The sequence below is a fragment of the Leptodactylus fuscus genome, chromosome 2 (assembly GCF_031893055.1).
Source record: "Leptodactylus fuscus isolate aLepFus1 chromosome 2, aLepFus1.hap2, whole genome shotgun sequence".
NCBI lineage: Eukaryota > Metazoa > Chordata > Amphibia > Anura > Leptodactylidae > Leptodactylus > Leptodactylus fuscus.
Window position 1 is genome coordinate 231,149,587 of NC_134266.1, and position 144,179 is coordinate 231,293,765.

The 144,179-nt window shown below is 43.7% G+C and overlaps 2 protein-coding genes across 4 annotated transcripts; both read right to left on the bottom strand.

Moving 5' to 3' along the window:
• Positions 1 to 2,857: 2,857 nt before the first annotated feature.
• LOC142195791 (cyclic AMP-dependent transcription factor ATF-7-like) lies at positions 2,858 to 75,542 on the bottom strand. Its single transcript, XM_075265823.1, has 12 exons — positions 75,431 to 75,542; positions 48,659 to 48,714; positions 22,973 to 23,069; positions 21,285 to 21,406; positions 18,078 to 18,197; positions 17,334 to 17,488; positions 16,033 to 16,132; positions 15,822 to 15,938; positions 15,487 to 15,618; positions 13,789 to 13,986; positions 13,587 to 13,695; positions 2,858 to 11,850 (listed from the first exon to the last, which is right to left on the bottom strand). The coding sequence occupies exons 2-12, from the start codon at positions 48,704 to 48,706 to the stop codon at positions 11,633 to 11,635; spliced, it is 1,416 nt and encodes a 471-aa protein (XP_075121924.1). The 5' UTR covers positions 48,707 to 48,714; positions 75,431 to 75,542; the 3' UTR covers positions 2,858 to 11,632.
• A 7,781-nt stretch (positions 75,543 to 83,323) lies between these two features.
• On the bottom strand, positions 83,324 to 89,980 carry ATP5MC2 (ATP synthase membrane subunit c locus 2). Of its 3 annotated transcripts, none has more exons than XM_075265861.1 (5): positions 89,909 to 89,980; positions 88,151 to 88,230; positions 86,719 to 86,796; positions 85,443 to 85,603; positions 83,324 to 83,559 (listed from the first exon to the last, which is right to left on the bottom strand). In XM_075265861.1, the coding sequence occupies exons 2-5, from the start codon at positions 88,187 to 88,189 to the stop codon at positions 83,445 to 83,447; spliced, it is 393 nt and encodes a 130-aa protein (XP_075121962.1). In that variant the 5' UTR covers positions 88,190 to 88,230; positions 89,909 to 89,980; the 3' UTR covers positions 83,324 to 83,444. The 3 variants fall into 3 exon arrangements, with proteins under 3 accessions (XP_075121962.1, XP_075121961.1, XP_075121963.1); XM_075265860.1 differs by having other exon boundaries at positions 85,443 to 85,606; XM_075265862.1 differs by lacking the exon at positions 89,909 to 89,980 and adding an exon at positions 89,829 to 89,850.
• Positions 89,981 to 144,179: the final 54,199 nt, after the last annotated feature.

Sequence of the window (144,179 nt, forward strand, 5' to 3'; positions counted from 1 at the left end):
TAGGCAAAACATGTCCCTTTTTTTTTCATTGGGGTACAGTCTGTTAGGGCTATGTGTCCAGAATTAGGCTTTTAGAGCATTATAGAAGAAATAGGGATTACTAGGGTGAATATATGCCCTCCCAATTTTTACTCAGAATCTGAATACCGGACCTTGGATTTTAAATTTTTCCTTGCACAGGACAAACACTGGAGCTCTTCTGTCAGAGATGTTTTGGACCACAAGACTTGACTCTATCGCCATGGGATGGGTAAGACCGCACTCCACTACCAGTTTCCAGCAGGATTGATGGTCCTTTTTTGGACATTTTGTGTTTATGTTTTATACTCACTAATAATTTTGATTATATTTGCACATGTATATTTTAAAAGTTAAGTTTTAGACATCTACATTTGGATCGCTAGTCGATATACAATAGATGTCCTTGTGTGAGCATAGGATGAGTTCTTGGAGTTTTTCTTGGATTTCGGTCCTTCCAAAGCCATGAAGTCAGATGTAAGAGTAGGAAAAAAGGGTGGAAACCTTTTCTACCTTGTGAACTTTCCACGTAGCTAGCCACGCCTAAACAGGAGCGCGTCTTGAGCCGCGAACGCCGCGGCTGACTCAGCCGCGCAATCCGCGGCAAGATAAGTCATGTCGCTTCTTTTTTCTGCTACTAGCTAGCGGGAAAAAAAAGCGAGCGATTGCCATATAAGTCAATCCACGTCAAAATCCACCTGCAAAAAACTCTGTGAACATACCCTAAGAATTCTCTTCCGCTTGTTACACTAACAGGACTTTTCTCTCTGCTTTTTTCAAGAAGATTCGGGGACGGAATCCCTGAAAGTTATGCAGGCACTGGTGTGAACACAGCCTTAGGCTGGGTTCAGACAGGGTATTTTGGACCTGAATTTGACGCGGAGGCCACTTCAGGTTCCTGTCCAAAATATGGGGTATTGCGACAGTCACGGCACTCTGATCCGGTTTAGGCCCAAATGAATCGGCCTAGTCGGGAGTGTCTTCAGGCAGATGTCGCGAGGCGAATCCTCCTGAAAGAATGAGTATGTCCCTTCTTTTTTTCCAGGAACCGGAACAAACGGCTCCTGGAAAAAAAGAACTGACCAGCTTCCATTGATTTCAATGGGAGCTGTTTTTTTTGGGTCAGGATTTTGAGGCTGATTCGGTCTCAAAACGCTGACCAAAATACCCCGTGTGAACTCCGCCTTAGGCCCACCTTCTGACAGTGGAAAGATATCAGTGCCGAAACAAACATGAAAGGTCCTCTTTAAAATAGGGAACCATTCCCATCCTGGGTAGCCTGGCAACACCTTATGTCAATGAGTTGCATTATGGGGGAAGAACTAACATCTCATGCATTGTAAGGCTCCATTCCCACGGAGTAACGTGCCGCTCATTCTGACACGTAAACACGTGTTAGAGTGAGGCGCTTCAAAACAGATCCCATTGACTTCAATGGGTGCCGGCTTACGCGCACTACCCATTGAACGCAATGGGAGGCTTTTTTACCTATTGCTTTCAATGTGATTACGTGTCAGAATGAGTGGCGCCGTGGGAATGCAGCCTAACTCACAGAATTATAAAATACAATAAGCCAAAATGTTCTAGGTGTGCATCCAACATCACCTTACAAAATCTTTCATATGACACCAGAACCACTGTTGTCTGTGTCATATTTCTGCTGGCAACAGAGAAATATGACAAAGAAGAATCGGAGTGAAAGTGGATTTCAAAGAAAGAAGAAAGTATATCTTAATTTATGCTCACTTATAATCTGGCAGGAGATGGGCGGCTGTCAGTGAGACCTGGTAGAAGCTTTGCTTATTCCTCTTTCCACAGAAAACACATGTACTCTTCGCCAAGTATGGATGCAGGAAGAACAGCTGCTGGCTGGATGAGAGTTTGACAACTATCCAAAGCCTAAAAATGATAATTTTCTTTGCATTAAATAATCCTGGAGCATTTTTTTTCATCACTTTAGAATGTGGTGCTCCTTTGTTATTCCAATAAATTTACAATCATTGGTGTTATTCTCCCTGTCCTATGGGTATTCTAACACTGGCAGTCCTCACTGAATGTAGTCTGATTGTGTACGGACACCCCCTTCCCCACTGGTAACACCCAGCTGTCAATTTAGTGTAAGGGTAAGTTCACACAGGGATTTTTGGTCCGGAACCTGAGGTGGAGGCCGCCTCAGGTTCCGGACCAAAATACGGGTTGCTGCGACTGAAAGCCGGTGCATTGCATCGTGTACTTCACTCCGGATTAGGCCCAAATGAATGGGTCTAATCGGGAGGGAGTGCCTTCATCGGATGTCGCGAGGCGAATCACCTGAAAGAATGGGCATCTCGCTTCTTTTTCCGGGAGCCGGACAAACTGGTACCTGGAAAAAAAGAACTGACCTTCTGCCATTGATTTCAATGGGAGCCATCTTTTTAGTCAGGATTTTGAGGCGGATACGGCCTCAAAATCCTGACCAAAAAACTCTGTGTGAACTTACCCTTTAAAGTTCCAGTAGAAATAAGGGCTTATTCACACATTATGATAATCACAGACTGAATAAGTACCCATTGAGTATAATGGGCCCATGCAAATATTTGTTTGGAGACATGCGATATAATTTCGGGGACCCCAGAGCTCCATTAAAGTCTCTGGGTCCAGACAGTATGCAAAGGATTGTTTTATTTTTTTTCACATTCCTGAAAACCAGATCAACCACATACAGCACACAACCCAAAAATAAGCAGGGCAGCACGCACGTGAACAATGACACTTTGGTGAACTTGGTCATCTGACATGAAGATCTACCTGTGCTTTGTCACCCCCACCCCTACACAATACCAACCAGCCAAGCTCCGGATACTTGGTAACAGAGTTTATTGTTACATGATTAACAAAATAAAAGGCACATAACATTAATTTGGTGTCAACAATGGTGAAAGGGACAAGGCCTTGACGTCACCACCTCCAGAGTGGTTTGCTCTGCAGTTCTCTGGTAGACAGGTGACATGGTGAAGCGACACCGGCAGCCCCTGGCTCCAGGGGACCTTGCGGCATTTTAAGTGTTCAGGTCTAGAGATTAATGCGAGAAATGTACCTGAGTAACTAAACAAGGACAGATCTTCGTCATCTGTTTGTCAATGGTTGCTCAATGCAGTTCTTGAAGTCATGGCAGTATAGCTGCAATATTCTGCGTCACTGAGTGACGGGGTGCAGACATGGAAGTCCAAATCTTCTTCTACTATTCAGTAGCTGTCCCGCCTTCCCATAGCACACAGTCCGAACAATGCACTGATTCGCTTTGCACTTTTTTTTTCAAATCCAAAGTCATCTGTTTAAGGTAAAGGTTGAACCACAATAATATTAAAAACCGTAATCGTGTCTGGACTGGAGGACAAGTGGTTCTACAGTCATTTACCATCCTCTTTGCATTGTGCATGGCTTATATCAGCAGACCACGGAAAGTTAAGTGTTTATTCTGCAGCAGACACTTTATTTAGGGCTCTCACATGCCGTTTCTATGCTAAATGCAATCCTATACACGCCAAAGGCTGTAAACCGCTATATATGGGCAATACATAGGACACCAAGACAACCTGCACATTAACTATAGAGCAAAACTTTATATAACTTCCATCATTATTAAAATTTATACATAAAGTGATGAACCGCCATCTTTCCTTGTAATGCAAGGCTTCAATTGCTACACTTAGCTGTCATATGGCTGTCTGTGCCTGTCATGCCCAATACAGATAAAATAATCTTAATCTATTCCGAGTACGTCTGGATCTGTACAACATGTATACAGACTATTTGAAGGGTGGATTTGTTATCTTGTGAGTAGACCCTACCAAAAGGTGTGCAAAGCAACAACACTTATCCTTCCATGATCAGAACTTGTTAATTTGCTGAAATGACATTCACGTAGTCGCTATTAGACATCTCTTCAGTATTGTAGTGTACATGCAGCTGCAGGTCTCTTTAGATCAATTCATTGTATGGTCTCGGAGGGACTGCAAGCTTCAGATACATGGGAAACATTCACATTGGTCAACTGTGATCATGGATGCCACTGATTTTATGAATGAAAGGCTTTTGTAGGCCATGCAGACACTCTGGGGGTAAGTTCACACGGGGAGGTGGAGGCCGCCTCAGGTTCCGGTCCAAAATACGGGTAGCTGTGACTGGATGCCGTTGCAGCACACCAGCATCCAGTCATGCACTCCGCTCTGGATTAGGCCCAAATGAATGGGCCTAGTCGGGAGGAGGGAGTGTCTTCAGGCGGGTGTCATGAGGCAAATCCCCATCTTCTTTTTTTCCAGGAGCCGGAACAAATGGCTCCCAGAAAATAGGAACTGACCGGCTCCCACTGATTTCAATAGGAGCTGTCTTTTTGGTCGGGATTTTGAGGCGGATACGGCCTCAAAATCCTGACCAAAAAACCCCATGTGAACGTACCCTCAGGGCCTTAACACTGGTGTAACCCCGATGTTAATAAATTCCCCACATTGTGTCAAAGTTTTAGTAACAAATTTCTGAACAATGTCAACAGGGTTTGAGCATCCAATTGAGCCCCTTTTTATTAGGTTCTGTTCACACTCTTTCTTTAAAGTAAATTTCTATAGGGACCTATATACAAGTGTACACCATGAGCAGCGTATCTTGTGTATATAGGTGATGTACTGCCAATACGCATGAAGAATTACCAGTTTATTGTCTGCTGTCAGGTATCTGCCCGTGTAAATAGACCCCTAGATCACAGACCACCAATGGGATTTTCACACATCGCTCTATGTATCTCAGAAGATCATTTACCCCAGGGGTAGGGAACCTTTGGCTCTCCAGCTGCTGTGAAACTACAACTCCCAGCATGCTCCATTCACTTCCATGGGAGTTCCCAGAACAGCAGAGCCAGTATGCATGCTGGGAGTTGTAGTTTTGCAACAGCTGGAGAGCCGTACGTTCCCTACCCCTGATTTACCCCATTACATATAACTCTGAAATGTAAAGAAGAAAATAAAGTCCAAGTCCGAAATTTGGATAAAACACAGGACAGAATTACACAAGACGGCCTGCATGCCGCTGAATGTACTGTAGGGCAGTGACATGGCAATTGCTAACATATGGACATAACATCAGCCATCGACTATCTGCATCAGGCAATGGCTACCGTCAGGACTATCTACGTTAAATCACATTTGGTTATTTTCTACACAGACCATTACTGATATGTAAACACGACATCCGCAGAGATGAGATGCTCTGCAGAAATATTACAAAGGCTGTACAGAGAAACATGAGCTAGTTTCACCCATTCAGGAAGCCAGTTTGGCTTCAAGGACATCTAGGTGCAAGCAGGGCTTGTGTTTGCAGAACATGGGCCATCTGGTATTACACTCCACTCTCATACAAGCGACTGGAGCCAAGCTGCAATACCAGACACAACCAATGGACAAGAGGGGCACTGTTTTTGGGTATGAACACGACTGTTAGGATTCTACAATACTTTGCACGAATTTAAAGGCACTAAATATTACAATAAAGGGGACAATTTGAACTTGATAATAGTGAAAAAAAATAAAATAAAATATTTAGTAATAGATTATGGGCCTCATGTACAAGACTGGAGCAAAGCAGGCCTAGAGGTGATGCTCATAGCAACCATCACTTTCCAAATGTGACCGGTTGCTCTGGGCACTAGTGCTCATACATGAGGTCTTATATATTGGAAGGCACTGAATGACGTGAACCTTTCAGGCGATTACTGCGGTATCTAAGGGCACGATGTGATCGAGGGAGAGAAGCCGAGCTCTGTGATATATATGGGTTATATGGCCTGAGTAGATCCCGACAGGACTCCTATCAGATACAGTAAGAGTCCTGACTACCCCGGCCATACACAGTGATTGATAGCTCTCCCTGTATTGTGTACACAGAAGATCAATCACTGTGTGGGTGGAGTAGTCACGACTCTTAGGCCGGGTTCACGCGTAGTTTTTTGGTCCGGATTTTGATGCGGAATCCGCTTCAAAATCTGGATTAAAAAAAAACGCCTCCCATTGAATTCAGAAGTGACCTGCCCTTTCTTCAGGCGGATTCCGTGGCCGATTCAGCCCCAGACGTCCGCCTTGTGACACTCCCTCCTGACTAAGCCCATTAATTTGGGCCCAATCCAGAGCGGAATGCTGCGACTTCCCAAATCCCCAACAGTCGCGGAAGGCTCTTTTTGGACCGAATTTTGACGCGGCTTTCCATGTCAAAATCCGGTCCAAAAAACTCTGTCAGAACCCAGCCTTACTGTCTCTAATAGGAGTCCTGTCAGGATTTACGCCAATTCATATACACCTATATCCCAGTTCAGCTTCTTGCCCTCCATCATATCCTGCCCTTAGATACAGTAGCAGTAATCATCTGACAGGTTCAAGTTAAGGAAAGAATAGGCAGTCCAATTCCCAAAAACCGCTTACAGTATTTAAAGGGAATGTGTCACCAGAAAATTACCGTTTTTTTTTTTTTGTTTTTTTTTTAAACAAAGTTTTTGGGTTTTTTTCCCATAATTTGACAGGTTTTTTTTACATTTTCCATGTCATTGTTTTTATTTATTTTAAACTACTACATTCTACAACTTTTAATTTGACCACTAAGCCTAATAATAGACAGACACTTGCCAATTCTGTAGGGTTTTTCTTTTTAGCAATCACCTCATTTACACCACAGACAGCATTACAATAGAAGAGAACACTACTGAGCCATCACTGTATCCTCTACAGACAACAGCTTATCTTCTCTCCATTAACCGAACAAGTCTAGAAAACTCACTTATAGAAAAGGAGAGTCATTGAGTCAGCTCCAGTCTATTGCGGTCTATGGCCAGGAGACTGCTGTAAAGCATATCACTAAATGCTGTGATCAGAGCAGAGGAGAAACTCAGGCAAAATGGCAGCCCCCATTTATTTCTATTGGGTTTTAATAAATGGAAAAAATGGTGATACATTCCCTTTAAGGTCATGTTAGGGTGTTTATTCTGAGGTTACATTGAAGATTCAGTCACAGGGACCATTAGGGTGTATTCACACACTGCTGTCATTCTGCCTTTGCCATGATTTTTGTAAATGACCACTGTGTGAATACCGCCTTATAATCCTGGCCATCGAATTAGTCTAAGTGCACTTTACTGGTGAATGAATGACGGGAATCTTCTATATAGGTTTGCCTGCTGAACCCACGGCCTCGTATACATATATGCAAGTGCAATAAACAAACCAACAGTGTCTTTGGTGAAATTATCATAAAAAATTCTATAAGGTTTAGTAAAAATTTAAGGGGAAGGGGGGACAGCCCTGAAAATACTTAATGCTGATGTATTCCCATACATCTGAGTACTGAAACATAGTAACCCGATACATGACATAAAAGAAGTTCCAAGATCTCGACACCGTATTCATATTTCCGTATACGCTCTTCTATAAAACGCATCTTGTTTTTATATTTATTCAGCAAGTTAGGCTGTGTTCACACAAAAACGGTGGCCAAACCGTGATACAACCGCAATATAACAGCAACGTCTGAACACGGCCTTATACATCATCATTTAAGTGCTGTGATTAAGATCTGCCACCCCTGGCAACCACAAATATGGCTGAAAAATCGCCATTGTCTTTAAAATTCCTAAGGCTTTGGATGTAAAGGTATTCCATAATTTTCCATCCAATTTTTAAGAAGCATCCACCTTTTAAAACCAAGAATTCAGGTCTAAAACTCGTTTCCATATAGACCTTATAAACCGATAAACGTCACTTATTTGATATAGAGATCCAAATTCCCTTGTATAGAAATTTAGGAAAGTTTTCAGAGTTTAAAATTTGTGTGCAAATTTTTTGTTACGTTTTTATGCGGCGCGCACTTTTCATACGAGATGTTGTGGCTTAGCAACAAAGGGGGCATGACGTCCCATAGCCCGTCACAAACTGTTGTAAGTCACAGTGCAAATCGATGCCAGTAGTTCTGAATTTCTATCTGGTGGAAAAGCAAATTTACATGAAAGTTTGCCGTGGCCTAAGACCTGATAGAATCTATAATAAACGCCTGTCTGCCTGTAGCTGCCACTAGAGGGAGCCTAGGAGCTCTTGTAAAAGGATTATACAATACGTAGGAAACTTAACTCCCTCTAGTGGCTGCTACGGGAATTGATTTTAGATCTGTGTCCATGCAGGGGATTTGGAATGCTATATCAGAAAAATGCAGCTTCAAGTGCTATAAAAACATGTAAAGTCATTAATGGGCATAAAATGTTGGACCCATGAATGGATAAAGTGGTAAAGGTCTGTTGGAAACCGCTTTTAAAAAGGAGACGTACATACAGACTAGGTTTCCCTCACAAATACTAGTAAGTCCCTGAATGCTACAGATATTCCTACAGCAGGCCCATTCCCAGGACCCACGGGGCCCAATGGTCTGCTTCGAAAATCATATTGTATACATATTTGTTACTGTTTCTGGTGCCAAATCGATTTTTCATAGTGATGACCTGGACCCGGCATAGATCAGATGTTAGTGGACGGGCAGCACCACTCCTATTCAAGTAATAGGATCAGCGCTACAATTCCCTACAATAGCTGATCTGTGCACAGCCCGGGTGTTAGACGCCTCACCGATCACATACTGATGGCCTATCCTGGATAGGTCATGGATTTGGGACCAGAAAACCCCGTTAAAATGCCAAATAATGCTTTTGTCAGAAAATCTCTTTTAGATTTGAAGACGTCGTCCCTACTAGACCCCCGTCTTTCAGACAAAAGGTCCTGCAGAGTTGGAGATCCCCTTTATATTTCTGTTCTATATAACAGAGGGGATGCTGATTGGGGATACCCCTTTAGGACAGCTTAAAGGGGTTATCCAGGGACAGAAAATTATATGCCTATGATTTTATTACATAAAATAAAGTGACTTAGTAATATACTTGTTACCCTAGTATAGCACCGATACCTCATATGAGCACAGCCTTGCGCCCCTGGAAGTCCTGTTTTTTTCTGATTTGGTGACATGCCTACATAGGCCAATATGGCCTACAGTGGTCTTCCATAACTGATATAGTGGCAAGTCATCAATGCACATGGATTGATAGGGGGCTAACGCGATCATGATGAGGATTTAATGGAATTTTCTGGGACTATAGGATGGCGCATCAATATGTGATCAGTGGGGTGCGACACCCAGAACCCCCACAGATCAGCAGGATGAAGGAGCGCAAAGGTCAGGTGAGTGCAGCAGTCTCTTCACGGAGGAACAAGCACAGTGCAATATATGGCGTCCTGTCTGTGCTTGGCTCAGCCCCATTTAGGCAAGGGGACCGAGCTGCAGTCGTTCTACATAATTGATGATCAGGATGTCACTGAGATAGGGAAGAGACTGTATAACACGTGAGCACCGCAGCCCCCTCAAACACCTGATAGACAGGGACCTCTACTGATCACATACTGATGTCCCATCCTAAGGATAAATCATCAATAAGCAAGTCCTGGAAACCACCTTTAAACTAGCCCTCTTCTTCTACAGCGCCATCTCTAGATCACATGAACATTGACATTAGCAGAGAGATGGACAGGGATACAGGTGGTGAGAGGAGGGGCAGGACTTGTAGTTTTAAGCTTTTTCCTCCTAATGCCTATAAGATTTTGAGCGACTCTCGTATTACATCAGGGTCCAACTTATTACCTAATACATGTAATGTGTATACGCGTCTACACAATGATGTGAGGGTTTGTGTGATCCCCAGATAACCCCTTTAACACGGACAGTACAAGGGTTACTCCATAAGGACAAATCGTTGGACTTATAATGCCAAATATAAAATGATTTAGTCCTGCAGATAAAATATTTAAGAGCTCAATGTCCAAAGTATCACAAGACAAAACAAGTCTCCATATTACTAGCGCCACGTTCCGCAACGAGGAGCTGGTCTATCTTCAATCCGACATCACTTACCTGGTTTCTGCTACCCATATGGCTAGTATTTCCCAATATGTGAAATCTTAACATAATAAACAACCAACACCGCCAAGAAATTTACTGTAAAAGGACATGTGAGATGTCACTTGAAGACTGTAAAAAGGTCTGACAAAGACAATGTAGTGTATCCCAGTAAGAAGAATCGACTGTGTGCCTGTCTCGGTAATGTCACTGGTGACATAAACCAGGATAATCCGACAGCTACAGGAATCTATCACAAAGCCTGACTGTACGAGACAGCAGGCGGCGCGGCGTACATGATTAATCTAAAGCTCTGCGTATTACCTTGTAAACTTCTCTAAATGCTTCGATCATCGATTAGTTAATGTTACCTTGTGAACCCTGCAAGTAAAACTTTAGCATTCGCGAGACAACTCACTGAAAGGTCCATCTGACTGCATAGAACAATACCTGAAAGAGCTATAAGTAAAAGCAATCAAAGTACTATATAGTCGGTGCAAAAACTTCACTTTTTCAATAAGGTTGATGTAAGAGGCACGTGAAGCCAGCCCTCCAATCGACACTGAGAAGCCTCTTGTTGCCGTTTCATGGGGCAATGAGAATAAGCTAGTGCCGTACCTACAGTACATGGAGAACAAAGTCACTCCTATAGCACTGGACTCGGATTCTCCTCGCTCATCATACGTCTAATGCATACATCTCTATCAACCAGATGCCTTCTCATTGCACGCTAAATCCCAGAGAGGTCACAAGTCACCCACATTTCAGATATGGACTACTGGAAGACAGTGAAAAGGCTGGTTAGATTTAGTGTTGAAGTACGTTGCAGAGACCAATCTTCAAGTTCAAGGAAGAAACACCGGAAGCATTTCAAGAGGAAGGGAAGACTTGCAGAATTTTCCATGAAGCATCATGAATGGACATCACTTTGATCTAATGGCCGTAAAGCGTCCCCACTTCTCAGCTATGCAGCAGCTAGGTCTCGTCCTCGTAGCTTTCCCTCCATACTGTGTCGTGTGTCCATCCAGCACCAGGCTGGTCTCCAGGTTTAGAGCAGGTTCCTCTAGGTTCTTCATGTGATGCGGGGGTATCAAGGGCGGGAAGGCAACTGCGCAATAAGGCCTCGTCTGTAATGAATTTCTAGCAACACTGAAATGCCATGGACAGGTAAAGTATGGATGGCACTGCCTTTTCCAAATGAGTAAAAATCATAGTAGTAAAATATGCAAAGGGTTTCTCAGTAATAATCGGTTACACAAACAGAGCAGGACAGGGCACCATGGAAAAACCCACCCTGCTGGCACTGAAATGGTAAACCTCAGAGCTATTCTATATACGCCACACAGAGAGCGGTAGGGTGTGGGGGCATGGACACGTCTGATAGTGCTTGAAGCCCTTATATGTACGGAGTTCTGAGGTTCTTGATCTGACCTGATGGGATCTGAAGATTAGTGCTTTAGCCACTGGATGTCTGTGTACTAAGAAAAAAGGAAAAATAATAGTCCCTAAACACCCTTTACCGAACTTTAAAAACAAATATATATACGTATATATATTTTTTATTATCCGTATCCGCCCGTTCTGTGCTGGGGCTTAGTTATTCAGCTCAGTCTTTGGGGGCTGAGGCATCCCGTTGGTTAGTTCTAGGTTTAATGGAGCAAGTACATCATCTGCTGGCTGCTTGTGACTGTGGTGACATGATGACGTGTGACTGTAGAATCTGACTATGGCCGTCTGTCCTTTGGCTAGCCATCTGCGTGAGCACTGAAGTGGCCATGTGTTCGGCTGGTGAGCGGAGCCCATTAGGAGAGGCAGAGGACAAGGAGCTGTGTTGGGAGACCGGGGCAGGAGAGCCTCTGCTATCACAGCTGTCTTTGAGGTTTTCTGCACAAAAGAAAAAGACAAAAGATAAAATAAGGTCCAAGCAGAAGGAAAATACCTGAGAAGTGATCAGTGACGCGATAGTACCGAAGATGAAAGACCAGCGCGTACGTCTAATATGCAACACCTGAGACATTTTTGCAAACCAAATCTAACGTGTTTTGCAGGCACAAAGATAAAAGGATTTGTGTCAGATTGGTCAGACAGGGGTTTAAAGGCAACAGTGGAAATGTTAAAGGCATCTGCCATAAGACAGGCACACTTTAACAATAGAAGCATGATGGGCAAGTGGACAGTGTGACTAAGGCGCCGCAAATCGTACTCTGTAATGGTACCATACTGTACGATTTACTGGGTAGCTGGGGAAAAAATCAGAATGGGGTGGAATTGGAGAAAAACTTCATTTGTGTGACTTTGATGGGCTTTGTTTTTATGGCATTTACTGTGCAGCCAAAATGATATGTCCCTGTATTCTATGGGTCAGTAAGATTCTGGTGATACCAAATTTATATAGTTTTTATTTTTTCAAAGTTTTGGATTTTTTCAAGTAAACACATTCTGACACCCATATATTTTCACATATAGCAATGTGTAGGACATATTTTTTTGCAGGACAAGATGTACTTTTTGATTATACACTTTTGGAGAATGTCTAACGTTGTGATTGCTTTTTGTTCAAATTTTTGTGGGAGACGAACAGCTACCGCAAAGGTGTTAGTATTTTTATGTTTGTAGAGCAGATGGTTTCAAGCGTTGTTTTGGGTAAGTTTGTTTTTGTTTATTTATTATTTTAAATTTGGAGGGGGTTCAAATGTTCAAAATTTTACATTTTTGTTTTTTTCTTTATATATTTTTTTTAAATTATTTATTTTTATTAGCCTTCCCCATTGGGCTTGAATCTCCAATCTTTTAATTGCATGCCCCATACAACTGTATTGCAGTTTATTAGACTTTTGCTACATAGCTAGTGAGGCTGATCACACGACCAGCCTCAATAGCTATATTACTATGACAGACCTGGGAGCTCCTGAGTTTTGGGTATTTTCATGCAGCTGAATTTGCTGCCAATTTTGGGGCAGATGCTAAGGGACAAAACTGTCTGGCAAGGTCTTAATCCCAAAAGCAAAAGGTAGAAGTATAAGATCTTCCTATACATTTCCCATTGCTTTTCTAGCTATTCTTGACGTTGGTTCTAAAAAACCGCAACAACATCTGCAACAAAAAAAACCTGCGTTTAAGCAATGTGGGGCCTCAGCCTTAAAGTTAGGGGATCTTTTCTAACTTTAATTTTAGAATAGAAGGATCAGCATACTTGACAACTACATTACAGAATGTAAGTAATAGTTGTAGCTGAGATGGGTTTTACCATATCAGACAGTGTCTGCACAGGATATGCCATAAATGTATTATAGAAGCAAGTCCTATCCCATAAATGTTTTCTAACTTCCACAGGAGTGAACATTCGCACCTCTCTATTCATAGAAGCCACAGGAGAGAGGGTCCTCATTTTGAATATAGGGGGAAGATCCCACAGGTAGGACCGGCATCTATAAGATATAGGGATATAGTAAAGCCCCTCCAACTCCCCCCAGTGGATTCCCTATAAATAGAATACTGTGCATAAAAGAATCAGTGACTGGGGTAGGGCACATGACAAATCGCACCCACTGAGAGACACTCGAATGACGCTGACAAAGAGAGTACAACACTGGTAAGTAACTAAACAGAGTCCTACTCACCTAGATAGACCTGGTTCTTCTTTTGCAGGGCGGTTACGGGGCAGTCTTTGTGTGCGAGCAACAACTGCTTTAACTGGGCTACTTCATTTCTCAGAAGAGTAACCTCATTCTAAAAGGTGGAAAGTCAGGGAGAAGTGTTATAAGCCAAGGCTACCAGGTACAGAGCATGATCGAATTCTAGCCCCCGCATTCAGTCACTTACACTAAGCTGCACATTCTGAGTGGTCAGTTCCTCTGCCTTTTTCTCCAGAGAGGATACCCAAACCTTCCGTTTCTGACGACAACGCGAGGCCGCAGCTCGGTTTCTCTCAAGGAAGCGCTGGCGACGTTCGTCTGGATCTTCGTCTGTTGCTCTCCGTCGCCTACCCCCAGTGCTTGGGGTGGGCTGAGCAGGAGATACCTGTAGGTAAATTGCAATAAGACAAGTGAATCATTCGTTCTACTTAAAGCGGAACTAAACCTTCAAACAACTTTTGATTTTTTAGCAGCCTTTGTGACATTTTAAATATGTGACATTTATAATATACTTTATTAACAAATTTAGCTCCTTTTAGTGAAATCCTGCATTACTTTATTCTGTCTCTCATTGTCTAAAATGAGGATGGGTCGAAGGTCACTTCAATCAGTTATACCTTGGGTATTATAAAACGTAGAACCGTGCTTCTGGTGTCACATGACAGCTCAACACACAGTCAGGATTAGGATATTTATTTGCGGCTGCTCCAAATCCAGACTGTGTTTTCAACCCCTGATATCTCTGGAAAGAATACAGAGAGAACTGCAACCATAGGGTTTTATGAAAAATGATAATCTACTATTTCTAGATTTTATGATCCCAGATATATAACGGTTTGAAGTGACCCCTGCCTCCACCCTCGTTTTCCCTGTAATGCACACAAGCCTAGTAGAGGACAGCCCTCAGTAGAGAAGAAAGGAACAGAGTAATGAAATGCAGGATTTCACAGAAAGGAGACAAAATATGTAATATTACAAAATGCCTGAAAATCTTTTTAAACTACAAAGGAGACTAGTCGCATAAAGAGGACAATTATGGTTAAAGGGGTATTCTAGTCAGAAGCTTTTATTCCCTATGTAGTGTAGTGGAGGTCAAAATACTGAGGGCCTAAAACAGGCAACCATGGTTTCCTCAAAAGCAAGGCCAAGGCCTAGCGGAACGTGACTGGAGCGATGGTCGAGCATCAGTCCCATACACTTTGAATGGAGTGTCAGGCTCATTACTGAACGCAGCTCCGTTTATACTCCTAGCCATGCTTTTGGAGTTGGGGTCCCCTGTTTTGGCAATTGTGGGGGTCCAAGTTGTTGCACTTCGCTGACCTAGCATTAATTACTATCAAGGTATGTTCACACACAGGAATTTGGAGCTGATTTTCTTGCAGATTCCACCTTAATTCTGCCAAACATTCATGTCAATGAGAGTCAGTGACAGATTTTTTTTCTACTAGCTTATTTTTTTCAGTTACCGGAAATATGAAGCGTACTGCGTGTTCTTCCTGTGGATTCGGCCTGAAACTCACATTAAAATGAATAGGAGGAAAATCCGGGGGCAATTTATTGATGGAGATTTTGGAGCAGATTTCCAGAATCAGCTTCGAAAATCTCCTTCAAATCCCTGAAGCATTTTTTTTTTTTAACATAACCTTTTGTCCAACTTGTCAATAGGAAGTTCATCACATATTTGAGTCTTATTTCTTCTGAAAATTCGGTAATTTTACCCAATTTGCAGATAGAAAATGACTAGTTTCACCCCACTGACATAAAAACAGTCACCATTTCACTCAGCAGCTGTCAGAACTCCAATTCGTCCCAATTAGATGGGATGTTATATTGTAAAAATCCAGCTATTTCCTAAAAAAGCCTTGTAGGTTTCGTAGTCCCTTACCTGAGGCTGTGCAGGTGAAGGTGCATCTGGGTGTTGAACCAATATTTGGCTCTGTTCTGGTCGAGATGCCACCATAGCCATCCCTCCATTCAGAGAAGATGGAACTTGGTGAGTAAGGGAGGCTTTAAGTCTCTGAGAAAGAAATGCAAAGGAATCAGGAGTAAAACTTTTCACACAATAGTCCAAAAATAGCACGAAAATAGAAAAAAACAATACAAGACAGCAAGTACAGCAGCATCAGAAAGGAGTACATTTATTATAGCACACTGCATAGAGGAGAGTAAAGAACCCAATAAAATAGGTAAAAACTTATAACATGCTGTGCGGGAACTCACCAATTTGGTTTCTGCGTGAGCTGAAAGACCAGAAGGAGAAATATGCCCTGCACCTCCAATAATTGGGGGCCCAGGGATCCCTGGAATATTGGGCACCATGTTCATAGGTCTTGCCAACTAAACAAAGTAATACAAAAGCAAAAAATAAATTAAATAGTGGTACCCGGGATCTTTCCAATTAACATTACGTCACCTAGACAAATCTCCTTACCGATATAACCGATGGCATCTGTACATGAGGGCCCGGAAGGAAGGGGACAGTCTGGCCATTGCCCAGATGCATCATAAGGGGAACAGAGCTACCCGGGGAACTGCAATGCAGAGAAGATATGATTGACAAATGGCTTACACTTATAACCGGGGTTCACTCACAAAAGAATAAAGCTGCAGTCTGCTTGTCACACAGACGCAAATGTGAATATAGCCTAAAGCACATACGGACGGGAGTCATGCTGACCACACTGGGTCTTTAGTGATACATATCCGTACAGCAATAAAATTGTGCAAATGGTGTTTAACCACAATCACACTACTGTTCAACAGTGCAAGCAATGGTGAGCAAAAGGGGGAAGGAAGCAACACTTTTAGGGCTCATTGACACGGGCACAGAGGGGGCGGATTATGGCGCGGAATCCATGTCATAATCCGCCCCCCTCACAATGGTGGTCTATGGAAACCGCTAGCGTTCTTTTTTCCACTAGCAGGTTGCCGCTAGTGGAAAAAAGAAGCGAGCTGCCCTTTCTTCAGGCGGATTCTGCGGCTGAATCAGCTGTGGCGTCCGCCTCGTAGCAGCACCCTCAGGACTAGGCCCATTCATTTGGGCCTAATCCGGAGCAGAAAGCCGCGACGGGATGCTGTGCACTGCACCGGCATCCCGTCGCAACGGAATATGCACACGCGGATTTGCATGTGAACTGAGTCTTACAGATGTAATGAGCAAGGTAATACACTTTTGCAGCCCCCCACTTACAGAATGACAGGAAAACAGCACTGTAGCCCTTTTGCTAGATTTTCTTAATACATCGACCCCCCCTGGCTACTCACTATGCAAGGAATGGCAATGTGACCACACTTAAAGAGGGTCTGTTGCCACAACCAAATATATCAGACCAGAACTGCAGATAGATTGACCAGGTGCTGTTATTGTCATTATGTAAGTGAGCACTTTGGAGCAATGAGGGTGTTGGGATTGCTCTATAAAGGTAAGCAGCAATGCCTTAATTGCTCAAAGGAGATAGTTTGCATATTGATAATATGAAGATATCTGGCAATATGCCAATGTAAAGAATTGCTATATCCCTTTAGAAAAACAATAATATGACACCCATTGCTGCATATGCAACAAATATGACATTTTAATAAAGCAGGAAAATGAACCAATATGAGGTTCGCATGCACCAGTGCAATACAACGCAAAAAGCATGTGAATTATGAAAGGATAGAACTGAAGGAGGAAAGAACCCAAGATTTATGGCAACACCAAAAAAAGACAAGAAAGTGCATGGTTCTTACCCTAGCTGTCTGTTGGACGGAGGGGCCTGAGTGATGACAGATGTAGGTGAAGGCAGTGTTGGGTGCAAAGGATCATATCCCATATGAAGGGGTAGTGAACCAGGCCGTACTATTGTTGGAGTGGGCGTTGAGCTGACCTGCGGCTTTGGTGGAACCTTAACCAGACACAGTAAAAATCATCAGTGCTATACAATGTAGAAAGTCATCCTGCATGACATGATACGGATCACCTGCAACCACACAAGGTTTAATACATTGACTTATTATAGTTCTTAAAGGTGCATACATGTATTAGGTAATAGTTGCATGTTATGGTCTCGATGACTACTATCTAATATACATCAGCTGAAAACAAGGTCAGAAAAGATGAATTTGTTCCATTCATTGGTTGCTCCATGTATTTATGGCTTAGCCAGTGATGATAAATGAACTTACTACCCTGATATGGGACAACATCTCCAGAGGTGTACGAGACCCTACTGCACCTTCAAACCCCTCCAATATGGAGGCATACAGGATATTATTCTGTTATATTCTGTAAGTAAATATCAGATTCTATATTAGGTTTCTAGGGAATATTTCTGTTAATAGAGTGCCACATAAAAGCACTGTACAGCAGCGCAAAGAGTGCCTATGGCGCTGTATGACAAGGCCACAAGGACTACATGGACCCATTTCTGTGCACAAGGTTCTGCTATATGGGAAAACTTTCCAGTGACATTCTTGCCATGTATAAATCCCTACCTTCTCCTCGGTGTATGATCTAGGACTGTCCGGAGGGGAGGAGTCCACGTCTACTGGCTCTTCCTCTTTGATTTTGATATCAGGAGTTGAAGGTAAAGACATGTCCAGTGGTCCCGCACTCTGCAAGACACAAAGACAGGGAATGAACATGCTACGAGGGCTTAGAGAGAATCCATCCGAAACCAATTTCCCATAAGGACACCTGGAAATCATTTCTATAATAAAACAATAAAAGTTGAAAGAATTAACTTGTAATGCTAAAAATGCACATTCATGACCCATATTTAAAGGAGTATTCCCATTATGGACATATATGCCATATCTACAAAACAGGTCATAAATTGTTTAATTTGTGCACCTCACATCGATCTGCGAAACATGGGTCTAAAAGGAAGAGATGGTCATGTTAATGCGTGACTCTCAGCTGGCTTTCGATCTAGGTTCCTGGACAAAGCACTTTCCCCTCTTTTATATATGAATAAAATAGGGATTTACCGTATTTTTCGGACTATAAGACGCAAATTTGGGGGGAAAAGAAGGGTGCGTCTTATAGGCCGAATGTGGCGCCTGGCACCCGCTCTAATAGAGAAGCGGAAGCCGGCAAGTGATAGACGCCATTACAGGTGCCGGGGCCTGAGACATCGCTGCCCTGCCCTGCATGAAGCCAGCAGCGGGAGGAGTGATGCTATTCCGCTCCTCCGTCCCCCCGCCGCTGGCTTCATGCAGGGCAGGGCAGCGATGTCTCAGGCCCCGGCGTCTATCCCTCCCCGGCATCCGCCTCTCTAGTACAGCGGATGCCGGTTCAGTATCAGCGGCCCCTTCTCCCCCGGGGCCGGTCCCCACCGGCCCCGTACCTGTAAAGTTGCAGGCCGGCTCCTGCGCGGCGATATCGCAGGAGCCGACCTGTTCGGGTGACAGCCGGGAGCCTAATGAGGCTCCCCGGCCTGTCACGGCTATATATTAGTATTGCGGCTGGGTCTATAACCAGCCGTAATACTAATACACAGAATGTCCCGTAGACGGCAATACAGTTGTATTGCCGTCTATGGGACTTGCGATCAAGTGACCGCAGGTTCAAGCCCCGGGGGGAATAAAATAGTAAAAAAAAAAAAAAAAAAAAAAGCTTTAAAAATATATAATAAAAATATGAAATAAATAAAAGTTCTAAATCACTTCCTGTCCCTAGAATATATATATAAAAGTAGAAAATCATATATCATAAACCACCGGTTTTTTTTTCAATAAAAGGTGATCTAAGCAATAGATATTCCCCAAAATGGTATAACTAAAAAGTACTTCTGGACCCGCAAAAAAAAACACTCTATGCATCCCCGTACAGCTGCAGGGTCACCTGTCAATGTGGCCTTGCAGCTGTTGCAAAACTACAACTCCCATATATTAAATATTTTACCAGTTTTTGCTTCAAAATTTTTTTTCCCTATTTTCCTCCTCTAAAACCTAGGTGTGTCTTATAGTCCGAAAAATACGGTACATGAAAATGTGGTTCCAACATTGAACGACAGAGGCATAGCTAGAAACTGTAGAATCATCTCTACAACATACTGGGTTTAGGTTTATAACCAATTTACTACTGACAGACTCCCTTTAAGCCTTAAGTACTATCATAGCGTCTATCATAATGATATGTGTATGATAGCGGTGTATGATAGACACCATGATAGGACTTAATGGTTAATCTCTATGGACAGAGATTTATAAAAAGAAAATAAATTAAAAAAGAAAATGTTAACCTTTAAAAGATCAAAAATTTAAAACATTTCCTCACTGCCCACAGAAACTGGGATTAATGGGTGAGATTTACTAGTCTTGTGGTACCAGTGTCTCTTCCTATGCAGTGTGTGGGGGGTGCACATGGGGGAATTTATATTGAGTCACTAATGCTAATTCTTTTTAACATAATCCGCGTCATTTGGAACTTTTTTCCAAGTAACTTGCCAGATTTATCATCTTTTTGTATATATATAAAAAAAAAAGGGTTTTACTTAACACTTGTGGTTTTGCATTTGGCGATATCGGGTATGGTTTAAATAGAATTGAGGTTGTAGATATATTTAGAACGTGCACCTTTTACAAACACACAATTGTATGTGTATACACATCCCGCTCCCTCAGCAACGTAAGACTGTGTTCACACAGAGGAATTTATTGCGGATTTGGAGGCGTATTTCACCCCTGAATCCTGAGCAGATTCCTCCTGGAATCCGCCTCCCATTGTTTTCAATGAGAGATAGAGATTGCAGCAGAATGCGGAAAAAAGGAGCGTCCTGTTTGATCTTACGAAAATTCCATAGATGATACAGCCGCGGGGTCCACGGCTCGAGACTACCTCCTGATGAGGCCCATACATCTGCGATGGGATGGAGATGCACTGCATCAGCAATGCGCCGCAGCTAGACTGCATCAAAAATGCTGGCGGTGGCAAACGAAGAGAAATTCCTCTTCATTTTCCGCTGTGTGAACATACCCTGAGAGTTATCAAAAAATACAGGAGCGCTGTGGAAGGATGAGGGAAGATCGATTTGCATAGAACTTATTACATAAAGTGCATCTTTTTCATAAATTTTTTTATTTCATTTCAGACACAAGATGCACGATATTAAAATGCTGTAAAACTTTGCAGATATTGTCTATGCATTATGTGATAACACGGCTGTAAATGCACTGATGGGAAACTGGTTGCCCATAGCAATCAATTATATCACAACTTTTCATTTACATTTCTGCAGTTTAAAAATAAAAGCAGGGTTCTGATTGGTTGCTATGGCCAACAAGTGAAACTTTAGCTTGAGGCCTATATATCCGTATGAGGCATGTTATCCGAACGTGACCGTGTGCGTGTTACAGGGCCATGATTAAACAGCACGGATGGTACATGGATGGCATCTGTGTGCCTCCATGACCCCATTCACCGAGGTCAGTGTACATGGGCCGCAATATGGACAGGAATAAGACTTGGCCTTTGTCTTGCCCATGCTTACAGCTCCATACACAGGACTGTGAAAATACATGATGTGTATGGAGCTATAGAAATGAAGAAGTCAGTGTGTTCGCTGTGAAACGTGGTCAAGTGCATCAGGCTCAAATATGAGTCACTTGTAGTCGCCACTTTTTCACAAGAAGTTTAACAATTGGGAATTGTTCATGTGTATTGCATCACACAGGCTTGAGATTCTTATCATAGTTCACCTTTTTGTCATCTTCATCTTCAGCGCCTTTCTTGAAATCATGTTCAAAAGAACTGGCTAGCTCATTGAACAGCCCGACTTCTTCACAATTCTTCAAAAACCGTGTGGGAGTGGGAGTCTGATCTAGAAAGACAGGAGAGACATGTAACAATACACGAGTTCTATATATTAAACCATCAAATAAAATATAATAAATATAAAGCCAGACAATGCTTCACACGCAGACCACATCCCAAAATCTATCAGGAAATGGATCTTCATTGAAGCTGAACTTAAGGTTGTGTTCACACTGACGACATATTACAGCTAAGGAATTCTTCGCAAAAAATTTAAAGGAACAAAACTGCAACAGATCCCACTAGGGTATATTCACATAACAGATTTGTTGTTACATGTTTGTGATCTCTTATATCTGACCGGGGCTGGTTTTCAAAGCACGTGGATGGATATGTGCCAGCTATATTTAGAAGTACGGAAATCTTCCATGTATGACTATCAGTGTATAAGAGGGTGCATTACATTATGCATTCTGCATTGTTTTTCTGGCATTTAAAGGATCTGCTAAAAAGGAACGCAAAGGGCACAATCAGACACAAAAGTATGGATACACTTTTGTGTCCACTGGCTTCCGTTTTTAGTTAATATGTTAAAAGGATCAAAAAAATTCATTCAAAAATGTGATTTAAATATATTTTAAGATTTTTCTATAGCATCTGGCATAGTGGTACTATAGCACATCCATCAACATCCTCTTATCGAGTAGCACTGCAGATGGCACTGTGCACACGTTAGACAATGCAAACCACTGAAGGATGTGCTGGGTCATAGGACCCTCTAACAGCAGCCATATCTAGGCATAGCATTGAAGCCTCAAAGCAAATCGACGGGGTACACAGAATAACAGCTGTGCAGAGAGGAGACCAGATGGGCAACACCTGGAACACCTAATGTAAGAATGCAGAAATAAGGCCGAAACTGGCCGACCCTTTAACATAGTTGGAAGATTTATGGAATGCCGTGAGAAGCCGGGCCTGCTGCTTATAGCACCCAAAGCTCAGCTTCCATTTCTTATAATGTTTTTGTGAAAGTTGCACAGTGATGGGTTGCCAGTTTCTGTAAGACACCCGTATAACTTAAAGCGTAACTAAAGTTTAGTAAAATTTGTCTCCTTACTGTGAAATCCTGCATTTTTTTTTCTTACATTCCCTTGCTTCTGTATGGAGATCTGTTCCTGCCTCTCAGTGAATATTACTGTGTATGATGTAGGGGAATAGCAGCCATTTCATATGACACCAAAACAATTCAGCGCACTGTCGGCTTTCCAGCAGTATATAGAACTGCCTGTGCCCCGGACCATGAAAGGTCCTCTTTAAGTATATTACAAATTTATTTTTGATGCAAATACTGCCAGAAAATCTGAAGTGTTGTCCGAAAGTTTAGTTATGCTTTAAGGCCCTTTCTTTTACCCCTGAATTATGCTAATTTCACATTAGGACTGCTAAAATACCAGGTACACAATGAGCCAGACAGATCCCATTGACCATAATGGGATCAGTCGTGTGTATGTTTTAAAACTGAATCTGCGGAGGAAAAAGTTCTCGGATTTACGGCAGACACTGTGAGTCACCAACGTAGACTATGGCGCAAATGTAAACGTAGCCTTATCTGTAAGTGGGTGCAAGGCATTACCTTGGATGATCACAGAGTCAGTCCTTGCAGGCCCAAACTTTAGAGTCATCTCATGCTTGTGTTTGTGTACGGCCAAATGGTCTTCATTTGTAAAACGCTATATTAAAAGAGAACAAATAGTTAATAGTTAAAAATAAAATATTATTATTATTATTAAGTAAATCTATACATAAAAGTTTAAACAACGTCCAACAACCAACCTAAGGCAGAAACCAAAGCAGGCCTTAATGTGAATGAGGCTGAGCTGCAATTCCAGTACTGCCCATTGAAAAATAGAGGTGCAGTTTCCAAGAAAAAAAAAATCCCTAAACCAGTGTCAGATTGGGGTTACTTGGGTCCAACAGATAAAATGATTCTGAATGGCCTATCATCCAACAATCCCTAGAATATAAACCATAGTAGCCTTTGAATTTGGATGGCTTGAGCTGGACCATTAGTGTGTTTGAGCCTGGGCCAGGCACAGGATCCTCTAATATTCTGGTTAGCCAGTCAGTTGGTGTATTTTTGACTAATACGTTTTTTTAAAAATTATTATTTGCAATGGGCGGCTACTAGGAGCAGATGTGGAAATAGTACATATGCGCTACTGCTAACACTATCTCACTGCGCCATTTTATGTACACATGTGCAAATACATGTGACGTATATGTACAACAAAATACATTAGGATTTGCAAAGCGCCCCAGGCAGAACCAACAAAATATACAGCTTACACTAGGTGAACACCTGCGTTCAGGCCCAAGCGGACCCCACGAACCGAAACCTAATCCGCTTAAAAGAAAAGTGGTTACCCTCAGAAACCCGCGGACCCCATAGACTATAATGGGGTCCGCCAGGTTTCAGCCAGATTTCTGCCCGAAAGAGGTGGACTTTTCTCTCTGCGTTTTTAAAGCAGAATAGGGAATGGAATCCCAGAGCGGAGATCAGGCGCAGGTATGAACCTAGCCTTACTGGTACTAAAAGGTAAAGTTTTCAGTGTACGCAAAAGATCAAGTATAACCAGAGCTGAAGTTGAGTTGAGGGCCAGAATTAAGTCAGAAAAAAACAAAAAAAACAAAAAACAACTTACTGACCCCGACTTCAAAATAAAATAATGAATTTTAATTATATTATACATTTATATTAATATTGAATAATTATAATAGACATATTTTGTTACATATTTACACTCATAGGAATTCAATCACTGGTTTTTTTTTTTTTTTCATGAATTAAATGATATTTACTGCTCTGAGCTGCAGTCAGGCTGTGGAGTCAGAGTTGGTGGTTTGGCCTTTTGACTCCACAGCCCTTGTACCATCAAGATAGAGGAAGAATCAATAACAAATTTGAGATCTATTACTGGCACATAGAGCGTCTGCACCAGTCCAGTGTTATAAATCTGTTCGGCAGAGGAGGAACAATTACTGAATTTTTTACCCTAAAAGCGCCATGACCAGCCAGCCGGATTTTCCAGCTATTTATTCATACGTTGCTCACACAAAAGATTCAGAATATGCAAAACTAAAAACATAGATACAAAAAAGCAGCTACACCACGGTGTTACATTGATAAATTAGGAGGGGGGATTGAAACGAATACGGGGAGTTCTTCTAACAGCTGAGAAATGCATTCCAGCAGCCAGGAAAAGTGAATAAAGGGCACCGCACCCCCTCAAGTCCCGTGCTTTTAGTGCCAAAACAACCTCAGGAAAAATAGGCCCCTGGAAGCCGTGTCCAGGCCTGGCACGCACAGCCTGCGGAAACATGAGAGCTATGGGATTACTGCACACATACAATCACACAACCATGTTCCTCCACTTCCTCTCGCCTGAAGGAGAGCATATGTGCATGTGGGGTGGGGTGGGGGGTCCGGGCAGCTGGAGAAAGGATGAAAAATGCTTGATAGCGTTTTATATGTGATCATCATCCATTATTCAATGTGTATTATGAGACGGGACCAAGTCAAGGGACAGGAATGGACTAAATTAGGAAAGAAGGTGGGAGTGCTTAACTCTTTAAAGCAAGAAGCCAACTTTGGACCAGAGGACCGCAGGAATGTTTCCCCCCCTTTCCTCTCGGCATTTTCGTGGTCATAACTTTTTTTATTATTATTATATTTATGTCGATTTAGCTGTGAGAGACGGGGTATTTCACAAGTTCCACTCACTCAGACTTTTGTTCGAGTAGTTTATAGCAGTTTTTACTACAGCGTTGTAATTCTTTAGTACAGGTAGTTGCTGCTACTGCTTTATTTGCTCTAAATACGTCTTGTTTATAGGTGTTAAAAATGTTTTAGATGGTAATACCATGGGTGCAACGAAAAAATTACCAGCAAAACTGCACAGCCTGTTAAAGGGGTTGTCTGGGAATGACAGATTTCTGCCAGGGAAGCTGAAAAATGGAGAGAAAAAACAAACAAAAACCCCCGCAACAAACTCCCCTATCCCCGACTCTCCGGTGTCCCCACTGCGGCCTTGGAAAAGACCTGGGATGTCACTCGTACACAACACCTGTGACGTCTTGTTTCCTTCATCTGCTGATTGTCCTCAATGGTGATGTGTGGCAAGGACTTCCGCTGGAACAAGCCACCGGGCAGAAACCGGTAATTCCTGGCCACAAAATATGGGTGAAGTTTAAACCACATGTGGATGCTGAAATGGGTAAACCCAGTCTTATGCACTCAGTGAAAACTTGTTGGATGTGCGATTATTTTTCTCAGAAACTGTGCCCATGTGATCACTATGGTTCCTGCCATGGACCTCTGGCAGCAGCTTTTCTATGCAGAGAACTAAAGGATCGGGCATGCTGAAAAAAAATATGCCCAGCCATTCTTTCCTCTGCCATCTACCATAAGGGAAAGTCAGGGCACCCACACATTAGACCACCAGCTGGTGTCTTTTAAAGGGCACCTAACTTTTCAAGTGTGTGTATACATGAAGAGTAACCCAAAGTCTCGCTATTATACCATCTGTATCTTGCATTTTTGCCTGACTTCATCTTCTCTAATTTTCAGTTCTCCCTGAGCTGGTGGGCAGAGACTAGCTACTATGCAGTTTCCCATAGACAGCATGCCAATATTAGAGGTGTATCTACTCATCTAAACAAACATTCTCTCAAGTAGATTATATAGGACTAGAGATGAGCGAATATACTCGATCGAATACCTCGGCCGCATAGCTCCCGGCGCCAGGGAAGATGGGATGGGCAGTAAAAATTCGAAGCCCTGGAAGTGTTTTTGCAACGGGAGCTATGCAGCGCAGGTATTCGATCAAGTATATTCGCTCATCTCTATATAGGACATTATAGACATATATTATTGTAAAAGCAGAAGACAGGGCCTGACCCCGAAGAGATCGCTGAAGAGGCAGAACCAAAAGAATGGAAGCACAGCAAAAATAATTGAACAATGATTGTGAAGAATAATCCAATTTTATTTAAAGGAGCTCCATAAGAATGTTTTTTTGGGGTAGGTTGACCCATTCTTCAAACCAGTGGAGTGATTCTTTTAGCTCTGCACCTTCAGTGATCTCATTGGGATCAGTCCTGCTCTTTTGCTGCGTTGTCCCACCTGGGACAACGTACCTGATGGTATCACGCTCAGCTGCAACCATCCATATTGGGCAAAAATTGATGCATTTTGCCTTTTGTTCTTTCCACACAAGTGAGTACCTATTGACACACTGGACAGGTGGCCATTTTATACAGCTGTGACATTATCACCCAATAAGATGTTTTTTCTAAATGTGCCCCGTTTGTCTGTACCGATGTAAAACAAAGCACTTGGGTTGAGACAGAAACTACCTATTTAGATACAGCAACCTCTATCTGTACCAGTGTCTCTCCACTCTTACTTGGCACCTGCTTACTCCATCCCCTCTCCATAGACCTCTATATGCTTTAACACATCTTTGAGCTGTAGTCAATCTTGCTCTAGGAAAATGGATTAAGCAGAGACTCCAGAGTGAATGTCTATTTAGGAAGGAAGGAAGGAGAGAACTAGGAAACGAACCAGAGAAAGAAGCACTTTCCTCTGATAAGATATATTACTGATTTATACCAAGTCTGTTGAAAAGTTAATAAAAATAATAATAATAATAATAATAGGAAAAAAAATATATCAAACACCTCAAACAAAGACCACCTTAGTGTTTTCTAGATTTTTTTTGTTAGGTGAGGTTGGGGGACAATAATCATGCAATACTCCACTAAGGAAAAGATATGCAAAGTAAGGCGAGGGGAGAGCAGTGCCTCTAGCGCCACCTGTTGGGAGAGACTGACAAAGGGCAATCAGTCTGAAACTGCGGTCTACAGATTAGCGTACATCTAAGTTGTGTCCCTGTGTTTGCTGCTCTCACACGAGCCATGAAACGCAGTCAATGTGGGTTTCGGTTTACCGCCCTAAACACTATGCGGGGAGACAGTTATCCATGATGTTAGGAGTCCCTGCCCCCTGTCTTATACAGTGATCACTATTGGTCCTGTATATTGGAGGGAGGCAAGAACTGCTAGCATCATAGATTGCAGGGGTCTGTCTCCCTGAGAAATCCAGCACACGCACAGACCGAGTATCAGACGTACATGATGGCTGCCTTCCAACAGGTGGTGCTACAGACACAGCTCATTTGCGTAGAGGAGCATTGCATGGCCTACAAGACAAGACCCTCCATTTCACACCGCCCCCTCTAAGGAGAAAAAGATGCCCCCATAATATTTTAGAATCAATCTTAAAAGTCAAAAGCCGACATGAAAAACAGGCAGTGGATAGGAAAAAAAAAAAAAAAAGGAAAACAAATATTGAATGTCCTTTGTTAGATATACCCCGGAGAAGGGATGATCTGTAAAGATCGCCCTGACAACGTCTGCAGGTTGTGCGGTATTTCAATTAGACAGGAGGACGTCTACAGGACCTGGTCCTGGTGACAATACACACTGGAGTTCCTGTTAGTCTGTGAGTCACTAGAGAGTAGTCTGGATACATTTATTTTGTGACAGCAGGGGGCACTTTGTATAAAGGAAAGGCCATGTGCATCATGGAGTATGAATCAGACAAATACCAGTGTAACCTAGACTCTGTATTACACCGCCACCGAAAGGATGACGGTGACTCATCTTGTCTGCAAGAAGTAACCCTACCGCTGCCAATACTCCACGCAGTAAATATCTATAGGCTGCCCAATTCTGGTTAAGTGCCCCACATTGTATATGTAGTGTCACACAAACATTAGCTCCATAGTCTTCATCGCCGCACGATAAATATAATTTCCATCTACAAATCCTATTCTATTAATATTTAGGTGATATTTCACACATACCTAGATATTCACTAGGAAGGAGCAATAGGCTACTTCTTAGGTCCCACACTCACCCGGTATCCCGACTGCGACCGGAGAACGTTCTCTCTGCCTCCGCTGTAGGACCTGAGATGACTTCATCGCAGGTCTTTCAGCTGGGCTGCAATTGCTTGCCTGCAGTCTGGGGGCAGGCCACAGCGGAATCCGAGCGGCCTGATGGGTTCGTGGTATTGCGTGGGCGGCAACAGTCACCAAGATCGCGCCGGAGAAAATGGCGGCTTCTCCCAGTACCAGAGCGCCGCCGCCAAGCCGGCCGGCAGCATGGAGCTGGCAGAAGTTCTCGCACACAATTGCCAGACATACCTCCGCAGCACCTCTTCACTGACTACATCATCCCTGCAAATGAAGCACAGCCTAGCCGAGACGCCCTGTAGCGGCCTCCAGGTAGGGCTTGCTGTCTGCGGGGATTAGGGCCTTTTACAGTGCAGGGGGGGAGGGAGGAGGGATGTTGGGGCTCCATGGATGAATAGGGTTGTTCGGGGGGGGGGGGGGGGGGGATGTTGGGGGTCCGGGGATGAAGAAGGTTGTTGTTGTTGTGGGGGATGGGAAAAGGGATGTTGGGGTCCAGGGATCCGGAGGATTGTTTGGGGAAGGGGGGGGGGGGGGAAGGGATGTTGGAGGTCCAGCAGGGAAAGGGGAGCCAGGTATTCAGGGGTGGCCACGCAGGGAACTGTGGTAGGGGTGCAGCAGGGGGTGCTTTGCATATCTTCAACCCACAGGGGCCATTGTCGCGAGCTGCGGAGAGGGATCGGTGAAGCATTCCGCCAGGACTGGCGGCAAAGGGTGCGCTACGGCGGGGGAGACACATGGGGGAGTGCGTTGAAGACGGTAGGCCCGGCCGTGCGCAGGGGATCAGGGGGTGGCACGCAAAGTCGCGGGTACTGCTAATACTACATATATTCTGCTTCATGTCGTGCACAAAGGTCCCATAAAAAGAGCACAAAAGCAGAGTACAATGTGCCAATGACAACACATAGAGCTTATATAACTCCAGAGTCTATAATATTCAGCACATCGTGCCACAACAAATCACATAATTATCTGAAACTATGTAGAATCGCATTGTGTTCGATAAACATCTTGGCAGACATATCTATAGATTAACTTGAACCAAATGTTGAAAAAAAAAAAAGTATTATAAAAGAACAGCATGTCTAGATTTGGACTGACATGACGGTTCTTGCCGGTTGTGATGAGTCATTACACATGTGGGGCTGTCGGAGTATGTGCAGAGTAGGTTTAAAGGAGATGTTATATTTTCAAGAGTTTTCTCAGTTTTGGAAAATCCCTACTTGTTAGAAGTGTAAGCTGTGGAAAACCTGGCAATAGGTGTATCAGTGGAACCACAGATTTGGGCCGACTGTCTTATAAGTATGGGGGGCTTCCAACATTCCCTATACGTTGAGTGGGAGGAATAAGGATCAGGCAGACAAACCACAAAGTCTTTCTAGCTTCTAAACCACTTTAGGTAGGTACAATCTGAACAATTACTATAGCATGGCACACATACAAGAGAAAAGCTCCGGGAGATGTAATAGACAATGCACATTCCACCCTTTATACACTAATGAGACACATATCCCCTCTCTGACCGACGTCTAGACCTCTCACACACCCAGCCCGTACCCTGCTCTGCAAGGATGAGACGCAACAACCTCAAAACAGCTGCAGATGGGAACCTCTTCCTTTTGGAGGAGTTATTCTGGCTTGGCTATTATTCCCAGATTATACCATTAGGTTTCTTTCAAAAACCACAGATTAATCTATACATAGCTACCGTACCTTCCAAAAGGTGGCATTATGACCACGTTCCTCTTTTGCACCAATGAAGTCTTATTTACATATCCCTTACCCAGAATTCTTAGCAGGGCATGCATGGTCTAAGAAGTCCCTGTAAGGAGACATAGCACCTCTTCTGACTCATTTTACCTGTCATTGACTTATGCAAACATCGATAATTGCGGCTAAAGCTCGATGCCAAGAGTACAGAATTGTCCAATTTCTTGCTTGTGCCCCAACCTTCAGTAAAACCTGTTTGTAACATGCTTGCTGGTGTCAGTGGAAAGGGATCAGTTTATACCTGGCTTATCATCAAATAAAAGGTGCCCGGGATCTGAAAAGACTTGTCATAGAAACATCTCATGCAGAAGCTATGAGATCAAGTAAAGGTTTTCTATTCACCAAAAACAATGGATCATACGTACAACATGAACCCATAATCCAAATACAAAAGAAAGCGTCATAGAGAAAACCTCAGTAAGACGCGTTCCCAGATGCTATAGGTAGGTGCCTAATCTGCAAAATAATATTTTAACTGATTCATGGCACCTCAAAGGGTACAAAAATATATGGCCACCCAAACAGTCATTATTCTTGGCACCACCTCTAAGCCCACTTGTCCCAGTCAGTCATACTGCTAGCACAGTGGGCCGATTCTTTCAGAAGTTAGCAAACTCTTATTCTCATTGGCATGTAAAAGCTGCTGCAAATCAGGGGCATAGACTGAATTTTCTGAAGGGAGAGGTGTGGAGCAAATTTTTTTTTGGGAGGGGGGGGGGCGGCAGTATGTACAGTACTGGGAGGGGCGCTAGAGGGGGGGGGGCTGCAGTATGTACAGTACTGGGAGGGGCGCTACAGGGAATAGGTAAAGGTCAACCTAAGCTGTGTCTCCATGTACGGTTATTTGTGGGTCTGCAGAAATCTCACAAGTAGAATTAAGTTTTCACTACATTATCCAAATTTAGATTTCTGAAAGCAGTTGACATGGTCTGAAAGAACCAAAATACATTTTAAAAAAATGATGGGAAACTGAAAAGATATGAAGAGCACCCTTTTCTATATGTCGATTACAAAATATAAGGGTCACAGTTGGTGGTCGAAAAAAGGGTGGATGTGGTCCATCCAGTTATTACATATTTGGCCATTTATTTACACTGCAGAGGAAATGTATGACCATCTGTGGATTCCACGGTCATAAAAACCCGATTGCCTTACCGTCTATATCAATAATCAATACATACACATTGCACCCAGTGAAGATAAGGTCATTAGACCTCACCTTACTGCCAATGCCCAGCTTGTGCCAAAGGGCTAACCAAGACTTTCAGACCCATCTGCCAATGAATTATAACTGCATTTTCTCCACATTCCAGGAACCTGGGGTTTAATGTCTGGGTAAGGCTACGTTCACACTAGAGTCACTGAAGCCCATTGTTCTGATCATTCATAGGATTAGAGCAACGGACTGAAATGACGACCCAAGTGATGCATTCATCTCCAGACACTATAATGTTAAAAATAAGATTTTTTTTTTCTGACTTGTTCATTTACTTTTCTAATGGTAGAGAAAGTCATACCTGAAGGGCGTTTCAGTCCATTGCTCTGATCCTAAAATGGATCAGAAAAGCGAACTTCAATAAAGGTAGCGTGAACGTAGCCTAACAGGATGCTGGTAGATTTAGTGGTTCCCTTCAAAGAGTAACATTTTCTTCTTACATCACCATTGTATATAGTAGCCCAATAGAAAGTTTTGGCAACGTGCAAGGGCCAAGTCATTTGTGCCCTGTAATAAGGCCAACCCACACAGAGTAACGCATGAAGATATCTTTTTTTATTTTTCCCCATTGGAATTTTGTCAAAGACAACACAATGTAATTCAGTTTGTGTAATCTTTGTGCAGAATCAACAGACAGCGTAACGTACCATGGAAAGAAAAGGTCAGGTGCTGATGCTGTTAAAACAGACACATGCTAAAAATATTCTCACCTCTGTCTGATAAAAGAAAGGGGCGAAGAGCAGATCCAAGAAGAATAGCACACCTGGATGCTTTCCTCCACACGCGCAAATGACTTGTTCGGGGAGTCGAGGAACATGCATGAAAAGACGCTTGTCAGAAGTTGTCAGCTATGATAATCTAAATCTTCATCGTATGAGTAACATAAATGTGCTTCCTTGTGCCTGTGGGCTGTCAGTGAAAGTCATATAACATATATGCGTGAAAATCGAAACATGACAGACGCCATGATAAAAAAAAAAAAAGTGCAAATGTAAGGTATTTCTAGGAGACGGAATCTGAGATATGTGAAACACGGTCATTATGCAGCTCGTGTGGTTACACATTCTTGACTTGTGAATGAAACAGCCATTCTAAAAAATTTGTATCTTTGTGCTTTCCTGGCTTATGTAAGTAAATATTTCCTTAAAGAGGCCTGGCGGCCATATTCCCTGGAGAAATCCTTGGGTGGAAATGACCGTGGCAACAGCAACATTTCTACACCCTTGCACCTGACTACATTGCCTTGAAGGAGCACGGAGATCAAATGGAGTCAGCCATTGAAAGAAGTGTTCGTTGCTAGGCAAGAACAAAAATACTCTTTCTTGTGTAGTCTGAAGGATTTTAGCCAACGGAAGTGGTGTAGGGTGTCACTTCAGATAGCTGTATCTTCGATTTTATACACATAGGACAGAGGTTCTGGTGACATATGAAAGCAAAGATGTATGCGGTATATATACACTGCTGCATAGAAACACTGAGGCAGATAAACTAAGGGTATGTTCACACGGCGGAAACCTTTTCCACCTTGTGAACTTTCCACACGGCTGATTGGGCCCGAATGAACTTGTGAACTTTCCCATTCCTGATTGGGCCCAAATGAATGGGCCTAAACAGGAGCGGGTCTCCAGCTACATCTGACTCAGCCGCGGAATCCGTGGCAAGATAGGTCATATCGCTTCTTTTTTCCGCTAGCAAAAAAAAAAAAAAAAAAAAAGTGAGTGGCTCCCATTGAAGTCAATGGGAGACATTTTTGCAGGCGGATTTTGCGTTAAAATCCTGCAAAAAACTCCATGTGAACATACCCTAAGGCTGAGGACCCACAGATTTTGTTGCATTTTTTTTGAGCCAAAGTCAGGAGTGGAATGAGCAGAAGGTAGAAGTATAAGAATTCCCTATATATTTCCCATTCCTTTTGTAGACATTCTTGGCTTTGACTCAAAAAACTGCAGCAAAATCTGCAACGAAAAAAAAAGCTACGTTTGCGCAAAGTGGAAAGTTGGTGCAAAGTTAGTGTCTAATGTGGTTTTATAATCAGGTGTACTTTTAGACTCTTTAGTCCAATATTACACAAACTATACTGCATTTTCCAAAGGTGACTTTTTTATACTGCATTGCAGCTCCATTTTCATGAAAATCAGGATTTTATTCTTATGCAAATTAGCTAAAAAGGGTTTTAGGGACATTTCTTCTCCTGCTGGGGCTTCACTGTCACTCTAGATAATCGCCGACAAACCCCTATTGATTGAGTGAGCTCCCCCACTTTGTCTGCAGTTAGGGATGTCATCTAGAGCAAGACAGCAAAGCTCCAGCAGAAGAAATGCCCCTAAACCCCTTTTAAGGTTATTTTTATAAGAATAAAATCCTGATTTTCATAAAAAGCTGTTTTATTTTCATAAAAAACAGCAATGCAGAAGAAGAAAGGCATCTTTAGAAAATGTAGAAGCCTCCCTACAAGGTACTGTCATTAGTCCAACACTGATTTTCCAGCTGACAGACTCCCTTTAAGCCTAGTGCATATTAGTTTATGTGCCACATAGTTCTTTGAAGTGACCCCTTCCCCCAACTGTACAAACTGGTAATGCATGGTATGTACAGGAGGGACTTTCCCTGCCAATGCTTAAGCACTGCTACGGAGAACTTCTCTACTAAAAGGAAGTAAAAAAAATTGTTTAATAAAAGTATATTCCAAAAATGATTACCAAGCACCCTCGTACACAACAGTAAAAAAGCAAAATAACAACTACACTTTGAGCAGTGTGTATAGACATACATTAAAGGCAGCAAAAAAAAAAAAAAAAAAGGAAAAGAAAAAAACCCCTAATTTTTGCAAAATTAAAGCAAATAGTTGTATAAATTTACATGCAAATACATCTTGAAAGGAAACCCCTTATCTCTACCACTTACCAACATTTAGCTCTGAAATTCATGTAGAAATTCTTCTACAGCAGTGGTACTCAAAGAATGATACGCAGACCCCTGGGGTATGTCCAACTGTCCCCGGGGGTGCGTGTCACGGTGAGAGTCTCCCCCACCTTAATTATACTCAGATCCTCAGAGTATAATTAGCAGAGGCCATAATAAGGTAATTAAACATAATAGCAGTAACACTGTGCTTATATTTGATTACTACCCTAATTATACTCTGGAGTGTCTGAAGAGACCCTCAGAGTATAACTGTAGTTCGTGAGTGACAAACCCTCCCAAAAAGTCGGGTTCAGCCGAACCCCAAAAAAGCGCGGGTTTGGCCAAACCAGATATTGTAAGAAGATTCCTATGTATATGGGATTTTATTAATGTAACCTTCAGCACTCCAGCTTTTGGAACTCTCATGGAAGTGAATGGAGCATGCTGGGAGTTGTAGTTTCACAGCAGCTGAAGTGTCGTAGGTTGCTGACTCCTGTAGGGGGTCATTCAAAGACATACTGCATAAAAGTGCCACTATGGGACATTATACTGCATGGAGGGGCCACCATTGGACTTTATATTATATGGGGGCTGCTATGGCACTGTGAGGGTCATTATATTACATGTGGGGGCTCTGACGAGGCCTTTACATAATTGTTAATGAAAGCTCCAAAAAAAAAAAAAGTTTTATATTATTAACATTTATAAGTTATCACTACTTTGGGGGTTCTTAGTTTGGACATTACTTGAAAAAGTGGAGAACCATTGTTTTGTGTGTGTTGGAGCTTTAGGGTAAGTTCACACAGGGTTTTTTGGACCAGAACCTAAGGCGAAGGCCGTGTGAACCTACCCTTACTGTAAAAGTCAGCAGAAACTGCAGAGATACCCAGGACTAGGGCATATTGGGGCCTCCTGATGTCAGAAACAAGGAGGAGGCTTGTTGAAATCCGTCATGCTCCCTTTGCCCCTCGAGCTGAAGGTGGCCTTACACATTAGATTAACGTCAGCAGAACCTACCAATATTGGTGGGACTGACAAACCACCTAATGTACATCCCAACTTGGCATTATACTGCAAGAAGAACTCTTGCTCTAGTGCCATGTTTTGGAAGGTAGCTACTTATAGATCAAGGCATGGTTTTCATAAAGCCTAAGGTACTGTATATACTGGAGTGGAGCTGGATGGCCTGTTACACAAGTCTGCAGCCTGAGGGCTGTGATACAATACTCTACAGGAAGTCTACAATGTCACACAGCAAAAACTAATGGAATGCAGATTTGGTTCTTTCTTGTCTGTAAGGCTTGTCAGTATCCAGAAGACAAACTTATACAAATGAAAAAAAATAAAAAAAAACATCTTCAAGTGCGTCACCACTGTTTGTAGCAGGGATTGACATCAGCAACTGAATGAATGCCTGTAGGCGCTGTTCTACTGAAGTCTATGGGACAGCGCTGCAGTACTTTGTATGGCAAGTCAACAGTGCGGCTCCCAGTACGTAAACATCACTGGACTGCGCGGTCCTGAGAAGGCTGATCTGCCAGATTTGTGGCAGTCAGACACATGCATGTCTAATAATGATGGTCCATGCTAAGGATATGCCATCAATAATACAAAATGTGGATAAATCCCTTTAACCTACAATGTGCCAAAACTGCATTTTTTTTTTCTAACAACTGCGGAATTAAAGGGGCTCTATCAGCAGATTTACAGGTTATGAGCTAAATATATACCTAAATAGCCTTTAAAAAAACTATTCAGGTGCTGCTATCAGTTTGTGAAAAGACGACCCCCCCCCCCCCGCTGTTTTTATTAATTACCTTGGTAATCGATACTCATGGCGTTTTCTATTGAAAGTACGTACATGTGTGTGCAATAGCGCTCCCTCCGGCACGCTACTGCGCACGCGTGTGCTTTCAATAGAAACCGCTGTGAATAAGGAGGAGGAGGGGGCTTGGAGGCAGCGGTGGGCGTGTAGAAGCTATGATGCTAAGGGATGCATGTCACGCCCACCGTGCATGATCAAGCTCATTTACATATCGATTACCAAGGTAATTAATGAAAAAAAAGGGGGGGGGGGTCTTTTTACGAACTAATAGCAGCACCTGAATAGCCTTTATATAGGCTATTCAGGCATATCTTTAGCTCATAACCCGTAAATCTGTTGATAGAGACCTTTCAAGCTATTGCTCTTAGTATACGGTAAAATGAATCTAAAAATCTAAGTATATTTTAGTGTTTTTATCACCTGGAAGCAAAAAAAAAAAAAACAACAACCCAAAAACCTTGTCCTGAAAGCCAAAAAAGACCACATCATTAAAGGGTTAATAGTCCCTCAATGTTTCCCCATAGCCACGCCTGCAATTTCCTATAAGAGTCTAATATTTAGTAAGGCATTTATGAACAAGTGCATAGTCCATTTATGGTCCCCAGGGGCTTCAACCCAAGTGATAAACCAGTCAATAGCTAAACCACTGGATAGTCTTGGTTATATGAAACTTTTATACAGAAACAGTATAGTAAAGGATAAAACCTAAAATAAAATGGTCTTGACACTGAACGACATCACATCACTGACCTGGTCGATCTAGACCTGGATTAATAGGTGGTTCCTAGTGGTCGGTGAGTATCCGGTAGAGGACCTTGCCATGAGTTATGGGCTCACTGATTAGATTCTATCAGAAGATGAGCCATCAGGACAAGGTCTTGCTTACACTGAGGTTGTTCATTGGGGCACAAGGTACAAATATTAGGAAGGTCTAGTAGCATTTTATAGTATTTCCTAGAAGCTGAACCTTCAGATGTCTCCGGTAATGCCTTGGAATTACGAGTCTCTGGAGGTTTTACAGAGTGGTGATTGGATTCCTTTAAGGTGGCTCTACGATGAAGTAGTAGCAGGTGACGGCTCTTGTTCTTCCCAGTTATTTCCACACATTTTGTACCTTCTTCAGTCAAGGTTTACCGTCAATAACAGGAAACTCAATTGTACTAAAATATAGCCCCAGGTAATATTTACTCTTTAGCATAAGATACTGTGACGGCTCTATGTGCACATCTATATACTAGAGATACAAAGGCAGATTCCGAGGCTCAGAGGTCTAATCCAAAGGATAACACAGATCTATTGTTCAATCCTATATATATTGGTTGACCAGGTCACAACAAACTGCATAACCCCATGGAAACCTTTGGAGTTCACATGTATGAAAATAAACACATTTGGACAGAAACCTTATAGGGGAAAAAAACTGGTCATTCTGACACTATATACATCTACGTGTCTGTGTGTAGCCTCTTAGGAGCTGTTCACACGGCCCAATCTGCCTCTCCGAGCAGAGAGAGAAAAAAAAAACATAAGCACACTGCATGATCTTGCGATTGACTCCCCAATAACTAGGCCCATTCATCTGAGCTTAAAGGGTTTCTTCTGTCTTGGGAATAATTTTGTTACGGCTGACCTATCCTCTTATCATATCAGTGAGGGGGATCTGGCGCCCAGAGCCTGCACCAATCAGATTTTTTTAAGCACCCTCTAGTGCTTTAACCTGCACAGGGGACAGAGAAGAAGCCTCCATCTACTGTACACTGCAACGCCGAATTACTGCAGGTCTGCTCCTATGTAACTGAACAATGGCTGTATACATTTATGTACTCATTTACTTTATAGAAACAGGCTTATGCTTTCCCAGTAGCAGGTGCCCAGTTGTTCTTTAAGATCCCAGTTCTCTTCTGGTATATTGGTAACACCTGTTCCATAGAGATTAGTAATGTCTATAAATACTCTACTGTATATATTGGTTTCTTCCTGTACTGCTGGATAGAGGTACATATTTTAGGACATCTGCTTATATTATGCAGAGAGACACGGGTCACCTTTATTGGGTAAAATTGATGTATACCTGGTGTTGCCAGTAAGCCTTGCCTCTCCATAAGATCAGAAATAGTGATTGGATTCCGTACAGTATTTCCACTTCCAAATTGACATGTGATAGGAGGTTGTGTACGATGATCCTACAATCGGCACTATGTGCATTCTTTAGAAAGCCGTATCTTTGTTGTTCCTCTTGCTTTGGGTTTCTCTTGGTTGTTCTGTCTTAGGATTCTATGAAATCTATAGCAACAAGCCAGCTCTTTGAAGATGGGTGAAAGTTTTGGAATTTAACAGCGCTATCTCCAGCCTGCTCCATCCCAGAACATTCTGATCATTTGTCCCTTGAGGAGGGCAGTGTTGGATAGAGATATAAACATCTTATGGTTGCTAGGTCTCTTCTTGCTGTTATTTTTGGACTTGGCTCTCCGATCACCAGCAAACTCGCAGCTGAGAACTTCAGAGCAATCCTACCTCAGTCAACCCTAGTGACTACAGGGGCCTTCTCTACAGCAATCCTACGGCTCCTTCTGTCCGTCCTATATTTACCATTACAAAAGCATTAAACATTTTATTTTATATATATATATATATATATATATATATATATATATATATATATATATATATATATATATTTTTGTGTGTCTGTCTCTCTCTTTATATTTATTTACTAGTTTCTGCTCGCGACTTCGTCTGCGGGTTGTTGTTGGCGATGAAGCGCTGATAATTAGCTAAATGTGGTTGGAGGTGACCCGCCTGTGTCCGCGATTCAGCTCTGCTACATCTGTGCATATGCGCAGCAGCCCCAGCTGTATGCACATCCGTATGGAGAGCAGAGCAAGCTGTGGTACCGCGCTGCCTCAGCTCGGCTACATCAGGCAATTTAGATGACAGGGATTGTCTTCTCTGAGTGTCCTAGCAGTGTCTGTGTTAGATAAATCACCTGATATCATTACTGTACATTTTTGTGCAAAGTATTTTGGTTTTTTTCCCCTCTTTCTTTTTATTTAATTTAGGATTTTTTTTCCCTCAGTGTAACCACATTTTAATGGGCTCTGTGGCACCAAAATGACTAGACAGCCTCAGGCAATTGCCAAGATTTTCACCTACATCATCGATTACATCAATGTTTTGTTTTGTTTTTTTTGGTTTGAAGAAAATGAGAGATACGGATAGTTTTCTCCTGCACATATCACATACATCAGGACTGAGATGTTCCACCCGCCCTAGCGGATCATTACAGTACTAACAGCAAGGCGCTTTATTTTATTTTTTGAATTACCTTTTTATGTCATGACCTCAGAACTCCTCCCTTAGAGGAAATCTGTCAGCAGAACCCAGCATATCAACCCAGCCCTGCAGATAGATAGGTTAGGGTCACCCGAGTCAAACACTATTTTACCCTTGTGAAGATATTGCTGTTTTTGTCAATATGCATATCATTTCTTTGCCAGGTAACTGGCAATGCTCACATTGCTTCAAAGAGCTCATTTGCATTTTGACAAAAGCAGCAGTGTCTTGACAGCAGAGGCAGAAGTGACCCTAACCTGTAATTCTGGCGGGCTGAGTTGATGGCACTGTTTGAGCGCTATTTCTACATGTCAAACTGAAATTAAAGTGTTTTAATGGTAGAATCCCTTTAAACGTTAAAGGGGTTGTCTATTTTTGCCTGGATAACCCCGTTAAGGCTACATCAAGGACACTTGCCTCCGATTCTTCTTCATTATCCACCCCTCGGCTCTGTGTGATGGAATACTGCAACAACTTCAGCATTCTGCCCTGGCTTTCCACTGATGATTAACCTTTTCCCTGCCGAGGACGTACCTCTACGTCCTCCCAGGGTGGCACTTCTGTAACAGAGGACGTAGCTAATACGTCCTTACTACTAATGTCGATATCTCAGGACTGGATGTGGCTATCTTAATGGTTTAAGATTCATTTTAAAGATAAGAATCTCATCTTTAAAATAATACCAAGAACTTCATGATAGCACGGAGCGATTCACTGTTGAAAAAACTATTCAACATTGAGATCTCATTGAAGATCTCAATTCCCTACATCGTTTTTAACAGCAATTCGCTCCATAACTGTAAGTGCTATCTTGAAGATCTTTGGATCATTTTAAAGAGATTCTCATCTTTAAAACAAATCTTAAATCATTATGATAGGCACATCCAGTCCTGAGATATAAGACTCGAAATTGACACACCCCCTCCTTTCTCGGGAAGCTTCGAGTGAACTGTAGTAGAAGGGGAGGGGGAAGCAGAAGCTATGCAGGCTGCACAGAGGTGAGGAATCGTCATCTCTGTGCCTAACCTGTATGTGACCCCAGAAGGGGGGTAGCAGGGACTTCTGTCCCTGTTACCCCACTCCTGTCAATCAGAGAGCATACTGTACTTTTGCCCTCTGATTTTCACATAGAGGGATCATGTAATTCCCCCGAACCTTACTAGAGGGGCATTCTTATGTAATACCCTTTGAACATAACCAGGAAGTATATTGGTGCTGTCGCCCAGACGTTTACCATTGTCCAAGTGCTAAAAAAAAAAGTCGCACTAAACACTTACACATCACATTCACAAAGTCATGGATAAAGTTTACATTTCACCCAACCCCTGTCCTGGCCATACCTGAGGTTTCTACAGTAAAATACGCGTCTAGCGATATCCGTTACACACTAATATAATAGTAATAACAATTATCACTAGAGATGAACATGTAGCTTGCTAAAAATTTTTTATAGGGGGATGGAAAATAACATTTTTATGTATACTCCTATTTAATTTGCATGCACAAAATTGGTTGACACATTTCTGTGATTTCGGCATTTCTTTAACATTCGCAATTGTAAATATATACATGTGTGGTATGTATGAACTCCTCACATATTGCAGTTTTTTGGAAAGTACATTTTGTTTGCAGAAAGGGATTGCTTGAGTCACACTTTAGTGACAAATTTGTACTTTTTTGCAGTTTTTGCTTGTAATCTCTGTTTGCTGCAAAGTTGCATGAAGGTGGTTGAGTATATGAAATATTAAGTTGTGTTTTTGGCATACGGCATGCTGTGCAATCTCAAAAAAGTTAGATTTTGGTGTTACAGTCTCAGTTTGCTAGGTGCAGTATAGCTTTTTAACATATTAGTGAATAACAGTAAAATCTTGCTTGTCTTCTGTATCAATGTTTTTGGGAGTCCAAGGTCTTGTTGTAGTTGATGCCTGCAGTACATGTACTGTATATATACACATTGTCTACACCTTAAACTATCATTTTAAATGCATTTTGTAAATGAATGTGAGATTGAACACGAGTTTTAGGTGCAAATATGTGTTTTAGTGCATTTTTTCAAAAAATGATTTGTGTTTACCACAAAGTTGCATGAAGGTGGATGTGGCTATTGATAACCCATTGAGACATATGTAATCTTCAGGTTGTTTACTTTCAAAAAATATATAGGGTTTAGGGGTTCACTTGCTTTTATCAGTGGGTAAGCACTACATTTTATAGGATAATACTTTTTTTTTTTTTTTTTTTTTTTTTTTTAACATTTCCAGCTTCAAAGTAGATTTTTGTTCCTTCCAGTTCTGGTGATTTTCTGAAGACACGTGAATGTAGGTGTAGGCCTTAGTGATACTTTTGAACTCTGCACATGTTGAAATCTTATTTTTATGAGGTTTGGTGAATATAATTGATTGTTTTTTTTCCCCACTTTTACCATCTGTATACATTTATTTGCATTTTTTTAACTAAACATTCACTTTAAATCAAAATTGCATGAAGGTGCCCATTCACATACAGTACCAAGTGGCATTCTGACAATGCTGCAGGTGTCTACTTTAAACAAATATATAGGTATGGGGGGACTGGTTGATTTTATAATGTAGGTTTTATTTGTCCATCTCAAAACTGTGAAAAAGGCTCCGGCTACTAAAGGTGCAAAATTTCCAGAGACCCTTGACAGTGAAAGGATTAAGGCCGAGGCCCCAAGTTACGGAAAAGCTGCTTTTTTGTTGCAGATTTTGCTGCAGTTTTTTGGGCCATCAGGCAGTACAGTCATGGCCAAAAGATTTGAGAATGATACAAATATTAATTTTTACAAAGTCTACTGCTTCAGTTGTTCTAATGGCAATTTGCATATACTCCAGAATGTTATAAAGAGTGATCAGCTTAACAGCAATTACTTGCAAAGTCAATTATTTGCCTAGAAAATGGCAACTTTATCCCCCAAAACACATTTCAACATCATTGCAGCCCTGCCTTAAAAGGACCAGCTAACATCGTTTCAGTGATTGCTCCATTAACACAGGTGTGGGTGTTGATGAAGACAGGGCTGGAGATCAATCTGTCATGATTAAGTAAGAATGACACCACTGGACACTTTAAAAGGAGGCTGGTGCTAGTCATCATTGCACTGCACAAAAATGGCCTAACAGGGAAGAGTAGCTAGAAAGATTGCACCTCAGTCAACAATCTATCGCATCATCAAGAACTTCAAGGAGAGAGGTTCCATTGTTGGCAAAAAGGCTCCAGGGCACCCAAGAAAGACCAGCAAGCGCCAGGACCGTCTCTTAAAAGTGTTTCAGCTGTGGGATCGGGCTACCAGCAGTGCAGAGCTTACTCAGGAATGGCAGCAGGCAGGTGTGAGTGCATCTGCACGCACTGTGAGGCGGAGACTCTTGGAGCAAGGCCTGGTCTCAAGGAGGGCAGCAAAGAAGCCACTTCTCTAAAGAAAAAACATCAGGGACAGACTGATATTCTGCAAAAGGTAGAGGGAGTGGACTGCTGAGGACTGGGGTAAAGTCATTTTCTGTGATGAATCCCCTTTTTCGATTGTTTGGAACATCTGGAAAACAGCTTATTCGGAGAAGAGGAGGTGAGCGCTACCACCAGTCTTGTCTCATGCCAACTGTAAAGCATCCTGAAACCATTCATGTGTGGGGTTGCTTCTCAGCCAAGGGAATCGGCTCTCTCACAGTCTTGCCTAAAAAAACAGCCATGAATAAAGAATGGTACCAGAATGTCCTCCAAGATCAACTTCTCCCAACTGTCCAAGAGCAGTTTGGCGATCAACAATGCCTTTTCCAGCATGATGGAGCACCTTGCCATAAAGCAAAGGTGATAACTAAATGGTTCAGGGAACAAAACATCCCCAGATCTTAATCCCATTGAGAACTTGTGGTCAATTATCAAGAGACGGGTGGACAAACAAAAACCTACAAATTCTGACAAAATGCAAGCATTGATTGTGCAAGAATGGACTGCTATCAGTCAGGATTTGGTCCAGAAGTTGATTGAGAGCATGCCAGGAAGAATTGCAGAGGTCCTGAAGAAGAAGGGTCAACACTGCAAATATTGACTTGCTGCATTAACTCATAACTGTCAATATAAGCTTTTGTTACTCATAATATGATTGCAATTATATTTCTGTATGTGATAAAAACATCTGACAAACACACAAAAACCAGAGGGCAGCAGATCATGTGAAAATAGAAGATTTGTGTCATTCTCAAAACTTTTGGCCATGACTGTAGTGACTGCAAAAAGAATAGGAAATGTGTAGGAAGCTCTTGTACGTCTCTAGTCAACATCTGATCAGTAGGGGTCACCTGGCACCTCAACAGATCATCTTTTTCAAGAGACTGCAGCGGGATTGGGAAGATGGCTGTGGCCCATGCTGAATTACCTTACACTATGTAGGAGCTTTGTAAAATTTAATCTAAATTTATGCCGCAAATTGCAAATAAGCACTGAATACATCAACATGAAAGATAAGATGTCTGCACAGGTCCTTAAAATCTTCTGGCCGGTGGAGAGAACACCTTTGGGATCCAAACATATCACAAAAACAAGGGGACAGAGAGGTCAATAATTCTCCTGTACACTGACACCAAGAAGAGCAATCCAGCTCTATTCAAGGTACAGTGTATAATTCCATTACTACTCCCCAGAGACATGGTGGTGAACACAGATCACTGATGCAATACACAGAAATTACCTGCTGGCATATTACTGCTTATCCCTACCCATCGCCAGCTGGAGATGCCATCACTGTGACTGGGTCATATTAGGAAGGGTAAGAGTTTGCCCACTTGGTTGGTGAAGGTTAGTTCTACGTTTGACATTATCATTAGGACAGATCTCTGTATAGAGCAGCATTTCTCTGTTTTTTTCCACTGGTGTCTCACTAGCCAGGACATAGAGATGTCTGGGCCTCACCAGTGATCAAGAGACCAAAAAAAACGTCCAAATTATTATTATTTTAATTCTAACCCCAATTACTTTGGTCGCCAAAGCTGGACTGCCACACTAGAGTACCAGGACACCTTCTGAAAAACTGATATATTAGACAATACACTCACCAGCCACTTTATTAGGTACACCATGCTAGTAACGGGTTGGACCCCCTTTTGCCTTCAGAACTGCCTCAATTCTTCGTGGCATAGATTCAACAAGGTGCTGGAAGCATTCCTCAGAGATTTTGGTCCATATTGACATGATGGCATCACACAGTTGCCGCAGATTTGTCGGCTGCACATCCATGATGCGAATCTCCCGTTCCACCACATCCCAAAGATGCTCTATTGGATTGAGATCTGGTGACTGTGGAGGCCATTGGAGTACAGTGAACTCATTGTCATGTTCAAGAAACCAGTCTGAGATGATTCCAGCTTTATGACATGGCGCATTATCCTGCTGAAAGTAGCCATCAGATGTTGGGTACATTGTGGTCATAAAGGGATGGACATGATCAGCAACAATACTCAGGTAGGCTTTGGCATTGCAACGATGCTCAATTGGTACCAAGGGGCCCAAAGAGTGCCAAGAAAATATTCCCCACACCATGACACCACCACCACCAGCCTGAACCGTTGATACAAGGCAGGATGGATCCATGCTTTCATGTTGTTGACGCCAAATTCTGACCCTACCATCCGAATGTCGCAGCAGAAATCGAGACTCATCAGACCAGGCAACGTTTTTCCAATCTTCAATTGTCCAATTTCGATGAGCTTGTGCAAATTGTAGCCTCAGTTTCCTGTTCTTAGCTGAAAGGAGTGGCACCCGGTGTGGTCTTCTGCTGCTGTAGCCCATCTGCCTCAAAGTTCGACGTACTGTGCGTTCAGAGATGCTCTTCTGGCTACCTTGGTTGTAACGGGTGGCTATTTGAGTCACTGTTGCCTTTCTATCAGCTCCAACCAGTCTGGCCATTCTCCTCTGACCTCTGGCATCAACAACACATTTCCGCCCACAGAACTGCCGCTCACTGGATGTTTTTTCTTTTTCGGACCATTCTCTGTAAACCCTAGAGATGGTTGTGCGTGAAAATCCCAGTAGATCAGCAGTTTCTGAAATACTCAGACCAGCCCTTCTGGCACCAACAACCATGCCACGTTCAAAGGCACTCAAATCACCTTTCTTCCCCATACTGATGCTCGGTTTGAACTGCAGGAGATTGTCTTGACCATGTCTACATGCCTAAATGCACTGAGTTGCCGCCATGTGATTGGCTGATTAGAAATTAAGTGTTAACGAGCAGTTGGACAGGTGTACCTAATAAAGTGGCCGGTGAGTGTATAACGGGCTCAAAAACCCCATTTGGCGCTCAATAGTTATATCAGGTGTTGCTACGGTCTATTGAGGAGTGTACTTACATTGACCTACTTGGACTTACTGATCTCATGTGCTGACTAAATCTTAAAGGGGGTTTCCAGGAGTTGAATATTGATAACCTACTGAATGGTCGGGGTACCGGCCAATTAGATAAGGCTCATGTGTCACATGATCTGTGTAGACCTCAGTCCCATTCATGGGACTGAGCCGCAATGCTAAGCACAGCATCTACCTAACGTACATCACTGTGCTTGGAATTCAATGAACAGCCTGCCGATCAGATACTGGTGACCTCCCCTAAGGATCAACTATACTCAACCCCCCAAAAACCATTTAACTGTATATAGGGACAGCCTGAGCACCCCCTGCATTTAAGAGTAAGCAGGGGGGTGAGATGGATTCTAACATATGCTTATAACTCGAATCAGAGGCATCGGACCACTACTTATGCCCCCATTAAAGTGTCTACGCATGTTTATTAGGAAGAAAGCTCCTAGCTGACACTTGTGCTGTTTTATGTATCTTTTCAAGTTCCATTATCACAGAATATCTGATAACAGGCACAACAGTCTCACTAACATTAGAATTAAAGAATTTAAGTGCATTTTACATGGGTAGACATGGCAGGGACCACCTGCTAAATGAGCAAAATTTGTCGTTCGGTGCTCAATACCAGGCATGTCCATGTAAAAGGATCTTTAACCCCTTAAGGACACAGCCCAAAAGTATGTTAAGGACCAGGCCTGTTTTTTCAAAATTGACATGTGTCACTTTAAATGGCAATAACTTTGAGACGCTTTAACTTACACAAGTGATTTTGAGAATGTTTTCTCGTAACACATTATACTTCATGTTAGTGGTAAACACTAATCAATATTTTTGTATTTACTTATTAAAAAAATAGGAAATTTGATGGAAATTTGGAAAAAATTGCAATTTTCAAAATGTGAAATTCTCTGCTTTTCAGGCAGATAGTCATACCACCCAAATACATTAATAAATATTATCTCCCATATCTCTGCTTTATATCGGCATCATCTTTTGATTGTATTTTAATTTATTTTGGACGTTACAAGGCTTACAAGTGTAACAGCGATTTTCCAGATTTACAAGAATTGTAACTATGTTTGTTTTGTTTGTTTTACACACTTTATTTATTTATTTTTTTAAACTTTTTTACATTTGTGCTGTAAGCACACTAGAACCTGCGATCAGAGAGGATCACTGGTTCTATACTAACTATAGACTTGCAATACACGTGTATTGCAGTCTATAGAGGAAGCTAGCTATGCAGATGCATAGACTAGCTTTCTCTCGTCCCAGCATCCAAGGGGATTAAGGAGCAGCGTATAGCTGTAAATTACAGCTCACACAGACTCCTGATGCTGCCGGCAGCATGCTTTATAGCCCGGCCAAACCCCTAGGGTGCTATGATCACTATGGATCATGGCACCTTAAGGGTTAAACAGCGGGGGTTGGTGCAATCACCGTCCCTGCTGCTACAGGGGAAGCCTGGCTGTCAGATACAGCCGGCCTCCCGTGGAGATCGCACGGGCTCTGCTTCTGAGCCCGTGCAATCTCAATCACGTACAGGTACGTGGGAATGCGGGAACTAACCACATTCCCTGACGTACAGGTACGTGATTTAGCGTTAAGGGGTTAAGGTGGTCATAGAAATTATATAGTTGTAGGTAGATAACTGCTGAAAAACAATGAACTGGTGAAAAAAATTTTTTTTTAAATCTGCAGGTATATACAGTTTAGTCCATACTGACTATTAGGCTATGTTCACATCTATGCTGTTGTTTCCCTTCTTTTGGTTCATAGCAGGACTAGAAGAATAGAAAAACAGTCTGTGTCTAATGATGGACAGCAATGGATCCTGAAGGACCCCACTGACTATTATGGAGCCTGTTGTGTGTCCATTAGTATTTCACAGATTTTGCGAGACAACAACAAAAAAATAAAATTGTTGGTCGTGCAGGGCTTGACTTTGGTTTGGGATTTCTGTCAGACTCTGTGCCAGAGGCTCCAAACCGAGACATTGACACAGATGTCAATGTAGCCTTACAGCTGTTCACACTGCGCATACATGTTCAATAATGCCAGCAAAGAATGATTGATCTGTCTGGAAATGTTAGAGAACATTCCTCCAAAAATATATCCTTCATAAGAGTGAAACATCTTTCATCCACCTGCTGGATGGAAGTTTAAAATATGGGGACGTCTCTCCTGACCTGTGCGTCACTGGTCTGGTAACTCTAGGTTCACAATAAAGTGGGCTCTCCATTATTTGGGTCTATTGCGAGCATCCGAATGATAGAGCTGAACTGATAAAACAGAAGTGACTGAGACCCGCAGACCCCATTGACTATAATGGGGTCTGTCGGATGTACAGTTTTGAAACTGAAAGCGGTGGAGAAAAAAAGTTCTACATGCAGGACGTAGATGTGACCTAGCCTAAAACGATTGTAGTTAAACAGCCCGCCATTCTTTTGTCTGCTGAAAGTCCCAGTGCTTGGAATCCCCCTGGTCATGTCATCTGATACTCATCATCATCTTTGGGACGTCTATAAACACAAAGCCACATACTGACGTAAAACTGCGACAACAGCACCCACTTTCCAAAAGTGGATTAAACCGGAAAAGTTGTTGGAATTTTTTGATAAATTTCTCCATGTTAGTCTCACAGCCAAGAAAAGTGCTGAATGGTTGAACTTGATGGACCAGTTTTTACCAGACTGATGGCGGTTTTATTCTTGTTTAGGCTTTCCCTTATGCATTTCATTATCTCTATCCTCCCACATACACAGTAACATAAACTTCTAATATTACTGCGTAAGCAATGACTTCTGAGTTGTAGAATAGCTACGGCAAGCAAAACGTGCAAAAAAGTGAACAGCTTTAGTGTTTCCTTACCTGTCCGCAGCCAGGGGCGCTGCACACAAAAGGACGATCGTCTCCCATTACTTCTTCTGCAAGACAAAAAAAAACAAAAAACAGAAATAGTTAGGTACAGTGTATAAGGTGAAGGTAGACTGTCAATAAACTATGCATTATGGTATCCTTAGTTCCAGTAACTTTATAGTTTCAGTGTTTCCAAGATCTCGGTTTGCGGTCAATGAATCCAGAAGTTATTTACATTTTGAGGCTGGAACCAAGACAGTCCTCGACCAACCAAGACAGTCCTCGACCAACCAAGACAGTCCTCGACCAACCAAGACAGTCCTCGACCAACCAAGACAGTCCTCGACCAACCAAGACAGTCCTCGACCAACCAAGACAGTCCTCGACCAACCAAGACAGTCCTCGACCAACCAAGACAGTCCTCGACCAACCAAGACAGTCCTCGACCAACCAAGACAGTCCTCGACCAACCAAGACAGTCCTCGACTTACCAAGAGGTAGATACAACTGTATGGCCCTGTTCAGATCACGTTTTTGATCTACACTTAGGATACAAATCACAGAAAGGAGTGACTAAAAAATAACTTTTAATATAAAACTTAGGCTACGTTTATATCAGTGGTGCAGATTCCATTAAAAAAAAAAAAAAATCATGGTCGAAAAAGTCCTGCATGGAGGAATTTTGGATACAGGAAAATGATGGTATCATGAACAGATGCCTGATGGACCCAGTTGTTGTTAATGGGATCCATTGAGCACTCTTGGTGCCCGTCACGGAATACATCAGCCCTTAGTGTCCATATTTTTTTTATTTTTTTTGGCTCCTATGACAGGACAAAAAAATAAAAAAAAATAATGCCATGAAAGGCACAGATAGGAATCCAGCCTAAGGCCTGATTCACATCCGAGCTGGGTTTCTGTTCAGGGATCCCGCTTGGGGACCCCCCGAACGGAAACCTAATCTGCATAAAAAAGCAGTTACCTTAGGAAACCCACGGACCCCATAGACTATAATTGGGTCTGTGTGGTTTCCGCTTGGATTCCCCATGAAAAACGCAGAAAGAAAAGTGCTAATTGCAGTGTTTTTCTCTCCTCATTTTTCATGCAGAGAGGGGAACGGAATGACCTGAACATAGGTGTGAACCGGACCTTAGTGTGTGTGTTCTGGATAAAGCTCCCAAAATGTTTAGATCACAAACCCTCAGCTGAGGTAAGTGCCAGGTCTGTATTGGGTTTCTACCCCTGGATCAAAACATAAATGATTTCATTCACAGACAGCAGATCGTCAAATTATTCAGGAACTGAAAGACGAAGCACATTAGAATTGCAGAAGGTGCAGCTATACAATGACTAATTCTCAGCCCCACTATAGAAATCAATCATAATTATGTCACATACATGCCGCAGGAAACAAAACCAATAAATAGACGGCTGCAGCAGTGTGTACTCGTCTCAAGCTTCAGGCTCTGCTATCTGGAGTCTGATTTCATATAGGGGCATGTGGGTTCAAACTCCCAGGCCAGGTTCCAAGTACTAACAGAGATAAGCACTGTACAGCGGCTCAGAATATCTGCCCAGTCAACCTTGTACTGGGTTAAACAGGTGCAAAAGTTGGAAGTCACTCGCTAGGAAATCACTGATCATTTCACCACCCTTACGGTTGCCACAAAACGCAATCCAATCAACACCAAATACACGGCATATCACCTGCCAGTCTGCCCAAAGACCACCCACTAGAAGTGATGTGCAGCATCGGACCATCCAGAAATCCTGATAGCCTGCCATTGGGCTCTGGCACAGAACTCCCAAGAACATTTTTAGGGTTCTTTGAGACAGCTGTATGATGGCCACGTTTCCTGGCCTGATCTCTGCTAGTCTGAACTAAACTCACAACATACTGATTTATGACGCTGTGAGTTCTCCAACTACTCTGGGTCTACAATAGTTCAGGAACAGACAAGGTCATAAATCTCTGCATTCTCATCAGAAGAACTGCAGTCCAGGGAACGTGGCTGTCACGTGGACCATGTTTTGTCAGACCAATTACAGACACCCGAATGGGACTTAAATCTCAAAGCCAAAAAGGTGGCTATAAATAACTATATACTACTAGCATCTGCCCGCGACTTCGTCTGCGAGTTGGAGTTGGCGCTGAACCGCTGATATTTAGGCATTTGCCAATGGTTATAATCCACCGTGTGTTGCCACGTCCACTCCTGCGCGCCCCTGTCCCCGCGGGCTCTTTACCAACCGACTACCCCTGGCAGCCACCCTCGTCCTCTGCGCTCATGCCTCTTCCCGCCCTAGTATCCCCCCTTTCTCCCATGGCCCCTGCCACACCACCGTGGCAACCCCATCCTCTCCGCAAACCCCAGGTCAACCTCCCCACCACCCCCTTTTCCTGCAGACTCCCCCATGGCCCCCACGTCGGGCACCCCCTGACCCCCACTTCCCCTCTTTAGCAGGGCTCCTTCCGCAAAATCCCCTAACTCCCCTGCCGACACATGCACTGTCCCGCTGCCAAATGACACGGCGTACTCGGCAGAGCTAAGCTAGAGGGTCGGGAAGGCGCAAGACCAGTAAGTTGAGTGCGGCGTCGGGGACTGTCGCGGGTTGCCAAGGACTTCCGGAGCAGCGGCCTAGGCTACAGCCGCAAATTGGTGGCGTCCTGGAAGACATTGTGTACGTCGGCAATGTGTGCATGTACCTGCAAATACAGTGTAGTTGCTGTGGCTGGCCGGACGGTGTCGCGGTCACTACCACGCAGAGGACTCTGCAGGGGCCCAAAAGGGACCTTCTCCCACACAAAATATACCACTACTCTATTCTGGAAATCAATAGGTAGGGGCCCCATTACAGATTCCGTATCAGGACCTTTAAGTTACTCCTCCTCTGAGGAGCAGCGGAAACAGAGCTGAATTATATTTTCATTAACCTATCACCATCCCCAGATTTTCTTTCACGGTCACACATTTGTAGATTATTCACACACCCGCTGTTCACATCCGACTGTAACACAGCATATACTGTAGATTGAAAATTGACATGAGCCAATTCACAAGTCCAATTTTCCACATAGGCCCTTGGATCATGCAAAGAAAATCAGAACATGCTCTACTTTTGCCTATTTCTCGGTTACTTCAGAGCCATGTGAATAAGTCCTTAGTCCAGATCTGTGTGTATCTCAGATGTTCCATTAGATGCTGTATGTCCTGAGTACTTCTCTTCTAGATGCATTGCTCATGCTGGAATAAACGGGTGCAAGTCTGGATCATAGCTGTATATGGCAGCACAAGAGTCCCTGCAGTACTGTCCACCATGGACAATATCTACTTGACAGTTTTTGAAGAAACAACAGAGAGCAAAAAAAATATAGAAGATGGGCAATGATTCTCTACCATAATACATCACTATAATGCACGCGTGCATGGGGCCTTAGAAGGGTCTTCTGACAATCCGTGATAATATCCATCAGCGAGTGTTCAATTAGTACATAACACTGCATCCATCCAAATCAATGGGTTGTCTTCCTGAAGCTCCCCTCCCCCCCCAAATAGTATTAAAAGGAGTCGCAAAGTAGTAATGAAAGTAGTGATCACTGATAATAAGTTATGGCTATAACAAAATAATATTTGGTTTCTAGAACAATATGATATATACAATGACATGTTATCTGAGGGATGGGGTGGAGGACTTCCTCTCGATAAACCCCGGGGCAGCATGGGAAATGCTATGACAAATTCGTAGAGCGCCTTTTCAAAACAGAAGCAGTGTAAGATGTAGGGAAAGATTCCTCCTATGTACAGTTTGCTGCTACTTCATAGTAGAGAGAACCTATAACATTCCCTCCTAAAGAATGTTAAATCTCTGGCGTTGGGTGCATCACTACATAACTAGGCAGACACCCCACCCAGAGATCTGGGGTAAGCTGGGTTGCCCCAGTTTAAAGGGCTATTGGATAGGTTGTTGGTGGAGGTCCAACCACTCAGAACCCATGGATCACCAGAATGGGGCTAAGAGTAGTTTAACTACTACAGCCACCATTGCTCATCAATCCCGTGATTCCCCAAACCAGTGGGCAAGGTGTAAATAATGGAACCCATTCCTGAACCTCGCTGGACGTCAGACAGTTGGCTTGGTAACCCCAATATCCATAGTGTAGCTTCGTTTCTCCTTGCAACAACCCAATATGAACTGGATAGAATATCTGGAAAATCCCATGATGTAGTCCATGTAGAATACCAAGACTGTGCATAATGGAGGAGCATGTTGCTGTGTCTGCTGTGAACAAAAATCCACTTTGGGAACATTCTTATGAAAATCACGCAATGGATCATTTTATATTACAATGTGTGGATACAAACTGCAACATGTAAGTGAATGTGATGTAACAAGACCTGCAGGAAAGACACATATGTTCAGCAGACAACATGAGTTCGGCACATTTTCACGACAGAGTTAAGTAAGTAGCTTGTCTTACAAGCTTCAGTCCCAGAGCATTTCCTAGGAAAGACCGGAGGACACAGTATGCATTTGGATCCCATAAGCTGTGCATGTGTATCTTTTATTATTATTATTTAGAAATGAAGCGTGAAGGGAAAAAGCAATCCCTCCCTCCAGCAGCTCAGGGCCTGGGATACGTTCCAAGTCGGCAGCGCTCCACTTGCTGGTTCTGTTGGGAATCTGTGTTACAGACTATGAAGAGTCGTTGTGTCAGCAAAGGGCCTTAGGCAGAAGGTTTTCTTTTTTCTGTTCGGCGGCCATGGTGAAATCAGGCTGAAAATCGCAACCAATATCATACATCAGCTGTTCATTCCTACACTCCTGGCCCAGTGCACATGCTAAAGTTTGCATTATGTAACACTCATTGCTCCAAACTCTAGAGATGGATAACACCTTCACCAAAACAACAACACACCAGCAGATAAACCACTGTTAGGCAGGGTTCACACTACTGTTGGTGTGCGCTTAAAAAAAACATAAAAAAACCCCAAAAAAACCACAGACACCTATCATAATGGACACAAACGGGCTGTAACGGGCTATCAGTGTCCGTTGCTAAAATCTTGTACAGACAATAGCCACGGACACCAACAGATTCTGCCTTAAAATCGGCTCCAAATTCCACCTGAAACTAGCCCCATTCCTTTCAATGGGAGTCAGATGCTGATTCCTCTAGCTGACTTTTTTAGCTAGCAGAAAAATAAGTGTCATATGCTAGATCTCCAAGCAGAGTCCACTTCATAACCCCTGTAAAAGTGAATGGGAGGTGGAAAATACCGCCTGGCAAATGATGAATTGGATGTGGATTTTGGACAACTGGAAAATTCAGCTTCAAATTCCTTATGAACCACCCCTAACCAATTAAGCTATGTCCCAGAGCTTCCTCCATTACTCTCCTCCTTTCCTTTGTACCTCAGGAGGTCAGCCATATCCGCTGCTCCTCCATAGTCTCATTCTGTAATACAACTGGTTGGAGCAGCAGCCTCCCAACTCTTCAATCTCCCACCCCGTGTTCTCTGCAGATTTCTCTAACAGTTGAAGGAAGAATTCTTGAAGGAAATGCTGAAGACTGACAATAAGTGAAGTCAAGAGCAACGCCTCCTTACCTGCCAAAATTGTCCTCCCTCACCAAGACCAAATGAGAATAAGAATAGCGGGTCCCTATGGAAACTCCAGAGTAACCACTTCAACATATATCACTGCAGAGGTTTTGTTATAATAGAATGGTTACAAGTTTTAGGAGAGACATGTATAAGTCACTGTGTTAGCATGCAGATGCTTGTGGCTTCCATATAGCCCAGAGAGGTCGTAGCCATATGAAGTGGAGCGCAATTTCTGACTCCGTTTTAGCTGCTAAGGAAATCAAATAGAGAATAAATGTAAACATCCTCTGAAGATCTTTGATAAGATTATTAGAGCCATGGAGGGTAGTTGAAATTCTGCAACTACTTGATGAATTCTGCAACTAAGGGCCTGGGCGAATGGGAACTTGTTAGTAACGGTCCTAAAGCTTTGATTTATGGGGTTATAGTTTCCATAGCAGAGACTTAGTTTTTTGAGATTTTGGAGTAAATCAGAGTCTAGACTTTGGCTTGAACACCAAACTCACTAAAAAAAAAAAAAATAAAATGTCACCTTAAAGGGTTACTATCCAAATAAATTAGTATCTTGCTAAATATACGTTCATACCTTTATATTTAGTCCAAAGTCCCATCCATCAATAGTGTAAAATACTAAATCCACCAATATCCAGGATGATCAATACTCAATGTTCCCAAAGGAAAAGTTCCGGTTTCTATGTGTCCAAATGCGAGTACCTAGCCGGTGGCTAAACATAAGGGTAAGTTCACACGGTGACTTTTGGACCGGAACCTGAGACAGAGACCACCTCAGGTTCCGGTCCAAAAGCCGGGTAGCTGTGACTGAAAACCAGTATCCAACCGTGCACTCCGCTCCAGATTAGGCCTAATGAATGGGCCTAGTCCGGAGAGGGGAGTGTCTGCAGGCCGAATCTTGAGGCGAATCCGCCTGAAGAATGAGCACCTCGCTTCTTTTTTCCCCAGGAGCCGAAAGAAACGGCTCTGGAAAAAAGACCTGAGCGGCTTCCATTGATTTCAATGGGAGCCATCTCTTTGGTCAGGATTTTGAGGCGGATACAGCCTCAAAATCCTGACCAAAAAACTATGTGTGAACTTACCCTAAAGCAAAAGCTCTCCACAACTCCGACTCCCAGATGACGTCCGCTCTATGAACCAATTACCTTTTCTAAAGGGTATTTGTGCTTGACTTTTACGGGGAATGTGTGTGTATATGTAAGTGAGCCTAGTAGGACAGTAGTGGCGGCAGCATGAATTGGGTTGCATGGACTGTGTTGGTGTGTGATTTATTCTCAATTTGTAGCTTGATGGAAGGATGAATGCAAGATTAGAGAGTGGAGTAAATTGACCCGACAGTCGCACCCACATAAGGTGCTAGGACAGTCCGGACATGACAAATCGGAGATAAAACATGGCACAAAACCAAATGACTTCTCTTTTGATGTTTGGCCCTGGTGAAGCAAGAGCTCCTAGAATCGTAGATTACTATGATCCTTGAGTCTGGGTTTCCATACTGGGTCCAAGCTACGAATCCCCAGCCGATTTAAGCACCATATTTTCCAGACCATAATTAGCCTGTGTGCAAGAGATCTTACAGGTTCATTTCTTCTAATCTTACCCTATGATTGTTAATGGCCTTTAGTAAAAGGGTACTTTTCTTGTATGCTAACATAATGCTAGGCTTCCTTCACAAACAGTTTTTTGTAGACTTTTTTCCCCCTACAAGACACGCCATGCATGTCTGATGTGGTTCCTAGAGACAGGACCGGCACCAATATCTGGAAAAGTGCTCCACTGACCCCCATTACAACTGTTGCTTTGGCCACTGTGAGGTGGCCGAACATGCGCATCTCTCACAATTCACTTCTATGGGACTACGTTGCAGAAAACCGAGCAAACTAAGTTAGCTGCAGCACGAGGAATCAGGAGATCACCAGAAGTGGGACCGACGTCCATCACATGAAAAGGGAATACCTAGCACATTTACTAAAGCACAACTGACACCGAAATACTACAAAAACACCAAAAACCAAACTACTACACATATAGTCTATTGAAAATGTTGAATTTACCAAACTTTAAAATAAACACACAAAATAAAAGGACCTTAAAAAACGGCTGTATACAAAATCAGCTTTAGGCTGAGGCCCTATGTCACGGAAACGCAGATTGTACTGCGTTTTTTTTTGAGCCAAAGGCAAGAATGGTACGAGAGGAATGGGACATACAGTCCTATGAAAAAGTTTGGGCACCCCTATTAATCTTAATCATTCTTAGTTCTAAATATTTTGGTGTTTGCAGCAGCCATTTCAATTTGATATATCTAATAACTGATGGACACAGTAATATTTCAGGATTGAAATTAGGTTTATTGTACTAACAGAAAATGTGCAATATGCATTAAACCAAAATTTGACCGATGCAAAAGTATGGGCACCTCAACAGAAAAGTGACATTAATATTTAATAGATCCTCCTTTTGCAAAGATAACAGCCTCTAGTCGCTTCCTGTAGCTTTTAATCAGTTCCTGGATCCTGGATGAAGGTATTTTGGACCATTCCTCTTTACAAAACAATTCAAGTTCAGTTAAGTTTGATGGTCGCCGAGCACGGATGTTCCCACAGATGTTCAATGATATTCAGGTCTGGGGACTGGGATGGCCATTCCAGAACATTGTAATTGTTCCTCTGCATGAATGCCTGAGTCGATTTGGAGCGGTGTTTTGGATCATTGTATTGCTGAAATATCCATCTCCGGCGTAACTTCAACTTCGTCACTGATTCTTGAACATTATTCTCAAGAATCTGCTGATACTGAGTGGAATCCATGCGACCCTCCACTTTAACAAAATTCCCGATGCCGGCATTGGCCACACAGCCCCAAAGTATGATGGAACCTCCACCAAATTTTACAGTGGGTAGCAAGTGTTTTTCTTGGAATGCTGTTTTTTTTGGACGCCATGCATAACGCCTTTTTGTATGACCAAACAACTCAATCTGTTTCATCAGTCCACAGGAACTTCTTCCAAAATGAAGCTGGCTTATCCAAATGTGCTTTTGCATACCTCAGGCGACTGTTTGTGGTGTGCTTGCAGAAGCGGCTTCTTTCTCATCACTCTCCCATACAGCTTCTCCTTGTGCAAAGTGCGCTGTATTGTTGACCGATGCACAGTGACACCATCTGCAGCAAGATGATGCTGCAGCTCTTTGGAGGTGGTCTGTGGATTGTCCTTGACTGTTCTCACCATTCTTCTTCTCTGCCTTTCTGATATTTTTCTTGGCCTGCCACTTCTGGACTTAACAAGAACTGTCCCTGTGGTCTTCCATTTCCTTACTATGTTCCTCACAGTGGAAACTGACAGGTTAAATCTCTGAGACAACGTTTTGTATCCTTCCCCTGAACAACTATGTTGAACAATCTTTGTTTTCAGATCATTTGAAGCGGGCTGTCCATGCTCGGCGACCATCAAACTTAATTGAACTTGATTTGTTTTGTAAAGCGGAATGGTCCAAAATACCTTCATCCAGGATCCAGGAACTGATTAAAAGCTACAGGAAGCGACTAGAGGCAAAAGGAGGATCTACTAAATATTAATGTCACTTTTCTGTTGAGGTGCCCATACTTTTGCACCAGTCAAATTTTGGTTTAATGAATATTGCACATTTTCTGTTAGTACAATAAACCTCATTTCAATCCTGAAATATTACTGTGTCCATCAGTTATTAGATATATCAAACTGAAATGGCTGCTGCAAACACCAAAATATTTAGAACTAAAAATGATTAAGATTAATAGGGGTGCCCAAACTTTTTCATAGGACTGTATATAGTAAGTTCTTATACTTCTACCTTCGGCTCAATCCTCTCCTGGCTTTGGCTCAGAAAAAGCTGCGTTTCCACAATATGGGGCCTCAGCCTTAGGCTGGATTCATACAGGGCTTTTTGTAGCTTGATGCGGTTTTATTGCCATTATTACTGTTATTTTTGTACAAGGATTTTTCCAGGATTTTTTTTTAAGGTTCTATGGAAAAAAAATAAAATAAAAAAAAAAATCAGCACAAAAGTGGAGACCTTACAGAAAGTATACTGGAAAACTAAAGGCCTATACTTGTGAGGCCTATGTGAAAGGTTCACAGGCACGGTAATCTTAGTCAGGGGCGTACAGTACCATTCATGCTGTGACTGCAATAATACGGAGCTCCCTGAAATAGAACGCGACTATTTGGACACCAACGTACAAAATAAACATATAAACCTGCTCCAGCTTGTATGGCGGCCAGGATTCCACCCCAGAGGTGACTGCACAGACCTGGCTATAAAGACACAAAGGTGATGCTTGCAGATCCATACAAAGCTGAAGTGCTGGCACAAACCAATCATTCTTTTTCACATTTCCTATTCTGAGGCTGCTGTTAAAACAACAGAGTCCCACCGGCTTGGCTTGCTGCCTGCTTGGGAGAGGCAAAGTCAACTGTGGAATGCGAGAGGGAAAAAACCACCACAGACTTCTGGGGCCGAGCTTGGATTTCCTTGATTTAAAATTCTAGAAGTTAGGTCTTGCAAGAAAAAAAAAAAAAAAAAAAAAGTGTGGTTCGTAAGTATCACCGAACCAATGTGTCTCCTAAGTGGAACCTCTGACGGCAACTACAACCCCCAAGATGCCAAGCGAGCAGCCTCTTGACTGTTGCAGAATAAGTCATGCACTGTAGTCATTGAGTCATGGCTGTATACTCACCCCTTGGGTAGTGCTGCAAGATCTTCCTCTGCAGAGGTAGGTTTCCATATATATTGTATTATGCTTTTCTACAGTCCTCGTCTTCTGTATGCAGCTTCCCTGCTGTATATACCAGGAACAGTTCTCACATCCATCTCAGACATAACACATAGTAAAAATCGGTCAGGCTGCGCTCACTCCTGACTCGCTGTCAATGGCTAGGCTTCTACAGCTCATGTTATTCTCTGCTCTTCCCCCCACATGTGCGGAGGAGAGGTTTGTAGGGCTGCTGCCCACTCAGTTATGCTCTGCTCTGGCTAGACCATGCGTGTGTGTGTGTGTGTGTGTGTGTGTGTGTGTGTGTGAGGGAGGGGAGAATCACAACGGCAGTGTCTATGACACAGAATATAACCGGGCGGGTATATTCCCCTGCATGCTGCACCACTACTGTATAACTACATGAACAGGGTGCACGGTGAACAGCTCAGAGCCATGTCAAGCTGCATCACCCTGGCAGATACCAAGTGACTCAAAACATCTCAAATATAAGGATACAATAAAGCATGTATCCTACAGCGCACAATAAGCTAGGACTGATATACAAAATGGTAGTCGTCTCTCTATGGGCTTTCACTATGAACATGTAAAGAAATACTAAAATTCTGAGAAGGCCATAAGTTAAAGGGATTCTATCATTAAAATCACATTTTTTCTCGGTCACACGTAAGAATAGCCTTAAGAAAGTCTATTCTTCTCTTACCTTTAAGATGTTTTCTCTGCGTCACCGGTCGGTAAAAATCCCGGTTTCCGTCTGTATGCAAATGAGTTCACTCGCAGCACTGGGGGCACCCCTAATGATGTGAGAGAACTCTCCAGCGACGCCTCTATCTTTTTCTGGAATGCCCTCTCCCTATGTCTAACTCCGTCCTGGCTCGGGCAGAGCAGATTGCGCATGCCCACAGCCACAAGAAAAATTTTCTTGTGGCCTGTGGGCATGTGCAGTCAGCTCAGCCTGAGGCCCTATGGCAGAGCCGACAGCGTATGCGTAGAAGTTTGAACCCAGCTCCAGAAGACACGCAGCGAGGCCGTTCCTGAAGAAGATGGAGGCGGCGCTGGAGATTTCTCTCGCAGCATTGGTGACGCCCCCAGTGCTGTGAAAGAACTAATTTGCATACAGACGAAAACTGGGATTACTACCGAACAGCAGTGCGGAGAAGACATCTAAAGGTAGGAGAAGAATAACTTTAAGAATATTCCTATGAGAAAAAATGTGATTTTAATGATAGAATCCCGTTAAGCGAAAATTCACATTGCACATTTAGTCATAGGACCCACCATTCAAAATCCATTGGCAGAAAGATTTCCTATTAATTTTGGGCAGAATCCACCCAGCAAAAAAAAAAAAAAAAAAAAAAAAAAAAATCAGAAAGGGCACTTTTTTCCCCTCTAGTCGAAAAAGAAGCATCTGAAAAAAATTTTTAACTCATCATTAAAGGGCTGCTCGGGAGTTACAGAAATTTGTCCTAAAGCAAAGCACTGGTTGAAATAAAGAAGACCCCCTATACTCACCTCTTCTAGCCCCTCAGCTAGTTAGTTACACTGTGCAGCAATGATATAGGTGCACAACTTGTACAGCCAAATCACTGGCCTCAATGGTGGCGGCGACAATAGTGGCATGTGACTAGTGAGACCAGTGATGGTTCACAATGGTTACAAGCACACATATGCCATGTTCAGACTCCCTAGTATTTAGTCACCTCTAGACCAGGGCTACTTGACTGCTTAAAGGGGTATTCCCATCTACATAATTATTTTTACATTTGATCTGGGACTTGTCAGGAACCCAGCTATGATTTTCTTATTGTAGCTGGGTTATCAGGCAGGGACACTACATGTATCAGAAGATATCCCGGCCACAATAAAGAAATCCTGGCTAATTTTCTGACCTTAGAAAGTTTCTGCATTGGTAGTCGTATCCACTGGCAACCAATCAAGATAACAGACTGTGACCACTAAGAAAGTGAGAGAAAATCTTTAAAACTCTGCAGAATTTTTAATTACTTACATTTGCAAAAATGTTTAACTTTTAATTATCTACAAATTTTAAAATAATTATGTAGATGGGAATACCCCTTTAAGTCTTCAAACACAAAAACAAACAGAACAGGCAGAGTAAACCCTATACTTTCACTTTCCGGCAGTCACTGTGACGTACACCACTTACTTCCAGTAACTCTGCTTACACAGTCAGTCACCCAAGTCATAAACCATCGTGTGTCAAAGTACAACACGTACTGTCAGAAGAGCTAGTCGTCACATGTCACTGACGCACTACATTCACTAATACAGCTACACACATACACATTACATGTAGATAACTAAGTTCTGTCCCCAAAGCCTAAGTCGCGTATTGTCAGACCCCATAAGAGACCATTGTAAGGAGGTGAACACGCTTCCAGCCAACAGCTATTGCTCCAGTCTAGCCCATACAGCAGGACGAGCATGCATGTGTTCAATATGGAGAAGGGAACAAGCCATTGTAAGGCGATGGTGGCAGTCTGCGTCCTTTGAGAACAAAAGGATTGTGCAAACTGAAGTTAAACCTATTCCACCCATCTTGTCCCCAACATCTGCTTTTACAAGAGTCAGGATACCACTATACAAGCTAAATAATGAGTCAGTCCTACCAAAATCAGCGGGTTCAACCAATGTTTCTCTAATGTGTATGGACACCTTTAGATAACTGGGTTTTGTAAGCACTGTTCCTGCACTGCATTGAGTCTTGTTATATTTACTGTGTAAGCTGCCATTTTTCTTGTGGCCGCGGGCATGCGCAGTCGGCTCCGCCGAGGCCTAGAAGTTTGACCACCTGCGCCGGAAGAAGACCCGTGAAGAGGACGTTCCAGAAGATGGAGGCAGCGCTGGAGAGTTCTCTCACAGCATTGGGGATGCCCCCAGTGCTGTTTGAGCGCTGAGGCCCGTCCCCAGTGCTGCGAGAGAACTCATTTGAATACCGATGAAAACTGGGATTTATACTGAACGGCGGCGCGAAGAAGACATGTAAAGGTAGGAGAAGAATAGACTTTAAGGCTTTTCCTACGTGTCAATGAGAAAAAAAAAATTTGATTTTAGTGGTAACATCCCTTTAATCATAATTCTGCTGGTCGTTGTGGCCACAGTCAAACTTATTGTCAGATTTGCCCATGACCGCTGATTTTTCAGCCTATATCTTCTCTGATGTTGACACTTCCTTCAAAACAATGCGCCATCTTCCCATGGGGATGGTGACACTCATTTCGAGGAAAACAAGAGGACCGGACTGGTTGAAAGCCAACTTGCCCAGTCTCTATAAGCGTCGTCCTCAGACATGGTCGGACATAATATGTATATACTGACTTGTTCAACTGAGTGACTTAGCAGACATGACAGTAGTATTTCCTGTAGAATGACCTTCTCATATAGGGTTACGGGGTTATGAATGAAGCCAGCCGTTGCTAGACAAAGTCAATAACAATATGTAACAGATACATGCGCCAACATAACTCAGCACTACATCCTCCAAAATTAGTACTATTTCCAGTGTGGCAAATTTTCAATAGTCCTATTTTCCAGCCTGTGTCGGCTATTCAGAGAGCACATTGATGGCTCTGGACACATGGTAAATCCCATCAGCTTTGTTCCCTCCTCCACACTTTTATATCCAGACCGGTGCTCTCAAAATAGAATTCCCACAACTGTTCCTACAGCTCAGCTATTTTCTGTCAGCATTAAACACATCCTCAGGAAAACCTCTTTTCTTAGCTGGAACACAATACAACGTTGCCCATTGTGTCCCTGCCAGCTCCGCTCTTGATAAGATAGTCCTCATGAATATTTCTAGAGGAGATGGTCAGAAACACAGCTCTGTCTTCTGCCAAACGAAAGACGTGAAAAAGCTGCTAATCTGCCAACTAGTGCTCGATTTCACTGCAGCGCCATCTTAAGGAAAATCTGCTGTCCCAAACACAGTTTTTCTGGAAGTTTTTGTTATTTTTTTGAGCCAAAGGCAAGAGTAAAGTCATAAGGAATAGGAAATATAAAGGAAGGTCTAATACTTCTCCAGCCTGATGGATCCAGTTCTGGCTTGGTTGCCATAACTGGTGTGACACTAGCCTTACACTAGGTTCACCCTAGCGTTCGACTTTCTGTTCTTCGGATCCATTTGGGGACTTGAAAAACAGAGACTTAATCTGCTTAAAAAGTGGTTACCTGCAGACCCCAAACACTATAATGGGGTCTGCCGGGTTTCCGCCCAAAAAATCCAGAGTTGAATGTCCTGCTTGAAGGACTTTTCACTCTGCATTTTTCAAGCAGATTCGGTGACATAATCCTCAGATGGAGTTTGAACACTGGAGTGAATCCAGCCTAAGGGTTAGTTCACACGTAGTTTTTTTGTCCAGATTTTGATGCGGGAAGCCGCGTCAGAATCCAGACCAAAATGCGCCTGCTGCAGCTGGCTGCGACTGTTGCGGCTTCCGACAGGCACAGCTTTCCATTCTGGAATAGGCCCAAATGAATGGGCCTAGTCTGGAGGGATTGTCTTGACGTGGACACCGCAGCGGTATCCGTGTCAAAATCCGGACTAAAAACCTACATGTGAACTAGCCCTTAGGCTCCATGCACACAACTGTACCAGACAAGGGGAAGTCCTGCGGTCCGTTCTGTTCTGATGAAAATAGAGAAGTTCCGATGCTCCCCACGGAGGCGAATGCACCTGCTGCAAAATCGGTCCCATGTTGGATGCACACATGGGGTCTTATACATCACATTTTTAGCAGATCCATTTAAAGCAGCGGTTCTCAACCTGTGGGTTAACAACCCTTTCACAGGAGTCACCTAAGAACATAGGAAAACACATTTCCAATGGTCTTAGGAACCGGAACACTACTCCCATACCTCCCAACCATCCCGGGTCATGTCCCACGCGGCAGGAGGTATGTCCCAGATTAAACTCATCTGCGTCCGGAGGGGACGCAGGAGAGTTGAATACAGTGGTGAAGTAGGAGCGGACAGCCCCCACCTCACCACTGTGACCCTGCGTGCACCGGCTTCAGGAGCTGTAAACATGATGTGATGATGTCACTCACATGTCCCCCTCTAATTGCCCCCACGGTTTAATGTCCCTCTCCAGCTGCCCCAGTTTAATGTCCCTCTCCAGCTGCCCCAGTTTAAACTGGGGCATTTGTAAGGGGAAATTAAACAATGAATTATAATTGCTGGGTTAATGTAAAATCAACAAATACTGCAAAAATAATTGTAAAAATGAAAATACATCCGGCATAGCAGATATTTAGTAGCAACGAAAATAATTTTATGGTTGGGGGTCACCACAACATGAGGAACTATATTAAGGTGAGAACCACTGGTTTAAAGGATGCAGACCATCCTTTCTTTTATGTCAGACATAAAAGTGCAATTTTTTTGCAACAGTGAAGAAAAATTGGACAGAAATTTTTTGGGGATTTGCTAAATGGATCCAAAAACATGATGTGAATAGACCCTTGCACATGTCCCTTAGAAGTCAAGAGGTTGTCCAGGACCAGTAAAGACACAGTGGGTCCTCCACAGAAGGGTATCAAAAGGGCTGGTGAACAGTGGCGGGGGGCTGTGACTAAACTATATTTGTATAGTACCACAGAAAGAACAGAGGGGGAGGCTCCTACTGCAGCCAGTTGTCTTACAGCCAAGTACAAGATGATGGAAACAAGAAATGGCTGATCTACTGGGACACACAGGGAACATTTCTATAAATGTATCAGTATTATGTATTGTATTATAATAACCCCTGTACATTGTATAGTACCAAATCCGGAAGCATTCCTCAATAGCTTATCGGTGTTTGGTTGTGAGTCTTCCCCTCCCCAATCAGTGACTGATGTCCTATCCTGAGTATGGATCAAGTAAATTTAAGTAAGGCTGGGGTCACATCTGCATTTGGAGAACAGACACCTCATGGATCACATCATAGGTAATGGGGTCTATCAGGTACCATTGGTGTCCTCTGTTCCAGTCCTCCAACAGACCAAAACAACGGACACTTAGGTGTAGTATGAACATTGCGTCAGAAGAAATTGCATAGTTGTGCAAATAACACCACTGACCGTCCGCTCCAGATTCAAGATCATCCAGATCTAATACAAATGAGGAAACATTCTAGTATGAGTGAGACATGGATCAAGTTTAGCAATGTTCCATCATGCTCTGCTACTAGGTAAAGATCTGGTCTTGGGCTGGAGTGGGTAGTTCGGCTCAGTTCACACCACGGTTAATGACTATTTATAGGAAATATCTTGCCTTAGGCCAGCATCTTACACAAGCATCATTGTCTGTGTCACCTGAGTTTTGCTTGCATGCTTCTTTTTGCCAAGAAACTCTGTTTACATCCAAAAGAAAAAAAAGGGTTAAGGCCAAGTTTACATTTTTGTTGGCGCCTTGGACGCAGCTTCTTCCATATTATCCGTAAAGAAATGGGGTCCTTGATGTGATAGATCTAACTCTGTGTCTGGGACAGAACAAAGGGAAATTACAATAGAGATGGGAACCTAACCTGGGCTGGATCCACAGCTGCATCAAAAGAGGGTTGCTCATGAATTTGTTCCGGCTCTCGGAAAAAGAAGCGACGTGCTCATTCTTTCAGGCGGATTTGCCTCGCGACATCCGCCTGAAGACACTTCCTCCTCCCAACTAGGCCCATTCATTTGGGCCTAATCTGGAGCGGAGTGCGCGACTGGATGCCGGTGCACTGCACCACCATCCAGTCGCAGGTACCCGTATTTTGGACCAGAACCTGAGGCGGCCTCTACCTCAGGTTCCAGTCCAAAAAACCCCGTATGAACTTACCCTAACTAAACAATTTCAAAAAACTGTATAATATAATAAAAGTCATCATTTTAATGTAAAGCCAGAATCAGAACTTTCTTCCGTCTCCAACCAAAATTGGTCCAGGCTCAGACTCCACAGCCCTGGCTATCCCAGGACTCTTATGGCACAGACTCTGCTCTATTCCGGTGGCTTGTAAATAGAGTAAAACAGAGTTGGTCATTTGATGAAGCCTGAGCTTGAGCAGGGGAGATTATGGAATAAGACTTGACCCCCTCTGTTGGAATTGTTTTTTAAGGTGTTTTTTTTGCAGGTGCTGATTTCACAAATACACTACCGAATTGTGCTAAGAAAAAGTCAGAAGTAAGTCAACCCCGAGCAAAGTCTTAGATCCCTTGCACATAACCGAGTGTTCATCCGAGCTGGGGTCGATTCTGCAGTGGAATGCAGTTGAAGGACACTTGGAAAGACATCAGAGTGCCACCAGAGTGCATTACATTATGTACTTACCTCTATGGGGGTTCCTATGTGTTCTATTCCCATGAAACAGACGGATAGAACTTGCTCTATTCTCATCAGAACAGAACGGACCCTCGGCTGGTCCACTCAGTCGTCTACACCAAGCCTTAAAGAGCTTTAGGATGTTCCTCAGGTTCGGATTTCTTGGGACTGTCATGACAAGTTTGGGATCACAACACAATACAGGGCGATATGTAGTAAAGTCACAGTATAGCGCTAGCTTTAAGATAAAACACGGCAATATGTAGTATTGCATAATTCCCTAAAAGCAGGCTGGCCCAACTTTTTCCTTCATGTGTAAAATGAAACAAGTATGTGTATTACTCTGGAGTACGCTCAAGGGGATAATCAGAAACCGGCAAGCGAGGAAAGATATCACGCGGTATATTTGCTAATGTAAACTGTTCTAGGGCTGTCGTACAACAAGGTGCAAAAATACAGTCATTCAGCAGATTCCTGACTGAGGAAATCGCAATTTCTTCTCTAAATAAATGCCACAGCCAAAGGCCAAAACTGAGATCATTAAAAAGCGATAACGCAGCGGTATGCCTTTAAGATAAAAGTTGGGCAACCACAATGAACAGTTAAAGGGGTTGTATCAAGAGAGGGGGGAAAAAAAAGCGCTACTAAGGGGGTGTTCACACTAGCGTCAGTGTCCGACATCTAGTGTCCGATGCTAATGTCCGCGGAAGATTTTTGCATCGGACACTAACTGTGTCTGTCTGCAATTTGCATGATTTTAAATGGGACATCATGTAGTGTCCTTTACTGTCCGTGGGTGTCCTTAAGTGTCCGTTTACAAAGATGTCTGATTTTTCAAGCGGACAGCTAAATCCTACATGTACACAGCTAGTGCCCGATGCAAAAATCTTCCGCAGACATTAGCATCAGACACCGACGCTAGTGTGAACCCAGCTTAATAACAGTAATTCAGCTATGGGCCCTGTGGGAGTAGGACTGACCTCCCATAATATTCAATTCTTTGGATGCAAAGATGATAGGACTGAGTTTACACGACTCTACCTCTTCAGGCTGACCATGTAATTTGGAAAGCAGCTTGATGAATGCTTATCTAACCCCTCTCGACTCCTAAAGACATGCATGCTTGGCAAGTGTTCTCAATAGAGAGAGACATTGCCAGACACCTATGACAGCAGCTTATCTCCCATAAGAACAAAGGATCATCCATACAGACATCCAACATAACTGACCCCCTGATATTGGTTTGGGAAAGCGCCATATATATCACATGATCATAGGTTCACCTCCAATATATAGAGCCACATTAATACCAGGCCAGGAAGTGGCGCCACTCAGACCCCCTGAACAGAACCCAAAAGCAGGTGTGAACCTGGTGTAAGAATCCAAGATGTAGATAGAAAAAGGTTAGTAGATCAGACTTGTTAGTCATATAGATGTACAGAGTAATGAATATGTTCTCCATAATATAATCTTATGTTGGTCATATGCAAAATTAACCAACCATGACAATTTTAGAAGGTTCAGCCAACAGAGGCCTCTAAACTCTACCCGGAAATAAGAGGATATGGAAAAGAAGGATTGGGTATGTTGTAATTTAGCAAGTCCAACCCATACCCATGAAAGATGTCAGATCCATAACCCTATACCCCTTCATCCCATTAATGATACATTTATATAGCGCCAACATAGTCTGCAGCACTTTACAAATTCAAATGAATGTGCATGCTTGACCAAGTGTGTATGTTTGTAATGGGGTGCAGGGAAATATCTATTGGCTGACAGTCAGCTTAAGATATACTGCAAGAAACCAGGATAGTCTGCAAAGTAGAACTGCAAGCCATGCTATAATGCTTTAAACACGTGATCTCTGGCTCTTTGCCAGGTTACAGTTTGGCAGCTTAAAGGGTTATTCCCATCTTGCAAATCACGGCCAAGAAGCAAATGGCGACAAGTCCCAGGGTGAGACTTACCAAAACAGCCAAGTAGTAATACTCCACGCTGTTTCTATAACTCCCATAATGGCACACAGTTGGTATCCCTGAGCCGTCCGTGTCCGTGACCCCCATACACATATGATAATACATGGGATCTTGTGTATGGGGCCATAAAAAAAGAATGGGTCAGTGTGCTAATCATTAAAAACACGGCAAGCACACCAAAGCAGCAGACAGCAGGATTGGCGGCCAGCTACTCCATAACTGACCGATACTTCGGAGTAACTCTTTAATGCTCAGTATTTTAAATTCTTTGCTCAAGTCGTCTTCCTCGGATAACATACCTCCAGGAACACGTAACCATATACAGTGAAAACTGCAGTCCATAAAATGATGTATGCACAATGTGTATTCCTCTGGATCACAAAAGCTACAAAGTCCCAGTGCAGCCTCGGCCTAAGAGACGATTCACAATTTGCAAAAGTGTTGCATTAACCCACAATTTGACCACATGTGATTAAAGCCTAAGCCAACCACAAGCGGAGAAGATCCTGACCATACACTAATATGCCCGTGGTAGTAGGGGAATATTCACTTTTGCAACTTTTGCAACCATCCACATACCCTAAATGCTCCCAATTCTGCCTTACTGTAACATTTCTTTCAACAAATGCCAAACACATAAAACATTAATAAAACAACCATCATGCTGGCGGTGTGTACATACAGTTCCTGCAGATAGGAGCTACTAGTTCAGCTCTGCCTGCCTTTTCTCTTTTAGTTCTAGGAAATGTTCCTTGAGCTGCTTATATGGAAAATCACACTGCTGTGTTAAAGGGGAACTACGCTCTCCTGCACCAGAGTTCTATCCTAAGGATAGGTCACCAATAACAGATCTGGGACCCCCACCGATAAGTCGTCTGAAGCTGCTGCAGTGCTCAAATGAGCCTGAGCCATCAGTAATAGCAAACTCAATAGCTATGGATGGCAATGTGCACGGTATACAGTGAGCGCTGCGGCCTCCTCATTCAGCTAATTGATGGGTGTGTTGGGCGTCAGACCCCCTACCAATCTGACAGATCAGCAGTATCAGCACCCCCCCAAAAAATAAAAACACTGCAAGGCTGAGGCCCCACGTTGCAGGGACGCATCATTGTTTGTTGCAGATTTTGCTGCAGTTTTTTGAGACAAAGTCGGAAGTGGCTTGAAAAAGAATGGAAAAAATAAAGGAACTTCTTAAGAGACGTTTCCCTTATGTTAAATCCACTCCTGACTTTAGCATTAAAAAATAAATAAAAATAAAAAAAATGCTACATTTCCGCAACATCGGACCTAAACCTTAAGGCTAAAGCCCCACGTTGAATACTCACAAGTTTGCATCCACAAAATCGCAGAGGGCTAACCTAATGCACCATACCATCCACACAGCACAAGGCAGATTCATCCATTGCATCCAACCAAGACATATTTTTCTGTAGTACAATGTAAAATAAAAGCGTTGCTTTGCTTAGGTATATGGACAGCTAAGAATTTCGCTTTTAGGTGGTTGTAATAGCTCTGCCCCTCTGTGTCCTGCGCTGCGGGTTTCAATTACACAGCATATCAATTATTGTTCTAGGTTTGTCCACAGGGGCCAGTCACCCGGGAATTGTATCTGAAAGTCACAGCAAAAACCAGGCATTTTTGCAGTGTGAGTTCGCCTCTGGGTGTCTGCTGCAAACATCCTACAGTGGGCACGACACATGGCACCTAGTGAAGGGCCCACACATTGCAGAATTTGCTGGGTTTTTCAGCCAAAGTTAGGAGTGGATGTAATAGAAGGGAGAAGTATAAAAGATTATATTTCCCATTTCTATTGAAGCCACTGTTGGCTTTGGCTCAAAAACCGCAAGAAAATCTGCAACATAAAATGCAGCTTTCCCGCAGTGTGTGGCCTCATACATGCCGTTGTAGAGGAAAGACTCGTACTAGGACTATGAATCCAGCCATAAGACTCATGACACTATACACAGTCATAGATCCTGCAGATGCTTTTCTTGTGTATTGCCGCGTATATGTCAACCATTATAACCAGCAAAGACGACGTTAAAGCAGATGTGACCACTGCAGACGGGACTGATGGCGAGGTATAGTTACGTTACCTAGCGCCAATCATTAACGGGTAGGCGGCTAATAAGAATAGGCAGATCTATAGCCAGTTTTACCCATCATCAAAAAACGAACCTGACGACTGGGAAGAAAATTTGGTCTCCTGGTATACAAAAGAAGGGATTACCAGTCTCAGCCCTGAATACCCGACCATTGAAGTAGCTTCAAAGCATCTTTATCAGAGCTGAATGCCCCTGAAGAACAGGCTGTGTAACCAGAAGAGCAGGCTTGTTCTTCTTTACTAAGGACCCCATAAGCGGTGTGCTGCCGGATGGGAGATAAGATGACAAGTAGGACACTTCAGCAACATGAAAGACAAAGATCTAAGAAGATGATGTAGAAAAGTTATGGGGAACGCCTCAGGTCCTGCAATGATACTGTAAAGTCTTAATAAATCAGAATATGGGACGGAAGATCCTGAACGCCACAATGTAACCAGATCTCACATACAGAACAGGGTAATTCTAGACTGTAGGCGGGATGGAAAATACTGTGGACCACATTAGTCAGTTACACCAGCAAACAAATACACCTTGTAACCAATAAGCTCCATAGATATCAATCAAAAAATACATATCAATAGACCTGAGACAAGAGTTTCTACGAGCATTAACTAGTAGGGGGAATAGGGGTGGGGGGATTGTAAAAGTAAGAATATCGGGACTTTTATTTTTTTGGGAAGTTATGTGCATATGAGGTTAGGTTCCTGACATATAACCTTCTTGCTTATATAGCGCCATCATATTCCGCAGCGCTTTTATAGACATTGACAGCCACTGCCCCATATATGGCTCACAGTCTACATTCCCTATCATGTACGTCTTTGGAGTACCCAGAGGGAAGGAAACCCACGCAAACACGGGGAGAACATACAAACTCCTTGCAGATGTTGTTCCTGGCGAGATTCGAACTCAGGACTCCAGTACTGCAAGGTTAACCACTGAACCAACGTGCTGCCCATCATCATGCCCATTACGCTGCCGCTGTATAATGCAGTGGATTAGAAGCTGGTAATTCTGCCGCAGCTAACCCACTGCGAACCTATATATGTGACCCCAGTTTTAAAGAGGTATTCTGGCAAAATATATTTGATAATTTATTTTTTCAGTCTACCGAATAAGTGATGTTATATGAGTGGTTCCAGGTCAGTACGTATGGTATACAGTCAAGTAGGTGTAAGGTGAGGTCAAGTAAGAAAGCCATTGGCAGAATGATAAGTGACAATACCTCTTCATGGGGGGAGAATAAGAGCGGCAGGAGACCAGAGCAGATCAGAGAGGGCGATTCATCATTACAACAGCTGCCCAACAAAGGCCTGGTTCACATCTGCGTTGATATTCCGTTTAGGGAGCCCACATGGGGACCCCCTGAACGGAATACCAAATGCAATTGCAAGCAGTGTGCAGTAAAAGCACACGGATCCCCATAGACTATAATGAGGTCCGTGTGCTTGCTGCCAGATCTCCGCACAGAACATTTGGACAGGAAAGTAGTTCACAATCTACTTTCCTGTCCGCATGATTCGTGGAGGCAGCGTGCGGCAAGCATACGGACCCCATTACAGTCTGTGGGGACCCGTGTGCTTTTACACCACAGCGCTTGCAATTCCAAGAAGAGTCACAGTCAGGAGAAATGTGGTATACTGAAAGCCCTGTCAAGTGACCTGTTCACCAAAAGAGAAAGGAGTGCTAGTTGTAGGGTCGCCTCTGTATGATCACATATGCTATAACCCTTCGTTCACATCTGCGTTTGGTATTCTGTTCAGAGGGGTCCCCATGCGGACTCTCCAAATGGATTACCAAACGCAGATGTGAACGAAGGGTTATAGCATATGTGATCATACAGAGGCGACCCTACAACTAGCACTCCTTTCCCTTTTGGTGAGCAGGTCACTTGACAGGGCTCTCTGTATACCACATTTCTCCTTACTGTGACCATCCTTGTAGATACCAGCTGATGCTGTCCTGATGGAACAAGCCCTTTAAAGAGTAACTTGTATGGTTCACTATGTTATGTCTTATCTTGTGTTGTGTCTTATCTTGCAATTACCTTTTTATGGCACTGGAGACAGCTGAATATCTAATACAAGTTTAGAAGTGGCTCAATGTACTTTTATGAACTACGACTAGCTACTCCGCAGTATAGGTGACAAGTGTATGATCTCCAGGTGCTAAAAATGTAGCTTAGATGGGGTGGTCTCTCATAGAGATGGTCTTTTCGAGAGGTTTGATTGTACCGTCTTCTTTCGAGTAGTCTTTCTAACATACCATAGACCTCTGACTTGATATGGTCTTTAATAACATTGAACGAAATTGTGAGACTAAATGCAGCTCTAGAGGTGACTAGAACTACAATGACTTCACTACACTACAACCTATAAGCCGCTGACTTGGATGTCACGGGATGCGCCGCTAAAGAATAGTATTGAATGTAATGATTAAATCCCAAATGAGATTACACAATAGCAAAGAAGAGCAAATATGAACAAATATCCAAGGCAAACATTCATTTCTACAAAGTATCTCCCATGTGCGTAATGAACAGTCAGCAAGAACACGACATCAGACAGACTGTCGGCTAAGCCAACAATTCAATGAGACTGGTGAAGAATGGACAATGCAGTCAGAGGGAAGAGGTTGAGGACAGGGGGGCAAGGTCAGGGGCAACACTGAGGGGCTCAGATCAAAACATATTCAGGCATGGCAGCAGGCATATAGAAGGAAATCAACACTAAAAGAGGAGTGGGCAATGACTAGAAGCCAAACAGACCTACTGGAGGGAACAAGTATCAAAACTTGGAATGGGTATGGGCAGACCCTCCACATCAGTACTGGTGAGCACAAAACTGTATCAGTGGAAAAGCTGGACTGGATGAAATCGGACACAAAAAGTTTGACAGACTTGGGAAGGAACAGATGCCCAAGACTGGGGAGGGCAGAGACTCAAGACTGAGAAGCACAAGCTAAGGGCAGACACCCACATAGTGGGCAGCAACGGCTAGGCGCAGACACCCACATAGTGGGCAGCAACGGGCAGGCGCAGACACCCACATAGTGAGCAGCAACGGCTGGGCGCAGACACCCACATAGTGAGCAGCAATGGCTAGGCGCAGACACCCACATAGTGAGCAGCAACGGGTAGGCGCAGACACCCACATAGTGAGCAGCAACGGCTGGGCGCAGACACCCACATAGTGAGCAGCAACGGCTGGGCGCAGACACCCACATAGTGGGCAGCAACGGCTAGGCGCAGACACCCACATAGAGGGAAGTAACGGCTAGGCGCAGACACCCACATAGTGGGCAGCAATATGGGCAACACTCATAATTTGGCAGACCTGAGCAGAAGCGGGCACAACAGTCCTGGATGGGCTCAGAGACGCAGAACTGGGCAATACAGTGTTGAGAAAGGCACCAGGACCAGACAGCTCTGGGTAGGAGCAAACACTCAGGACCAGGCAACAAAGACTCATAACAACAGCCCTGGATGGAGCAAACACACAGGATCGGGCAGATCAAGGTAGAGGCAGGGACTCAGGACCAGGGTGGGAGCTGACAACAGCCCTGGCTGGGGCAGGCACTCATGACCAGAAAGATGAGGGTAGAAGCAGGCACTAAGCACTGCCGTGGGAGCAGACACCAGCCCTGGATGGGGCAGATCAGGGTAGAGGCAGGGACTCAGCACCAGGGTGGGAGCAGACAGTGCTGGCTGGGGCAGGCACTCAGGACCGGGGTGGGAGCAGACAGTGCTGGCTGGGGCAGATCGGTATACAGTCAGGCACTCAGGACCGGGGAGGGAGCAGACAGTGCTGGCTGGGGCAGGCACTCAGGACCGGGGTGGGAGCAGACAGTGCTGGCTGGGGCAGATCGGTATACAGTCAGGCACTCAGGACCGGGGTGGGAGCAGACAGTGCTGGCTGGGGCAGATCGGTATACAGTCAGGCACTCAGGACCGGGGAGGGAGCAGACAGTGCTGGCTGGGGCAGGCACTCAGGACCGGGGTGGGAGCAGACAGTGCTGGCTGGGGCAGGCACTCAGCACCGGGGTGGGAGCAGACAGTGCTGGCTGGGGCAGATCGGTATACAGTCAGGCACTCAGGACCGGGGAGGGAGCAGACAGTGCTGGCTGGGGCAGATCGGTATACAGTCAGGCACTCAGGACCGGGGAGGGAGCAGACAGTGCTGGCTGGGGCAGATCGGTATACAGCCAGGCACTCAGGACCGGGCAGGGGCAGGCACTCAGGACCGGGGTGGGAGCAGACAGTGCTGGCTGGGGCAGGCACTCAGCACCGGGGTGGGAGCAGACAGTGCTGGCTGGGGCAGATCGGTATACAGTCAGGCACTCAGGACCGGGGAGGGAGCAGACAGTGCTGGCTGGGGCAGATCGGTATACAGTCAGGCACTCAGGACCGGGGAGGGAGCAGACAGTGCTGGCTGGGGCAGATCGGTATACAGCCAGGCACTCAGGACCGGGCAGGGGCAGGCACTCAGGACCGGGGTGGGAGCAGACAGTGTTGGCTGGGGCAGGCACTCAGCACCGGGGTGGGAGCAGACAGTGCTGGCTGGGGCAGATCGGTATACAGTCAGGCACTCAGGACCGGGGAGGGAGCAGACAGTGCTGGCTGGGGCAGGCACTCAGGACCGGGGTGGGAGCAGACAGTGCTGGCTGGGGCAGGCACTCAGGACCGGGGTGGGAGCAGACAGTGCTGGCTGGGGCAGGCACTCAGGACCGGGGTGGGAGCAGACAGTGCTGGCTGGGAGCTCAGACAGCTAGTCTGTAAAGCGTACACTCTGTCCCAGGCCTGTTGCTATTCCCGCCCCCATGTAAGTTCCTATTGGTTGCACTACCAGTCACTTGCTCATACGCCGCCTCCTATTGGCTGTCTGGGACAGCCCTAAGGAGGGGGGGCGTCGCCCAGATTTGGGCCCTCTCTGAACCTCTAGGGTATTTGGGGCGTTATGTCGGTGAGCTCCCGGTTGACATGCAGTGTGTGCGCTATAGACAAGTCACCTCTCGGTCTCTGTCTCTTACCGTGTCGAGTCTCCGTTTCCCCCGAGTCCCGGCCCCTCTCTCCTCCGCCAGCAACCTACAGCAGCGCGGGCGCCCCGATCCTCACCTCTCGCGAGAACAACATGGGCGGGGCAGGCCCCTGCCTCGTGACGTGCAGCGCTTCCAGCTGACTGTCAGGGGATCGGGGCGGGGGTAGGCACTGACATCTCAGTGGGCGGGGCCTTGATGACTGACAAGAATGCGAGTGGGTGGAGCTAAGAGACCTGACTGACAGCGCAGACCGTGGTATCTGGTGACTGGCTGTCTATGGGAATGTTTGGCGTGAATAGATGTAGAGCGGCCTCTCCTGGCCATGTCGGGTTACTACAAGCTTGTGTGTTGTGCTAGTTGAGTGTATGAGAACAAATCCAATATTTCCAATGCAATTATCGACTGTAACTCTAATGACCTCCATGCTTAAAGGGGTTATTTGCTAATACATCCACAGCAGCTTGGCTTTATTTTACTTGCTGCTCCAAACTACATTTCCCACAATTCATCTACCTGCTCTCACGCTCTGTGTAGTCATTCCTTCACCACTTTCCCCTGCACAGGTAATAAAATCACTCCTACATCCGAGCACATGTGCTGCTGTGACGTTTCATTCGCTGGCTGCACTGCTCACAAGGAGGGTAGTGAACTTGCAAATGAAACATCACAGTTGAGGTTAATGAAAATGAAAATAAATCAGAATGGTGCTGCATAAAAACAGAGTATATATTAGGAAGTGTTGTGTTTAGCTGTTATGTATCCACTGTAGATAGTACATTTACAGTACTTGATGTTTGCTACCCATGCTGTACAGGTACTATAGAAAGGAATGGAATACAATAGAATAATACTTTATTGATCACCAATGGGAAATTGGATCATTCAACAGCCTTGTGTTGGCACAATAGTTTTAGGATACATAGCAGTAAGTAATATCAATAAAGCAACATGATACATAACTGTAGGTAATACTTATACAACAGCGTGATAACCATGTTATACAGTCACACCAGTGGCATAACTATGAATGCCCCCCCCCCCCCCCGACCGACGTCAAAGACCCCGACCAACCCCCCACCCCACCCCCAACTTCCTGCACGCTCTATTATGCCCCATAGTGGCCCCTGCACACAGTATTATGCCCCATAGTGGCCGCTGCACACAGTATTATGCCCCATAGTGGCCCCTGCACACAGTATTATGCCCCATGGTGGCCCCTGCACACAGTATTATGCCCCATAGTGGCCCCTGCACACAGTATTATGCCCCATAGTGGCCCCTGCACACTGTATTATCCCCCATAGTGGCCCCTTCACATAGTATTATGCCCCATAGTGGCCCCTGCACACAGTATTATCCCCATAGTAGCCCCTGCACACAGTATTATGCCCCATAGTGGCCCCTGCACACAGTATTATGCCCCATAGTGGCCCCTTCACACACTATTATGCCCAATAGCGGCCCCTGCATGCAGTATTATGCCCCATAGTGGCCCCTGCACACAGTATTATAACCCATAGTGGCCCCTGCACACAGTATTATGTCCCATGGTGGCCCCTGTACACAGTATTATGCCCCATAGTGGCCCCTGCACACAGTATTATCCCCCATAGTGGCCCCTGCACACAGTATTATGCCCCACTGTGGACACCCATGATCAATTATTATACTCTGGGGACTTTTCAGCCCTCAGAGTATAATAATCGGACACCGAGAGGAGATACCAACATAAAAAACACTGTTACTTACCTCTCCCTGGCTCTGCTGCACTCCTCGGTGGTGTCGGCCATCTTCAGGCCCCGGTCATGTGATGTAAGAGACATCACAGAAGTAGGCCCGAAGCCTGACTGGAGCGCGGAAAGATAAGCAACACTGTTTTTTATGTTTCCTTACCTCTCCTGGACTTCTGATCATTATACTCGGGGGTCTGAGAAGACCCCTGAGTATAATAATGATGTTTGTGGGGCCCGTGGCGTCACTTACTGATCCCGACCCCTGCCAGGATCGGTAAGTAAATAGGGCCCGTTACCGTCTGGAGTAACTCCAGCCAGTAACGGCCTATTAGGGAAAAAAAAAAAAAACACAGCAGTAGCGACAGTCGCCAGGCCCCTAATATCCCAGGCCCTGTGGCAGCTGCTACCCCGGAGTCATACAGTTACATAGTTGGTAGCAATAGTATATTCAAGAAGTATACAACTTTTCTGATTCATATTATAGGTAGTGCAGGCATAGATGGAACAAAGGAGTTAGTGCAGTCACTAGCTCCAGGTCTGTAGAGCCATGGGAGATCTGGTTGTTGCATCTATAATGTGGGCACAAAAAATGCAGCCATATCACAGGCATATGAAAGTGGGCTAATAATACATTTTATTTATGTAGCACCAACATATTCCACATCACTGTACAATTTGTAGGGTCCAAATATAGACAAAAAAAAAGAGACATTACAAAGAAATAGTTACTTGACACAATGGCACTGAGGGCCCTGCTCGCAAGAGCTTACAATCTATGAAGTAGAGGGGGTGACACAAGAGGTAGCAGGGGCGGCATAGGAGGTAATATTGCTTATACAGAGGTCCGGCCTTTTCTGTGATAGAGGTGACTTTCATAACACATAGAAAATGCTGTATGAGCCTTATCCTTAACATGCAGATGGTGCTTGGATATGTAAAATTAGTCTGAAAGGGCATCAAATCCTCTGGAGTAATGTGGGAGCGTGAGCAGAGGAGGGGTTGTTTTAGGGATTCTAAGGCTAAGTTGATATGGTGGCTTTTTTTTTACAGCAGAAACCGCTGCAAAAAAATCCTCTTCCCATTGATTTACTTGGGAGGCGATGCTTCTTTTTGTACCAGCTGTAAAACTCAGCTAGCCCACAGTGAAGTGTCCTACCGATCTTCAGACGGATTACACCCGAACCTCCCATTAAAGTGAACAGGAGTAGGAAATCTTCCTGTTAACAGCAGATCCCGCTGCAAAGTGTGCTTTGTGAACTTACCCTAAAGCATCCCAGTGTGCACAGAGCCTGTACTGTATGTAGTTGTTTCCACAGCTCTGCCATGTGCATGGGACCTTCTAGTAATGACTTTTGTAATATATACCGTATTTTTCGGACTATAAGACGCACTTTTTTTCCCCCAAATTTGGGGGGAAAAGAAGGGTGCGTCTTATAGGCCGAATGTGGCGCCTGGCATCCGCTGTAATAGAGAGGCGGAAGCCGGCAAGTGATAGACGCCATTACAGGTGTCGGGGCCTGAGACATCGCTGTGCTCCTCTGCCCTGCATGAAGCCAGCAGCGGGAGTAGTGATGTTGCTATTCCGCTCCTCCGTCCCCCCGCCGCTGGCTTCATGCAGGGCAGGGCAGCGATGTCTCAGGCCCCGGCGTCTATCCCTCCCCGGCATCCGCCTCTCTAGTACAGCGGATGCCGGGTCAGTATCAGCGGCCCCTTCTCCCCCGGGGCCGGTCCCCACCGGCCCCGTACCTGTAAAGTTGCAGGCCGGCTCCTGCGCGGCGATATCGCAGGAGCCGACCTGTTCGGGTGAGAGCCGGGAGCCTAATGAGGCTCCCAGGCCTGTCACTGCTATATATTAGTATTGCGGCTGGGTCTATGACCAGCCGTAATACTAATACACAGAATGTCCCATAGACGGCAATACAGTTGTATTGCCGTCTATGGGACTTGCAATCAAGTGACCGCAGGTTCAAGCCCCGGGGGAAGAATAAAATAGTTAAAAAAAAAAGCTTTAAAAATATATAATAAAAATATGAAATAAATAAAAGTTCTAAATCACCTCCTGTCCCTAGAATATATATATAAAAGTAGAAAATCATATATCATAAACCACCGTTTTTTTTTTTCAATAAAAGGTGATCTAAGCAATAGATATTCCCCAAAATGGTATAACTAAAAAGTACTTCTGGACCCGCAAAAAAAAACACTCTATGCATCCCCGTACAGCTGCAGGGTCACCTGTCAATGTGGCCTTGCAGCTGTTGCAAAACTACAACTCCCATACATTAAATATTTTACCAGTTTTTGCTTCAAAATTTTTTTTCCCTATTTTCCTCCTCTAAAACCTAGGTGCGTCTTATAGTCCAGTGCGTCTTATAGTCCGAAAAATACGGTAGTACTAGCATCTGCCCGCGTCTTCGTCTGCGTGTTGTTGGCATCGATGATCCACCAATATTCAGCAAATTGCTGCCGTTGATGGTTTGCTTGTTGTGGCGTTTCGGCAGCTGTTAAGCTGTCCTGCTGCTAACCTTGTTCCTCACGCTGTGCCTGTGATTGTTCCAATATCTCAGCGGATTGCTGGGATGCCATATAATAAGCATGTTATTGGTGTCAATGATTCCCCTCAGCTGCGCTTGAGGAGAACTCTGTGACTTCTGGCTACCTTCATAGCTCTCGTTGTTTTAGAATTTTGCGACAAATTAGATTTTCTGTTTCCCAGCATGTTTAAAATGAGCAAAGTGACAATTTGGATTAAAGGTGTCTTCCCATCCAGTGTATCAGCACTGCCTGGAGCAGATCAAATAATATGCAAATGAATGTACACAATGGACTCAGGGTTAGCTGTATATTTACACAGAGAGATGACAGATCTGGCTTTATCAGCCTGCTGGCAAGAGCAGTGTAATATAGTATGTGAACATAAATTCATAACAGTTGTTAAGCCATGTCATTTACTGGGATAAAAAGCCTATGTGTTACTCAAGGTTACAAACTATCTATGTGGCAAATTTCATCCAAACCTGTTCAGCTGTTTTCACGTGTTTGAGTAACTAACACACAAACTTTCACATTTATAAAATTAGTAGGATATGATTGATAGCAGAGATTTAGAGAGAATCTCAAAGAAAACAAATCTGAGGTATAGAGTTGGCCTTTGCAATGTAATCGCTATCCTAATACATCTCTAGGGGAGCCCAGACAGACATAATACACATACCCATAGTGGTTGACACTAAGCTGTGAAGAATGGCTAATAGTTTTTGGTTCTGTTTTTTTTGGAGGGGAGTGCCTGTCAGTGTATCAGTCTCCTGTCATCTGCCCTCATTTCAACCATCGTGACAGTCCAGTCTGGCCAGGGTTCCTGTATCTCTACTATGATATTTCAAAATGAATCGTTCCTATAAATATCCACCATGCACGAAACCGATTTCCCACGCGTCTGCTCTGCCTCGTAGAAAATGCAGTGTTTCCAAAACACAGGAACAACTGTAACAAACAGCGCAGCTGCCAATATCATGGCAACAACAAGACAACTTGGCCAAGAGTCTGAGCAGCTGTTCGAGAGCTTCTACAGCCTGGAGAGATAACACTGTACTCTGCTGCTATGTTACCACCACCCTGACAATGTATAGAATAGCAATGTATCATCCAGTTATGCAGCACCTGAAATGTACACAATCCTAGAGTTTAGGATCCAACTATATGGTTGCTAGCTTTACAGAAATCCATAGTACAGACAAATATTAGAAACTTGGTAATGTATCAGATCAGAGAAAATCTTCTTTATCCACTTATCTGACTCCTCCTCCCCTTCTTAAACTGACAATAACACTGAAATCTCTTGTTTAAGGTTAAAGAGGACCTTTCACCACTTTTGGGCACACGCAGTGTTATATACTGCCAGAAAGCCGACAGTGCGCTGAGTTCAGCGCACTGTCGGCTTTCCCGATCTGTGCCCGGTGTAAAGAGCTTACGGTGCCAGTACCGTAGTGCTCTATGGTCAGAAGGGCGTTTCTGACCATTAGCCAGAGACGTCCTTCTGCCTCGCGGCGCCTATCGCGCTGTACTGTGGAGCGCCCCCTCCCTCTGCTCACAGCGCTCGTCCATAGACGAGCATTATCAGGAGAGGGAGGGGGCGTTCCTCCACGCTCACACAGCACAGCGCGATTGGCGCCGCGAGGCAGAAGGACGTTCCTCGCTAATGGTCAGAAACGCCCTTCTGACCATAGAGCACTTCGGTACCGGCACCGTAAGCTCTTTACACCGGGCACAGATCGGGAAAGCCGACAGTGCGCTGAACTCAGCGCACTGTCGGCTTTCTGGCAGTATATAACATTGCATGTGCCCAAAAGTGGTGAAAGGTCCTCTTTAAGGCCCCATGCAGCAAAACGCAGCAATATATATATATAATCAGTTTTCCTCTGACTTTCTACCCTTATTATATCTAGAGTGAAAACACCGGTGTTTCCGCAAGTATAACTGACATGCTGCAATTTTCTGCTGTGGATTTTTTTTTCTACAATGTGTTGATGGGATTAGCCAGAAACCCATTCACTTTGCAGGTACTGTAAATGTAGCTTTTTTTTTTGTCTTCCGCCATCTCCAGAACCATATTCATACTTATTGGTTACAGATAGGGCTTTAATTTTTTATTCTTGCATGTTTAAGTTATATATAGATATCTATGTAGATACTGTATCTATCTATATAAAATACCTGTGCTCGCAAACTGCCATTGATAAAAGGAAAAAAAAAAAAAAAAAAAAAGGCTGCCATTTTGTTATCAACTGCAGTTCGCGAGCGCCGGAGGAAGACGGGACCCGAAGACATTGCTAGAAGGGGAGGCGTAGCTGAAGAGGACGTCGGACCACGAATGCCCACCCATTGCACACGATAGATAAGTTTAACATTCTTTTTTAGGGTTTTATTTTAAAACGGGAGGGGGAGGTAGTTTACTATAACTTCAGCGGTGCCTGAATAGCCTGATAGAGCCCCTTTAAATGAATGCTGCCCAATTGCCCAGTGATTAGTGCCTGCTACTGCCCCATTATATTATGTCCATCCTGCTCACCTTTTATTAAATGGTTTGTCCAGTATTTAAAAAAATAAAAATTGTGTACAAACAGCAGAGGACATGTAAAAAGCATTTCTACTTAACTGCAGATTGGCTGCAGCAATTTTGTTGACGCGATATCACTGCTAAAGCAACTCTGTATAGAAATAGTGTGGCAAAGGAGGCAGATGGGCAATATGGGAGTGAAGAATACAGGTAGATGTAAATGCAGGGCTATAGGCATTGTGCACTGTACGTGTTTTGCCAGTATCTGCCTCAGTTGCAGAGATTTCACTACACTGTCAGGGGGGCTGGTCTTACAGATCAGCAGTAGAGATGAGCGAACAGCACGCTTCCATAGAAATGAATGGAAGCACCTGTGACGCTGACTTTGCCAGCGGCCAGCCGGCGTCACAGGTGCTTCCATTCATTTCTATGGGAGCGTGCTGTTCGGATCGGCTGATCCGAACAGTGTTTGCTCATCTCTAATCAGCATCATTGCTGGATAATGATAGGCTTTGCAAAATAGGTCCAGTTCTAGATTATGCGGCCTGTAGTGTCAGACCACACATGGGACTGCAAAATTCATGGTCGTATGTACGGGCCCATAGCATAGAATCGGTAAGTGTGCTATCCGTGAAATACACGGTTAGCACGCCGACCACAGTCATCTGCAAAGGGCCTAAAAGACCGAAGCAGAGACTTTGTTGTCTGTTACCATGGAAACATGTAGTCTGCACAGGAGCTTTGGAAGTTTGTGAATGTGAGCATAGCCTTTATTCTTCTGTGCACTACTTACTTCATAATCAATCATCCACAATTCAGGGATAAAAAGCTATATGTGAAACTATAACACCATATTCAGACTGTGCAGATCATAAACAACCAGCAACAATTTTGAATAGCGATTTTCCATTAAAATAAGTGGAAACCTGCTATAGATAAGCTATGCTGAAGTTCTGAAATTCTTCCTGGACTTCAACACGAATCCTTATAGAACTGTAAAGGGTTTGGTCTGGACTGTAGGCAGGATATTGATTTTTTTTAGAAATATCACATTGTAATATGAGCAAAAGAATAAAAACAATACTGACCAAGAAGAAAAGTGTTTTAATTTATTTATTTCCCAGAATACACTGGCAGATCTTATGCCAAGGGAACCACCCCAACAGAGCCACAGAGCACTGGCTGACATACAGGAATCTGCAGGACAGGTGATCCTTCACATGGCAAACAGGATAAGGAAAGCAACCATGAGACAGAAGAGTCCCATAGCTTCAGACAGGGCAAAACCCAAGATGGCGTAGGAGAAAAGCTGCTGCTTAAGAGATGGGTTCCTGCAGAGCAAAAAGACAAAAGGATTACACTATGGAAAGACTAAAAAGAACATATCCTGCTGTACGTTATTAGACTGAATTCTGATTAAAGTGGACCTTTCATCACCTCCACCAAATTTTTTATTTTTTATGTACATTGTAAGCCCCATATAGGAATCATAATGTACTTTTTTTTCCCTCTCCTATCAGTATGTCTTTGTAGAATGGGAGGAAATCCATGCAAACACAGGGAGAATATACAAACTCCTTGCAGATGTTGCTCCTGGCGGGATTCGAACCCAGGATTCCAGCGCTGCAGTGCTAACCACTGAGCCACCGCGTTGCCCCAACCACCCCCACCAAATCTCTGTTTGCATCACTTAATAGTCGCTGCTCTACTGATTCCAGCATAGTTGGAATTTTTTCTCTACCCCCACAGTCCCTAAGCAATCAATGCTGTTAGTTTCAGTGCCTCATTTGCCATTTAGTCACTAGTGTCAGAGGGCGGTATCAGGCGGGAGCTCTGACAACATCCACCACTGAATGGCGCTTTGGATCAAACCCCCTTGCCTCCTCCCGCCTCAGGCACCAAAACGAATTGACTGCATTGCTCAGAAATGGTGGGAATGAATATATATATATATATATATATATATATATATATATATATATATATATATATATTAAAAAAAAAAAAAAGTGCTGGATTCAGCAGTGCAGTACGTATTAACAGATACTAAGATCTGCAGTTGTTGGAGGTAGTGAAAGTTTCTTTAAGAACTTTAAAGGGATGAAGAAATCTGAAATGACAAAAATTGATGTGTACTGCCATAATTTAAGCCCTACTCCTCTTCTACATAAACCCTTTCTGCGAAGATCCCATGGATAAACACTGGATACAGAACTTGCAACATCCACTGCTTTCAACATGGGATTATCCATCTGGCTGTATCTCTGGTTCCCTCCTCTTTGATCCAGAGACTAAGAGCTTTTCTGTGCACGATCTGACCACTGTTAAAAGCCATAGTGTGCCCATAAGACACATGGGATGTACCAGTTGAACCCATACTGTGGCTACTGCTTCAAATAAGAAGTACAGCAGGTAGCACAAGCCAAGTGTGAACACGCCATGTAAGGCAACCCTGAGCAAGTTAAAAGTCACTTGTGTTTCCAGCAGGGGTCATCAGCAAACCATAGCCCAATATTTAACCAGGCAATAGGATGCTGGTGATAAAGGTGACTATAAAGGGAACCAATGGGGCTCAACACACTGCTGTATTTGTGTTCCACAATTAATTAAAAGTAACAATGGATTCTTTATTGGGTTTGTAAGGACGCTTCATAAAAGCTGTCAATATAGTTTTCCTCCAGTGCACAGAGAAGTCAGAATATATCCCAAAGTCTGACAATGTAGCAGCCCAGGGCAATAGCTGTTACACCAGACAGCCTTGGCCCTGGATCAAAACATTATTTGCAGAGTTTCTGTCCAACTCATTTACAAGTCCAGGAATATGTCTTATTGTAATACATGGAGTGCCAGATGACAACATTTATTCTCCTTCAGCTTTTCTGCACAATGCTGGAGATGGGGGAAGCTGTCAGTGCCTGAAGTAAGTGTGTATAGGAGCTCAGTGCATCATAACTCACGGTCATGCAGTGAGTTGTGTTCATACAGCAGAGTTCAGCCCAGAAAATATGGTCTGCACATGTACTGAGTTTCCCAGACAGGATTTAGTCATGTGAATATAGCTTTAAGGTAAGAGCCCATGGAGCCCATACTGCTCCTTAATATGAAGCCGTACAGCCTATTCTGACCTACCATAATGAGGGCCTCAGGGATCTTTATAATATACTTTCAGAAATGTGGGATATTATTATTAATCAGTCAACATCAATTCTTTTACCTGGCATATCCAATAATGAGGCTGCCAAATACAGTCCCAATACCAGCACCAGAACCGGCCACTCCTACAGTGGCAGCACCAGCACCAATAAACTTAGCAGCAGTATCAATATCCCGGCACACAGCGCTGGTCTGAACTCCTCGGGCGGGAACTAGTGCCATCTGCTGGAAAGATAAGGAAATAAATAAATATATATATATATATATATATATATATATATATATATATATATATATAATATTATTATTCAAGAGACCACTTAAAACACCTTACAATAAATGCAACATTTAACTCGGGCAAAGTTAACATTTTTTTTTTTTTTTTTTTTTTATAAAGGGAACCCATCAGGGAGATTGGAACAATAAACCACCCACAGGTCCTTACAGAGCAGGGGTTTAGTGTCCCAAATTGCTGATCCTCTGAGTGAGTGAACGTTTGATAAGCAGATTTTCCTTTACTTTCTGTGTGCTGTGGATGGACAACATAACACTGATTTTTTTTCCTGACAAACACAGGGATCAGGCATACAGATGAAAGTTGTAAAAAAATGCAGAATTGCTGCAAGTCACTGTACTATTCATTTATGCAAAGTTTACTGGAAGGGTAAGCATGCTTTCTCCAATTTCAGCTACCGTAAGAGAAGGATGTCTCACACTGCAGACTCAGGGCGGAATCGACCATTGCCTTTAAGGTGGATTCCATTGTGTGAACATACCCTTATACTGGAGCCTTCTGCTAAATCCAATCCTAACTTTGGCTCAAACAATCTTCAGCAAAACAATAATGCAGCCTTTCTGTAACACGTGGCCTCAGCCTTAAAGAGTCTGCCACACCCAAAATTGCTTTTAAGCCTCTTATATGCTGTTGTAGGGCTGTTACTGACATACGGAATTGTTTTTTGTGTGTCAAAGTGAAATCTTGCGGCTAAGAAAATCCATGTTTAATCCTTATGCACAGGAGCGGTTTGGTGCACCAGGGACATGGTCACTTTGGCAGCAGCATCCATTCTTGCCTGTGATCGCCACACATCAGGACCCGTCAATCTTTAAATTAGGGGATGGTGCTGGTCAATATCCTCAGGCGAAAACGGGTTCTCTGGCAGCTCCACTGGAATTCTGTACTGTACTACTCTGCATACAGATTAAGTTAATTTTCTCAGCAGCAAGACTGTACATTAACACATACAAAATAGTTCACTATGTATGTACAACAGCCTGACAAAATAGTCTGTGTGAAGCAGGATTGTTTGTAGACAGTATTTAGGAATTCAATATACCTGCTCTGTCTTGACTAGAGGTTGGCTCAGCAGGGTGGTGGAAAGGGGTCTGCAGAGCAGGCATGCTCCGTTCCTCACCTGTGTATACAAAAACAAAAAGTGGTTATTTATTCAGAACAGCAATCTCAAGGAATAGACAAGGAAAACACGAATGTTTATGGTCACAATGATTCCTCCCCCCCTTCTTAAATAGACTCATGGGCTTACTAGGACATCTGCTAAAGGCTCTTAAAGGAGTTGTACCAAAAATTAAACTGATCCCCTATCCACTGGAGTGGGAACATATGTCTTATTAGTTAGAAGTATCCACAGAGGATTGTAGGCTTTTCACTCCAACAATTGGTGGCGGTCCTAGTAGATAGACTTTTAGAAATCAGATTAAATTAGACCATAAATATCTGATCCGTGCTGGTACCAATAATTGTTCCTTGCATGAAACTGCTGTTCGATGGGACGTCCAATCCCTGCACTATACAGTACACAGAGCAGGAAGCTTCAAACTTAGTGGCTGCACAAAGCAGCAGTAGTTGCACCTAGCCATTATACAGGGAACAGAGCCATCAGCTTCTGGACATAGTATACTGTGTAATTTAGACAAAGGTCTTGAGAGACCCTGCTCTGTTGGAGGATGCACCTCATTTACGATTAGGCACTTCATCTTATAGGGTCTGCATCTGTACCAAAATCTATAGCAGCTCCTTGCTGGCGTAGATTTGAAGCATTATTTCCACAAAAAAACAAAACAAAACAACCTGTTGTAAATAATAAAGAATCTGATTGTAGCAATGGCCACATTCCTTTTCAGGAATGTGTTAAAGGTGGAGAAATAAAGCTTTAGTGTACTACAAAAAAAAAAAAAAAAAAAAAAAAAAAAAAAAAAAAAAAAAAGCAGAGAAGTGGCACAGGACTAATAAGTGTGTCCCACTGTCTGTAAGGCTTCATGTGCACATGACCGTATATATAGTTAGCATGCTAGCCATTTTCCACGACTAGCACACTGATTCATTCAACTCTAGGGCCCCATCCGTACACACATGGTTGTGTTTACGGGGCAAAACTCAGTACAGGTCCTATTTCTATCCATTTTGTAGCTCGAGAGCAGTGAATGGATCATATCAGCATACAGATGTCATCCATGTGCTGTTCAATCACGGCTTGGTTACATATAGCATAAGTCAGACATTACTAGAAGATGGCCCACAGACTATTAGAACTGATCCACTGTGCAAGGTTCTAGTAATGCCAGACTTCTAGACAGCATCCTGTAACATACCAAGTGGATATCCTGAAAAGAAGACTGAGTAATCAAACTATGGAACAAAGACATGGCTGCTGGAATGAATGGCACCAGGCATTTCCCATAGGCAAGGGGTGGTTATATTATATTTTTGGGTGGAGAGTCACCAAGTTCAAACCAATTTAAAGCACTCACCATGGATGGGTTGGACATAAGCTTGACACAGGCGTACATTTTGCTGGCAAGGTGGACGGACTTAATGCAAAAAGAAGGTGCTGTAAAAGAAGAGACATTCTATGCATTAGAAAATCATCACCGCCATTCAGACTCTGCTCCTACAATCATCCATTCTAACGTCGATTCTGGGTGACCGTTTCAAGGTGTAAAAAACAAAAAAAAGGCTATGCCTTATGCTAAAGCCCCACAGGACATACCGCCGCAAAAAAAGTGCTTGAAATACTGCCATGGCAACACATTGCGATTCTTCCTGCAGCGCTTTAGACAGAAAGTTCAGAGTTTTCCTCCGCAGACTGTTACAATTATACCTATGTGGAAACTGTCCTTAGGTATAATTGATACGCTGCGATTTCCAAAACCATGCTGTTTTGGAAATCACGGCATGTCCGCACCACAGTTTTACTGCAAAGTAGGCATGGGATTCGCCACGCCTACTGCCGCAAAACACCACAAATTTTTCCACAGTGGTTCCACCACAGGCAAATCACTGGGTTTCCAACGTGTGGGGCCCCGGCCTTTGGGAGATTCAGCAGCAGGTTCATTTAACAGCTGCTATGACAAAAACAAAACCCTGAAGTCACAGCATGTGCAGGAGATTGGTCGCTAAGTGTGAAAACTCTGATGACATACAACAACTGATCAGTGCCGTCACCATGAAATGTCAATTATTCTAAAGCTATAAGGCCTTTTAGTGTTGATGTAAATTAGGGAAGTGGGCGGTAACAATGGTTGGGGGCAGGCCCTCTGTGTCCTGCATGTCATGCAGTGTTACCGCCCATTTGGTTAGGATACCATATTTTTCATTAACATTAGAAAGCCTTTGGAACAGCTGAATGGATTTGGATAAACAAAATACTCAGGGTGACAGCACCTATCAGATGTTTGTCATTTGGGTTTTCAGGTCCTCTTTAAGTCTCATACACAAGGTGGCTATTGTAGATGGTAGCTTGTGGCAGCTAAGCTGCTGCAATATCTGAGTGTCCTCAGCAGAAGACTACTGCAAACAGTTTCGTGTTGACCTGACACATCACCCTGTCTAACCAATTGCCCTCCAAGTAATGCCATGGGAGTGTCAGGGGATTTTTAAGTATATGCTACAGCACAGTATGTATGCAGCAAAGAGAGAAAATTTGTTAAAGACCTCCCTTGCCTGGTACAGTATTCCACTGCTGATTGTGTATGTGCAAGTCTATATGGAAAGTCTGCAGTATTTCAGCTGTGTGAATTTACCCTAGCAGTATAGGATTATTCCCCATAATAGATTCTGACATTTCATGGCATTGACGTAAAGTACTGCAATCAGTCATAAAACAATAAGCCCAGAAATGAGAGATCCCTTTAAGGAGAGAGCCCCAGCCGTAGTGACCCCCTCCCAGCAGTGGCGCCTCCCTGCAGCAGTGCTGGCCTACACTGCGGCCACTCACAAGGACTCACATCACCTTGTACAGGGTTAAATGCAACACTACAGGCCCCTCCATCTGCTCACCATACACCCCGGCCACACCACATGCACAATCTGCCGACTGACTACTGCACTGACAGGGGCATGCACAAGGTCATATTACCCGCAGAGGCAGGCTGCACAAGAACACCGCGCACCCCACTACAAACACCTCATTCCTACAGTAATGCAAACCCTTTAAGCCAACTCTCAGCACCCCAACCGCTTCCAGACCGGCAAAGCTGCAACTGGACTGCAGCAACCCGGGGCCTCACCTTGGCGGGGAGAGAATGAAGGAGCGAGACCACACTGCGCACGCGCTGATGACAAGCTTTGACAGACCAGACTGCGCATGCGACTTCTTCCAGAGCGCCTGTTAATAAAAGCCTGGAGGCTAAGAGCTATGAAAATTATTACAGCGACATCTAGTGGACGGGAGAACAGAGCATGCACGGGATAGGACGAACGTCATGTGGATGACGTCAGCACGTAGCCACGTACACCTTCCCCAGTGTTCATATTGACTTTCCAAAGGTTGTGGAGACGGTCGGGACACATGAAGGTTATCAGAGCTGCATGTAGTGTTCTGAGTGACACTATAGTATTTATGTATAGCCTTCATTAGCATGTACTATAACACACATACACTCATACAGAATGCAGAGATTAGGTTTTAACCCTTTCTTGCCACAGACATTTTTTATTTTTTTTCATTTTGTTACCATTTAAAGGGATCCTATTATTAAAACACAATTTTTTCTGGTTGACACATAGGAATAGCCTTAAGAAAGGCTATTCGTCTCCTACCTTTAGGTGTCTTCTCCGCACTGCCGTTCCGTAGAAATCCTGACTTTTGTTGGTATGCAAATGAGTTCTCTCGCAGCACTGGGGGCATTCCCAATGCTGCGAGAGAAATCTCCAGTGCCGTCTCCATCTTCTTCAAGAACGTCCTCTTCTTCCAGCACAGGTGGTCAAACTTTTAGGCCTCGGTCAGAGCCGACTGCGCATGCCCACAGGCCACAAGAAAATGGCTGCTTACTGTGTAGAGAGAACTCGGCGGCGGCGCAGAGAAAAAAATTGTGTTTTAATGATAGGATCCCTTTAATATCTCATACATGTACTGTGAAGCTGGAAAAAATGAATAAAAATTGCATCTGTGCAACTTTCTGGCTAAGCCCCCACGTTGCAGAAACATACCTTTTTTTGTTGCAGATTTTGTTGCATTTTTTTAACCAGAGCCAACAATCGCTACAAAAGGAATGGGAACTATATAGGAAGCTCTGATACTTCTTCCTGCTGCTTAATCCACTTCTGGCTTTGGCTCAAAAAATCACAACAAAATCTGCAATAAAAAAAAGCTGCGTTTCCACAACGTGGGGCCTTAATCTCTGATAGACTTTGTTTTTACAGCATTTACTTTGGAGCCAAAGTGACATGTTACCTATATTCTGCAGATGATACTATTATAGCGATATGAAATTTACCAACTTTTGGTAATTTTTATCCTATTGAAAAAAAAAAATCAAAACTTAAAAAAAAAAAAAATTCTGGGTGCCTCCATATTCTGACACTTGTAACTTTTTTATATTTCCCTATATGGGGCTGCATAAAGCATCCCACCTTTTTGTGGGGCCAGAGATACTGTTTATTTATGCGATGTCTCATGTTTTGATTGCTTTTTATTAACATTTATTTGGCGATATAAGAAAAAAAAACAACTGTTTGGCTCTACTGATTTTTTTTTTTTTACCCACTACAGGGTTCACTATACGGAAAAAATACATTTATAATTTTCTAGATTGGGCATTTTTGGAACCAAGGATATGTAATGTGCATGTGTGCATGGCAATGTATTGAGACATCCCTTTACTTGTATTACAGGCCGGCCTAGCGCAGCCTGTAATAGAACCAATCTAATGACAAGCCTGCCATAGTAACTGATCGCTGTCTCAGGCTCTTGTAAAGGGGGCCACTGATTTCCCCTCAAAATGGTGGCGCCTGTGAAAATGGAGCCTCTGTCATCTTTCACTGAGGCATTAATTATGTGGGCACTGATCGAGGGCTTTGCTGGTGGTCTCCTGAGTGGTCACTATGTTTAAAGGTTAGGGGCGTAACTACCAGGGTAGCTGCGGTAGCAGCTGCCACAGGGTCTGGGACATTGGGGGGCCCAGCAACTGCTGCATTTAAAAAAAAAATAGGCTGTTACCGGCTGGAGTTAACGGGCCCTATTTACATACCCATCCTGGCTCCTGCCCACGGCTGCCTGCTCTTCTTCTTCTGCGGAGGCAGATGTGAGCAGGAGCCAGGTCATTCAGGACCTTTGGTGTCGGTCGGGGGGGAAAGCATGTCAAAGTTCGCCACGGGGCCCCGCCATTCTTAGTTACGCCACTCTTAAAGGTAAAAGGTAGTCTGTCAGGTCCAAAGTGCCTCCCAGACTAATACTAGTACTGTGTAGGGGTCTTTAGTGGAAGCAGAAACATACCCTGATAAAATAATGCAGAGATAATCATCTTTTTTTTATGTAAATCAGTCTACAAGCGCATTGGGGAAGGAGCCTGATTTAACAGATGTGTCTACAGACCAACATGTTGCAGACAGAGGCTGAAAATGTCAGTCATGGCTAAAGAGGAGACATTGGACATCGATCCCACAGCAGAGACAGAACATTTGCAATTGTCAATAGGCAAATCTGGTAAATTGTCCTCTGCTCTTGAAGCACTTGCATGCTGATTTCCTCTCGCTAGTATCGGGCCATGGATCACTTATACTGGGCCGCAGGATGCTTTTTCAGTTCTGGGCAGCTCCTAGTCCGTGCAGCATGCATGCAAGGAAAAGCAGTCAATAAGGAGCAACCGCTCACCCCAAGGGCGCAGGAAAATTGTCTCGCTTGGTAGTGGTCCAGGGGACCGCTGTAATTGTCTTGTGGCCACTCACGTATGTTTCTGCTCCTATTAAACGCCCCTACAAGGCACAATTATTGGTTTAGGGCCCAACAGACTTCCTTTAATACCTTTTGAAAAATTCAGAACTTTGAAAAATGAACAAATTATTTTGTTGCCATATTCTGACATACCTAACTTTTTTGTTTTCTTGTACACAAGTGTGTAAGGTTTCTTTTTGCAGCACAAAAGTTTCCAATATTTTGATAAAGTTTAATTACATTTGTGCAGCAAAATGATGAAAAAGACTGTTTCGGCTATTTAGATTTTTTTTTTTTTTTGTTTGATAAATAATTTTATATACCGTAGTTCTGGAATTTTCATGTTATTAAACATATGTTTAGTTTTGTTTGTGATCTAAGGATATTTTATTTTTTTTATTATTTTACTATTTTTTAAAACTTAAAGAGGACCTTTCACCATATCTGGGCACAGGCAGTGTTATATACTGCCAGAAAGCTGACAGTGCGCTGAATTCAGCGCACTGTCGGCTTTCCCGATCTGTGCCCGGTGTAAAGCGCTATCGGTCCCGGTACCGTAGCGCTTTACAGTCAGAAGGGCGTTTCTGACCATTAGCCAGGAACGTCCTTCTGCCTCGCGGCGCCAATCGCGCTGTGCTGTGGAGCCGGGAGGAACTCCCCCTCCCTCTCCTGATAATGCTAGTCTACGGACAAGCTGTGTGAGCAGAGGGAGGGGGCGTTCCTCCCCGCTCCACAGCACAGCGCGATTGGCGCCGCGAGGCAGAAGGACGTTCCTGGCTAATGGTCAGAAACGCCCTTCTGACCATAGAAGAGCTACGGTACCGGCACCGTAAGCTCTTCACACCGGGCACAGATCGGGAAAGCCGACAGTGCGCTGAATTCAGCACACTGTCAGCTTTCTGGCAGTATATAGAACTGCCTGTGCCCAAAAGTGGTGAAAGGTCCTCTTTAAAGGGATTCAATCATTAAAATGCAATTTTTTTCTCCCTAAGACATAGGAATAACCTTAAGAAAGCCTACTCTTCTCCTACCTTTAGATGTCTTCTCTGTGCCGCCGTTCAGTAGAAATCCTGGTTTTCTTCTGTATGCAAATGAGTTCTTTCGCAGCACTGGGGGCGTCCCCAATGCTGCGAGAGAACTCATTTGCATACAGAAGAAAACCAGGATTTCTATTGAACGGCGGCACATTGAAGACATCTAAAGGTAGGAGAAAAATAGGCTCTTAAGGTTATTCCTATGTCTTAGGGAGAAAAAATTGCATTTGAATCCCTTTAAAAAAAACATTTAAAACCTCCTCTACACGCAGCTTGAACCTGTGATCATCAGATCACTTACCATAGACAAACCTCAATAGATACACAACTGTGACAGGCCTGGAAATCTTCATAAGGCGCCTGGCTGTCATGGAGATAAGATGGTTCCCGCTATTGTAAGGGTGTGATGTAGTAAACTGTCAGTAACTAACTTTGGTCAGTAGGTGGCAGCAAATTAATAAATGCCCAAAGGGAATTAATGCAATTAATTCTTCAGAATGTAAATATTGTTCGAGGTTGCAAACTCTGATTACAGATAATTACTGGGACATTTTGGACTCCTACAAGCCTGGCAGTGTGCTGGGATTGCAGTTTTGATACCTTGCACTGGAGATAGTCATCTGCATCATCCATTACCAGGAAACAGGAAGTAGAGTTCTGTGGAGAGAAGGGTCCTGGCTGGAGGTGATGTGCTGAGGGGACAGTGGAGACCTGACATGCTGGAAGGCAGCCTGTGCTCTGCTGGATGGAAGAACTGCCATGCTGGCTGTGGACTGAGTCTGGAGACACAGAGTCTGTGGTGCTACTTTTGGGACTGAGTCTGGAAAGCTCTGAAGCTCAGAAGGTAAAGGAGACCACATGAGAGGAAGGCCTCAAGGACTTGTAAGTACGGCTTGGCCGCGTCCACGTGTTCCACGTGGTGATATATAAGGGACTCTTACGCTGACACCTTATCATCTGGGAAATTGGCCTGTCTGTTAAGTGGAGAGCTGGAGCATAGGATATAACTGTACTTTTATGTGAAGACCCCATTTCACTGTGGATTACAAATAGTATTGCGCAATACTTAGGGTGCACCCCAACGAGGGACCGATCCAGGAGAACCGTGTTCTTAAAGGACTTGTATCTGGTACCTGTTAAGTAACTGTGGGAACTAGGAGTATAGTGTTAGTTTGCTGCAATATTCTGTTGCATATTAGTTTGTATTTCTTCTCTGTTTATACCGTGTTACATGTTTTCCCAGATCGCTATTCTGTGACTTATTCAGTAAACTTTGTCCTGGGGATTAAAACACTGTGTGCGTCTGTGTGGCATCGTGTACCTGCTGAACCTGTGGGCCCAGCCCTTGGTCCTCTTTCATTTGGCGCTGCGAGCAGGGTACATTGATCGCCATGCAGAATGCTTCAGAGTCCGGGGAAGCTCCACCTGAGGCCCCAGTCAACCCTCCTGCCATGGCAGCAGCTCCGATTATGTGTCTGCCTGCAGGGGCGATCTTGAGTCAATTAGTACGATATGATGGTCAGAATAGGCCACTAGAAGACTGGGTTGCACATCTTAAAAGCACCCTCCGGTTATATAATTTGGCTCCTGATCTGCAATCAGATGTGGCGCTGAATGCCTTGGAAGGAGATGCCCGACGCACTGTAATGCTGCGCCCTGAGGAAGAAAGGAAGACACTGGAATCTATAATCTCGATCCTCGAGTCCATTTATGGAGAAACATCCAGTACCGGTAGCCTTAGATCCCACTTCTTCACTCGCTTCCAGCGTGAAGATGAGACCATCCCCCAATTTGCCAATGCCCTCCAGGAGATTTGGTCACATGTACGAAAGAGAGAGGCCAGGGGTGCTAATGACCTTGGAAATGGAGATGAAATCCTCCGGGATCAGTTCATCCTCGGTTTGCGAAGCCCTCCTCTGCGCCAGGTGCTCAAGGACCGTATCCGGGTGGATGCTACTTTACAGTTCCAGAGGATACAAGCAGAAGCGGTGGCTCGAGATAAAGAAGAAGAGTACGGAGTGTACAACGTGAGAATGCAGTCTGCAGCAAGTCAGAGAACTCCTTCCAATGAAGAAGATTTGCGAGAGTTGGTGAAGGTACTTAGCACATCGGTGGGAGAAATTCAGAGACAGTTGGAACGGTTACAGGCCCCAGTTCCGCCTGAACACTGGGAAAGGGGTGCTGCTCTGATGGCTACTGCACCATGTCAAGCTCCTCTGGAGGAGGGAACAAGAAACTTCACCATGCATCATCCCAGTCCGTATCCACCTACACCTGGACAGACTTGGGGTTCTGCAAGTTATTCGAGGGCAAGGGGCCCCCAGTGTTGGATATGCCAAGAAAGAGGACATATCGCCCGGCAATGCCCGAGGAACCACGCAAACCCAGAATGTCTTCCGTTAAACGGGAACTCCCTGTGGCAGCGGGGCATGCCGCGGGGGAAGTAAAGTGCCAGGACGCCCCTGAAGACCCTCGGGACCTTGTGGCCGAAAGCCCTTACTTGGAAGTGCTGATTGAAGGACAATGGGTGAGATGTCTTATAGACACAGGATCAGAAGTAACCACGATGCCTTTGAAATTCTTTGAGAGAAACTTCGGCCATCTGATGAAACCTGAGAAGGACACTTTGATTAAGTTGACGGCTGTGAACCAGACTGCTATACCTGTGTTCGGAGTAGCTTGGATGAGAATAGAGCTATGCGGACAAGACGTTGGCAAGAAGGGAGTGGTGCTGGTGGAGAAGCCAGCTCGAGATGAAGCCCCAGTCGTATTGGGAATGAATATCCTGCGAGAACTAGATCAAGTCATGTTTTCAAAAGAGGGCTCTGGTTATTGGAAGAAAGCAACTTCCCATAAGCCCACCCGGAGAGCATTCCAGCGCTTGATCAGAGCATGCGGTATCTGTAAAAGCACCCCTGTGGGTAAACCCATTGGAACAGTATATGCTCCATATGGGACTACTTGCACCGTACCCCCACGTCAGGAGAAGATAATATGTATGCCGATTGGAGGAAACCGGAAGCTGAATGGCATAGATGTGCTAATTGAACCCCTGGGCTTGTCAGAAGCTAGCCGAAGTCCAGTGATCGCCAGAACAATTGTATCAGTTGCAGATGGACAAGTGCTAGTCCGGTGTATCAACGTACATGATTATGAAGTTACATTTCATGCAGGAGAGAAAGTGGCTGAATTGCATGTGCTCCAAGCAGAGACACTCACAGGTAGACAGTTAGCCCTACGGGTAGTGAAAGGTGATGCTTGGACTTTGGCAGTGGACCAGAATTTTGAAGAGGAGCCCACACCTGAGTGGAATGGCCAGCGAATTTTGGAGCAAATGGAAATTGATGCAAGCCAATTCACCTCTGATCAAATGGAAAGAATTGAAGCCGTACTGTGGGAGTTTCAATCTGCTTTCTCTCGGAGTGAGGAAGACTTTGGGTGCACAACGGCCATTGAGCACGAAATATCCACTGGGGATACTCCCCCAATACGAGAAAGATACCGGCAGATCCCACCTACTCTCTACCAAGAGGTGAAGACCATGCTGTCTCAGATGATAGACAGTGGGATAGTGAAGGAAAGCCAAAGCCCATGGGCTGCGCCGGTGGTTTTGGTGCGGAAAAAAGATGGGTCCTTGAGGTTCTGTGTGGACTATCGAAAATTGAATGCAGCCACAGTAAAGGATGCCTTTCCCCTGCCAAGGATAGAAGAGTCATTGACGGCTTTGCAGCGTGCCAAGTATTTCTCAACCCTAGATCTGGCAAGCGGCTACTGGCAGGTACCTGTTGCAGAAAAGGATAGGCAGAAAACTGCCTTTATTCTACCGATGGGGCTGTACGAATTCAACAGAATGCCATTTGGGCTGACGAATGCTCCGGGTACCTTCCAACGTCTGATGGAACACTGCCTGGGTGAATTGAACTTCGAGTCGATACTGATATACCTGGATGACGTGATAGTCCATGCACCCACATTTGAAGAACATTTGAGGAGATTGCGGCAAGTGCTCAGTAGGCTCCGCGCTCATGGCCTTAAAATCAAACCAAGAAAGTGCCATCTCTTTCAAACCAGCATAGAGTATCTGGGACATGAGGTATCTGCTGAAGGAGTTCGTCCTGCAGATAGTAAGGTGGAGGCCGTGAGCAAGTGGCCTCAGCCCAAGACACTTCGGGAAGTGAGAGCGTTTTTGGGACTGGCCGGTTACTACCGAAGATTTATAAAAGGGTTTGCGAAAATCGCTGGTCCACTACATGAACTCTTGAGAGGGACTTCCCAGGGTCCGAAGACACGCCCTATCTCATGGGGGCCGCCTCAGCAACAAGCATTTGATGAACTAAAGAAGGCCCTGACTAGCGCTCCCATCCTGGCATTTGCTCAATTTGACAGGCCATTCATCCTGTATACCGATGGAAGCCTGCACGGATTAGGAGCAGTGTTAGCTCAAGAACAGGAAGGCCAAGAACGAGTCATCGCATATGCTAGTCGATCCCTACGGGACTCTGAGCGGAATCCGGATAACTACAGCTCCTTCAGGCTCGAGTTGTTGGCGTTGGTTTGGGCGATGACCGAGAAATTCTCAGGGTACCTGACCGGGGCCCATGTACTAGTACGAACAGACAATAATCCATTGGCCCACCTGCAGAATGCAAAGCTTGGTGCTCTAGAACAGAGGTGGATGGCTAGACTAGCGAAGTATAACTATACCATCAAATATCGTGCTGGCAAAGACAATACCAATGCTGATGCACTATCTAGAGTCACCTGGGAGGTGCCAGTCAGAGAGGTCGATGAAGAAAATGAAGGAACTGAAATACCTGATCTCAGTCGAGTGCCCCGACGGTCACCCTTGGCAAGCTCAAGTGGGGTGGCTACTGGTGGCACGGTGCTATTAGGGAAGACTGAAGAAGAATGGGCACAGGTGCAGGATGATGATTCGGACTTACGGAAAATAAAATACTGGGTTAAAATGGAAACCTGGCCTAATCTTGACATGCGAAGTCATTTGTCTTCAGACGGATGGAAACTGTTACAACAATGGGACCGGCTAATAATTCAAAAGGTCATGAGGTCATGTATCGGAGAGTGTTCCTGCCGACAGATCTTGAAGAGAGGTGGCAAATAGTGATCCCAGGTGTCTTGGCCCGAAGAGTAGCCCTTGAGGGACATGAGAAGGGTGCCCACTTTGGAGCAGAGAAAACGTACAGGTGGGTGCAGAGATTCGTATACTGTCCCCGGCTGGAGCAAATTGTCAGGGAAGTGTGCCAAAAATGCAGAGTTTGTGAGCTGGCGAAACCTCCAGAGCAGCGGGCCCCCATTCAAGTGATTCATACATCCGCACCACTAGAAATTCTGATGATTGACTACATCTTAATCGGACAATCAGTGAGTGGGCATCAGTATTGCCTTGTGATGACGGATCACTTCACAAAGTTCTCTGTGGCAGTACCAACCCGTGACCAGACGGCAGAGTCAGCCGCCCGTGCAGTGTGCAGACACTTCATCCAGGTGTATGGATGCCCGAAACGAATTCATTCTGACCAAGGAGCTTGCTTTCAAGGGAAACTGATGGAAGAGCTATGTCGACTGTATGGGATGGAGAAGTCAAGAACAACTCCGTACCACCCGCAGGGCAATGGAGCCTGTGAGAGGTTCAACAAAACACTTCTACAGATGCTCCGTACTCTGGAAACAGATCGTAAAAGGCGCTGGCCTGAATATTTGCCCGAGCTGCTCTGGGCATACAATAATCGTGTTCATAACACTACTGGCTATACCCCGTACATGCTGCTGTTTGGTCGTCCTGGACAGGAAATCACGGAAATGAATCTCAACCCACCTTCTGAAGAGATAACTAGAACCGCTGACTCTTGGGTGCAGGAACACCGAGACAAACTGAGAACCATCCAACGGGTGGTCAATGAGAGATTGCAAAAGCAAGTCCCTAGAGATCATCAACCGGTGCAAACAGTACCATTGTTACCAGGTGAAAGAGTACTGGTTCGTGAAAAGCGGCCCACTAACAAATTGGATCACCGCTGGGAATCACAGCCCTACATTGTGAAACGACAAGTGTTTTCAGAAGGTCCAGTCTATGATGTCCAAGCAGAAAACTCTGATGGGCCAACTCGGAGGTTACACCGTAACATGCTGAGACCATGTCTTTCTGAGGGACGGTCCTTGCTTGAAAATACTGGAGAAGTTGAGCAAAGACGTCCAGACCCAGTGCGTTCAAGAGACACCGAGTGGTGGCTGGTCACTATGCCGCCTGTACAGACGAATGAAGTGCCTACTCCGGAATGTCCTGTGACAAATGATACCCCAGAAACTGCAGTACTACCCCGAGAGGAGTTGAATACAGTTCCTACACCAGTGACACCAAACCCAGGCATTCGCAGGTCGGAGCGCTCCACGGCAGGTATCCCCCCTCAGCGCTATGCAGCTGATGATTTTATTTGGTAGAGTTGTCGGGACGCCAACATTTTAGTGGGGTGGCATGTAAGGGTGTGATGTAGTAAACTGTCAGTAACTAACTTTGGTCAGTAGGTGGCAGCAAATTAATAAATGCCCATAGGGAATTAATGCAATTAATTCTTCAGAATGTAAATATTGTTCGAGGTTGCAAACTCTGATTACAGATAATTACTGGGACATTTTGGACTCCTACAAGTCTGGCAGTGTGCTGGGATTGCAGTTTTGATACCTTGCACTGGAGATAGTCATCTGCATCATCCATTACCAGGAAACAGGAAGTAGAGTTCTGTGGAGAGAAGGGTCCTGGCTGGAGGTGATGTGCTGAGGGGACAGTGGAGACCTGACATGCTGGAAGGCAGCCTGTGCTCTGCTGGATGGAAGAACTGCCATGCTGGCTGTGGACTGAGTCTGGAGACACAGAGTCTGTGGTGCTACTTTTGGGACTGAGTCTGGAAAGCTCTGAAGCTCAGAAGGTAAAGGAGACCACATGAGGAAGGCCTCAAGGACTTGTAAGTACGGCTTGGCCGCGTCCACGTGTTCCACGTGGTGATATATAAGGGACTCTTACGCTGACACCTTATCATCTGGGAAATTGGCCTGTCTGTTAAGTGGAGAGCTGGAGCATAGGATATAACTGTACTTTTATGTGAAGACCCCATTTCACTGTGGATTACAAATAGTATTGCACAATACTTAGGGTGCACCCCAACGAGGGACCGATCCAGGAGAACCGTGTTCTTAAAGGACTTGTATCTGGTACCTGTTAAGTAACTGTGGGAACTAGGAGTATAGTGTTAGTTTGCTGCAATATTCTGTTGCATATTAGTTTGTATTTCTTCTCTGTTTATACCGTGTTACATGTTTTCCCAGATCGCTATTCTGTGACTTATTCAGTAAACTTTGTCCTGGGGATTAAAACACTGTGTGCGTCTGTGTGGCATCGTGTACCTGCTGAACCTGTGGGCCCAGCCCTTGGTCCTCTTTCACTATCTCGCCACCTGGGAATCGTCCTAGGAAATTAAAGTAGGTGACAGCACATGAGGGGGTCGGCTGCAAAAAAAAAAAAAAGGGTTAATGTCCATGAACAGAGGAGACTGATCATTGGCATTACTGCTAGAGTTTATAGCACCTGTTCTGCTTGTGAGGGAGCGCCATATTTAAACCACCTGGCTATTTAACCCTTAAAGCCCTGTATGAAGGTTGTTGAAGATAGTGTCACACTGTGATCTGTAGTACGGGGGCACCACAAGGTAGAGTTCTTCCCCTTTTCCTCTTCACACTGTACACTGCTGACTTTAGATGCAACTCATCTAGAAGTAGTCCTATGAGTCCGCAATAGTAGGCCTCGTCACATATGGAGGATACAGGGAATACAGAGGCTTAAACTGGGATTTTGTGGAATGGTGCCAGGGGAACCACCTGAGGATTAATGCTGGGAAGACCAAGGAGATAGTGGTGGACTTCAGTAAGTGTTTGTTCACATCTGCTTTTGAATTACGTCCAGAGAGAGTCCACATGGAGACCCCCCGAACGGAACACAAACGCAATTGCAAGCAATGTGCTGTAAAAGCACATGGACCCCATAGACTATAATGGGTCCTGGGTGTGCTCCTCAATAATAAACTGGACTGGGCTGATCACCTGGATGAATACAGAAAAGGGGAAGAAGATATTAGGTGAGGGTACAAGCTGTTGAGATGATGGTGTAATGACAGCAGATATATTTAAAGTAGTAGGCTTTCCTGAAGAGGTGAGTTTTCAGTTTGCTGTTGAAGGATGCCATTATGGGGTACAATCGTATGTATTGCGGTATTGAGTTCCAGAGTATCATAAATGCACCGGAGAAATCTTGGGAGCGGTTGTGTGAATAGGAGATAAGAGCAGAGCGAAGAAGGAATTCGGAGATAACATTTGCAGAAACATCAGGAGATTAGGTGAGAGATATATGGAGAGCCATGCATGCACCAGCTATCTATTCTCAGAGTTAACACCGTTCTCAAGATAAGTAGAGCCCCAGAGGTCAGACCCACTTCTATTGCACATTTATGGTGTATCCTGTGGATGGGAATACCCCTTTAAGATATCTGAATATGCTTTTTGACGCTCCCTTTAAAGTTTTTAACGATCATTTTGCACCATGTCCTTTGCATCTAGCCTAACAGTATGGACACACAGGGGTCATTGCAGTGAGTTAGCCATTGAAAAACTTCCCAACACTTATCTCACTATAGCCTACGGTAGCTGCACTGTAAATGAGATTTTTACAAAGGTTGAAACCCAATTCCTGCAGGTACGCTTCAGCAAAACCAATAGATATTGAAAGTATTTTGTAAGATAAGATAATCCTTTAATAGTCCCACAGTGGGGAAATTTCAGCATGTTACAGCAGCATGATAATACGGATACAGGATAATATACAGTAATATATTACCACAAGTAATATATTGCAACTCCAATATCTGACATGTCACCTACTGAATCCCTTATGTGATGCACACAGTATTATGCCCCACAGTGGCCCCTGTGCACAGTATTATGCCCCACAGTGGCCTCTATGCACAGTATTATGCCCCACAGTAGCCCCTGCGCACAGTATTATGCCCCACAGTGGCCTCTATGCACAGTATTATGCCCCACAGTAGCCCCTGCGCACAGTATTATGACCCTCAGTGGCCTCTATGCACAGTATTATGCCCCATAGCGGCCCCTGCACACAGTATTATTTCCCACTGTGGACACCCATGAGCAATTATTATACTCTGGGGTCTTTTCAGACCCCAGAGTATAATGATCGGAGACCCAGGGGAGGATACAAACATAAAAAAAACACTGTTACTTACCTCTCCTGGGCTCCGGTGCACTCCCCGCTGATGTCGACCATCTTCAATGATGGACCAGACGTCACGTGAGCCAAGCTTGCGTCCCAACGCATAATGATGCAGGCCCGGCCCATGTGACGTCTGGGACGTCACCAAATAGGTCCGAAGTCTTCCGGAGCACAGGAGAGGTAAGTAATACTATTTTTTATGTTCCCTCACCTCTCCTAGACCTAAAATCATTATACTCTGGGGTCTGAAAAGACCTCCAAGTATAATGATAGCAGTGTTTGTTTGAGGATAGCGGTGTTTGTTTGGGGTCCTCCTGATCACAGTCACCTCCCCAGAAGGGGTAGCACTGGCAGACGTGAGCAGGAGCGAGGATCGGTAAGTAAATAGGGCTTGTTACCTGCTGGGGTTACTCCAGCAGGTAACGGCTTATTAACCCCTTAAGGACCAGGCCATTTTTTGGTTTCGCATTTTCGTTTTTCCCTCCTCACATTTCAAGAGCCATAACTTTTTCATTTTTCAGTTCACAGAGTCACATGATGGCTTATTGTTTGCGGGACATATTGTACTTTGTATTGGCACCATTCAATATGCTGTGCAATGTACTGGGAAGCTGGAAAAAAATTCAGAATGAGGTGCAATTGGAGAAAAAATGCATTTGCGCCATTTTCTTATGGGTTTAATTTTTACAGCGTTCACTGTTTGGTACAAATGACATGTTACCTGTGTTCTACGTGTCAGTACGAACGCGGTGATACCAAATTTATATAGTATTTGAAATGTTTTGATACTTTTAAAAAAATGATAATCTTTGCAAAATAGAAAAAAAAAATTTTGTCATCATGTTCTAACACCTGTAACTTTTTCATATTTCCATGTATGGAGCTGGTTGTGGTGTCTTTTTATGCGGGACAAGATGACGTTTCTATTGATACCATTGATGGTTTGATCACTTTTTATTCAATTTTTTATAGGAGGCAAAGTGTTGAAAAAAACGCTATTTGGCTATTTTTATTTTTTTTGCCGCTACGTTGTTCGCAGTACGGGATAAATGTTTTAATACTCTAATAGTTCGGGCATTTTGGAGCGCGGGGATACCTAATATGTTTAATGTTCTTTAATTACTTTTATAGCTGATCTAGGGAAAGGGGGTGATTTGAACTTTTATATTTTTTTAATTTTTTCAATACTTTTAAAAAAATTTTTTTTCTTGTTATACATTTATGATCAGACCCCTTAGGTACCTTGAAACCTAGGGGGTCTGATCGCTCATACTATTCTCTGCAATACTACAGTATTGCAGTGAATAGCAAAATCCCAGCACTTCTATTAGACGAGGCCTCTGGCATCGTCTAATAGATCTAGTGCAGAGACAGGCCTGGAAGCCTTCAATAGGCTTCCGGCTGTCATAGCAACCGATCACCGCCCTCTTGTGACGTTCAGGAGGGCGGCGATCGGCGAAACATGGCGGCGCCCGTGCCGCCGGCGCCGTTTACACACTGCGGTCACGTTTGACCGCAGTGTGTAAAGGGTTAACAGCAGCGATCGGCTCGGGCACCGACCGCTGCTGTTAGTGGCAGGTCCTGGCTGTATGATACAGCCGGCATCTGCCGTGTATGGAGCGAGCTCAGCGTGTGAGCTCGCTCCATACATCCCCATGCGACCCATGACGTACAGTTACGTCATGGGTCGCTAAGGGGTTAAAAAAGAAAAATTAAGGGGCCTGCCGGGCCCGCTAATGTCCCGAGTCCTGTGACAACTGCTACCGCTGCTACCCCGGCAGTCACGCCCCTGAATTTTGTTACAATGGTGTGTTGTAGCATTTCAGAAGAGCAGGAGTTCAAATGTGAGGACCCCCACATCAATAATGTTTGTTTGCAGATTTCTAAAATCATTCCATTATATGTTGACTACTCTTGAATGTCCTATTCTGCCCTCCAAATTAAGGCTGTGTTCACATCTGCACTGGACTCACAATGTCTGTGTTAGGGAATAGCCAAATGATAATTCCCCAGAAGCTGCTGGCGAACCCTGGAGGAAGGAGCACAAGGGACAGTGAGCCCTAAGCTGAAGCCCCCAACTGACCCTTCCTATTGCCAGGCCCTATCCTACGTAATAGGCGACAACCACGAAGACAGTCCCTCCCTGTATAAGTGATACACAAAACGCAGACAAGACAAACAACAACAAAGGGAGATCAGCTAGCCAGGGTACGGTAACAGTCGAGCGATGCAGTGCCAAATCGGAGTCCAAAAGAATAATCAGTAGGGAAGCCAGAGGTCAAGGATAAAATACAAGTAATTAAACAGCAAGAGATACCAGCAAGCAAAAGGCAATAACTGGCACCAGTGTGAATGTGAGCCAAGACTAAATAGGGGAGGAAGAACCCGCCCTAAACCTGATAAGAAGGAAAGCTGTCAATTACAGGCAAGACAAAATCACACACTAAATGGACAGAGGCAACATTGGCAGAAGACGGGTGTGGTGCAAATACAATTACCGAACTAGAGCCGTGTTCACACAGTGCAACTAAAAACTTCAAGCAAATTATCAAACTGCACCCGCCTCCTGCGCCGCAGCACGTGAGCAGAGGGTGGCACAGAGACCCGAACAGGCAGAGATGTTACAGTCTGCCTGAAATTGGTGGATGAAGAAGTCTTGAGTGCACAGCTTTTTCGTCCTCTGGTTCCAGTTTTAAAATAACTAACATCTGACAGACCCCATTACAGTCAATGGGGTCCGCTGGACTCCGCGAACACCTGATATAACAATGAACCATCCGCTGGAGGACCAGAACAACGGGTAGGCCAATCCTAGTGTCAACCTAGCGTAATTTGACAGTATTTTTACAACATATATCAAGTTTATGAGTTTTGGGTTTTTTTTGTTTTTTTTAAGCAGATTCCTATTAAATCCATGGGACTTCTTTAGAAAATAAAACACTGAACCAAAATGTGTCTTCTATTGTTGAATGAAGAATAATAACACAGCAGTGATAATTTTGTATGTCCATGCACTTCCTTCACTTACCACTAGAGGGCATACTGACACAGACATATAAAAGGTTTAGCATATCATGCTTGAAAGCCTAGAATAACAAAGGTCTCCTAATTAAATCCAGAAGAGAAGAGTCTGATGATTCTGCAGTAAATGGATGAGAATGTCACAGAATTATCAGTAGAAGTTACAAATGTTAGCTTGTGCGGACGTAATCCATGTAGAACAAAAATCATCCAGTGCAATGCAAAAAGTTATACAGACAGGTGTATAAAACTATGTAACGGAATATAAATCCGTGGTGCAAGAATAGAGCCTGTGAAAGGAGCAGAAACCTACCTTTGTGGCTGTAAAACAATGAAGCAATGTAGAGATGATCAATCTTTTTATGGATATGCAAATGAGCCGGCAAGTGCATTGAGGGCGGACTTGATTTTTCTCGGCAAGTGCTCCAATTCTCCACTGGGACTGACACCCCTTTAGCTATAATTAACATTATCAGCCTTTGCCTGTGTAGGCAAATCTCTCAAGTCAGACCCCAACCTGTGGTTCATGTTTCTGCTCCTATTAAAGACTATTTGGATCAGATAGACCTGCTTTCACTGTTACTTATCACACCATTTTTTTTATGCATTAAAGTTTTATTTGAGTTTGAGTTGAGCCTCACATATAAACAGGAGATGTCATGTGGCTACACACCACCAGAGACAATTATCACCCCATTTTTTTAGGGTAGGGACAGGTAGTCCAAACAGAAACATCTCATAAATTGCTGTCCAGAATAGCAGAAAAACAATATATGGTAACATATTTTCAAAAACTTGACATGGATGTCCTCAGGATTCTGGGGAGGTTTTTTTGCCTTAAATCTCCCTTGTGCAAAAAATTTGTGATTTTTAATTTTTTTTTTTTTCATGACAGTTTTGTGGCGCAAAGCCATGATAAATCAGCTCAACCTAAATGCTGGCCAAAAAGCAATCCAGGCCTACTGTTACAAATGACATAGATAGCACAAATGGTTAATAAATTTCTCACAGAGCAATTGAGACAATATTTTGGGGTGCAAAAACATACTTAAATTAATGTGGACCCCAGTCTCAGAAGTTGACTAGCTGTGTATAACCTACAATTCAGATCTTCTAAAAACAAAAAACAGCTTGCCCCTCTCTATAAAAAGGTACCAGCTCCGCCATGTAAAACAGTGGGACTCTTTCCACCAGTGAGTGTCAGGGTGATACAAATTAGTTTTTCATGCTAAAAAAAAAACCCTGGTGCTTCTAGCGCCACCTATGAGAAGGTAGCGACTGTATAATTGCATCCCTGACTTACATAGAAGCCTTGACATGATTTGGAATATAAAATATCTGCATTCGGGTTTCCATGTGGAGAGTTCGCTTGGGAACTCCCAAATGTAAATCTATATGCATAAAAAAGTGGGTACCTAAGGAAACCTGTGGACCCCATAAACTATAATGGAGTCCATGTGGTTTCCGCACGAAACATGCGGAGAGAAAAGTGCTGCTTGCACCGAACGCAGATATGAACTAAATTAAGTCATGAAAACCGGAATACCTTTTTAAGATTTGACAATAAAAATTTTCTGAAAATAACTTTATTATACCATGTATAGGGCTTTTATACGTATCGGCACCAGCAGACAGTACCAGCCTCCTCTGCATAGGGCAGTAGGGCATCAGTCCTCTTGGATTTAGTCACTGATCCTCTTTTGTTCTTACCAGGGATAATCATGGCCCAAGGCTTCTAGTTTATGCCCAACCCATAAACCTAATGCACATACAGCCAGATGGAATAGTCTTGGCATATACAACTTAGAAGTGACAGAGGAGGTAACCGACAGCTTCACTCACTTATGATACTTATTATTTTGTTCTGAAATGTTAGACGTTTCCATTAGATGAACAAGATCCCACTAGTTTGCTCTGACGATCCATGGAAGAACATACGGTAGCGTGAACACAGTGGGAAATCTACCTCTTTATGCAGAAATTAAGGCTATGTTCACACCTATATCAGAGATTCCATTGCATATTCATTGATTTTGACGGGAAGCATAGCGCTACTGTTCTCATCAAAATAATACGCTGTATTAGGCCTAGTTCACACGGGGCAAGGGGGGCATATGTTAGTCTTGATTTTGACACAGAGTGAAAATGCTGTGGCCAAAAACGCTGCATTTTACAGTTCTTGCAAATGTGGATTCTGACTAATCCCATCTGCTTGTGATTTTGAAAATTGCAGCAAGTCAATTACATCTATGGAAACGCTGGTGCTTTCTGTATAGGTATAATAGGGGTAGAAAGTTCTCAGAGGAACTTTCTATGTAAAACATGATGCGTTTGCACCAGTCTCACAACCTGGGGCCTTAGCCTAAGATTGATTTCTATACAGATATACATTGATGGCTTATTCCAGTGCAATATCTGTTACATAAATAGGACTGAGCTGGATTATTTGGCATAGCCTTGTGTACACATGAGCTTGTGCCTGGAAACTCATTTAAGTGAGTACAGTGGTCTATGGGAAGAATATGCAAATCTGTCTTCCATGATGTAATTAGGATGCCAGTGCCTCAGTCATGCAGTCTGATAGAGGGCACTCCCTGAGGATGTGCAAGTCTATCTTCCATGATGTAATTAGGAAGACAGAGCCTCAGTCATGCAACCCAATAGAGGCGCTCCCTTTAACATCATGCCGACCTTCTCAGAGGCCGGATGTGGGATTTTACTAGGTACAGTCTCTCAGCCGAGGACAGCTGTTTCGATGTTATTGCATCTCGTCAGCCCGGCGCAGACTGACCTGGCAGAGGTGAGAGGCTTCTAGACAGGGTTAGGGGGATATCGTCCCTCCAAAGGGAGACAGTGGTCTAGAAAGTGCTACATCCTCTTCACGATATTAGGCCATTCATTTACACTTCCCATTCACAATGGCAGCAGAAACTGAAATAATCAACTCTCTGTCTGCACAACCCCCAAACTCAGCAGCCACCCTGAGCAACGTATTCCTGAGTGCCGGACTCACTGCTTCTGCAGACTGGTTGTTTCAAAGTAGACCTGTGATGGCACTGATGATGTCATATGTTCTGTGTGTGCCATATATTCTTGTATACAGATCACGGGGAGATACTTACCTGTTGCCATATCACTGTGACCAGTGTATTGGGACAGCAGGGAACCCATATCTTCTCCCGTGGCATATATAAAAAATAATAAATGATTTTCAGTGGGAATTTTTGCTTTTCAGTTACTCTTTAGAAAAACAATTGTTCTTTTATGCATAGACTATGTCGAGTGCAATATTTATTAAAAGATGGAGACTTTCTGATACTCAGATGACTAAGGGAGGGAATAATAGAACCCACATAAAGAGAGTGATTAGTTATTGGAGGCTACACAGTGACAAATGGATTTAAAGAGGATCTTTCACCACCTCTGCCAAGTCACATGATTGCCCCAGGGATATGGGTAAATATACTTTTTTTTTTTAAAGGGAGTAAGGTAAAAGTTTGGTGGAGGGAGGCGGTTTAGCTTAGAGTTAAATTTTTAGTTTATCCCTGACGACCCCTTTAATAGCATATCAGGCACCAAAACTAACAGCATTGATTGCTCAGGAACAGTGGGGGCTAGAGATGGTGGAGGTGATGAAAGGTCCTCTTTAAGTGAAGATAGCCATAGATGTTACATGAATCACACCTGATCTATTATAAATGACTGTATAATAACTAGAATACTAGCAAATTAAGTTTGCAAATCATCCATTGTAAGGCCAGAGAAGCTTTAGGTCACATTCAGGTTTGTTGCAGATTTTTGTTACAGATTCCAGATTGATAATCCATGACAGTTTGGTGGATTTGGTTTTTAAAACCTGTTGGCACACAATGACAAAAATCGGGTCAGATTTCAAGGCATTTTGCAAATTTTTACATTTTCAGATTAATGTTTCCCATCACTAAATTGAAATGTTCTTTTAAATTTTGAGGCTGAGAGTAAGGAGGAAATTATGAGGACGAGGGTTCAGCCTCTCACTGTAAACAGAGGTGTAGCTATAGAGGTGCAGAGGTAGCAGATGGTACTGGGCCCTCAAACCTGAGTTTGCCACAAGGTCCCACTGCCACATAAAATATACCACTATTTTAAATGGCATCTAGCATTAAAGGGTCCCATTATAGATTTTGCATTGGGTCTCCGGAGATTCAGGTTATGCCACTGACTGTAAACATTAAGGTTTTTAACTCTTTTACAGTAAGCAGAGATCTCAAAAATGGTGGTGAAAGAATGTTGGCCCGATACTAAATGTCTAACAAAAAATAATGTCTCTAGGAATCAATGATGCTTCTGCCTCACTTTTTTGCAATCAGATTTTAATATCAATGCAATGATTTTTGCCATAGACAATATTAACATTTTTTAAAAAAAACAGTTTTTAAAGGGGTTGTCCGATCACAAGGATCCTATCTATACTGTTTGTTAATGTGGATGTAAGACTCTTCCTAAATACACTGCTTCAGCAAAACTGCTTTGTCCACTATATTACTTTATTCATTTTTTTGGGACACATCCCTTGACTTATCTGGTCATAAGTCAAGTGATGTATCAGCCTGCTCTCAGGGGGAGGGGGAAGGGGCTATGTGCACGGGAGCGAGCCTGGAGGGGGGGGGGGTAGTTTACCCTTTGGGGGGAAGGGGCCGCCAATACAGACCCGGCATGCGCTGTAATAGAGAGGCGGATGCCGGGGAGGGTTAGACGCCAGCACAGATGCCAGCAACATCGCTATGCTTCTGCCCTGCATGAAGCCAGCAGCGGCAGGAGCGGAATAACAGCATCGCTTCTGCCACTGCTGGCTTCATGCAGGGCAGAAGCATAGCGATGTTGCTGGCATCTGTGTCGGCGTCTGTGCATCAGTGCCAGCGTCTACACTCCCCGGCATCCGCCTCTCTATTACAGCGGATGCCGGGTCTGTATTCACATATGCAAAGCCAAGCGGCGAGATGCCGCTGGCCCTGCGTGCGCGCTCATAGACCAGTCTAGCCTTCACAATGCGAATACAGACCCGGCACCCGCTGTAATAGAGAGGCGGATGTCGGGTCTGTATTCGCATTGTGAAGGCTAGACTGGTTTATGAGCGCGCACGTAGGGCCAGCGGCATCTCGCCGCTTGGCTTTGCATATGTGACCCCGCCCACCAATGACGCAACAAAGCCGGAAGACAGAAGATTTTGCAACAACGAAGACTGGTGAGTATGCGACGTGGGACAACCCTTTTAAGCTTCAGGAACATTTTACAGGCAACATATTAGATGGATGTCTGCAAATTAAAATGGATACTACAAAAATGCATGGACAGATACAAATGGATTACCTTCTGTTTTCATCCATCTCCCATTAACTTCGGTGCTTAATAAAAAAGGGATCTGGTGTTTTCCATCATGGGTCAGGTCTGGTTCACATCTGCGTTAGCAGAAATCAGTATTTGAAATCTTTCAAAACTCAGACCCGGTTCACATCTTTGTTCAGTATTCTGTTCATGGAGTCCGCTTGGGGATCCCTAAATGGAATACCGAATGCATAAAAAGCATAAAAAAGAAACCACACGGACCCCATAGACTATAATCAGCTCCGAGTGTTTTCCATGCGGTGTCCGCACGAATTGTGCAGAAAGAAAAGTGCTGCTTGCCGTACATTTCTCTCCGCATGATTCGTGTGGACACTGCGCGGAAAAAACAATGACCTCATTATGGTCTATGGGGTCCATACGGAGAGGAAAGTAGTTCATGAAGTACTTTTCTCTCCGCATGTTCCATGCATGTTCCATTTCATTGCTCACCGCTTGTCAATGCATTTGGTATTCCGTTCGGTGGGTCCCCATTTGGACTTCCCAAACGGAATACTGATCGCAGGTGTGAACCTGGTCTAATTTGTCTAAAAAAAGATTCATCTCTTTACAGAAATGAGCAGCTTTATGAGATTGTATAGAAGATGAGGGCAGGTTTTTGTAATAGCTGGTCCTCCGAGAGAGAAGGCAGAGATGGTCACTTAAATTGTTATTATACAAAAAAGAATTTATTTTTATAAAACTGGAGATCACTTTTGTTACCATTTTTAGAATAATGACATCATTTTTATATTATTTTTATTTTGGGAAGATTATGGAAATAACAAATATGTATTTATTATTTGGTGTCGTGTGAGTTACATTTAATGTATTTTATTTATTGAAAGAAAATGTTCTTTTTGTTTTTTTTTTTGGTTTTTTTTTCTTCTATAGGCCAGTGTATTAGCCTGTGTACTAATAGTAGTTGTTACAGCATACCTTGACATGCACTAAAGGTGTCCGTTCACATTAGGCTAAAGTTAATAGAAATAAATTATGTTTAATGTTTCTCTGGTGAACTCTTGTTCACGACAGGTGACCTTATATACAGACCATCATCTAGAGCATTGCTTCTCAAACTGCGAGGCAGACCTCACCCAAGTGCAGCCCACTGACTGGTAAGGCTCAGGACCCTGCCAGTGTCAGCTACAGCACAAAACAAGGACTCTAAGGTCCCTTCACAACTTAGAAAATAAAAAATAAATTTGAGGCGTTCCTCTGTGCTTCCAACTTGAGCAAGTTGCTTATTTTTCCGGCCCGATGCTTCAGTCTCTGCCTCCCATTGAAGTTTAATTTAGAGCTGATTTTGAGGCAGAATCTGTCTCAAAACCAGCTCCAAATTCCTTCTTGTGAACTTATCCTAAACCAGAAGAAGATAATCCATCACCTGCTGCAAGCAGCACTTTTCACTACACGTGATTCATGCGGACACTGTGTGGAAAACACATGGACCCCATTATTATCTATGAGGTCTGTGTGGTTTCTTAGCTAATTACTTTTTGCGTTCGGTATTCCGTTAAGGGGGTCCCCAAGCGGACTCCCCGAACAGAATACCGAATGCAGATGTGAACCAGGCCAAAGTCAGAGTCTGCAGGCTGATCACTCTAACCTGGAGGCAGTGACATCATAGACAGGTATGGGAGGCAGAGCCATCATAGAGAAGGAATGGAGGCAGGAGGCTCTTCTCGTATCTCCTCTCTATTGTGGGGATATTCCTGACAGTGTGCGAGATATAGAATGAAGGAAGGATTTGCTGCAAGTTTGGCAGGTTTTATTTGGGGATAATGCTGCTGCCAATGGGCTAGAGGTGGAAACCTGCCATTAGGAGAGGGAAAGGTTGGGGACAATGCTGCTTCTGTTTAGGTGTTTTGTGCTGTATACTGGTATTTGTTTGACATGTCTGGGGAGGTAACTTAGGCTGGATGCTGGTATTTGATGCTGCTGGGGAAGTAATTTGTGCTGCAATGTGGTGTTTGGTATTGCTAGGGGTATTATATGGGCAGCACTGTGATATTTGTTTGTCGCTCCATGGTAGGATTCCTTTGTTCGTAAGACTTTGGCTGATTGACTGGTAAGGAAAGTTGAATAAGTTTGGAATGCTGTGATCTAGAATAAAGCTTGGATGAGAATATTTGTCTTATAGTCAGACAAAATACTTCTTGTCTCCTAGCCATCAGTGGTTAGCACTGCAGCGCTGGAGTCCTGGTGTTCAAATGCCGCCAAGGGCAGAAAACCATCTGCAAGGAGTTTGTATGTTCTCCCTGTGTTTGCATGGATTTCCATCCCATATTCCAAAGACATACTGATAGGGAAAAAATGTACATTGTGAACTCTATGTGGGGCTCACAATCTACATATATACAGTCCTATGAAAAAGTTTGGGCACCCCTATTAATCTTAATCATTTTTAGTTATAAATATTTTGGTGTTTGCAGCAGCCATTTCAGTTTGATATATCTAATAACTGATGAACACACTCATATTTCTGGATTGAAATGAGGTTTATTGTACTAACAGAAAATGTGCAATATGCATTAAACCAAAATTTGACCGGTGCAAAAGTATGGGCACCTCAACAGAAAAGTGACATTAATATTTAGTAGATCCTCCTTTTGCCTCTAGTCGCTTCCTGTAGCTTTTAATCAGTTCCTGGATGAAGGTATTTTGGACCATTCCTCTTTACAAAACAATTCAAGTTCAGTTAAGTTTGATGGTCGCTGAGAATGGACAGCCCGCATCAAATCATCCCACAGATATTCAATGATATTCAGGTCTGGGGACTGGGATGGCCATTCCAGAACATAATTGTTCCTCTGCATGAATGCCTGAGTCGATTTGGAGCAGTGTTTGGACATTGTATTGCTGAAATATCCATCCCCGGCGTAACTTCAACTTCGTCACTGATTCTTGAACATTATTCTCAGGAATCTGCTGATACTGAGTGGAATCCATGCGACCCTCAACTTTAACAAGATTCCCGGTGCCGGCATTGGCCATAAAGCCCCAAAGCATGATGGAACCTCCACCAAATTTTGCAGTGGGTAGCAAGTGTTTTTCTTGGAATGCTGTTTTTTTTGGACGCCATGCATAACGCCTTTTTGTATGACCAAACAACTCAATCTTTGTTTCATCAGTCCACAGGACCTTCTTCCAAAATGAAGCTGGCTTGTCCAAATGTGCTTTTGCATATCTCAGGCGACTCTGTTTGTGGTGTGCTTGCAGAAACGGCTTCTTTCTCATCACTCTCCCATACTGCTTCTCCTTGTGCAAAGTGCGCTGTATTGTTGACCGATGCACAGTGACACCATCTGCAGCAAGATGATGCTGCAGCTCTTTGGAGGTGGTCTGTGGATTGTCCTTGACTCTTCTCACCATTCTTCTTCTCTGCCTTTCTGATATGTTTCTTGGCCTGCCACTTCTGGGCTTAACAAGAACTGTCCCTGTGGTCTTCCATTTCCTTACTATGTTCCTCACAGTGGAAACTGACAGGTTAAATCTCTGAGACAACTTTTTGTATCCTTACCCTGAACAACTATGTTGAACAATCTTTGTTTTCAGATCATTTGAGAGCGGGCTGTCCATGCTCGGCGACCATCAAACTTAACTGAACTTGAATTATTTTGTAAAGAGGAATGGTCCAAAATACCTTCATCCAGGATCCAGGAACTGATTAAAAGCTACAGGAAGCGACTAGAGGCAAAAGGAGGATCTACTAAATATTAATGTCACTTTTCTGTTGAGGTGCCCATACTTTTGCACCGGTCAAATTTTGGTTTAATGCATATTGCACATTTTCTGTTAGTACAATAAACCTCATTTCAATCCTGAAATATTACTGTGTCCATCAGTTATTAGATATATCAGACTGACATGGCTGTTGCAAACACCACAATGTTTAGAACTAAAAATGATTAAGATTAATAGGGGTGCCCAAACTTTTTCATAGGACTGTGTATATATATATATATATATATATATATATATATATATATATAATTTTACATAAAGGATGTTCATTCTACACTTGTTGACATCCTTAAAGGGGTTGTTCAGTTTCAGACAAAGATTGAGAGACAAATGTTAATGTTTGTAGAATAAAAAGTTGTACAACTTCCCAATATACTTTCTGTATCGATTATTCACTGTTTTCTAGCTCTCTGCTAGCTGTCCTTCATTCTGCTTACTTCCAATGAGTAAAGATCGAAAAAACGAGCTGTGCACCTGTGTGTCCATCACATGACCATGGACTGTATATCACATGAGCATGGACTGTATATCACATGAGCATGGACTGTATATCATATGACTATGGACTGTATATCAAATGAGCATGGACCGTATATTACATGATCATGAACCATATATCACATGGCCATGGACTGTATATCACATGGTCATGGACTATATATCACATGACCATGGACCATATATCACATGATTATGGATCGTATATCACATGATCATGGACCGTATATCAGATGACCATTGACTTTATATCACATGAGCATGACTGATTTTTATTTGTGGAAGTAAGCAGAAGGAACAATAGCAAGCTGAACTCTAGAAAACATTGAAGAATTGATACAGAAAGAATATTGGAAAATAGTATAACTTTTTATTATAAAAACAATAACATCTGTCTCTCAATATTAGTCTGAAATTGGAGAATCCCTTTAACTGTATGACTAGCCAGAACAACCATAGCATGGAAAAAAATGTGTTTGGCTGCATTACTGAAATGATTGTTCACCAAATGATCATTTATTTGACCAGTAACCTATTGCTCTGCAGTGTGTATGGCCACCTAAAGAACAAGATATTTTTGTAAGTAGGCTCAGAGTCCTCTACCCAATTGCTTCAGTGCCACAGGAAGGGATAAGTGATTAGTGCAGGGGAATACCTCATGCCATGACCTTGCAATAGCCATGATATTCCCAAAGCGCCATTTTCCTCCATGTGAATGGACCTTTAAGGTCCATTCACACAGAGTTTTTTGGCAAGGAAAAACCTGCTTCAGGAATTAGGAAATGTTTTTTTCCTCTAGCACAGTGTGTGGACCTTGAAAATAACCACTTTTTTGGATTTTCCGCCTCTCATTAACTGTGTTGGTTTTTGCAGTCGGTATCCGCCTGAAGGAAGCTTTTTTTCTGCTAGCGGAACCCATAGAACTCTATTGGGAGGCGTTTTTTCCCACGTGGATTCTGACACGGATTCAGTACCAAAGACACAGATTCAGTACTAAAATCCTCGCCAAAAAACTCTGTGTGAATGGACCCTGAAGAGATGGTAACCTGGCCTTCTAACCTACTTGTATAGTACCAGAAGCCCTGCACCTGCACTTCTCTGGTCACCAATATTGCACACCATAGCCCTCTCCTTTGGCACCACTAGGTATTAGACCAATGCCATTCTACTTCTAATTGTTTTCATGCACCTTACTTTTTATTCCCTGTCCTAGGGGGTCACATAATTCTAATTTAGGGCTCCCTCCTTCAGTATTCTGAGCTTGGTGCACTGTTTTATAGCCAGTTGTAGTGTTGGATACATTTATTGTGTGCCATGCAATATTTTAAAAAGGATCTCCTAGCTCTCCTGACATATCCAGTATTTCGGAATAAATTGACAATGACATTCTGCTTGTCAAAGGGATGTGTACCTTCACAGTCTGATACCTGCAGTGCGTATGTCAAATCAGGATTACTTTCTGACTTTTGATTTGCCTTAAAGGGAGTATCCACCAGAGCCCAGCATATCAACCCAGCCCCAAAGATAGATAGGTTAGGGTCACCTCAATCAAACTCTCATTGCTCCAAAGAGCTAATTTGCATATTAACAAAAAAGATAATATGTTGACAAAACCAGGAGTGATTCACAAGGGGAAGATTCTGCTGACAACTACACTTTAAAAATGCCCCGGTAAATATGACAAAATTGGTAATGGATCTGGCCTTTGATTGGAGATCTGAATCACATCTCCTGCTTGACGCTGCCCTTCTGACATTTCAGAGCTTAATTAGATCATCACATCAGGCACCAAAACTAACTGCACTTGTTACTCAGGAACGGTGGAGCCTAGGGAGAAAATTCCAACTGAGCTGGAATCAGTGAGACAGAGCCTATTAGACAATAAGAGTAAGTTCACACTGGGTTTTTTGGTCCAGAACCTGAGGCGGAGGTCCCCTCTGGTTCTGGACCAAAATACAGGTAGCTGTGACAGGATTCCGGTGCAGTGCACTGGCATCCAGTAGCGCATTCTGCTTGGGATTAGGCCCAAAAGAATGGGCCTAGTCGGGAGGGAGTGTCTTCAGGCGGATGTTGCAAGGCGACTCTGCCTGAAGAATGAGCATCTCACCTTTTTTTCCGAGCCGAACAAACGGCTCCTGGAAAAAAGACCTGAGCGGCTCCCATTGATTTCAATGCAAGCTGTCTTTTTGGTCAGGATTTTGAGGCGGACACGGCCTCAAAATCCTGACCAAAAAACCCTGTGTGAACTTACCCTAAGAACTTGAATTGGTGGAGGTGGTAAAAGGTCCTCTTTAAGGATGGTAGATGATAGTTTTGGTGGCTGCTGAGCACAGCAAATTGGTGAGGGTCTGGGTGTCATATCTCCACCGATCTGATATTGATAGCCTATCCTAAAGACTGGTCATCACTTTGAAAAGGTCAGAAAACCCATTATGACAGATCCAACAGTAAACTTTTTTTTTATGCAGTACTCAAAGGAAAAAGCAAGTCTCACCATCTTAGACCCTTAAATGTCACAGATGGCACATGGGTGACATCCATGCGCTACCCATGCCTCTACAGCCCCACTTACTGAGGCCAGTGAACACGGGTTGCAAAACGGACAGGAATAGCCCGATACAGTGAACTGTGAAAATATACCGTACAGTTGTGTGTATTGGGCCATAAAAATAAATGAGCTAGTGTACTAGTCATGAAGAACATAACTAGCACACTGACAATACACGCAGTATGGCAGGATTGTGCCACTTAACCTGTATGACATTGGTAGCTTTCGAACATTACAAGCTAACCAAAGGTGTTATGGCAAGGTTTCTAATCAATGGGGGGCTGGGTGCCAAGTATCGGTTAGGCGGACTGGGGGAGGTTGTTAGTGGAGTTGGCATTGGCACCACTGACTTTTTTTGTGCCAGTCGAGGCAGGTAAATTTTGCCCAATGTTTATGTTCATGCATTTCTTTAGCCAGGTCAGTCAGAGGGTTAACACACACAATAACATAAGCACTAGAGATGAGCGAACAGTGTTCTATCGAACTCATGTTCGATCGGATATTAGGCTGTTCGGCATGTTCGAATCGAATCGAACACCGCGTGGTAAAGTGCGCCATTACTCGATTCCCCTCCCACCTTCCCTGGCGCCTTTTTTGCTCCAATAACAGCGCAGGGTAGGTGGGACAGGAACTACGACACCGGTGACGTTGAGAAAAGTAGGCAAAACCCATTGGCTGCCGAAAACATGTGACCTCTAATTTAAAAGAACAGCGCCGCCCAGGTTCGCGTCATTCTGAGCTTGCAATTCACCGAGGACGGAGGTTTCCGTCCAGCTAGCTAGGGCTTAGATTCTGGGTAGGCAGGGACAGGCTAGGATAGGAAGGAGAAGACAACCAACAGCTCTTATAAGAGCTAAATTCCAGGGAGAAGCTTGTCAGTGTAACGTGGCACTGACGGGCTCAATCGCCGCAACCCAGCTTTCCCAGGATCCTGAATGGAATACACTGTCAGTGTATTCCCGTATACCCGATATATACCCCCGATACCCGTTCCAACGGTGTGCCCCCCCACCTTCACCCCAGAAATACCCTGCAAGTCCCCTAGCAATAGAATTGGGGCTATATACACCCACTATTTTTGCTACTGCCATATAGTGCCATTGTCTGACTGGGAATTCAAAGAATATATTGGGCTTACATATAACTTCAATTCCAGGGAGAAGCTTGTCAGTGTAACGTGGCACTGACGGGTTCAATCGCCGCAACCCAGCTTTCCCAGGATCCTGAATGGAATACACTGACAGTGTATTCCCGTATACCCGATATATACCCCCGATACCCGTTCCAACGGTGTGCCCCCCCACCTTCACCCCAGAAATACACTGCAAGTCCCCTAGCAATAGAATTGGGGCTATATACACCCACTATTTTTGCTACTGCCATATAGTGCCATTGTCTGACTGGGAATTCAAAGAATATATTGGGGTTACAAATACCCTCATTTCTTGCTACTGCCATATAGTGCCAGTTTCTGACTGGTAATTCAAAGAATATATTGGGGTTACGTGCACCCACAATTTTTGCTACTGGTATATAGTGCCATTGTCTGACTGGGAATTCAAAGAATATATTGGGGTTACGTGCACCCACAATTTTTGCTACTGGTATATAGTGCCATTGTCTGACTGGGAATTCAAAGAATATATTGGGGTTATAAATACCCTCATTTCTTGCTACTGGTATATAGTGCCATTGTCTGACTGGGAATTCAAAGAATATATTGGGGTTACGTGCACCCACAATTTTTGCTACTGGTATATAGTGCCATTGTCTGACTGGGAATTCAAAGAATATATTGGGGTTACAAATACCCTCATTTCTTGCTACTGCCATATAGTGCCAGTTTCTGACTGGTAATTCAAAGAATATATTGGGGTTATAAATACCCTCATTTCTTGCTACTGGTATATAGTGCCATTGTCTGACTGGGAATTCAAAGAATATATTGAGGTTACAAATACCCTCATTTCTTGCTACTGGTATATAGTGCCATTGTCTGACTGGGAATTCAAAGAATATATTGGGGTTACAAATACCCTCATTTCTTGCTACTGCCATATAGTGCCATTGTCTGACTGGTAATTCAAAGAATATATTGGGGTTACTTGCACCCACAATTTTTGCTACTGGTATATAGTGCCATTGTCTGACTGGGAATTCAAAGAATATATTGGGGTTACGTGCACCCACAATTTTTGCTACTGGTATATAGTGCCATTGTCTGACTGGGAATTCAAAGAATATATTGGGGTTACAAATACCCTCATTTCTTGCTACTGGTATATAGTGCCATTGTCTGACTGGGAATTCAAAGAATATATTGGGGTTATAAATACCCTCATTTCTTGCTACTGGTATATAGTGCCATTGTCTGACTGGGAATTCAAAGAATATATTGGGGTTACAAATACCCTCATTTCTTGCTACTGCCATATAGTGCCAGTTTCTGACTGGTAATTCAAAGAATATATTGGGGTTATAAATACCCTCATTTCTTGCTACTGGTATATAGTGCCATTGTCTGACTGGGAATTCAAAGAATATATTGGGGTTACAAATACCCTCATTTCTTGCTACTGGTATATAGTGCCATTGTCTGACTGGGAATTCAAAGAATATATTGGGGTTACAAATACCCTCATTTCTTGCTACTGCCATATAGTGCCAGTTTCTGACTGGTAATTCAAAGAATATATTGGGGTTATAAATACCCTCATTTCTTGCTACTGGTATATAGTGCCATTGTCTGACTGGGAATTCAAAGAATATATTGAGGTTACAAATACCCTCATTTCTTGCTACTGGTATATAGTGCCATTGTCTGACTGGGAATTCAAAGAATATATTGGGGTTACAAATACCCTCATTTCTTGCTACTGCCATATAGTGCCATTGTCTGACTGGTAATTCAAAGAATATATTGGGGTTACTTGCACCCACAATTTTTGCTACTGGTATATAGTGCCATTGTCTGACTGGGAATTCAAAGAATATATTGGGGTTACGTGCACCCACAATTTTTGCTACTGGTATATAGTGCCATTGTCTGACTGGGAATTCAAAGAATATATTGGGGTTACAAATACCCTCATTTCTTGCTACTGGTATATAGTGCCATTGTCTGACTGGGAATTCAAAGAATATATTGGGGTTATAAATACCCTCATTTCTTGCTACTGGTATATAGTGCCATTGTCTGACTGGGAATTCAAAGAATATATTGGGGTTACAAATACCCTCATTTCTTGCTACTGCCATATAGTGCCAGTTTCTGACTGGTAATTCAAAGAATATATTGGGGTTATAAATACCCTCATTTCTTGCTACTGGTATATAGTGCCATTGTCTGACTGGGAATTCAAAGAATATATTGGGGTTACAAATACCCTCATTTCTTGCTACTGGTATATAGTGCCATTGTCTGACTGGGAATTCAAAGAATATATTGGGGTTATAAATACCCTCATTTCTTGCTACTGGTATATAGTGCCATTGTCTGACTGGGAATTCAAAGAATATATTGGGGTTACAAATACCCTCATTTCTTGCTACTGCCATATAGTGCCAGTTTCTGACTGGTAATTCAAAGAATATATTGGGGTTATAAATACCCTCATTTCTTGCTACTGGTATATAGTGCCATTGTCTGACTGGGAATTCAAAGAATATATTGGGGTTACAAATACCCTCATTTCTTGCTACTGGTATATAGTGCCATTGTCTGACTGGGAATTCAAAGAATATATTGGGGTTACAAATACCCTCATTTCTTGCTACTGCCATATAGTGCCAGTTTCTGACTGGTAATTCAAAGAATATATTGGGGTTATAAATACCCTCATTTCTTGCTACTGGTATATAGTGCCATTGTCTGACTGGGAATTCAAAGAATATATTGAGGTTACAAATACCCTCATTTCTTGCTACTGGTATATAGTGCCATTGTCTGACTGGGAATTCAAAGAATATATTGGGGTTACAAATACCCTCATTTCTTGCTACTGCCATATAGTGCCATTGTCTGACTGGTAATTCAAAGAATATATTGGGGTTACTTGCACCCACAATTTTTGCTACTGGTATATAGTGCCATTGTCTGACTGGGAATTCAAAGAATATATTGGGGTTACGTGCACCCACAATTTTTGCTACTGGTATATAGTGCCATTGACTGGGAATTCAAAGAATATATTGGGGTTACAAATACCCTCATTTCTTGCTACTGGTATATAGTGCCATTGTCTGACTGGGAATTCAAAGAATATATTGGGGTTATAAATACCTTCATTTCTTGCTACTGGTATATAGTGCCATTGTCTGACTGGGAATTCAAAGAATATATTGGGGTTACAAATACCCTCATTTCTTGCTACTGCCATATAGTGCCAGTTTCTGACTGGTAATTCAAAGAATATATTGGGGTTATAAATACCCTCATTTCTTGCTACTGGTATATAGTGCCATTGTCTGACTGGGAATTCAAAGAATATATTGGGGTTACAAATACCCTCATTTCTTGCTACTGGTATATAGTGCCATTGTCTGACTGGGAATTCAAAGAATATATTGGGGTTACAAATACCCTCATTTCTTGCTACTGCCATATAGTGCCAGTTTCTGACTGGTAATTCAAAGAATATATTGGGGTTATAAATACCCTCATTTCTTGCTACTGGTATATAGTGCCATTGTCTGACTGGGAATTCAAAGAATATATTGGGGTTACAAATACCCTCATTTCTTGCTACTGGTATATAGTGCCATTGTCTGACTGGGAATTCAAAGAATATATTGGGGTTACAAATACCCTCATTTCTTGCTACTGCCATATAGTGCCATTGTCTGACTGGTAATTCAAAGAATATATTGGGGTTACTTGCACCCACAATTTTTGCTACTGGTATATAGTGCCATTGTCTGACTGGGAATTCAAAGAATATATTGGGGTTACGTGCACCCACAATTTTTGCTACTGGTATATAGTGCCATTGTCTGACTGGGAATTCAAAGAATATATTGGGGTTACAAATACCCTCATTTCTTGCTACTGGTATATAGTGCCATTGTCTGACTGGGAATTCAAAGAATATATTGGGGTTATAAATACCCTCATTTCTTGCTACTGGTATATAGTGCCATTGTCTGACTGGGAATTCAAAGAATATATTGGGGTTACAAATACCCTCATTTCTTGCTACTGCCATATAGTGCCAGTTTCTGACTGGTAATTCAAAGAATATATTGGGGTTATAAATACCCTCATTTCTTGCTACTGGTATATAGTGCCATTGTCTGACTGGGAATTCAAAGAATATATTGGGGTTACAAATACCCTCATTTCTTGCTACTGGTATATAGTGCCATTGTCTGACTGGGAATTCAAAGAATATATTGGGGTTACAAATACCCTCATTTCTTGCTACTGCCATATAGTGCCAGTTTCTGACTGGTAATTCAAAGAATATATTGGGGTTACGTGCACCCACAATTTTTGCTACTGGTATATAGTGCCATTGTCTGACTGGGAATTCAAAGAATATATTGGGGTTACGTGCACCCACAATTTTTGCTACTGGTATATAGTGCCATTGTCTGACTGGGAATTCAAAGAATATATTGGGGTTATAAATACCCTCATTTCTTGCTACTAGTATATAGTGCCATTGTCTGACTGGGAATTCAAAGAATATATTGGGGTTACAAATACCCTCATTTCTTGCTACTGGTATATAGTGCCATTGTCTGACTGGGAATTCAAAGAATATATTGGGGTTATAAATACCCTCATTTCTTGCTACTGGTATATAGTGCCATTGTCTGACTGGGAATTCAAAGAATATATTGGGGTTACAAATACCCTCATTTCTTGCTACTGCCATATAGTGCCAGTTTCTGACTGGTAATTCAAAGAATATATTGGGGTTATAAATACCCTCATTTCTTGCTACTGGTATATAGTGCCATTGTCTGACTGGGAATTCAAAGAATATATTGGGGTTACAAATACCCTCATTTCTTGCTACTGGTATATAGTGCCATTGTCTGACTGGGAATTCAAAGAATATATTGGGGTTACAAATACCCTCATTTCTTGCTACTGCCATATAGTGCCAGTTTCTGACTGGTAATTCAAAGAATATATTGGGGTTACGTGCACCCACAATTTTTGCTACTGGTATATAGTGCCATTGTCTGACTGGGAATTCAAAGAATATATTGGGGTTACGTGCACCCACAATTTTTGCTACTGGTATATAGTGCCATTGTCTGACTGGGAATTCAAAGAATATATTGGGGTTATAAATACCCTCATTTCTTGCTACTGGTATATAGTGCCATTGTCTGACTGGGAATTCAAAGAATATATTGGGGTTACAAATACCCTCATTTCTTGCTACTGGTATATAGTGCCATTGTCTGACTGGGAATTCAAAGAATATATTGGGGTTATAAATACCCTCATTTCTTGCTACTGGTATATAGTGCCATTGTCTGACTGGGAATTCAAAGAATATATTGGGGTTACAAATACCCTCATTTCTTGCTACTGCCATATAGTGCCAGTTTCTGACTGGTAATTCAAAGAATATATTGGGGTTATAAATACCCTCATTTCTTGCTACTGGTATATAGTGCCATTGTCTGACTGGGAATTCAAAGAATATATTGGGGTTACAAATACCCTCATTTCTTGCTACTGGTATATAGTGCCATTGTCTGACTGGGAATTCAAAGAATATATTGGGGTTACAAATACCCTCATTTCTTGCTACTGCCATATAGTGCCAGTTTCTGACTGGTAATTCAAAGAATATATTGGGGTTACGTGCACCCACAATTTTTGCTACTGGTATATAGTGCCATTGTCTGACTGGGAATTCAAAGAATATATTGGGGTTACGTGCACCCACAATTTTTGCTACTGGTATATAGTGCCATTGTCTGACTGGGAATTCAAAGAATATATTGGGGTTACGTGCACCCACAATTTTTGCTACTGGTATATAGTGCCATTGTCTGACTGGGAATTCAAAGAATATATTGGGGTTACGTGCACCCACAATTTTTGCTACTGGTATATAGTGCCATTGTCTGACTGGGAATTCAAAGAATATATTGGGGTTACGTGCACCCACAATTTTTGCTACTGGTATATAGTGCCATTGTCTGACTGGGAATTCAAAGAATATATTGGGGTTACGTGCACCCACAATTTTTGCTACTGGTATATAGTGCCATTGTCTGACTGGGAATTCAAAGAATATATTAGGGTTACGTGCACCCACAATTTTTGCTACTGGTATATAGTGCCATTGTCTGACTGGGAATTCAAAGAATATATTGGGGTTACGTGCACCCACAATTTTTGCTACTGGTATATAGTGCCAATTTCTAACTGGGAATTCAAAATGCGCAAGGCTCCCGGAAAGGGACGTGGACGAGGCCGTGGGCGAGGTCGGGGGAATGGTTCTGGGGAGCAAGGTAGCAGTGAAGCCACAGGGCGTCCCGTGCCTACTCCTGTGGGGCAGCAAGCATTGCGCCACTCCACAGTGCCAGGGTTGCTTGCCACATTAACTAAACTGCAGGGTACAAACCTTAGTAGGCCCGAGAACCAGGAACAGGTCTTGCAATGGCTGTCAGAGAACGCTTACAGCACATTGTCCAGCAGCCAGTCAGACTCTGCCTCCTCTCCTCCTATTACCCAACAGTCTTGTCCTCCTTCCTCCCAAAATTCCCAAGCTTCACAGAACAATAACCCCAACTGTCCCTGCTCCCCAGAGCTGTTCTCCGCTCCTTTCATTGTCCCTCAACCTGCCTCTCCACGTCACGATTCCACGAACCTAACAGAGGAGCATCTGTGTCCAGATGCTCAAACACTAGAGTCTCCTCCATCTCCGTTCGATTTGGTGGTGGATGACCAGCAACCCACCCTCATCGACGATGATGTGACGCAGTTGCCGTCAGGGCATCCAGTTGACCGGCGCATTGTGCGGGAGGAGGAGATGAGACAGGAGTTGGAAGAGGAAGTGGTGGATGATGAGGACACTGACCCGACCTGGACAGGGGGGATGTCAAGCGGGGAAAGTAGTGTGGATGTTGAGGCAGGTGCAGCACCAAAAAGGGTAGCTAGAGGCAGAGGCAGAGGTCAGCAGCTTAGGCGAAGCCAGGCCACACCCGGAATCTCCCAAGATGTTCCAGTTCGTACCCAGCCCCGAAAAACTCCCACCTCGAGGGCACGTTTCTCGAAGGTGTGGAGTTTTTTCAAGGAATGCGCCGAGGACAGATATAGTGTTGTCTGCACAATTTGCCTCTCGAAATTGATTAGGGGCTCTGAGAAGAGCAACCTGTCCACCACTTCAATGCGCCGTCATTTGGAATCCAAGCACTGGAATCAGTGGCAGGCAGCAACGGCAGGACAAAGGCCGCCTGCCGTTCACGCCACTGCCACTGCCTCTGCCTCTGCCACTGCCACTGCTGACTGTGCTGGCGATGCACTCCAGAGGACGAGCCAGGACACCACTTCATCTGCCTCCGCCACTTTGTTGACTTCTCCCTCATCCTCCCCTGTTCCTGTCTTATCTCCTTCTCCTGCACCATCAAAGGCACCATCAGGCGCTTCTTTACAACAACCCACCATCTCTCAGACATTGGAGCGGCGGCAGAAATACACTGCTAACCACCCACACGCGCAAGCCTTGAACGCCAACATCGCTAAACTGCTGGCCCAGGAGATGTTGGCGTTCCGGCTTGTTGAAACTCCCGCCTTCCTGGACCTGATGGCAACTGCGGCACCTCGCTATGCCGTCCCTAGCCGTCACTACTTCTCCCGGTGTGCCGTCCCGCCTTGCACCAGCACGTGTCACTCAACATCAGGCGGGCCCTTAGTTCCGCGCTTTGCACAAAGGTCCACTTGACCACCGACGCGTGGACAAGTGCATGCGGACAGGGACGCTACATTTCACTGACGGCACACTGGGTGAATGTAGTTGAGGCTGGGACTGCTTCCCAAACTGGCCCGGTGTACCTCGTCTCCCCGCCTAACATTCCTGGCAGGGACACGAGAAGAACACCCCTCTCCTCCTCCTCCTCTACCGCCTCCTCCTCCGCCACCTCCTCCGCCACCGCCTCCTCCTCCGCTGTTAGATTGACCCCAGCTACGAGTTGGAAACGTTGCAGCACTGGCATTGGTAGACGTCAGCAGGCTGTGCTGAAGCTGATCAGCTTGGGGGACAGACAGCACACTGCCTCCGAGGTGAGGGATGCCCTCCTCGATGAGACGGCAATATGGTTTGAGCCGCTGCACCTGGGCCCAGGCATGGTCGTTTGTGATAACGGCCGGAACCTGGTAGCAGCTCTGGAGCTTGCCGGACTCCAACATGTTCCATGCCTGGCCCACGTCTTCAACCTAGTGGTGCAACGTTTCCTAAAGAGCTACCCCAATGTTCCAGAGCTACTGGTGAAAGTGCGGCCACTTTCGCAAGTCGACAGTAGCCGCTGCTAGCTTAAAATCTCTCCAGCAACGCCTGCATGTGCCACAACACCGGCTTTTGTGCGACGTCCCCACACGCTGGAACTCAACGTTTCAGATGTTGAATAGAGTGGTTGAGCAGCAGAGACCTTTGATGGAATACCAGCTACAAAACCCTAGGGTGCCACAAAGTCAGCTGCCTCAGTTTCACATCCATGAGTGGCCATGGATGAGAGACCTTTGTGACATCCTACGGGTCTTTGAGGAGTCCACAAGGAGGGTGAGCTCTGAGGATGCGATGGTGAGCCTTACAATCCCACTCTTGTGTGTTCTGAGAGAATCCCTGATTGACATCAGGGATAACTCAGATCACACAGAGGAGTTAGGGATAGCATCCGATCCGTCACAGCTGGAGAGTAGGTCCACACATATGTCCGCTTCACTGCGTTTAATGGAGGAGGAGGAGGAGGAGGAGGAAGAAGAGTTGTCCGATGATGTGATGGTGATACAGGAGGCTTCCGGGCAACTTCGAATCGTCCCATTGTTGCAGCGCGGATGGGTAGACATGGAGGATGAGGAGGAAATGGAGATTGAACTTTCCGGTGGGGCCAGAGGAGTCATGCCAACTAACACTGTGGCAGACATGGCTGAGTTCATGTTGGGGTGCTTTACAACCGACAAGCGTATTGTCAAAATCATGGAGGACAACCAGTACTGGATCTTTGCTATCCTTGACCCCCGGTATAAAAACAACATCTCGTCTTTTATTCCGGTAGAGGGGAGGGCCAATCGCATCAATGCTTGCCACAGGCAATTGGTGCAGAATATGATGGAGATGTTTCCAGCATGTGACGTTGGCGGCAGGGAGGGCAGTTCCTCCAGTAGGCAACCAAGTTCTCACCGGTCCACACAAACGAGGGGCACACTGTCTAAGGTCTGGGACACCTTGATGGCACCCCCTCGCCAAAGTGCCGCCACGGAGGGTCCTAGTGTCACCAGGCGTGAGAAGTATAGGCGCATGTTGCGGGAATACCTTTCCGACCACAGCCCTGTCCTCTCCGACCCCTCTGCGCCCTACACGTATTGGGTGTCGAAGTTGGACCTGTGGCTTGAACTTGCCCTATATGCCTTGGAGGTGCTGTCCTGTCCTGCCGCCAGCGTCCTATCTGAGAGGGTGTTCAGTGCAGCCGGTGGCATCATCACTGACAAGCGCACCCGTCTGTCAGCTGAGAGTGCCGACCGGCTCACTTTGATAAAAATGAACCACCACTGGATAGAGCCTTCATTTTTGTGCCCACCTGTGTAAAGCACCCCAACATGAAACTCCATGTCTGTACTCAACCTCTCCAATTCCTCCGCATCCTCATACTCATCCACCATAAGCGTTGCACAATTCTGCTAATACTAGGCTCCCTCCACCCTGATTTCCCCCAACTCTGCTGGTTAGAGGCTCCCTCCACCCTGATTTCCACCAACTCTGCTGGTTAGAGGCTCCCTCCACCCTGCTTTCCCACAACTCTGCTGGTTAGAGGCTCCCTCCACCCTGCTTTCCCACAACTCTGCTGGTTAGAGGCTCCCTCCACCCTGCTTTCCCACAACTCTGCTGGTTAGAGGCTCCCTCCACCCTGATTTCCACCAACTCTGCTGGTTAGAGGCTCCCTCCACCCTGCTTTCCCACAACTCTGCTGGTTAGAGGCTCCCTCCACCCTGATTTCCACCAACTCTGCTGGTTAGAGGCTCCCTCCACCATGAATTGGTCCAAACTGGGCTGTTTAGAGGCTCCCTCCACCATGAATTGGTCCAAACTGAGGTTTTTAGAGGCTCCCTCCACCATGAATTGGTCCAAACTGGGGTTTTTAGAGGCTCCCTCCACCATGAATTTGCCCAAACTGGGCTGTTTAGAGGCTCCCTCCACCATGAATTTGCCCAAACTGGGCTGTTTAGAGGCTCCCTCCACCATGAATTGGTCCAAACTGGGGTTTTTAGAGGCTCCCTCCACCATGAATTGGTCCAAACTGGGGTTTTTAGAGGCTCCCTCCACCATGAATTGGTCCAAACTGGGGTTTTTAGAGGCTCCCTCCACCATGAATTGGTCCAAACTGGGGTTTTTAGAGGCTCCCTCCACCATGAATTTGCCCAAACTGGGCTGTTTAGAGGCTCCCTCCACCATGAATTTGCCCAAACTGGGCTGTTTAGAGGCTCCCTCCACCATGAATTGGTCCAAACTGGGGTTTTTAGAGGCTCCCTCCACCATGAATTGGTCCAAACTGGGGTTTTTAGAGGCTCCCTCCACCATGAATTGGTCCAAACTGGGGGTTTTTAGAGGCTCCCTCCACCATGAATTTGCCCAAACTGGGCTGTTTAGAGGCTCCCTCCACCATGAATTGGTCCAAACTGGGGTTTTTAGAGGCTCCCTCCACCATGAATTGGTCCAAACTGGGCTGTTTAGAGGCTCCCTCCACCATGAATTGGTCCAAACTGGGGTTTTTAGAGGCTCCCTCCACCATGAATTGGTCCAAACTGGGGGTTTTTAGAGGCTCCCTCCACCATGAATTTGCCCAAACTGGGCTGTTTAGAGGCTCCCTCCACCATGAATTGGTCCAAACTGGGGTTTTTAGAGGCTCCCTCCACCATGAATTGGTCCAAACTGGGGTTTTTAGAGGCTCCCTCCACCATGAATTGGTCCAAACTGGGGTTTTTAGAGGCTCCTTCCACCATGAATTTGCCCAAACTGGGCTGTTTAGAGGCTCCCTCCACCATGAATTTGCCCAAACTGGGCTGTTTAGAGGCTCCCTCCACCATGAATTGGTCCAAACTGGGGTTTTTAGAGGCTCCCTCCACCATGAATTGGTCCAAACTGGGGTTTTTAGAGGCTCCCTCCACCATGAATTGGTCCAAACTGGGGGTTTTAGAGGCTCCCTCCACCATGAATTGGTCCAAACTGGGGTTTTTAGAGGCTCCCTCCACCATGAATTTGCCCAAACTGGGCTGTTTAGAGGCTCCCTCCACCATGAATTTGCCCAAACTGGGCTGTTTAGAGGCTCCCTCCACCATGAATTGGTCCAAACTGGGGTTTTTAGAGGCTCCCTCCACCATGAATTGGTCCAAACTGGGGTTTTTAGAGGCTCCCTCCACCATGAATTGGTCCAAACTGGGGTTTTTAGAGGCTCCCTCCACCATGAATTTGCCCAAACTGGGCTGTTTAGAGGCTCCCTCCACCATGAATTGGTCCAAACTGGGGTTTTTAGAGGCTCCCTCCACCATGAATTGGTCCAAACTGGGCTGTTTAGAGGCTCCCTCCACCATGAATTGGTCCAAACTGGGGTTTTTAGAGGCTCCCTCCACCATGAATTGGTCCAAACTGGGGGTTTTTAGAGGCTCCCTCCACCATGAATTTGCCCAAACTGGGCTGTTTAGAGGCTCCCTCCACCATGAATTGGTCCAAACTGGGGTTTTTAGAGGCTCCCTCCACCATGAATTGGTCCAAACTGGGGTTTTTAGAGGCTCCCTCCACCATGAATTGGTCCAAACTGGGGTTTTTAGAGGCTCCTTCCACCATGAATTTGCCCAAACTGGGGTTTTTAGAGGCTCCTTCCACCATGAATTTGCCCAAACTGGGCTGTTTAGAGGCTCCCTCCACCATGAATTTGCCCAAACTGGGCTGTTTAGAGGCTCCCTCCACCATGAATTGGTCCAAACTGGGGGTTTTAGAGGCTCCCTCCACCATGAATTGGTCCAAACTGGGGTTTTTAGAGGCTCCCTCCACCATGAATTGGTCCAAACTGGGGGTTTTAGAGGCTCCCTCCACCATGAATTTTCCCAAACTGGGCTGTTTAGAGGCTCCCTCCACCATGAATTTGCCCAAACTGGGCTGTTTAGAGGCTCCCTCCACCATGAATTTGCCCAAACTGGGCTGTTTAGAGGCTCCCTCCACCATGAATTGGTCCAAACTGGGGTTTTTAGAGGCTCCCTCCACCATGAATTGGTCCAAACTGGGGTTTTTAGAGGCTCCCTCCACCATGAATTTGCCCAAACTGGGCTGTTTAGAGGCTCCCTCCACCATGAATTTGCCCAAACTGGGCTGTTTAGAGGCTCCCTCCACCATGAATTGGTCCAAACTGGGGTTTTTAGAGGCTCCCTCCACCATGAATTGGTCCAAACTGGGGTTTTTAGAGGCTCCCTCCACCATGAATTGGTCCAAACTGGGGGTTTTTAGAGGCTCCCTCCACCATGAATTTGCCCAAACTGGGCTGTTTAGAGGCTCCCTCCACCATGAATTGGTCCAAACTGGGGTTTTTAGAGGCTCCCTCCACCATGAATTGGTCCAAACTGGGCTGTTTAGAGGCTCCCTCCACCATGAATTGGTCCAAACTGGGGTTTTTAGAGGCTCCCTCCACCATGAATTGGTCCAAACTGGGGGTTTTTAGAGGCTCCCTCCACCATGAATTTGCCCAAACTGGGCTGTTTAGAGGCTCCCTCCACCATGAATTGGTCCAAACTGGGGTTTTTAGAGGCTCCCTCCACCATGAATTGGTCCAAACTGGGGTTTTTAGAGGCTCCCTCCACCATGAATTGGTCCAAACTGGGGTTTTTAGAGGCTCCTTCCACCATGAATTTGCCCAAACTGGGGTTTTTAGAGGCTCCTTCCACCATGAATTTGCCCAAACTGGGCTGTTTAGAGGCTCCCTCCACCATGAATTTGCCCAAACTGGGCTGTTTAGAGGCTCCCTCCACCATGAATTGGTCCAAACTGGGGGTTTTAGAGGCTCCCTCCACCATGAATTGGTCCAAACTGGGGTTTTTAGAGGCTCCCTCCACCATGAATTGGTCCAAACTGGGGGTTTTAGAGGCTCCCTCCACCATGAATTTTCCCAAACTGGGCTGTTTAGAGGCTCCCTCCACCATGAATTTGCCCAAACTGGGCTGTTTAGAGGCTCCCTCCACCATGAATTGGTCCAAACTGGGGTTTTTAGAGGCTCCCTCCACCATGAATTGGTTCAAACTGGGTTTTTTAGAGGCTCCCTCCACCATGAATTGGTCCAAACTGGGGTTTTTAGAGGCTCCCTCCACCATGAATTGGTCCAAACTGGGGTTTTTAGAGGCTCCCTCCACCATGAATTTGCCCAAACTCTGCTGGTTAGAGGCTCAATCCACCCTGATTTTCAAAACAAATGTTGGTGCCAACCTCAACTTACTACAAGGGCCAAATTCACTGCTGGTGACAAGCTCTCCTCACTGCAAGTGCCAAATACACATGTTTCAAGGTGTTTTCCTACTGTCAGAGAGGTGGTATTGAGTGTGTAAAGTGTGTAGTTGTTAGGCTGTGATGTTGGGGTAATAGAGGGTCTTTGGTGTGTTAGATGCCCCCAGACATGCTTCCCCTGCTGTCCCAGTGTCATTCCAGAGGTGTTGGCATCATTTCCTGGGGTGTCATAGTGGACTTGGTGACCCTCCAGACACGGATTTGGGTTTCCCCCTTAACGAGTTTATGTTCCCCATAGACTATAATGGGGTTCGAAACCCGTTCGAACACACGAACATTGAGCGGCTGTTCGAATCGAATTTCGAACCTCGAACATTTTAGTGTTCGCTCATCTCTAATAAGCACCCTATGTTCTGTTCACAACTTCTTATAATTACAATATCCCAAAGCCACAAAGAATTAGGTCATTGTACACATTTAATTTTCCTAAGTATCATAGTAAACCATTTCTTTGAAATCTTATGGGACTTTTCTCTTTATAGGTCAACCACATTATGGCTTGAAAACATCTAGACGGATTCACTAGTAAAATTAAGTTGTAAAAATGCAATTAATCCTGACAAGGAATCCCTATTTTTATTTATGGTGTCAGTAACTCTTTCCCTGCCTGTAGGTTCTGGCAGGCTATTGACAGACAGATTTTGTAGGGTTGTCTGTGGGTGGGCTTAACAGGGACACAGAATTAGGCTCAAAGCAAAGAGTTAAAAAAGGCGCTGCAGAGGAATGTTTCAATTCTGGCCAGATCCATCTTCCTGAGGCGGGATTTATACGGGATGTTATTTCATCCTGAGTCCGTAATCTGCATTTTTATGGGGCTCTGCAGAGAATGTACACTGGTCTTTTCTTGGGGTGGATAGGAGGGGGAAGCAATGGGGAGGAGAAGGGAAGGCAATGGGGGGATGGAGAGAAAGCTTTTACTCTAGTATGCTGAGTAAGTAAAGCATTCCTCTAAATGTCTCTGGGAAAAAAATGGCATAAAATTGTTACCCGCAGGGCAGAGAGGAGAGTGCCTAGAAATAAATTCTCTCTCTCGCCATCTGCTACTCTCACTTTACATCTCACTGATTCTTTTTATTATATTTTCTCTCCTTTTTTCAGCTTGTTACTATTGCCCACTCACATGTTTATGTCTGCAAATTGTCGCCTCTCTTCTCCTCGTATCTTTTGATTCCTTCATGTTTTATTTGCCATTTTGTGCCGCCATTGCTATCGGTTATGTTTTAATATTCTCAATAATGTGAATTTTTTTTCCTCTCCCCATATCAATTATGATATACACAGATCAGCCGTAACATTAAAACCACCTAACTTTGTATGTCTCCTTTGTGCTACCAGAACAGCTCAGATATGCCTGTGCATGGACTCCATAAGTCTTATGAAGGTGTCTTGGGGTATCTGACACAAAGACGTTAACAGCAGATCCTATGAGTTGTGATATGAACCTCCATGGATCGGATGTTGTTTTCTAGCACATCTCATAGATGCTCTATTGGATGGATATCAGGGAAAATTGGAGGCCATATCACGTTATAATGGTCTTTGCAATATGGCAGGGAGTATTCTCCTGCTGAAAGACCATGCTGTCTATAGGAAACATCATTCCTATAAAGGTATGTACATGGTCTGTACAAAGTTAAGGTAGATCGTACATGTCAAAGTAACATCTATGTGAATGCCAGGGCCCAATGGTTTCCCAACAGAACAATGTCCAGAGCATCACATTGTCTTATCCTAGTACTATCTATCCCCCAGGTAAGTGACACATATACCTTACAATCCACCAATAGTATAAAATAACACAAGTCATCAGGCCGCCATCTTTCATTGCTCCATGGTCCATTTCTGATGCTCATGTGCTCACTGTAGGCTCTTTTGTTGGCCCTTTACTATAGGGCAATATAGTATTATATATAATTTATGTGGCATATTTCTTGCTTCTCCTTTTCTTTCCCTAGAGTTTTCTTAGCTTCTTCATAGAGTTTAATAGGGAAACTATAAATTCTCTATATGCACTAGCATTTGATTTTTCAGTAAGAGAATATTTATTTAGAAAACCAAAAAAATTTAACACACAAAAACTGTACTTATATTTGCAGTATAATAAAAACTTTAGCACAATAGTAAGTCCAAATTCATATGATAGTATTTTGCATCAACATTTGTTTACCACAGTTACGAGCCTGCCATGTCACATTTTTGTCAGCAGCCTTGGTTAGTAGGAGCAATATGGATACATATGCATAGAAATCAACCATCGCAATCCCAAGATATACTACATAGATGACATGTCATGCATTGGAAACAAAGGACACTAGTGGTTGGGGATGAAAAACAATTGTAGTGTATTAGAAAGTTAATAATTTTTATAACTTATGGCAAAATAGCATTTTTTTGTGGATTGCTAGGGTGCATTCACACGGAGGAAAATGGTACACCATTTTCTCCGTGTGAATGCACCGTTATTAAACCTTTTATAAAGGGGCAGTGTCATCTTGGTTAAACATAGCTGAGATGTTAATGCCTGGCTTTTTCTCCTAACCACTAGGTTGGGTGTTACGGAAACAGATGAATGTGGATGTCCTTTACCTCTATGGAAGTTACAGAAACAGTGTAGAACATTCAAGGATAGTCTGAGATGGTAATACCCTTTAAAGTGAACGTCAGGAAAGGGGATTTAATATCCCAAATAGCCCTGTATTACTCCATCCAAGCTCACATTAAAAAAAAAACAAAAAAAAAAAAAACCTTGATACTTGCCCTGTGTCTGTACACCTCGCACCTGGCTATACTCCTGTGCAGTTCTTCAGTAACACCTTGGCATCAGTGCGCATGAGCTGGACCTCGGACATCTGCACAGTGAAACCACAGTGTGAGTCCCTGGTTTCGATGATCTGGAGCCAGGAGCGTGAGTATAATGAGAGTCATCCCTAGATAAATATAAGGCGAAGGCCCCAAGGGACAATTTTTCCTACAGCGTTTTAAACAGAAAGTTCGCAGAGTTTTCCTTCGTGGCTTTCTGTTATCTACCACCGGCGTTTTCGTAGATATAATTGACATGCTGCGATTTGCAAAACCACGCTGGTTTTGGAAATTGCAGCATGTCCATGGCGTGGTTTTTACCGCAAATTGAGCATGGGATTCGAATGAATCCCATCCACTTTGCAGTTACTGTAAAACGGACTGTAAAATTTTTTTCCCTAAGAATCAGTGCACACAGTTTTTTGGCGCTGATTTTGACGCTGAATCCGCCTCAAAATCAGCCTCCAAAAAAAGCCTCCCAATAGAATTCTATTGAGAGGCTTTGTTTGAAAGCTGATTTTGAGGCAGATTCAGTGTCAAAATCAGCGCCAAAAAACTCTGTGTGCACTGACCCTGAGGGCCCCTTCACACGGAGTAAACACGCGTGTATTTTGGCAAAATACACGTGTAAAAAATATATGTATAAAAATAAGACTCCATTGACTTCAATGACATTTTTTTACACGTGTAAAAAAACACGTCAAAATACACATCAAAATACATGTCAAAATATACGTGTAAAATGTCATTGAAGTCAATGGGAGTCTTATTTTTACACGTGTATTTTGCCAAAATACACGCACGTTTACTCCTTGTGAACAGGCCCTAAAGCTTTGCTTTTTTTTAAAAAAAGTGGCCATGGACACTAAACCCCCATTCCAAAAGGACTTGTGGGTGGTTTGGTGTCCCAATTTGACCTGACAGGTTCCTGTTCAGATAGCTCAGATCCTGCTCAGTTGTGTCCCATGCTCACGTTTAGATAATTGCAATGTGCAAAGGATATAGGCAAATTCTTCTATTAAAAGGAATGTATCACCTATATTAAAAATCGGAATTTTCGTAATCTGTTTTTACTTTCTAATTGTAGATTTATCTCAATTATTTGCTGGGATTGTTTACTAAAATTTGGGACTGTCCCAACAAATAAAAGACAGTTGACTCCTATACTCTGACGGATAATCACTTGACACGGATCACGAGACATGCAAGTACGTTCATACCTGCTTATATATGTCCAGTAGTAGCATGTGCACTCTGGACCGCTCTTCATTTGATTTCACACAGTGTCATGCTATTAATCTCCTCTGTTCTGGTGGATGGTAATCATACTATATCTCATTACATTACACAATGCGCTGGGACATAAATTACAACAACAGACGACGGCACGTGGCAAGCAATTAATCAGATGGCATTGCACATATGTTATAGAAATGTAATTTAATAGGACAACCACAGATTCATCCTTTAGTTGGAGCACTGATGTCTGAAAATATATCTAAAATATGAAAAGTAATGTTCTTGTCTTTATCATCTATTATCCACTACTTATTCCACAGCTCTGTACACAAATATTGACTTACCTTAGCTCCTGCACCCTGGGAATCTTACTAATCTAATATCCCTCTATCAGGAATAGAAACATTATTAAAGAGAACCTGTAAGGCTGATTTACGGGCCAGGGGTTTAGTGTCCCAAATAGCTCTGTTGTGAAGCTGTATGTGCCCATGTAGCAAAAAACGTAATACTTACATAGAGATGAGTCTGATTACATTCAACTCTAGTGTTCCTAGGGAAGTACATTTTGGCATCAGAGCCAGAAAAATGCAAACTAAGACTGCGTTCACACTGAGTTTTTTGGTCAGGAAACTGACTCAAATTCCTCCTCCTAAAAACGTCTCACCATAGGACTGTTTCCTGACCAAATTCCTGACCAAAAAACTCTGTGTGAACGCAGCCGAAGCTTGCTTCAGATTAATTGCTTTGGCTTCATTGAAGAATTGCTCAGGTGCTGGGGGTAAAGATGTTGGGAAAGTGTAAGGGTGCATTTACACAGAGTTTTGTGGCGCTGTTTTTGCCACAATAACTGGAGTAAAGAATCAGCGCTGAAAAACAGGCTCCCATTGAGTTCAATGGGTTCCGTCATCCGTGCAGAATACATTGAAATCAATGGTTTAAAAAGCCTCCCATTGATTTCAATGTGTACTGCGCGGAGAACGGAACCCATTGAAGTCAATGGGAGCCTGTTTTTCAGCGCTGATTTTTTACTCAAGTTATTGTGGCAAAAACAACACCACAAAACTCCGTGTGAATGCACCCTAAAGTTGTTTTGTGTGAATACAAACTGTGTTACCAATGGAATATTTGAGACACTAAATTACCAGTCTATAAGCACAAGTTTGTGGTTTAGTGTTCCAAATCAACCCAACAAGTTCCTCTGGCGTAAATGCCACAGAAAAATACATGAATCCCATCCACACATTGTGGAAAAATCCACGCTACGATTTCTCTGCCATATGCTGGTCAAACAGTGGGCAAGGACCTCATTCACATTAGATAGTGGACAGTCCCGCTGAAATTGTCAGATTTGACCAATTTATATGTTGTGTATATGGCAACCATTAAGACCAGGTTCATAGGAAGCAAATTTCCTAAATTTTTAGAGCCATTGTTATGACCTTTCTGTGATATCTATAGGATATACTAAAAACAGATTCCCTGTTCTGTTTGCCTTTTGTCTGTTGCCACTTCTTTGTCCCAGTATTAACCTATTTACCAACCAATATTCCACCCTGTTTTCAGTACCTATTGCTACCATGCTATAATGTGTTAAAAATAAAGACAAAAGGATTAGGGTCACCTGTCTGATTTTTTTTCAGTGACACCGTATTGGTTCTTCCAGTCTTCTCTATGGTTGTGTGACTTCCAACTTGACTTCATTTGCTAAATACTAGGCCAATGGTTGGCTCTCCAAGCACCAGATAACCCAACAAGAAATAACGGAGCCCTGTGAGACTTGAATATCACATTGGCAATAATCAATTAATATTGACATTCTTCAGAATACATAATATAGGTGAGAAATCATAAAATATCTCTTTGTATTACTTTCCTACAAGTCTATGGTGCCTCCAGATCACATAGTAGACATTGTTGGGGCACATTAGCCTGCACTAAACAGAACCCAGACCGAATTTGTCATTTTTAATGAGAAATAAAGTTTACAGCGGTAAACCTTCAGTTTATGGGGTTAACTTTAACAATGCTCCAAATCCCTGGCCTGTACTGTTCACGTGCATGCCACACTGGCTTCCTTTGATGTGCCAGTTATAAGAGTGTTTTCTCTGGAAATTTTCTCCCATAAGATGCAGCTGTAGATTAGAATAGACACTTTATAAATGTAATGACTGTTTGTTTTGATCACTATTATTATTTCACGACTGCCCCCGGTTAATGTGAGAAGGGCCAGGCTGTAGCTGTGTGCCATAGGCAGACGGTAATCCCATCCCCCAGTCCCAGCACCCCCACACCCCTCCCTTGGATCAGGACAGACGCTGCCATTGACAGAATGCCAGAGTCAATATGGTGCTGTATTTACTTAACCCACAGTCCTTCTTCTTGTTGCAGATAATTTACACCCTGTCTCCTTGGACCAGGCCAGGCCAGTAACTCATCTTTATGGCTGCAGCAGAAAGAGGAACACACAGGAGCCACTGGCCAGATTAACCCATTGACTGCTTTTTCTCTATTGATTAAACACTTCCAGCACTCCTAAATGTTAACCGTCCTCTCAGGTGGGATATTTATACTGACACACTACTTGCATATCTGTATATTTAAACGGTCATCCATCTTGCCCTTTAATGCACAGTGTTTATGTAACATACATAGCTCAGGGCTGCGCTGTTGTGACGGCCATCATGGAAGGAATTTAGATTGTATTTACTGTCTGCAAGTACAGATTAGAAGCCTGAATGTTTTGTTTAGGGGTTTTTTCTTTTACATGAATTGTGCCGTTACAAGTCACCTTTTTTTACTCCATTGTAACAGATTGTATTCTTTCTTTAAATATTTATTGGACATTAAACATTTGCATTTATTCATCTGGGAAGATTGGTGTAGATATCCTTAAGTGTATGTCGCTATTGGATTTGTAATGAATGTAATGTAATGTGCTAGCCATGTTACCAGTGGTTGTGCCCTACACAGAATGTGTGAACCATCCGATGTTCAGATACTGGAGGTGAAACTTTACTGGGCTTGATCATAGGACTAAAAAATAATTCTAAACCTATAAAACATTACAACACTCTTCAGACGACTTCAGTTATCAGGGGTTTCCACTAGGGAATAGGCATCACTCCTTTTCCCACAGGTGACGCTGTCTGTTGCACTTACAGACTAGGCCTTTGGTTGCTCATGATGTGGTAGCTGCTTCCCGGAGTAGAGTAGACGGAACAGAGTTTGCGCATGCTCTGGCCTTATCTCTGCCTACTCTCTTCTGCCTGGAAAGGTTGCAATGGCCCCTCCTATACAACGCACCTTTGCCCATGTATAATCCAAGCATCATGCCTCAGCTAGTCCAGGTTCACACCATGGGACAAGTCCATACAACTCGAACCACAGTTTTTTATATACACTTTTTGTTTGCTTGGGTTTCCTCCGGGTACTCTGGTTTCCTCCCTTACTCCAAACACATACTGATAGGGAATGTAGATTGTGAGCTTACTAGGAAATGGAATGCAAATTAGTCGTCCTCTAGAAAAAGAAGCATTCTCTTTAGTGCCACCTATAGGTAGATATCCTGTAAGTTACTGGCCAACAGTCATTGGAGAATTTACCAATTTATCTAAACCAGAGTCTCTCAAAACTGTAAGTGCAGATCGCAGGTCTGACAGCTGTAACCACTGAAGAACAGATGCTATGGCCTGAAGACGCTAGTGGTGGCCATAGATTATCTCTAGAGTGGCCATTGCAGGTGAAATGTGGTATTACATGGTGTCCATTCAGTAGACCTAATGGGAAAACCTAGTGGAGAAGAGCTGTCAACAGTGTTGATATGACTATTTATGAACTGACAGCTGGGTGTTACCATTTGGAGAGTAACCATACAGACTCTGACTCAGGATGAAATGGCAAAACATAGAGTTATGAGAAATGATGCTCCAGAATTATTATTTCATGGGAATGTACTTCCTAAAAAAGACAGAGGTGAGATGACCACTCCTCTGTAAAATCATTCTACAGGATCTTTTTTTTTTTAACTATTATGCCCTCTTTATATTGCAGAATGACAGGGTATTACAATAGGATATTGGTAAGAAAAAAACAAAAAACCTACATACACCTTCCGTCCCAACATCGCCCAATGAACTGTGTCTACCCCTGCAATTATTGTACACATTTCAGCAGCAGTCACATCTATACATGGTGCCTCACCCTTTCAGATTTTTTTATTTTATTTTTTAATTTCCATGTCACTAGCTATATTTTTTAAAGATGTGCTAAATCTTCAAATTTCAACTCTGGCCATTAAGCCCAATAATACACTGACACTTGACAGTTCTCTTGTTACTTTATTTTTTTTATTTTTGCAGCAGTTACCTCATTTATGTCACACACAAAGACAAACATAACTACAATAGAAGATCACACCTCTACAACTGAATGTGTCAACTCCAGTCTATTTCTGCCTACGATCATGAGACTAATATAAAGCATATCACTAACTTGGGCACCTGAAAAAATGGAAATTCAATCTGCTTAAACAGCAGTTGCCCATGGATCCCATAGGTTATAATGGGGTCTGCTGGGTTTTGGCCTGAAAAATGCTAAGAGAAAAGTCCTGCTTGCAGGACTTTATGCTCTGCATTTTTCAAGCGGATTCGGGAATGGAGTCCCTGAATGGAATCTAAGCGCTGGTTTGAACCTGGCCTTAAAGAGATTCTACCATTAAAATCAATTTTTTCTTCGTTTACATATAGGAATAGCCTTAAGAAAGGCTATTCTTCTCCTACCTTTAGATGTCTTCTCCACGCCGCTGTTCTGTAGAAATCCTGGTTTTCGTCGGTATGCAAATGAGTTCTCTCGCAGCACTGGGGGCGGGCCCCAGCGCTCAAACAGCACTGGGGGGCATCCCCAATGATGCGAGAGAACTCTCCAGTGCCACCTCCATCTTCTTCAGAAAGGCCTCTTCACGCGTCTTCTTCCGGTGCTGGGGGTCAAACTTCTAAGCCTCAGGCCTCAGGCAGAGCTGACTGCGCATGCCCACAGGCCACAAGAAAATGGGAAAAGAAAAACGCGTGAAGAGGCCCTTCCTGAAGAAGATGGAGGCGTCGCTGGAGAGTTCTCTCACAGCATTGGGACCGTCCCCAGTGCTGTTGGAGCGCGGGGACCGCTCCCAGTGCTGTGAGAGAACTCATTTGCATAATGATGAAAACCGGGATTTCTACGGAACGGCAGTGCGGAGAAAACATCTAAAACATTTTTTTTCAATGTAGATTGTGAGCCCCATATAGGGATCACAATGTACATCTTTTTTTTTTCCTATCAGTATGGTTTTTTTTTGTAGAATGAGAGGAAATCCACACAAACACAGGAGAACATACAAACTCCTTACAGTTGTAGTTCCTGGCGGGATTCGAGCCCAGGACTCCAGTGCTGCAAGGCTGCAGTGCTAACCAATGAGCCATCGTGTTGCCCCCTAGAATATCCTTTCTTAAGGCTATTCCTATGTGTCAACGAGAAAAAAATTGATTTTAATGGTAGAATCCCTTTAATCCTGTTAACAGAGCAAAGCTCAGGGCAGCCTCCATAATCATGTATAGAAAATAGAATAAAACAAATATACAATTAGAAACTAAAAGCAGATTAGAAAATAGTGATATATTTACTGTTTGGTTTTAGTAAATAAAAATGTTGATACATTTCCCTCTAATTTTTCAAAAATAAGTTTTCATAGTAGATGAGGCTTTCCCTGATGTAGAAAATCCAGTGTGCAATGTTTGCATGAACCAATCCTTGGTTTAATGGGTGACATAAAGGAGAAGTTTTCCAAAAAGTCATATTTGAAAGCTCTCTTACAGCTAAATAAGAAAAATGTTTGTTTTTGTACCGTGTTAGCCAGTGGTTATAAAATATAAAAAAACAAAAAACTTGCAAGTCTTCAGTAGGTGATACCTTTTTTAATGGCTAACTCATAATGATGACAGAATATGACGTTTCGAAGCTTACTCTGAGCTTCTTCCTCAAAGCTAAATAAGAAAAATAAATAAATCTTGGATAACAATTTGGAATAATGTTTAGATCAGGCCAATCGTCCCATGACCTGACAAAGGTTAATCCTGTGAGTATGTGCACGGAGACAAGTTTGTGACCAAACCAAATTGGACACTGTCCAACTACTTGACCTTGTAGGTCGCAGGAGTTGCAGTTATCCTAGCAAGTGATAAATCACATCATGTTTTGTTGATCAGTTTATATAATGGTAAGGACCAGAGATGGACGAAACCTCTGAAGATTTGTTTTGATTCGGGTTCACCCTGAAGATCCATTTGGGGTTGAATAAGGTCGTAACAAACCAGAAGTCTAATTATTATATTCTGGGAAAATGTAGAGCATGTGCACTCAGCCCCTTAATAAATTTCACAGTCTTAATAAAAAGTCAACTGGAAATTTGCAATTCTGTTGAGACGATGCCTGGCGTGGCAGCAACGACCTCTGCACATGGACTATATATACACTGACATGTCCGAATTTTAAAGTTTTCAATAAAAACGAAGTTTTAAAACCAACTATTACACTGGAACCCTGGGTGCTGGATTTTCCTCCTTTTCCTTTGTATTATATTCTGGGGTCACGTCTAATTGCAGAGTATAGTAAGTGGAGGGCCAGGGGAGGAGTGGGAACATAACATACAGTTATACTCACCTTCCCTCCCCTCTTCTGAGTGTCCTTGAAGCATCCGGCCTCCTCTGGCCTTCTCTGGTCCTCCTTTGGCCTTCTCCGGCCTCCAAATGATAGGCCTCATCAGTCACATTGTAATGATGTACACAATGCTTTATACACAGGATTTGTATCTGAAAACCCAAAAGCAGTATGATGTGTTCAAGGAATTATTCTTCTGGACTTTCAAGATTACAAAATACCTAGTACATATTAGTAATGAACAATAACCTATTATATTTTATCATGTCTGATACATTTTCATTAACATGTCATTAATTTCATCTACATAGATGGCAACTAACTTTATAAATGTAAAGCTTTTCTTATGTAGCTGTGATTTATATTGTATTTATTTCTCCAATCACATTCAAAGAGAAAGAAAAAAATCTGCTGTGTGAAGATTGTGACCAAACCGCATTCATCCGTCTGTCTCACTGTCCATCCCATCATCAGCTGAACCCTTTATTTAGTTGCAAGTGACAAAGAAAAAACATAATAAAAAGTCAAACAAAATATTTGCAAAGTAAACCAAAATTTGATGGATATTGTAATATATGAAATGCCAGATGTGGAATTTTCATTTTAAAGCCGCACTCCCACAAAAGTTTTATGTTTTAGCGCTTTAGAACAAGGCATACAGC

What these genes read in the sequence shown, in the direction of transcription:
- LOC142195791 (XM_075265823.1), bottom strand. Translation starts at nt 48,706, where the DNA reads ATGGGAGACGATCGTCCTTTTGTGTGCAGCGCCCCTGGCTGCGGACAG. An exon ending in AAGATGAAGATGACAAAAAG is followed by an intron (nt 18,198 to 21,284) that starts GTGAACTATGAT and finishes TGTGTCTTGCAG; the next exon opens with AGTGCGGGACCACTGGACAT. An exon ending in CTCACGCAGAAACCAAATTG is followed by an intron (nt 15,619 to 15,821) that starts GTGAGTTCCCGC and finishes TTTCTTTCTCAG; the next exon opens with AGACTTAAAGCCTCCCTTAC.
- ATP5MC2 (XM_075265860.1), bottom strand. Translation starts at nt 88,189, where the DNA reads ATGTACGCCTGTGTCAAGCTTATGTCCAACCCATCCATG. An exon ending in TTATGTCCAACCCATCCATG is followed by an intron (nt 86,797 to 88,150) that starts GTGAGTGCTTTA and finishes TTGTATACACAG; the next exon opens with GTGAGGAACGGAGCATGCCT. An exon ending in CTCTAGTCAAGACAGAGCAG is followed by an intron (nt 85,607 to 86,718) that starts GTATATTGAATT and finishes TTATCTTTCCAG; the next exon opens with CAGATGGCACTAGTTCCCGC.